General features: G+C 41.5%; 1 protein-coding gene across 2 annotated transcripts; it reads right to left on the reverse strand.

Moving 5' to 3' along the window:
• Positions 1 to 42,243: 42,243 nt before the first annotated feature.
• On the reverse strand, positions 42,244 to 106,215 carry prkd1 (protein kinase D1). Of its 2 annotated transcripts, none has more exons than XM_055863622.1 (19): positions 105,750 to 106,215; positions 66,524 to 66,662; positions 62,999 to 63,130; positions 62,228 to 62,391; positions 61,747 to 61,770; positions 61,293 to 61,497; positions 60,477 to 60,554; positions 59,884 to 60,076; positions 56,353 to 56,476; positions 53,008 to 53,085; positions 52,254 to 52,542; positions 51,934 to 51,986; positions 51,432 to 51,504; positions 51,022 to 51,128; positions 50,581 to 50,742; positions 48,553 to 48,651; positions 47,428 to 47,695; positions 43,860 to 43,945; positions 42,244 to 43,472 (listed from the first exon to the last, which is right to left on the reverse strand). In XM_055863622.1, the coding sequence occupies exons 1-19, from the start codon at positions 105,954 to 105,956 to the stop codon at positions 43,224 to 43,226; spliced, it is 2,730 nt and encodes a 909-aa protein (XP_055719597.1). In that variant the 5' UTR covers positions 105,957 to 106,215; the 3' UTR covers positions 42,244 to 43,223. The 2 variants fall into 2 exon arrangements, with proteins under 2 accessions (XP_055719597.1, XP_055719598.1); XM_055863623.1 differs by having other exon boundaries at positions 61,293 to 61,523; positions 61,734 to 61,770.
• Between the last annotated feature and the right edge of the window lie 15,681 nt (positions 106,216 to 121,896).

Genomic DNA, 121,896 nt, shown 5'->3' on the forward strand with positions numbered 1-121,896 from the left:
CCCAGTAAGACGTGATCAAAACATTACCACAATTACATTTTTTGTCTCTCACTTCCCAGCGAGAGGCTGTGGCTGTCAATATAATTTTTGGCCTCCTTTATTTAAGGCAAACAGTAGGCGGTTTGTTAATTACTTCGACTTGAGTTGCATCTGAAATCGTTCGCTGTCTGTTATGCTGCTGATTTGGAAAATGAAAATGTGTTGCCAGTAACCCCAAAAAACAAATTTAAAGAATAAGTCACTGGCTGCATTTACAAAGGAAAAATACCAATAATTGGGTAAAAGATGAGAATTGGGCTGCCTGTGTAAACGCAGCCTATGTAATCACTACAGTCTATACACATTTTTTAAAGGTATTATAAAGCGCTTCTCTAAACTTTAAATCACATTATAACTTACAGGAGAGTAAAACAGATGTGATCTATGACACTGAAAATCACTCTCTTACACAACATTACCCTCTTTGAAAAAAAAGACAGAATTAAAGAAGTAAATGTGATTTAAGGATTCTCAAAATGACCACAGGAAACCATCTACTCAAAAACATTTCCATTTATTAGGGTGATGTATCATTGTGAAAAGCAAAGCCTCCTGATTTCTCTCAGGTTTCTCCCATTTGGAGCTTGTCCATCAACAGAGTCAAATTATCCCCTAGCCCGGCCACTCTCTGTTAAAACACCACGGTGTTTACAAGACTTTGGGTGCTGTTTACACTTGAAGATGCTGGAGACCCAAACATAACAGTTATATATATATATATATTGGTATATCCAGTGCGGTAAGAAAACTATTTCTGGATTGTGTAGCAATTAAATTAAAGGAGCTGTGGTTTGACTGTTGTTGTACCTTTTGTGGGTGGTGATGCTGTTGCTAACCTCTTTCAAAGTAAACGGTGTCTAAATCTCTTTTTCGCTATTGCTCCAGATTTTTCCCCTGGGAAGTGGATTAGTATGGAGGAAGGTTGCGCTGACGGATGGAATTGGCTTAGATAGAGTTTCTCACTGAGAGAAAGAATGGCCCTGAAAACTCAACACTGAAAACAGACGGATTACCAGCAGTCATGCCTGCCTTTCTTTTTTACTACAATTTCTAAAATGGAGCTTGATTTATGCCCCCAAAAATGTGTAAACAACATCTTCTTGAATAGTACTGTAACTGGGACACATAAAGAACATTGTTTTTAATGTCTATGATGCTAGATGGACTGTCTAGAACAACTATATGTCTAGAAAATCAAATGGCACTCATATATTGACGTGTCCTCTCAATTACCCTTAACATACACATTGCAATGATTGAGGTCACCCAGCTTGGACTATGGCCAGTATCAGTAATGATTGTGATTCTCAGATATCCTGTATTGCTTTTTAAATCGGTATGTGTGATAATTGTGACCATTGATGTACATCGTAGGTCCATCTGCTTGGCAGAGAAGTAGATCCTAAACCATCTGTGCTCCCAACACATTGCTAGGGAAGTGATATGGATAGGTATTGTCTGGGAAAGATCACCTCGGGTGGTACGTTACTACTACTCTTCATCTGGGCTCAGACACACACACACACACGCACACACGCACGCACGCACGCACGCACGGCTTCAGTAAAGTTTAGTGCTCTTGCACCATTTAAAATATACACTGGAGGTGAAATATTGTAGACAACGTTGATTAATGTGCACTGTCACTGTAAAAATAAAATAAACTCAACTCAACAAAGAGTCTGTCAGTGTTTTCTCACTCACCCTGATAAGAGAAACAGGTACTAAATTTATGTATTATTCATTTTTTCTGTAATAATGAACAGTCTGTTATTCTAAAATGTACATAAATTAACTAATCTGACCCTTCTAAAACGGTGTTTAAATTCCTCTTCAACGTGTATTGATACTTTGATCATGTCGTAGTAAATCAAACAAAAATGTAAACTCTTTTCAGTCACAGCTTGTGCAGGTATCTTCCAACAGCTGAAGAGAGAGAGAGTCTTTGTTTTATTCCGGCCCTGCAGGAAACCTAGCAGCTTGAGTGGGCTGAAGCCCTCAAGGATGTTGTGATAGTAACACATACTTAATAAATAAAGAGCGTCATTAGTGATTAACATTGTGTCTATTTTAATAAATGCTTTGAGGATTTATTTTCTTAAGGATATCTAAGATGGTGTAAGTTTTGGCCGATGCGGAATGTTTGGAGAAGCACGAGCCAGCTGCTCTACAGGGATACATAAGCACCCAGGGTTGTTTATTCACAAGGCTATAACCATTAAGCATCGGCGCTCTCAGCTTCTCCCTCCCTCCCTTCCATACAGCCATGTTTGGGAAACCCATGGTTTTTTAACCTCCCAGTAACTCTCAGCCATAATCTCTCAGTCAGTCAGTCACTACGCCCGATTCTGTCTGAAAACGGATCATAGTTTTGACATGACGGTTGAACTACTCTCCAGACTCCAACATCCTGGAGTACATCAGTAAACATAGGGTAAATGGACCTGCGATAGTGGGGATCTAAAAAAAAACGATCCTCCCCCCTCCTCCACCAGCTCCCTCCAGCCATTTTCCTGAAGACTAAAGACATCAAATGGATGTGCTAAAATCCCTGCTGAGCCTGGTCCTTTAGCTTTGGGTCTGATACAAAGCCTCACACCTCCCGATCTGCTCTGTGGCTCAGCGGCCCACAGTGGCTCTGGCCTGCCTGGCCCATCTCTGGCTGGCATCTCCCTCTCCTCTGACATCTGCTCGGGGTTGAGGTTTCATTCACGAGGGGGGCACGTGGAGTCAATCTGCTCTTTGGGAGCAGAAAAGGAGGCTTGTCGTTACCTTCCAGGGTGGGGATAGGGATGATAGATGTGCAGAAAACACCACATTGCATCCTTCTTCTCTTTTTGCTGGCAGCACCACTGGGGTGCTATATCTTCAACCTCTCACAGCACAAAACAGAAATTGAATGTTTTCTTTCATATCATCCTCCTTCCACCCCTCCTCTTCTCTCCAGATTGACAGACAGGCCTCAGACAGTTCAGGTGACGAGGAGGAGAGAGTGAGAATGGAGATCGAGAAGGTGCCATGTTGAACACTTCCTTAAGAAGGAGGCACCATGATGCTCTAGTCAGTCTCAGTGCAAAACTCTGGTCTCCCAGGCTATGTTGGCAAATCACTGGCGGCGACTATTTAAGGATATGACAGATTGTGTTAATGTGTCTATTTTGCTCATCAAACTTGAACCAGTTTTCTGAGTCTTTATTTATGTCTGTGAGGAATAACACATTTATTGATAGAGTAGAGCAACATAAATCATGTTCTTGTCATATACCAGATGATGCATGGTTTTGGTTTGAGCAATGCCTAATGCTGTAGATTCAAATATTGGTCCTCACATGAGGGAGAAAATGTATGAATAAGATTTTTGAATAACATTGACCATGTACCATTTCTGATCATTTGTACAGTATATTTATTTTTAAAATGTAGGTACACAAATGATTGAACAAAAAAGCATCTTCTATAATCATAATGCAACATTTTGCACAAGTTGAAGTTCTTTTGCCCTAGATTTGAAGATATTCAAACGTCTAGCCACCGTGCTTCTACATCTGCCTTGCTTGCTGTTTGGGGTGTTAGGCTGAGTTTCTGTACAGCACTTTGTGACATCGGCTGATGTAAAAAGGGCTTTATAAATACATTTCATTGATTGATTGATTGATTGATATCCCCAAAATACCCTCAATAAGAGGAATAACATCTTGGATTATGGAAGACAGTCCCCTTCTTTGTATTTCTATAAAATATCAGTTCTCTTCCACAATTAACTTATCTTTTGATGAATTCATTAAGCCTTTTTAAGTCGTTAAGTAGCTTTAGTAACTTGCTCCACTGGCATGTTATCGCCGGGGGGGCGGCAGAACAAGGATTGTTTCATCCCCATGTAATTCCAATCTCAGGCACTACTTCTAACCTGAACACACGTGGCATTCTTCTTCAAGATGAAATCGCTGTGAAACATTTGTGAGGCATGTTGCAGATTACAAGTGGAAAGAGATTAGCCTTAGCGAGTGACTTTTAGGAGTTAGTTCAGTTTTCTGTTCTAACTCTACTTCTCTGGATGGGGTTCAGATCAGAGACACAAGATTATTTTGTTTTCGAATAATGTCCCAACTTTCATTACTGCATTATTACTGTTCTTACTTCTACTAGAACTAAGATGTCCCCCTCTTTTTTCCATATAGAACATTTATGTTTCTAGTTCCCGCTTTTACCATGTTAACACCTTTATTCCATTTTGAAATGTTAAGTACCACCCATACATTACATGGTCATGTTCCTATAATATTAAGACTAGAACTTTTAAAAAAAAGCACAACTTTGTCCTTTTTTTATCCATGTTATTTTAGGTATCCATTTCTATGATCTGAAAATATCACTATGGCAACATAATGTCTACATAAAATGATTGAGTCTGGACAAGCTGTGATGCAGTGGTTGCACCAACGTTGCTACTTTGCTGTAGCATTACTTCATTAATGTGGCTACATCAAGACTCTTCCCTGTTCGGGTGGAAACAGCTCCAATCCTCGTGGTCCCACCAGCACAGCAAAAAACAGCCAGGCAAATCCATTAGATAAAGATAGTCAACTACTGTAGCTAATTATTCTCAAGATAGAATTATCTAGGCAACGTGTTGATTACATGGGGAAATATCTTACAACAGCATTCATTCTAATTTACTTCTAACTAATTAGATCAAAGGGCACGTCAAATCCAGTTATGATTCATTTCAGACCAGTTAGTAAGTACATTTGCTTCCCAGTAAATGATGTATGCTTGGGATATGCAGTTGCAGATATTATATTTACTGCAGGGCTGTAGGCTGCAGTTTTACAATTGTTTGTTGGTGATCAAATAGAAAGAAGTACAATATAGGATAAACGTATTGATGCTTTTAACAGTACCATACTATGAGTGGTCACAATAAATGGCCATGCAGCTGCTATAGGGACACAAACAATCACAAGCAAGTCAATATAAGGTCTTCATTAATGTACAGTAGTGTACATCGACATCACCAATATACACCCTTATTTCAGTTTCTAAAATACATGGATAATAATATGGAGATTTGCATGGATTATTTTGTATTTTTTAATGGTTGTTTGTTGAATTGTTGTTGTTCTCAAACTCATTAAAAGTAAGCTAGATTCCCTCTTTGTTGAGGTGACTTGCTATATTCATATCACCCATCATATGGGGCGGCAGGGTAGCCTTGTGGTTAGATCGTCGGACTAGTAACCGAAAGGTTGCAAGATTGAATCCCCGAGCTGACAAGGTAAAAATCTGTCGTTCTGCCCCTGAACAAGACAGTTAACCCACTGTTCCTAGGCTGTCATTGAAAATAAGAATTTGTTCTTAACTGACTTGCCTAGTTAAATCAAGGTTAAAAAAAGAAATCATGTTTTCAACAGGCATATGTTGACTAAAGTGAATAACATGTCACCTCCAGAAAATCAAAGAGGCTCTATAAATATTCCTCATCAACCTCATCAAGAGACTGAGAAGGCCAAATGTAAACAGAGTTGTTAGTGCTAAATTCTCTCTCTCTCTCTCTCTCTCTCTCAGCAATTTTCAGTCCTTCAACAAGGTACTTACCTGGAATTGTGTTGGTAAATATCCAGCTGCGTCTAAGGAGGCATAAGTCATATTAAACATAATCAATGTACATTACTCAGGGCTCTGGTATTTTGAAAGCAAGTTATATTTATTTTAGATATGCCAGTTTGATATACTTTTTATATATAATTCCATTGGAACTCAATAGAAAGACATAAATGAACTGATTTTGAGGTAATTGATAATTGTATCCTTTTGTTTATTAGAATCTTAAATGGTTATTATATTTCATTCATCACTGTCAGAATTAGACGCTCATCCATGTTTCTCAAATGTCACATTTCTAAGTTGTTGCAAATGTCAAATTTCAAAGTGTTTAAAGTTAGGCATTAACTCCGAATGGGTAAAGGTTTGGGATAGGCTTGAAATAAATCTCAAAACAACTTTCTATCACTGGATTCGAACAGGCAACCTTTGGTAACAGAGCTCACTGTTGCCCCTAGTGGCCAGTTTCAATACCATCTCCTGACGTCCTCAGACATGGATGGACGTTTAATACTGACTTGTATCACGGGTGACCTGGCTGGTTTTCTCAGCTATACATCGTTCACCCTGAGGACTAAGACTCTTATAAGGGGATTTCATGAATCACTTGCCACGAGGAAGTGATTTTATGAATCCGTTTACATCGTCCCTAAACCACAAGATATTTGTTTTGCCCAAGAGTGCTTTTGGAAGATTAAACATTTGTTTTAATCCATCAATGATGGCTAAAGCTGACAACATAACCACACGAAAGTGAAAATAAAGACACACAAGCCATGCACTCTGAAGATTAGGCCCAGCCTCCATGCAGCTCCCCCTCTGGGATTATGGAGTTGTAATCAAAATAAGCGAACGGTTATACTGAACATATCTGCTTTTAAAGCTGGAATCCGTAATGGTGAAAGTGCCACGTCTGTTTGCGATATTACAACAACAAAGAAGTTACCGCAAACAACGGTCAATGTTTTCTTTGCACATAATTGCAGTCACAATAGAACAGCAATGTATTGCAATTTTTTTTTTACCACGATGCTGGATGCTCCTCTCCTCTGTTTCGTCAACAAAACAAAAACAATAACAAATGTGCTTGGGGCGAACAGTGGCGCTATTTTCCCTTGTGCAGATTTCACCATTAACATATTCATCTCACAAATGTTGCTTCTTGTTTGATCTAGGAATTTGTCTTTTAGAATTTGAGGTGAAACCATAAAAGTCAAAATGTCACCTCAGTATAATTGAAAATCTGAAGGTTTGTGTTGTAGTATTAATTGAAGTACTGTGTCTTGTCATTAATAGGACCAGTATGTAGCCGCTGCGCACATCATAATTGGTTATTTTGGAGCCACACATATAAACATGTTGTAGCCTTTCCTGCAGACCTAGTGGCCTCATGGGTGGAATGTTATTCATCTTTTTCATCATTCATGAACATTATTATATTTTTAACAAAAATCTGGTGTTTCTATGTCAAACTGTTTTGTTATATTTCAGTCTTCTGTGATGTATTTAAAACCTGTTTGGGCTGCAAGCCCGAAATCGGACGAAAATGACAACAGCTGCAGGGCGCGAAATTCAAAATCTATTTTTTTAAAATATTTAACTTTTACACATTAACAAGTCCAATACAGCATTTGAAAGATAAACATCTTGTCAATCCAGCCAACATGTCCGATTTTTTAAATGTTTTACAGAGAAAACACCACATATATTTATGTTAGCTCACCACCAAATACAAAAGTGGACAGACACGTATGGATATGATTATGAAGTATGAATTATGATTCAAGTAGCATGCACAAGCCAACCGAAATAAACTAAAACCAACCTAAAGAGCCCAGAAAAAACTACCTCAGATGACAGTCATATAACATGTTACACAATAAATCTATGTTTTGTTCATAAAAAGTGCATATTTTAGCTATAAATCAGTTTTACATTGATGCTACCCAAAAATACTAACACATAGCTAGAGTCTGAATCCAGACGGGAGTAGCCAGAGAAAATACATACACCAACGTCGGCTACTAATTACACCTCATAAAACATTTCAGAAAAACATATGGTGGATAGCTAATGAAAGACAGATATCGTGTGAATAAAGCCAACATTTCCGATTTTTGAAGTGTTTTACAGCGAAAACACAATATATCGTTATATTAGCTAACAACATAAGCTAGCATAAGTCAGCACCAGCATTGGTCAAGCGCTAGCCTAGCACAGTTAGCCCACTTAGCACAGCACAGCTCAACAGATATATGAAAAAGCATCCCAAATTGGGTCTTATCTTTGTTGTTATTCCATCAGAATGTTGTAACGGGGTCCAATGTCCAGTAGAGTCTTTAGTTGGGTTCCAGAACGAATTATTTCCCTCTTTGGTTAGCAAGCACAATAGCATTGCGGCGCTACACAGCGTTTCTTCAAAAAATTCTTCCGTCGTATCACATCTAAAGTCCAGAATAAATTGCAATAATATAATTAAAGTATATTGAAAAAACATACTTTAGGATGATTTTGTGACATGTATCAAATAATATCGTAGTCAGACATCATATTCACCGTTATCTACCTTGTTCCAGAAGCCGAGACCAAATTATGCTTCGCGCCCGGAATTTTTTTTTAACTGCGCAGGTCTCACAAGAAGGTGTGTTATTCAGTCCATGGACGAGATATTCGACTCCTTTCAATTCTCACTTCCGCATTACAGCCTGACGAAGGCGTGTGACGTGTCCCTATGGTCCCAAGTCAAAGGGCCTTTTATAGAGAAGGTCTTAAAGAGACACAACGCATTTTGGAAATCTCAATTCGGCTGGGAAAATGGCTGTAAAAATATTTCTGTTCGACTTAGAGAAACAATTCAAACCTTTTTAGAAACTATAGACTGTTATCTATCCAACAGTAGTAAATATATGCATATTGGAAAATAAAAAGTTTCTTAGGAGGCCGTTTGAAAATGTGCACACATTTTCCAGTTTTTTCAATATTCAGCTTGCAGCCCAAACAGGATAAAGTGTAATATTGGGTTGCAAACTCAAAATGTAATGCATTTCATCTCTATATCTGACATGGTACAGGTGTCTTCTCTTTTTAAGCCCAGAACCATGTGTGTGAGGTGAATACTTGGGTTTCAAAGTAGCCTTGTTTAAGACCAAGAAACACTCTGTGTGACCCTGATTTAGCCCACTGCAGTAAAACGTTTTAATGGCACCTTATAAAAACAAACCTACTAGCTTACTTCTGATCCACTACCCCAACATTCATGGATCTGCCTCCACTCTCTTGTTTTAGAGAGTGAGACAGGATCCCTGTGAAAGATGTACTCTTTCCTCCATGTAATATACAGTATATAAAATAAGCTGGCTAGCTCCTTTGTAGTCAGCCCGATTCAAGTCAACAATGTATTATCACATTCATCATAACCGTTTGCATTTAAGACCCACTCCAGCCTAGAACCTCATTTATCACCTGATTGACTTAACAAAAGTCACATCTCAATAGGTGGTCCAGGTGTCCTCTGACATGGCACAAGTGGGGGTGTGGGTCTTTCCTCTTTTGTCCTCAATTACTCCTCTATTGTTCCGCAAGGGGGGGGGGGGGTGACATCAGAGAGCGCCATCAGACCAACTCCTTGAATTGCCAAAACCTTGAATTTCGCAATTGTGTAAAAAAAACAAGATTTTGCTCAAAACATATTTTGTTGACCCTTAAGCATGTGTACTTCACTGTATTTATACTTGGAATACATTTTTTAGACTGGAAAAGTTCAGAAATAGCTGGAGTGGGACTTTAAACTCTACGTATGATCAAGCTGATAGTTTTTACAGGTAGAAGACATCTATCCCTCTTGATCTATCTTCCCATGCCTATTCCAAATCATACAGCCAGGCACCTGTTGCCCTGAGCACACAAACACTTCATTAGAACAACTGACAAGCCAATGGGGCCCTGAGGTTTGATGGCCTGGCTTGCTACAGCTCTGGTAGTGGTATGGTAGTCTGGCCACGGCTGGGCCTATAATAGGCAGAAATTCAGCATGGTCTTGAAGAGCTACTGCCCCCTAGAGTTCATTCTGTCTCTGATGGTCAGTTATAATATTGTTCTGTTGGCCCACAAAGCAATTTTAGGTCCACTTTGATTTTACAAGAGAAATTGTAAATACTAGTGGTTTACTGTTATGTGTTAATCATTACCAACTGATGTAGTAGCTCATGGAATAAACTTTGAAAAAAGGAAGGCTATGACTACAGAGTCAATGCTACTCTCAGTTTTGTAGTAGGAAGGTCTTTCTTTCTTTATTAGAATCTGTACATGAAAAGCCTCAATGTACTCTTCAAGGTGTCAAAAGCGTTCCACAGGGATGATGGCCCATGTTGACTCCAATGCTTCCCAAGGTTGTGTCAAGTTGTCTGGATGTCCTTCGGGTGGTGGATCAATCTTGATACACACAGGAAACTGTTAAGCGTGAAAAACCCAGCAGCGTTGCAATTCTTGACACAAACCCACGTGCCTGGCACCTACTACCATACCCCGTTCAAAGGCACTTGAATCTTTTGCCTTGCCCATTCACCCTCTGAATGGCATACATATACAACCCATGTCTCAATTGTCTACAGGCTTAAAAATCCTTCTTTAATCTGTCTCCTCCCCTTCATCTACAGGGATTGAAGTGGATTTAAAAGGTGACATCACTAAGGGATCCTAGTTTTCACCTGGATTCACCTGGTCAGTCTATATCATCAAAATAGCAGTTGTTCTTAATGTTTTTTATACTCAGTATATGTAAATAGTTTTGAAGTTGAAGTGATATCTTCCTCAAGAGAAATGTTAGAAGTCTATTAATGCTTGCTCAATGAAGAATCCAATCAGATTTTCTTGAAAAACCAGAAAGAATATACAACTAAAAGTCAAATAATTTCATTTTCATGTGTAAACAACAACCAGTCAGTGCTCTGTATGTTGGGGCCCTGTGGCTGTGCTTTGCTGTGTAAGTAAAAGAAGAGGCCTTGGTGCAGATGCCAGAGGAGAGAGGTGTCAGAACAGGGGCAGGAGGAGAGGAATGGAAGCAGCCGGTCCTTGTTTAATTAGTGGTGGCTCCTTTACAATTTACCAGTAGAGGATTTGTCTTGTTTATAAACCAGATCCTGTTTCTCTAATTCTCCCCTCTAATTTTGTTTCTTGGACAGGGAGTGGATCTGGCTCTTTTTGGACATTAACTAGAAAGCTCTCGCTCTTTCTCTCTCTGGGCCCTGTCTGCCTCCATGCATAGCCTTGGCCAGACTCACTGAGACCTTTTGTATCCTAGCCCTCACTACATGTGTCTTGCGGGGATGGATAATCGGCTTGGAAGAGTGCAGTGTGATGTGGTGGGAACTGGGGCTGCTCGAGGGTCCTCTCTGAAGGTGTTTGTTGTTAAATAGAACAATTCAGCTAGCTCTTTAGAAAGCCTGACAAAAGCAAATACTCCCTGCTGAACATTTTCTTAGCCCGTCACACAAAGGCTCAAGTTTGTTTAAGAAATTGCCGCTAAAGAAAGCGTCAACCCATTAAGGTAATTATATGGAACCTGTGTCGTATAAAGGCTTAATTGATGTTAATGTTTGTCTAATTGGGGATTCAGGGAGAGCAAAGGACTAAAGGTCTTCATAGCACTTCCAGGCGAGTCTCTGAAAAGGGTCCTTCTGGTTTTCACACTTTCCACAATGGCTGCCCGTCTTTCTCACATTACGGCCTGTTTTCAGCTCCTTCCAGCATTCTGCAGTACTACTTAGAGCACAAAATAAGGGTGAAGAGCCATTGTCTAGTGCAAGCACTTCTCAAAGAGTGTTCCTGACAGGGATTGTTAAGGGACTCATGTACGAGACAAGGGGGTGTGAGGGTGAAAGCCACTGTCATCCACTCCTGTCATGTCTCCACTGCTGCAGCAATAGGCTCCTAATTGCTGCATCAGTTTTTTTTTCTCCCATTCCTCTATTCTTTTAAACAAATACTTCACCCAGGCTCCTCGTGTTCTTACACTCATATTGCACAAGTTATCTATTGTGCTCGCCAATGTATTTACATGTTATTGTACAATGTTCATGTGTGAGTGAACATTTGCTTAATTAATTGAACGTTTTTTTTTCTCTCCATATCTTATAATGGGGAATGATATTCCTGTAATCTAACAGAACAACAAGTCACAGAGAAGAACTCTCCACACAAACCAATTATTTTCTCTGATTGTTTATTTAAGTCCGAGACATTATCTGGCATAATGTTTATCTGCCTCTAGTTTATGACTACTCCATAATTGATATACACACAGTTATAGAGTGATTAGTGGGGGTATGGTTGTTCACAAACAACATGCGCATCTTGCATGTGAAATATGTTGAATAGAAAGAGTAGAGTGGGGTTAGAACTGAGAATTAGAATGCTGAACGGGGATAGAACCGTGAGTTTGAACCCAGAATTACAACCCAGAGTGGGGGTACAACCCATATTACACCTTACTCTTGTCTAATTAACCAGTTTCATAGTCTGTTATGATTGACAGAGCTAGAAAAGACAAAACAGATAAATGTTTCCCACATTTTATCCTAGCCTGTCCTCCTGATTCTGAAACACCTGCATGGCTAAATCCAAGACGCTGGCTTTGTCTCTTTCAAATATTTCCCCTCGGTCTAATTGCTATAGCATGTGTAAAAACCAACGCATGCCGTTCTATGTTAAGCTAAAATAGGAGCAGTGGTGAAAGGACAAGTGATTGTGCGGCTGTCAGACTCCCGCAGGAGTCTCTCTTTGCAGACGGGGAGGAAGTGTGAAGGGGAGGACAAGGAAAGGCACTTCATTTAACTTCCACCAAGCTGATTGGAGTGGAGAAGGCAATTCAGATCTTAAGTGGAGTTCCCATCACAAACCTGCCCCTCTTACCCAGCCGCACCCCTACCTCCACTCACCCCTCCCACACCCATTTCTGCACGCACAATGTCAGTCAAAGCTCACAAGGCAACCCTGGCCATATTCAACAGTCCCTCTACCACCACCACTAGTGCGTAATGAATGGCCACCGAAAACACACTGGGTGCTTCCCAAACGGCACCCTATTTCCTACATGGCGCACTACTGTGGTCAGGGCCCACAGGGCACTGGCAAGGGAATAGGGCGCCATTTGGGACATAACTCCTGCCATCGAGGTACAGTAACCCTAGGCCCAGGCATGATGTCTCTGTTCCCCTTCCTGATTAACTCCACCCATTCGATGAAAGAAGGAGGTTGACAAGCAGCTTCCTTGACTCTGTGTGTTTGACTCTGCCCTTCCACCTCCCCCTCCCTGGCCTTGCTGCTGGGCTGGCTGGCAAAACTCCATCTCCAGCCGAGGAGGGAATTAGAGATCTCTTTGCATTGGCTGGCTGCCTCACCTGCGCCACCAACCCCTGTATTAGAAATATGTCAACTGCCTGACACCAACACAATGACCAAATAACCACTATACCTCGGAAGAAAAATACACTCAACTTAAAATGATTTTTTCCATCGAAAAAAGAGATTTGGTTCTTTACAAGTGTAGGTTTATAATAACAGGAACCTACTGACTATAAGTGACCGCTATTCATGCTGTACTTTTTCATTTGTCAACAAGCAAATGGGGCACTATATCTACATGTACATGGTGAGGACAATCTCTTGCCATGAAATGAATGAAAAACATGGAATTTCATTACAAGCAGTTTGCACAATTCTGTGACAACAATGAGCCTTCTGATAGGGGCAGGCGGTGGTTTTACATGACATATTATTAATGTTCCCTGATTGATTTGAAAAGTAATATTAAGTAAGTACTTAATACAAGTACTGTAGTTCACTTCCTCACCGAAAGAGTTTCTATCAAAATGTCATCCCTGGCAACGAGGCTTAACATAATCACAGCATTTTGTTCGGACCAATTATCTGCAAACCCGTCTACAAAGGGTCATGTTACTCATCAAAGTACTCTGAGGGTGAATAATGACCACAGTTCGCGACCCTTGACCTATCTGGATGACCTCTGAGAATACGTGAGTCAATTTCCTCCCGTCCATGCTGCTGCCTTCTCTCCTCTCGGAGCCCTGCTGCACTCCGGCAGAAAGAAACTTGACTCCACAGCAGCCCTGTAATCACTTTAGTACTGTTTTTGTTCATGGTAAGTGGACAAAATATTTGGATAATCTTAAACAAGCATAATAATTGAATATGTGATTTGGGTAGTAGCAGGTGTTTGGAACCTCAAGCTTGTCTCCACATAATGAAGCATTCGGTAAACAAAAGCAGAGTTGTTATGTTGCTTCCAGCATGCTGGGGGATATGCTCAAATGAAACAACAAATTTTGTTGATAGCATACCGTAATCATGCCGTTCCTCTACCACGCACTGTGCTGCTCTGGCTGAGTGGAGAGAAAGCATATTAATTCCTTCTCCAGCAGCTCTCATGTAAAGAGAAAGAGGGCCCTCCTTCCAGGGCTAAGCTGCTATTAATCATTACACACCAACAGGAAGGAAGTGAACAATCAAGTTGGACTGGGAAGAATGAAATTATTGTGATTATTTATTTATTATGCTCACGCCCTATATGAGTTTGTGGGGGGGTTGCAGTCCACTTTTGACTGGGCAGTCCCCCTGATCAAATGCTATTTAGTAATGATCAATGTTGTGGAGCAGTAAATACCTTTGATTTAATTCAAGGTTTGTCCAAAGGTAATATTGTGGCTATTTATTTACCATGTAATTACAATCCGAAAAATAGCATTTATAAAACGAAGAGTGGGCTGGTGCACATTATTAGTTTAGGAACACTTAGAAAAAAATTAAATCAGCATTTTCACATTTAGTGTTTTTTTTTATAACTGTTTTGTAGCTAAGTGATAATTAAGTCATCTGAACATAACAAATATAACTCATTATAATGTCAGTGATTAATTTACTTACTAGGACCAAGTTACATTTTTGATATGATATCAAAAGTGCATCTTTGGATTACTGTTATTTAACTAAGTGATAATTAAATGATCTGAACATCACAAATATAACTCACCATAACGTCAATGATTTATTTACTTACTAAGAAAAAGGTTGATTTTCTATAACTATAAGATACCAGAATTTTCCATTAATCAAAGCCAGGTAGCCGAGAGTCATCTTTGAGAGATGAATGGAGTACAGAGGGTTGATTATCTCATACTTCTACTTCTCTCCCTGTTTCCCAGTCTGTCCCCAAGTCCATAGCAATGGCTGCCTGAGCAATGGAGCAAATGGAGCAGCTGCACCCCCATTTTCCAAATAGCAATGTTTTTGTGGGGGAGATCCCCCAGACTCCCCCACCCCCACTTTCAGACAAAGTCAGGCGCCCATGCCGTATTCCTTCCCATGTCCAGTCTTCTGTTCCCCAGTCATACTGATGTCCAAGGGAAGGCCACAAGACAGCAGCACAAACTATACCAGTCCCAAGAGCTACATGTCTGCCTCTTCACCTCGGCTTTAGGATGTAGTTTAGGGAGATAACAATAAATCTGTGGCCACTTAGTACCTCCCTTGTCTTGCTCTTTGTCCTGCACCTGTGGAGAATGGCCCTTGTGAACCAGCGGAGGAACAAGAGTCAGGTCAAGGGTCAAAGGTTGGGTCACTGTCAAGAGGAAGTTGTCTCTCAGAATAGTCACTTATCATTCTCATATAATGTGACAGCCATCTGTCAATCAATGAATTTCCTCGAGCACTTGTTGTATACTTAATGTAGCTTTCTCACAATAAGATACACTTCCACATAGCAGTAATACCCTACATGAGCTCGACAACGTTTCATGCAACATGAAAGAATGAATGTCATTTTTTTTGCTAATTAAAGATCCTCTTCAAACAACCTTAATATATTTTTCTAGCTAGTGTCAAATAAAGTGTAATAAACTGATACAAAAAATCAGCATCAATATATAATTGATAACCAATTTTCAATCCAAATATTTTTGGGGGGAATAGGTGTCCAACAGATGACCTCTTGGTGTTTCAACAAAAGGTAATACCCCATGGGCAGGCTGTCCATCTAGATGCCCAAAATGTGATTTATTTGACCTTTAGTCTCACCAGGTAAGTTGATTGACGACAACACATTCTCTTTTATAACAACGACCTGGGGTGTATGTGCCAGTGGAGAGGTGAGGGCTGAATCAGCCAGTTCTAAACTGGGGGATGATTAGATGGCCACGATAGTATCAGACTTCAGGTTAACAGCACTTGGCAGGCTAACTCCGGAGTTATCACCCTTTAGCTAGTACGCCTACTCTTCGGATCCAATCTTTTTGAGACTTATTGACTACTGAGAACTACCCAGAGTCAATCAGGACCTCGGTTGATCCTCAATCTCTGACATTCGCCTGATGTCAAATACTGTCTGAACCCAGGTCTAAGGTGGAAGCTGTCCTGGGAATAAAATCCCATGTTGAGTGGAGTGCAGGCCAGTGGCAGCATGGCATAGCGTCAGGGGGGCCGTGGGAAAGCATCTGACTTGCCCACTCCCATCAGACAGCCAGTGTGACTGCTGTGACAGACAGGGGCTGAGGCTCGTTGAGGTGTGTGTGACCAGCCAGGTGTGTGCGTGACCAGTCAGGTAGACAGGAGAAGACAGATCAGCAGCTGGGCCTTCCTCCCTCCCTCTGTATTTGCTCAGGTGGCATGCTGGTGTCAGGTATCACCCTCACAATGCACCGTGTTTGGAAACAAACATGACTCTCCAGCTTCTCAAATGAACGCTCATTCAAAACAACCTCTGGTTGGGTGAGACGTGAATGTGAATCTGGGCATGCTTGTCTCGCTCTCAGTGCTTGTGAAAACCAGTGATGTGGATTCTAATACATAAATAGGAATAGAATAGTGGTTTTCTATTATCTTTCGTACTTTCCATCTCACTGGGACCAAGAGACTGATAAACAGCTTCTATCTCCAGGCAACCAGACTGTTAAACAGTCATCACTAGCCGGCCTCCGCCCAGTACCCTGCCCAGAACCTTACTCACTGTTCTAGCCGGCTACCACCCGGTACTCTAACATGCACATTAGAGACTGCTGCCCTATGTACATAGTCATTGAACACTGGTCACTTTAATAATGTTTACATACTGTTTTACCAACTTCACATGTATATACTGTATTCTATTCATGGCTCATCCTATATAATTACTGCTGTACACAATATCCATACCGTCAATACACACACACAATATATATATATATATATATATATTTTTTTTTTTATACACACCATACAAACACATATATACACCCACATACATATATACATACATACATACAGTACATACATATATATTTAGAATCCAGACTCTGACATTGCGCATTCGGATATTTCTTTCTGATATTATGTGTGTATTGTTATTGTATTGTTAGATATTGCTGCATTGTTGGAGCTAGAAACATAAGCAAGTCGCTGCACCTGTGATAACATCTGAAAAACTGTGTACGCGACCAATAGACTTTGATTTGACATTGGAATGAGAGTTGAATACTGAAATTATTAATCTCCCTTTGCTGGCATTTTTTTAAATCGTGTTTTTACCAAATGCTCCTCAATTACAAACTATTTCTGCTCTCATCTCAATACAAATAGTTGATTAAAACAGGCACTAGTGTATTTATTATTGATGGCACCCATTGTCTGAATTTACATTCGCTGTGTCTCTGGAAATCAGAGAGGGAATTACTGTGACGTGTGATAATAACATGCAGATGTGTTTTCCCTCCATGCAGTCACTAATCAGAGCATTGAGAACACAGCTCGACAGTGCACACACATACACACACACTGCATCAAAACAAGCAAATAGCTAACTAAAATTAAACAGGTGATACTTTATGTTCTTGGCTGAAAGCGTCAACATAGAAGGAGAGTGATAATGTGTTATATCATGTCACATTGTTTTCTGCTTTTAATAGATTTTCGCAGACCTTTGATGTGACACAAATGGCAGCCTATTCCTGATTTAGTGCACTACTTTTGGCCAGGTTTCCTATATAGTGCGTTAGTTTTGACCAGGGAATAGGCTGCCATTTGGGCACAAGCCTTGTCTTCCGAGGAGCACAAAACAAAATTAGCCAACAGGTAAAGCAGCTCTACATGTTTTAAATGAATTGCTCTCACACACTAAATAAACATCTGCTGAGTGTCATACAAGACACATGCGTTATATCTGATCCAATAATCTATTCTAGTACTTTACCATCTGATTTAATTGTTACATTAAATTCTCTATTAATCTACAAAAGGGTGGGATCCGAATTGGGAGAGTGTGGTTTGGTACACCGACTCTCCCACCCATATCAGTCACCTTAAATTGCAGTTCATGAGGGAATATGTGGGGGGAGATCAGGCAAACACTTGCCCCACCATTATTTCACTTTCCCTCCGTTTTTCCACTATGTTATTCCATGTTGCTTGACAGCAAATGGAAGCAGGGGAGGTGAGGGAGGTGAGGGGGGGTTGGTGGTGATGGGGGGCTTGGAGGGCTGTGACACCTGCAGCTCGTCTGAAAGGCATGCTGTTTCAGTGCACTGTGGAGCCTTCTGCAGTACATTGTGTTGAGGCGGAGAAAGGATCTGACCCCCTTTACCTGACCAGCTGAGGCATTCGGGCCGCACAGGGACCCTGCCAACAGATTGGTAATGAGCGCCCTGGCTGTATCTGGGGTTTGCTAAGGCATCGCAGGTCGCCCCCCGCCCCCATCCCCCCCTCCTCTAAGGGGACTGTGGTCGAGGATAATGAGAGGGCTGGGACTTTCAATATGTCCATGATTCACAGAGACCATCCGTGCGGATTACCTTTCTTACCATGTACACAATGTGGACGTGGATTCCCAGGGTTAGGAACAACAGCCCGATTGGCATGGCTCGGCCCCCGGGGGGAGAGGGTCCTTTCCCAGAGTACAAACACACACCAGTCAGTGGGCCCATGTAGTTTGATGGTAAACCATAAATACCTGTTGGCCCACCAAAATGGGCTATGTCAGATTCATTGGAACACAAACACAAACAGTACCTGGTAGATTAGTACAGCGGAGGGAACAATGGCATCACCTTACAAGGCGTTCACTCTCAAGTTAATTTAAAAGGATGGTGAGAAACAGTCTAGTGCAGTACGTCAACCAGCTGTTACGGCGTCATCCTTGCGTCTTGAAGTATTAAAAACATTGCCAGTGTCACTGTAGTGTTCATCACTCTTTTCTCACTAGCTTCTCCCACCTGCTTTTCTCAAAGAAGTGCCAGCAAGAAAAACACAAGGGATTGAAGGTACAAAGGAATGTATATGATTAAACATAACTCAATATGCCCATTTAGAACAATATGTTAAGTGTTTGTATTTTGTAAATAGAGGCATGTATTATCAAGGAAATTGCTTGTGCCAATTCTGGCCTTTGTACTCTAGCTGTTAGAGTCATTCCTCTAGACATTGGCTGCAAACTGTCATTATGTTCGAGATAAATTGGACTGTCGACCATCCCTTGCTCTCAATTATGTCCACTTTCTCTGGGCTTCGATAGATTACTTCATTACCTTTACACAAATGTTGTTTGTGCGTGGAAAATGTCACTTTGAAAATGTGGAGTAGGTCGTGTAGATCTGTAAGAAAAAAATCTAATGTAATCCCTTTTCTGGATTGAATTTCAAGGCAGCAAAATGTGAAGACCGCAAAATGTGAAGACCGCAAGGGGTGTGTAGACTTCCACTAGACAATGTAATGACCCTCCACCTTATATCATTATGCAAGCAGTGGAAAGAGAGAAAGCTATGAATAAATCTATGAATAGAATTACTTTGCATTAATCGTCAAATCTTCAGATAATGACAAATATCCACAGAAAAGCACCGACCCATCTATTTATATTGAGCATATCGTTGAGAGCTATTCATATTTTAAACATGGAAAAAGATTTTCACCCCTTCTCACAACAAATATCAAAGTGGTCAGATATTCCAAGTAGTTAGAAGTATGAATGATAATAATGAATAAAATTTTCTCAGATTTAGTATTGGCACATTTGTGTATGCACAATCAGTGACTATCTAATGTAACAACTTCTTGAGCCCTTCTTGAATCTGTTTAGGCAGTATATCTTATGCATAAATACAATATTTCTCACAGCATCATTCCGTTCCACCTTTTATTACGAAATAAATCAAAAGCCCCATTTCAGTTTTTTACATACTTCAGATACAGTGAGATGTGATTGCATGGTGGTTTAGGCGCTCGTTGTGACACACATTTGGTGAATGTGTAATAATTTACCAATCTACCTCAAGTAGAAAATGGACTCTTTGATTAGCACTGATTCGCACAGAAAGCACAGACAAAGGGCCAGTGTAATATTATGATGTTCAGACTACATACTCCAATCATTAAATAGCACCTTACAAGACTGAGATTGGATTACTGCCCTCCTCTCACAGTGCAAATTTCGGCCACATACAATACCTGTTTAGATCACAACACTTGGAATAACAATAATTCTATCTTGCAAGACTCTATCTACTACCTCCTTCTAACCAGTCTCCTCTCGGTGCAGTTCTAGCTGTACTACAATAGGTCTAGGTTAACCATTACAGCTGCTAGATGAACTAGAGTAGGTCTAGGCTAACCATTACAGCTGCTAGCTGAACTGAAGTAGGTCTAGGTTAACCATTACAGCTGCTAGATGAACTGGAGTAGGTCTAGCCTAACCATTACAGCTGCTAGCTGAACTGAAGTAGGTCTAGGTTAACCATTACAGCTGCTAGATGAACTGAAGTAGGTCTATGTTAACCATTACAGCTGCTAGCTGAACTGAAGTAGGTCTAGGTTAACCATTACAGCTGCTAGATGAACTGGAGTAGGTCTAGCCTAACCATTACAGCTGCTAGCTGAACTGAAGTAGGTCTAGGTTAACCATTACAGCTGCTAGATGAACTGAAGTAGGTCTATGTTAACCATTACAGCTGCTAGATGAACTAGAGTAGGTCTAGGCTAACCATTACAGCTGCTAGATGAACTAGAGTAGGTCTAGGTTAACCATTACAGCTGCTAGATGAACTAGAGCAGGTCTAGGTTAACCATTACAGCTGCTAGCTGAACTAGAGTAGGTCTAGGTTAACCATTACAGCTGCTAGATGAACTAGAGTAGGTCTAGGCTAACCATTACAGCTGCTAGATGAACAAGGAGTTGGTCTAGGCTAACCATTACAGCTGCTAGATGAACTAGAGTAGGTCTAGGCTAACCATTACAGCTGCTAGATGAACAAGGAGTTGGTCTAGGCTAACCATTACAGCTGCTAGATGAACTAGAGTAGGTCTAGGCTAACCATTACAGCTGCTAGATGAACTAGAGTAGGTCTAGGCTAACCATTACAGCTGCTAGATGAACAAGGAGTTGGTCTAGGCTAACCATTACAGCTGCTAGATGAACTAGAGTAGGTCTAGGCTAACCATTACAGCTGCTAGATGAACTAGAGTAGGTCTAGGTTAACCATTACAGCTCCTAGCTGAACTGGAGTAGGTCTAGGTTAACCATTACAGCTGCTAGCTGAACTAGAGTAGGTCTAGGTTAACCATTACAGCTGCTAGCTGAACTAGAGTAGGTCTAGGTTAACCATTACAGCTGCTAGCTGAACTAGAGTAGGTCTAGGCTAACCATTACAGCTGCTAGATGAACTGGAGTAGGTCTAGGCTAACCATTACAGCTGCTAGATGAACTAGAGTAGGTCTAGGTTAACCATTACAGCTGCTAGCTGAACTGGAGTAGGTCTAGGTTAACCATTACAGCTGCTAGCTGAACTAGAGTAGGTCTAGGTTAACCATTACAGCTGATAGATGAACAAGGAGTAGGTCTAGGCTAACCATTACAGCTGCTAGCTGAACTGGAGTAGGTCTAGGTTAACCATTACAGCTGCTAGCTGAACTAGAGTAGGTCTAGGTTAACCATTACAGCTGCTAGATGAACTGGAGTAGGTCTAGGTTAACCATTACAGCTGCTAGCTGAACTAGAGTAGGTCTAGGTTAACCATTACAGCTGCTAGATGAACAAGGAGTAGGTCTAGGCTAACCATTACAGCTGCTAGCTGAACTAGAGTAGGTCTAGGTTAACCATTACAGCTACTAGATGAACTAGAGTAGATCTAGGCTAACCATTACAGCTGCTAGATGAACTAGAGTAGGTCTAGGCTAACCATTACAGCTGCTAGATGAACTAGAGTAGGTCTAGGCTAACCATTACAGCTGCTAGACGAACTAGAGTAGGTCTAGGCTAACCATTACAGCTGCTAGATGAACTAGAGTAGGTCTAGGCTAACCATTACAGCTGCTAGATGAACTAGAGTAGGTCTAGGCTAACCATTACAGCTGCTAGATGAACTGTAGTAGGTCTAGGTTAACCATTACAGCTGCTAGCTGAACTAGAGTAGGTCTAGGCTAACCATTACAGCTGCTAGCTGAACTAGGAGTAGGTCTAGGCTAACCATTATAGCTGCTAGATGAACTAGAGTAGGTCTCTGCTAACCATTACAGCTGCTATATGAACTAGAGTAGGTCTAGGTTAACCATTACAGCTGCTAGCTGAACTAGAGTAGGTCTAGGTTAACCATTACAGCTGCTAGCTGAACTGGAGTAGGTCTAGGTTAACCATTACAGCTGCTAGATGAACTAGAGTAGGTCTAGGTTAACCATTACAGCTGCTAGCTGAACTAGAATAGGTCTAGGCTAGTTTCCTACTGCATGGCGAGGAGTTCTGTTATCCCAGAATTACTTCTTACGCCCCAAGGTCGAGGTTATCAGTGGTTATGAGGCAGAGGAACAGCCAGCTCCTACACAACTCTTTCTTTCTGTCTCTCTCTCTCTCTGTCTCCCCCCTCTCCCTCTCATTCTCTCTCCTTCTCGTTCTGTCTCCCCTGCCCTTTCTCTCTCTCTTCTCTCCTCAGGCTGAACTCATCGTGGGCCACCAGAGTGTTGTTTATCTTCTCTAGCCAGGGAACCAGTCTCTTCAAATACCTCCGCTGGCTGTTGATTAATACTGTTGGACCACTGGTATAAACAACCATGACCAAGTCAACATGCCTTGGATCAGAATATTTGTAAACAGTCGGGCGTATAGATGACATAGCAGGTGAAATCCAGTCCAGTTGCCAGCAGCAGTGTCCGTTCACCTCTAGCTCAGTCAGCTGGGGAGAATATGGCTGCACATTTCTCTTAGGTGAATAAAATAGCTAAAATATTTGATGTTATGCTCAGGTCAAATATACTTATTATTCAAAGATACATGAGCAAAACCTGTAATGTCTACAATGATTTGATGTTTGGTAATGTCAAATATAGCGTACTTGGTTCATTGTTTAAAGATGCAAAGACTAAACTGGCAATCATGTGAAATATTCCTATACCATTATCATTACAGTAGGCAAATCATTCCCACAACTATCAAATGAATATTTACAGTCTAATAAGAGTCCATCGGAATATAACCCAGGTCACTTCGAATCAAACTGGGAAACTACTACAGGGAGGTTGCCGAAGCAGTCATTTGAAAAGGTGTTCGAGGTGTTGAAACAGCCACAAAGCCCTTAAAAGTCACGGAGCCCAAATAATGTATTTTTCTGAGCCATGTGACACTGCTTTAAATGAGGAACACAGAGGCTTACTTCATGTGACTGTCTAATTAGATTCCTCTAGGCAGGAGTAATGTCAGCTAGGCAAACTATGTGTGACATTTGGTTGAAAAAGAATGTGTTTCATGTAAATAGTCTGAGGACAATGACTTTGGCCAATTACATTGTCCTTAATTCATTTTCTTTTTTAACTATTCTCCTGAACATAAAATACAGAACGGTAACCAAGTACATAACAAGAATAGAATGAGTAGTACAAACTGTAACTCTGTAGCTTTAGCTCCCACCAGAGTAATGTAAGGTATGTCAGTAATGTAATGTAATGTAATGTATGTCAGTAATGTAATGTATGTCAGTAATGTAATGTATGTCAGTAATGTAATGTATGTCAGTAATGTAATGTAATGTATGTCAGTAATGTAATGCAATGTAATGTATGTCAGTAATGTAATGTATGTCAGTAATGTAATGTATGTCAGTAATGTAATGTAATGTAAGTCAGTAATGTAATGTATGTCAGTAATGTAATGTATGTCAGTAATGTAATGTAATGTATGTCAGTGATGTAATGTAATGTATGTCAGTAATGTAATGTAATGTAATGTATGTCAGTAATGTAATGTATGTCAGTAATGTAATGCAATGTAATGTAAGTCAGTAATGTAATGTATGTCAGTAATGTAATGTATGTCAGTAATGTAATGTAATGTATGTCAGTAATGTAATGTATTGCAATGTCAGTAATGTAATGTAATGTCAGTAATGTAATGTATGTCAGTAATGCAATATAATGTATGTCAGTAATGCAATGTAATGTATGTCAGTAATGCAATGTAATGTATGTCAGTAATGCAATGTAATGTATGTCAGTAATGCAATGTAATGTATGTCAGTAATGCAATGTAATGTATGTCAGTAATGTAATGTATGTCAGTAATGTAATGTATGTCAGTAATGTAATGTATTGCAATGTCAGTAATGTAATGTAATGTCAGTAATGTAATGTAATGTATGTCAGTAATGCAATGTAATGTAAGTCAGTAATGTAATGTATGTCAGTAATGTAATGTATGTCAGTAATGTAATGTAATGTATGTCAGTAATGTAATGTATGTCAGTAATGTAATGTATGTCAGTAATGTAATGTAATGTATGTCAGTAATGTAATGTATGTCAGTAATGTAATGTAAGTCAGTAATGTAATGTATGTCAGTAATGTAATGTATGTCAGTAATGTAATGTATGTCAGTAATGTAATGTAAGTCAGTAATGTAATGTATGTCAGTAATGTAATGTATGTCAGTAATGTAATGTAATGTATGTCAGTAATGTAATGTATGTCAGTAATGTAATGTAAGTCAGTAATGTAATGTATGTCAGTAATGTAATGTATGTCAGTAATGTAATGTATGTCAGTAATGCAATGTAATGCAATGTCAGTAATGTAATGTAATGTCAGTAATGTAATGTATGTCAGTAATGTAATGTAATGTATGTCAGTAATGCAATGTAATGTAAGTCAGTAATGTAATGTATGTCAGTAATGTAATGTATGTCAGTAATGTAATGTATGTCAGTAATGTAATGTAAGTCAGTGATGCAAGTCAGTAATGTAATGTATGTCAGTAATGTAATGTAATGTATGCCGGCCAGCCACAGATCATCTGTAGGAACTCACCCACATGCAACCTACAGGATGTTATATTGCATTTACAACCAGACCTGGTTTCAAATACTATTAAGGGTGTTTCAATTACTGTCAAAAACATTTTGAAGTAAGATTTTGGATATTTTTTCTTCAAAAATACAAGTAGTTGAATATTGTAATGTATTTGGAAATACACTTGGAAAGTATTCTGCTGTAATGGCCTTGGGTGAAGGTAAATGGAAGTTGGAGATTAGTTAGTCCCCTACCTCGTGGACAGGAGCCTCGACCCCTGTTCTTGACACTGTAAGGTAGATTTTGGGGTAGTAGAGTGTGCAGTGTATAGTGCCCCCTATTGGCCCCCCGCAGAAGTACACATAGATACTCCAGTAACCTTGATCCAGGCGTCTATCCTCTCCTACAGTATATAGAGTAATCCACATGGATGGTAAAGGACACTACAACCAGTAAGGGACAGATCCTGGAGGAGGGTTCCAAAATAGGGGAGGGTTGTCAAACTCTTTTATTTTGCTTTGGGGAGGGTTGTGTGTATTTTTTTTATTGGGCACAGGAGAGGGTAGTAAGTTTTTCCCCCTGGTTTACATTCACTCTTTTGCAGGTTTTACTATATAATTTCTTCCATCCTAGCCAAATTCCCTCATCTGCTTCATGCACCTCCCCTATGTGAAGGTGTTTTGGTACATCCCTTATGCAATACACTTTTCCACATGTTAACTTTAACTATACCACAGGTCAATATAGTCTACCAGTCTAACTGTCTATCCTGCCCTCTATCCACCAGTCATAGTGACAATAGTGGTAGGTGGATTGTTTGTCCAGCTCAAAAAGCTCCCCTATTGGTCTCGTTTAGAGACAAAATAATTATCCTACCTACACTAGTCTACAACACCACAATGCAATGAATATTTGCATCATTGTTTGCATAAGTGAGTATATAATTCTACTCTAGACTGCAGTGAACATTTTATTTGAATACTGGCCCTGTGATATGAATGTTTCATTCCATTTGAATCAGTTGTGGGTCTACTCTGAACAGTTTGTGAAAGGCACAGTAGCAGGCCAGTCTGGCTGTATTTTTACTTCTGATACTGAGATGCGCTGTCAGTTGTAGATCATCATTCTACTAAGTCATCCTAAAATAACGTGGCCACTTGCAGTGAGCTCCAAAAGTATTGGGACAGTGCATTTTTTAAGTTGTTTTGGCTCTGTACTACAGCAACTTTGGATTTGAAATGATACAATGATGATGAGGTTAAAGTGCAGACTGTCAGCTTTAATTTGAGGGTATTTTCATCCATATCGGGTGAAACATTTAGAAATTACAGCACTTTTCTACCAAGTCCCCCCGTTTTAGGGGACCAAATGTATCGGGACAAATTCACTTATATGTGTAGTCAAAGGTTTATTTGGTCCCATATTCCAAGCACACAATGATTGCATCAAGCTTGTGACTATACAAACTTGTTGGATGCATTTACTGTCTGTTTTGGTTTTGTTTCAGATTATTTTGTGCCCAATACAACACATTACTGAGTATCACTCTCCATATTTTCAAGCATGGTGGCTGCATCGTGTTATGGGTATGCTTGTAAACATTAAGGACTGGGGAGTTTTTCAGGATAAAAAATAAACGGAATGGCGCTCAGCACAGGTAAAATCCTAGAGGAAAACCTGGTTCAGTCTTCTTACCACCTGCCACTGGGAGATGAATTCAGCTTTCAGCAGGACAATAACCTAAAACACAAGGCCAAATCTACACTGGAGTTGCTTACCAAGAAGACAGTGAATGTTCCTGAGTGGCCGGGTTACAGTTGACTTAAAATGGGTGTCTAGCAATGATCCGGAACCAATTTGACAGCGCTTGAAGAAATTTGAAAAGAATAAATGGGCAAATGTTGCACAATCCAGGTGTGGAACACTCTTAAAGACTCACAGCTGCCAAAGTTGCTTCTACAAAGTATTGACTCAGGGGGGATCTTTATCTGCATTTCATTTTCAATACATTTGCAAAAATTTCTAAAAACATTTTTTCACTTTGGCATTACGGGGTAATGTGTGTAGATGTGTGAGGAAATAAAAACATTTAATCAATTTTGAATTCAGGCTGTAACACAACAAAATGTGGAATAACTCAAGGGGTGTGAATACTTTCTCAAGGCACCGTATATGTATAAAAGAAATCAATCAATCCAAACTGTGCAGCGGCCATTTGATGAATGGAAAGAGACATCTGTTACAAAACACCAAAGTTGAATGACATTCGGAGATTGTCAAGCCAAGTCTTCGATACTGGGTAAGTCTACAAGGTAGGGAGGTATGTATATTCTATTTGTCAAGACTGACATAGTCTATTTATTGTGGTGTTGAAAACGTAAACCATGATAATGAAATGACCGAAGTCGGTATGCTTTGTTTATTGGTTTTCTGGTGCATTGGCACAGAAACCTGTTGGTGGAAAATTCGATGCATATATCTTATATAATTATAAATATGGCATCAAAATATTTCCCCATAGTTGATCATTATTACAATTGGCTCTGATCGTATAATAATGAAACAGCCAGTGCGAGTGAGCTCGTCCATGGTGGTCGGCGAACCCTCAACCTTCTGGCCCATAGCCCTGCGTGACATCACCCGTGCCACAAAAGCATGCTGAAGTGGCAAAGTCGATATCCATGTCTATAAACACAGGATTGATACAGTTATTATGACTTGTGGCCGTAAACATTATTTTGAGTTAATTCTAAGGGGGGGGGGGGCATGCAATTTATTTTACAGTACAAGGGGAGGGTCATGTGAAAATATTGTAACATTGGAGGATTATTTTTTAATGACACCTTGAGTTGGGCCAGCCGTCAATATATATATATATATATATATATATATATATATATATATATATATATATATATATATATACTGTATACTGTATATATATATATATATATATATATATATATATATATATATATATATATATACTGTATATATTTATTTAATCAGAAAGAGGAATCCCAATGAAATCAGTCTTGGATGACATTAGGGAAAAAAATGTTTTACATATTTGTAGAATTACAAGTTGTGAGACTGCAATATGTCTTTAATATCGAACATTTACACATTAGAGGTGATAGAATCTAAGATTAAATCACAAAATCCACTTGCTCTCAACACCTCTAAAATGTTGTGAGAATTTTCTTCTCTCTCTGATTTAGGTCAAAGTAATACTCTCTCAGTCAGAAAGTGGAAAGTAGAACATTACAAAATCCATCATATACTGCACATTGAGATTATCATTCAGAACTATACAAGTTTGTTGCATGCCTAACAGGTATTTTACCCCGAAACCTCTTTATCCAAAGGACACGTGATAGAGAAACCAATCAAGGGACTTTATTATTTTCTTTTAGTTCCTGTTCAAATTGAAGCTATCCTGGGGTCTCTGTAATGGACAGTTATCCAATCTCCCTCACTCTGATTGAGATGATGATGCTCATATGAAAGTAACTCTCATTTCATGCCTTTAGAACATTGGTTTGTCATAGGGGCCCTTATTAAAGCTCTGGACTCTAATTTTCTCTTTCTCACTTAGGGGTCTTTTATGATTATGGTTACCAAGGTGACGTTATGCACGGCTTCAGCATACACCACTGGTGTCACCGTGGTGAATAACAGAGAGAGCAAGGTGAGTAGGACCGGGAAAATTGCATGCCATTACTGTTAATATTTACTCATTAAAAAATCCAGCGAACTGGAGGGATGCCTGCACAATTCCTAATTCTTTAAATCAACCGCTGAACATACCCTTCATTATGACCCGGCCACTCATTTTCGTATTCTCTCTCTCTCACTCTCTCCCTATATCTCTTTTTAAAGGACATTAAAAGTAAGATGGAATTAATTAAAGGGAATTAAATTAGGATGAGCAGAACTTTCTTAAAAAAAAAAGAAATCCCCTCATTGCTTTTTACATAGAAACAATTACTTTGATGGTGTTTTACTTGCCATCTAAATGATACAGTTTAAAGGTTTTGGAAGAAGTTGGTTTAGGAGTAAATGTTACATCCTTTTTAGGAAATGTTATTGTGAGTCTTGTGTTTGGAGTCTATGCATTACTAAAACAGCTCGCTGTTTTACACTATAGTGTAAAATAAACATTCCACTAGGTACAAACTGCTTAAATCAATGTTGTTTCAATATCATTTTTCAATGTATTGTGACATGGAATCTATGTGGAAAATACATTGGCTTTGAAAAAAGTAATACACTTTGTTTTGAGGGTAAAATTTCAACCACAGGATTATGTCATCATCGTGACCAGGGTTGGGGAGTAACCAAAACCCGGCAACTGTAATCCGTTACATTACCAGCAAAAATATTGTAATCAGATTACAGATACTTTTGAAAAAATAGATGATTACTTGGAGGATTACTTTTGAATTCAGAAAGGATGTTTGCGGAAAAAAATCTGTTTTCTCAATGACATTCAAATCAGCATTGAAAAAAGATGCAAGTTTACGTTTGTTCCACCTGAGCGAGTTTGACCACAAGTCAGAGACCACTATGATGACACACCAAATGTGTTTGATGGATTGCGAGTAGGAGCAGGAATAGGCTTTTGAAGGCTACAGTCATTTTTTGACTAATAAATTATATATACAGTACCAGTCAAAAATTTGGACACACCTACTCATTCAAGGGTTTTTCTTAATTTTATTACTATTTTCTACATTGTAGAATAATAGTGAAGACGTCAAAACTATGAAATAACACATATGGAATCAAAAACGTGTTAAATAAATCAAAATATATTTGAGGTTTAAGAGTTCTCACATATGCTGAGTACTTGTTGGATGCTTTTCCTTCACTCTGCGGTCCAACTCATCCCTAACCATCTCAATTGGTTTGAGGTCGGGTGATTGTCGTGGCCAGGTCATCTGATGCAGCACTCCATCACTCTCCTTCTTCGTCAAATAGCCCTTACACAGCCTGGAGGTGTGTTGGGTCATTGTCCTATTGAAAAACAAATGATAGTCACACTAAGCGCAAACCAGATGGGATGGCATATCGCTGCAGAATGCTGAGGTAGCCATGCTGGTTAAGAGTGCCTTGAATTCTAAATAAATCACAGACAGTGTCACCAGCAAAGCACCCCCCCCCCCCCCCCCCCATACCATCACACCTCCTCCTCCATGCTTCATGGTGTGAACCACACATGCAGAGATCATCCGTTCACCTACTTTGCGTCTCACAAAGACCCAGCGGTTGGAACCAAAAATCTCAAATCTGGATTTATCAGATAAAAGGACAGATTTCCACCGGTCTAATGTCTATTGCTCGTGTTTCTTGGCCCAAGCAAGTCTTCTCTTCTTATTGGTGTCCTTTAGTAGTGGTTTCTTTGCAGCAATTCAACCATGAAGGTCTGATTCATGCAGTCTCCTCTGAACAGTTGATGAAGCATTTATTTGGGTTGCAATTTCTGAGATTGGTAACTCTAATGAACTTCCTCTGCAGCAAAGGTAACTCTGGGTCTTCCTTTCCTGTGGCGGTCTTCATGAGAGCCAGTTTCATCATAGCGCTTGATGGTTTTTGCGACTGCAGTTGAAGAAACTTTCAAAGTTCTTGACATTTTCCGGATTGACTAACCTTCGTGTCTTAAAGTTATGATGGACTGTAGTTTCTCTTTGCTTATTTGAGCTGTTCTTGCCATAATATGGACTTGGTCTGTTACCAAATAGGGCTATCTTCTGTATACCACCCCTACCTTGTCACAACACAACTGATTGGCTCAAACACATTAAGGAAACTTTTGACTGGTCCTGTATGTATGTATGTACGTGTATGTATGTATGTATATATATATATATATATATATATATATATATATATATATATATATATATATATATATATATATATACACTGCTCAAAAAAATAAAGGGAACACTTAAACAACACAATGTAACTCCAAGTCAATTACAATTCTGTGAAATCAAACTGTCCACTTAGGAAGCAACACTGATTGACAATAAATTTCACATGCTGTTGTGCAAATGGAATAGACAAAAGGTGGAAATTATAGGCAATTAGCAAGACACCCCCAAAAAAGGAGTGATTCTGCAGGTGGTGACCACAGACCACTTCTCAGTTCCTATGCTTCCTGGCTGATGTTTTGGTCACTTTTGAATGCTGGCGGTGCTCTCACTCTAGTGGTAGCATGAGACGGAGTCTACAACCGACACAAGTGGCTCAGGTAGTGCAGTTCATCCAGGATGGCACATCAATGCGAGCTGTGGCAAGAAGGTTTGCTGTGTCTGTCAGCGTAGTGTCCAGAGCATGGAGGCGCTACCAGGAGATAGGCCAGTACATCAGGAGACGTGGAGGAGGCCGTAGGAGGGCAACAACCCAGCAGCAGGACCGCTACCTCCGCCTTTGTGGAAGGAGGTGCACTGCCAGAGCCCTGCAAAATGACCTCCAGCAGGCCACAAATGTGCATGTGTCAGCATATGGTCTCACAAGGGGTCAGAGGATCTCATCTCGGTACCTATTGGCAGTCAGGCTACCTCTGGCGAGCACATGGAGGGCTGTGCGGCCCCACAAAGAAATGCCACCCCACACCATGACTGACCCATCGCCAAACCGGTCATGCTGGAGGATGTTGCAGGCAGCAGAACGTTCTCCACGGCGTCTCCAGACTCTGTCACATGTGCTCATGTGCTCAGTGTGAACCTGCTTTCATCTGTGAAGAGCACAGGGCGCCAGTGGCGAATTTGCCAATCTTGGTGTTCTCTGGCAAATGCCAAACGTCCTGCACGGTGTTGGGCTGTAAGCACAACCCCCACCTATGGACGTCGGGCCCTCATACCACCGTCATGGAGTCTGTTTCTGACCATTTGAGCAGACACATGCACATTTGTGGCCTGCTGGAGGTCATTTTGCAGGGCGCTGGCAGTGCACCTCCTTGCACAAAGGCGGAGGTAGCGGTCCTGCTGCTGGGTTGTTGCCCTCCTACGGCCTCCTCCACGTCTCCTGATGTACTGGCCTATCTCCTGGTAGCGCCTCCATGCTCTGGACACTACACTGACAGACACAGCAAACCTTCTTGCCACAGCTCGCATTGATGTGCCATCCTGGATGAACTGCACTACCTGAGCCACTTGTGTGGGTTGTAGACTCCGTCTCATGCTACCACTAGAGTGAGAGCACCGCCAGCATTCAAAAGTGACCAAAACATCAGCCAGGAAGCATAGGAACTGAGAAGTGGTCTGTGATCACCACCTGCAGAATCACTCCTTTTTTGGGGGTGTCTTGCTAATTGCCTATAATTTCCACCTTTTGTCTATTCCATTTGCACAACAGCATGTGAAATTTATTGTCAATCAGTGTTGCTTCCTAAGTGGACAGTTTGATTTCACAGAAGTGTGATTGACTTGGAGTTACATTGTGTTGTTTAAGTGTTCCCTTTATTTTTTTGAGCAGTGTATATATATATATCCATTGATTCTTGACGTATTGAAATATAAGCTTGTTTTACTCCAATGTTTTTTTACATTGTAAATGTAAATAAACATTGTTTAGCCTCATAATATAGCCTCATAAACAATCATGTTGATATCATGGATGGTCAGTCCTTGCATCCATAGCTCTGTCTATTAATCTGAGAGTGGTTACATTTCTCCAGGCCCATTCCTCAGCTTTTGACCAAAACAGAGGCGGGGTGGCCGTTTTGTTATGTTTCATCTGTGGATTTGCCCTTTAAAACAGCTGCATATTATCAAGTTATTAAAGTGTCACTAAAAAAAAGGTAAACAATTGGCCTATAGCAAATGCAGCATATGGCAGTACTTTTTCACATGTAAATAGCACTTTTCAGTTGCGCTCAAAGCAATCCATTCCATGAGCGCAGTATTATATTTTCAAACTCGAATCAATGAGGACCAATCAGTCCTCCATGACAACAAAATCATAATCAACAGAGTAGGGCTGGCTAAACGGTCCTTAGTTTGGGGTTATGCTCAGGTAAAACAATTTGGCTAATCTATACTTCCATATTTCCAAGTCCTATTCTTGAAAATCAAGGGGTATAACATTTATTGTAATGACTGGAATTCTGATAGACTTTGGGTTTTAATGTAAAGATATAATTTAATCATATTATTATATGTAGTAGAAAGTGATGGGTTAGAAGAAGCCTACATAACCAACCCATAAAGTAACATTTAACATCCATATATGGCCAGCTATATAAACTTTAACATTGACTTATCATACAATAAATGTTGATCAATTAGTAACAAACATTTTTGTCTTCTTCTAATGCCACTTATGGGGAAAGTAATCTAAAAGTAACTGAATGTAATCAGATTATGTTACTGAGTTTTGGTAATCCAAAAATTACGTTACTGATTAAAATTTTGGACAGGTAACTAGTAACTGTAATGGATTACATTTAGAACGGAAGCTACCCAACCCTGATCGTAACCAATTTTCAACCTAGACAAACCTAGTATAAAATATTTTGAATTTGTACCTTTGAAACAATGTCAGATTTTCAACATAATACTCACCATAAGAAAAAAATAACAATAGGATTGGCAGCACCTCCTACTGAAGAGTTGATCTATCTACAAGCTATCACTTCAGTGTCCCATCCAGGATTTTAACCAAGCCCAGCCCTGCTTAGCTTTGATATGTCACTGACTATTACCAATGTGCTATCGTGAGAATAATTGTTGAGAAATCTCCACTTAATAGACTGTTGCTATCCAAGTCATTCCAAAGGACAGGTTCAACAGAGCAAATGAAATGTAAACATCCTTTATCAATCATGTACAATCAATTATGCTATTTAGGTCTATATAGCATTTGGGAAGTCATCAACAGCTATTGTTTCAATTCAGCCCAGGATTCAACTAAAAAACTGACAATACATACAGGCCTAGGGATTCAAGCTCTGGTTGATATTAAATGGAATATACAAGTTAATTAATAAATATGTTGGATTCACGTCTCCATCTCAACCATAAATAAAAGTTAAACAATATGATTAAATCAAATCAAACTGTATTTAAAAGTTAATTTGAAGTTTCATTTGATTCAATTTAGTCTTATTCTTTAATTGAGATTTTGGTTGAAATAGAGACGTGAATCCAACATATGAATGATTAATTTGTAGACAAACTGGAATTAAAGCCAGACTCAGTGACACAGATGGAGCTATCCAAGCAGAACATACATCTACATCAAAAGTTGATATTTGGTTGTGTTGTCAACCAAACACAATTCAATGTTACTTTTGTAAGACAGTAAACAGCCTAATGTTAAGGTTATCTTACAAACTAATGTAACAGTATTTGATCAACCTTAAAATTAGTAACACATCCAGGGCCACATTTTGAGGTTACTGTAACAATAAATGTCTTATGTAATCATAGAAAACGTGCATGTTCAGGTTCTGTGGAACGTGCATGTTCATGGTCTGTGGAAATCTTTACAATTGCTATAATAATCTGCACACAATCTCAAACGACATTGATCACTTGCACCATGTACTTTAATGTAATCTCAACTAACTGCAATCCAGGCCATTTAGTTGCGCTGTTAGATCAAGCATAGTGACACATTAAGTTGTTGTAAAAACAAACAAAATATCTCACATTGTATTCCCATTTCAACTTTGGTGTCATTTTAAAATGGCTGAAAGTGTAGTGATAGCACATTTATGTGACAACTAAACCAAAGATCTGACATTGATTTTCCATTGGAATTTGGTTGTGCTTTTAGACGGTTGAAAGCATAATGATAACACATTGGGAATTCAACAAACTTTTGACTGTCTTTTTAAGTGGGTGAAAATAGTTTGGAATCTCATTGATCAACGTATCTACCAAATATTAGCCAGAACTCCATTTTAAAATGACGGGATAGCTGTTATTGAAAAACTATTTAAGGAATCAAATAAACGTTCTAATATTAATGTCAAACTTTCTAGGGGGGAAATTCCTAGGGAGTCATAAACATATTCATATTCATCTCAAGTCTGAGACACAAAGGAGTTCCTCCATCTTATTTAGGTAATCACACACAGGTCAGTCAAAAGCCTGTCAAACTCAGTGGGTAGGGAGAATCTACACTAGCACTTAAGAGCAAAAAGAATGTCCTCAAAATAAAATGGATATGTTATTTTGTATTTTCAAAGCATTCTTATTCTACACAGGATATGACATATTTTCATTTAACTTTGGATTCTACAGATTATTCTCATAAACTCTCTTCTATAAAAGAGACATGTTCAAATGTTACCTGAACATATGAAAAAACATAAACTGTACTACTGTACATGATAAGCTGATTGTATGTTTTTGCTTATTTTTTTCCTTCAGACAAATTCACCCAGGTCCAGCTCTCATCAACATTCTAGTGTCTGTGAAACCAAACCAGTATCTGACCTACATTCCCAGCAACTGGCACGCAGACGGATAATTCCTCTGAATAAAATAGTTCCATGATATAACCATTGACTGACTGAGCAGGAGATAGAGTGGGTGGACTGACAGACAGAAACGGCACGTCAGTGACACAAAGAAAGCTGCTCAGAGTGCTAAGTACGCATCTTAACATGAGCAGGCCCAGCCCAGTTAGAGTTAAGACCAATATTTACATTCCTCTTAATTGCTAATTAGAAGAATAACATGCTTTGGAGAGGAAGCATGATCAACAGACAGCACTAAGGGAAGACCCGGGTAGACCCGTGTGGCATAGAGGAACACTAACATTGACCTGCTGTGTCGATGGATAGCCAGAGAGGAAGGTTTGTTAAAACCCTAAACCTGACTCCCCCTGCCAAGCCTGTAATCCCACTAATCTCCACCATATTACCCAAGAACAAGCAGAGACTCAGCAGCTAGGCATCCAATGCCTGTCTCCCTCAATCCCAACACAATGCACCCACTCGCTTGGTCAGTCTGGCAAACCACTCTCAACGCAAACACACAGGAACGTTGCAGTGTTGGTGGTGTAACTGCACAGAGTTTGCTGTAGTGGTGGTGGACGTTGTTGGTGGGGGCAATAAGGGAAATGCTTCCCTGCTCGATCACTTCTGCTCCTGGCCCCTTGCGTGCAAGGCAGGGTGTGCCCATTGATGCCATCTATTACCTTTCAGACAGAGGGGCTTCTCGCTCGCCGGGTGGCTCTGCACTGGCAGCCGGAGAGAGAGAGAAGTGATGACCCAGAATAACTTAGTCCAACAACTTCTAGGAGAGTACGGTGGAATAATCAGGCCTTTTTATCTATAGGCCTATCTCTCTCTCTCTCCTAGTCAGAGTCAGACACAGAGACATTTTGCAGCAGAGTGAACGTTGAGCGATCAGCACGGAAATTCTATGTGAGCCTCTTAACTACTCTGTTACCAAACAGCTAGCAGTAACATAACAAACAATCATATGAGCATAAACAGGCAAAGTGTGAAATCCAAGGCAAACAGACCTTGAGGGAGACGGGAGAGAAAACCTGTGAACATGCGTATGTGAATCTGTCTCAAGATGAATTGACAGGAAAATTGCTTCATGACTTCAGATTTTCTCTACCCGCACAAAGACAATAGCCTGCAGTGGATACAGACAACAGCACATTTGTGTTTGGCCTAAATAAGTTCCCATGATGCTCTCTGGCACAGTGCGGTGCAGCAAGGTTGATCTCATCCCAGCCCCTATCCCGGGACCCTGCATTCCGCACCGCTAACTCCCTGACACTTCCATGAACCATGCACTTGAAACGTTGCACAGTAATTGATGTTGATCCTAGCATGTGTTCAGACTCCACTGCAAATTAAGACGGAAAAGGTTATCATAATATTTAGCTATCCTAATTTGTAGAACTTGAACTGTTCCCTGTGGGGGCATCCAGAGGATACATTTATTGTTTTTAAGTTTAAGTTTTGACTAAGGGGATGGCAATATTGCTGAAATATTAAAGAGAATAGACACTCCAACAATCATTTGGCAGCCTAGCTGTCGGGACAGAGGGCTGACCAGGATGTGGAACAAAGACTTCAGCCCTCCAACTCCAACATCTGAAGGGCTTCTCAGTGGGTGTGAAGCAAGCTGCAAGGTTCAGCTTAAATAAAATGTGCCGTTGTGGACTGTGTGCCCCTCCGCTTACCCAACCCCATTTAACAAACCTCAGGCTCCATCTAATGGCATTAGGTATTCCATCTGTGTATTCTAAGAAGATCTACTAATTCTAATAACTAATTGTCGTTATTAGATTAAAAACTATTTGGCACTCTTTTTCCAGAGCTAGGGCATAAATTACACAGGCATTGAGACAGTAAATGGATTCAGGGCCATTGAAGGAGTCATTTTATTTAGTTGATTCTGTTGAATAATTGGAATGAATGGAATGTTTAATTGATGTAATATATTTTGATTGAGAACATCCCATGTGGAGTGTGTGATTTGTAAGGTTATTCATTCAATTTGTCTCAATGTCAGGTTCTTTAGTTGAGCTGTTTCTGGTTTCAATTGGAACCCAATGTCTATAATACTTTAGATATGTATTTTATGCATTCCTTGTTCATAACCTAGCAACATCTAGGGCTATATAGTTATTGGAAAAGTATGTTTCATTTGTGAAACTTATATTAAAATGTATTTCCTCTTCTGCAGACAAATAAATAAATAGGTCTATTCCATGCAAGAATGTGTGTTGTCATATTGTACTTAATATTTCAAATGCAAACAGATTAAAATCTATTTTTGTTTCCCAATAAAGTGGCAATGAGTGTATTATGTATAAAGACAGATCCTTATCAAATGTAGGCATTTTCAGGAAGTTATATACCGATGGGTATAATAAAAGCTTAATTTATTTCTTTAACCTTTATTTAACTAGGCAAGCCAGTTAATTAAGAACAATTTCTCATTTACAATGACGGCCCACCCCGGCCAAACCCGGATGACACTGGGCCAATTGTGCGCTGCCCTATGGTACTCCCAATCACGGCTGGTTGTGATACAGCCTGGAATCAAACCAGGGTCTGTAGTGACGCCTCTAGATGCAGTGCCTTAAACCTCTGCGCCACTTAATGCAGAGAACGGGGTTGACTTTTAATTTGTTCAAATCTATGCACCGTTCTGATTCAAGTGAAAAGGAAATAATTAGTCCCACCAGCTGACAGTTTTATAGCCTATATCTAAATGACATAGAGTAAATAACTGTATAGCAGACATGAACAGATGCAATCTATGACAGAGGCTAATAGCACAGGCCTACAATCGTACAATAGGCATACAATCATACAATAGGCATACAGTGAGCTCCAAAAGTATTGGGACAGTGAGAGATTTTTTTGTTGTTTTGGCTCTGTTTGTTACCCCACCAAAAGTTACTAACCTCCCGTTATTGTAATGGTGAGAGGTTAGCATGTCTTGGGGGTTTGCTATTTGTGAGTCTGTAACTTTCTCATTCATCATTATTCACGACTCATTCCGGACGATCTGCAATCATGGTAGCATCCACATTAATGTAGAAGTGTTTAGAAACATATTATATTCTTATTTACAATAAAAGTGACTCGAAAATGACACAATACATTTTTTACCATTTATTTCTATTGGGCACAAAGCAAACAGCAAATGCATCCAGCAAGTTTGTAGTCACAAGCTTTATGTAATCATTGCATGCTAGGAATATGGATCAATACTAAACTTTTGACTACTTTAATACACATAGTTGAATTTGTCCCAATACTTTTGGTCCCTAAAATTTGGGGGGCGGGACTATGTACAAAACATACTGTAACTTCAAAATGGTTGAGCCAATTTGGATGAAAATCCCTCAAATTAAAGCTGACCATCTGCACTTTAACCTCATAGTCATTGTATCATTTCAAATATAAAGTGCCGGAGTACAGAGCCAAAACAACAACACATTTGTCACTGGCTCAATACTTCTGGAGCTCACTTTATATGTCTAGGTGCAAGTTGTTGACATGAATTAGGCCTACAAACGAAAAGAAAGAAGATGAAAAAACTTTCATTAGGCTAAATAAATATATTTGTTCTCTGTGATCTGTAGGCAATGTTTGTGTGTGTTAAAGGCCTGTTTATAGCGGAGTTAGTTTCGCTAGAAAAATTGTCTCATGCTGTCGTTGCTCACTGGCCGGTGCAGCTACGGTTGTTGTAAGGAATGTGTTAGGATTTGCAGAGTGACGGAGGCAGAGTACAACTGCAGGTGTACATTCCTGAGACCACAACCTGCTATCTACTCAACACAACACTATTCCGCGCGCTAATGGGTTCGCTTCGTCCGCATGGGCTCATGAGCCCAGGCGCTATAGTGCCGCGCTCATAGGGAAACAACAGATCTATAAATGTACGTGTGTTGTTGTGTCAAATAAACACCAACGGACGCATTAATGGTCACCAAGCATTCTATATTCAAAGTTGAGAAACTCTTTTCAAATGATCCTTTGGGACCGACATGGAAAGGAAAACAGTCCTGACACAAAATCAATATCAGAGGAGGAATCAAAGCCATCACTAAACGGTGCAGGGAAAGGCAGACCACCTGCTGTAGTTTAGTGTAGCCTAGCCTACATGAAGAAGTGTCGTTTGGTTGGTAGGCTATGTTCTCAAAATGGACATGCCCTCCTCGTCTTGCAAATGGATGTTTTATTTAAACAATTCCACATTTGATGATAATGACGTTTTGTGGCTATTAATTTACTTTATGCATGTAGAGTGTTTTATTTTGTTGTTTTCTGTGTGCAAACATGGAATTGGGTGGAGTAGGAGTATTTGTCTGTTTTCTTTATTGTCGTCTAACAGAAGTACTAAATAATTTAGATGTGGTAAACTGTTCTTACATTTGTTTTCCTTTTGGTAGAATTATTTGTGCCAACAGTGACAGGATTAATAAACGAGTTACTAAGGCAACAATCCCATGTTTTCTCTGGAAACAGAACATATGGTTTATCATCGGTAGAACTTGTGATTACTCATTAGCATATCGACTACATTTATTCTGCTGCAAATCCATCATACAACCCGCTAGAAAATAAACGTTGTCGACAGCTCTCTTCTATTTTGAATAAAATGTGACAAATCTCTGCAGTGCAAAGAGAATATGCAGATTAAGCTAATACATGACTTTTATGTGAATTTGATTGATTTATGTATTTTTGCAGACACGGGGCCATTACAGATGAGGGCTATTCGACGTGACATTTTCAGTCACTAGTAGGGCCTATAAATTGTTTCCATCCTTTGCATCGTTTACACTTTTCCGGTTTGATTTGATTATCATTATTGAGATGTCTGTTTGGTTCTCTTTTATTTGGTTTGCGCGCGCGCTGTGATTAAGACTAGACTATGACACAATATTACAATTATTGTTTATTTGTGGCTTTTCCGCGATGGAAATATAATTATCACGTTATAATTGTTAATGTAGGGAATTTGTGTATTAGTAAATCTTATTTAAAAATAATAGTATGAATATTAGGATATTTAAATAACAATAATAGTATTCTAATAACAGCAACAAAAATAACATTGTTAATAATAATGTAGACTAATAATAATAATAAATACAATCCTTTACATTATTATTATTTAGAAATAATAACACTAACAATAAACAGTAACGGCACCCAAAATGAGTACCGGAACCTATTTCAGTCCAAGTCAAGCACTGCTGAGACTAAATTGTAATTTACGTTGGGTTATACAAGCGAAATCGTGCATAGTGCACACCCAAAGTAGGCTATAGCCTACAGCTATAACAAGTGAATATCCTGCCTTTCCAAATATGTATTGCTGTATTTTCATGGGCTCTTATTGGATATAGGCTATTTGTGATATGTTTGTAATAATGTTCTTAATAAGTCAATGATCCGAATTATTAATGCGTTCAAAAGCCAACCTTAACTTATAAAGAGAAGAGGGCTGCTGCCTTTTTCTCTCTCGATAGGCCACATAGCTAATGATGATTTGCAAATCTTTAATCTAATCATGCATCTATAGCTTTCAGATGGCAAGGTGTGAAACCTCTTCCGCTATTTGGACAAATATGCGGGGGAAGTGCACACAGCTTGCCTACTGCATTCGTTTATGTTCAACAGAAATATGAAATAAAGCAAATGAATTGCGCTGCATGGTTATCATATTCTCAAATGAATTTGGTAATTTAAGTTTATGGTAGTTTCAGTAGACAAATATTGCTGCAAGTAAGAAGGATGCACTTCGCTCTTGTTGAGGTAATAATGCTGTTTCGATAGAAATATAGGCTACATGGCGTAGTGTTTGCAAATTATTTTACTTTAAGTATTCACTGCCGTTCTTATTTTTTGCAGTTGGCTATTTGAGTATAGCCTACAATAGTATGCCATGGTACGCAAATCAGGGGCTAAGTCACAAGGCCGATACTTGTTTTGTCAAAATATAATATTGTTTTTGTCATGCATGGAATGCATGTGGCTAATAGCAACACATATTTGTTTACATTTTGTGTATTTCTTAATTTTGTATGTTTTTCTTGTGGTCCAAATAAACACATAATAGGTATACATGAACACTGATCCATTGGCTAAAACGGGAAACATTTTGTATTGAGCGCCATCTCTTGGTAGAATAGAAATGGTTGTACATTCAACAGTGCGTGTAACTTCTAAATGTGCCTGTATAAACCACCTACGTGTTCTTTGCCTCTACAGTATGAAATGGATAACTTAAATACTTAAAATAATACAAAAATAACATATCTCGCTTTTTAACGTGATTATGAATCAGTCCTCTCAAATTAATCACCCAACCGACCTAGGCCTTTGTCTATACATCAAACCAACCATCCAATTTTGATTGTCCTCCCTCTCAATCAGAAAAACGCAATCTCAACATGGATCTCTAAGTGAATAATGGCTTCGCTTACATCAGCGCCATTCAGATAATGTACATATGGTTTTGTCTCACCTTTAGCTTGACTTTCTCGTTCCAGTTTGAGTGTGTGTGTGTGTGTGGGTGGGTGGGTGGGGGGGGGGGGGGGGGGTCTTATTTTCTCATCTTTCTCCATGATTCTCCCATTCTCATTCTTCGTGCAGTCCCCCTAAACTACGGATGAAGATGCAGAGTGAGTATGGGTGACAAGTTTAAAATAACTTGCAATTTGTTAACAATGTTCTTAAAAACTCGTGGCCAGTGTCCTCAAAATGTAGGGCAGAATATAAGGCATTAGGCGATCAATAAGGGTGTATACTAACGCAAACTTACAAATCATTAAAAAAAAAATCAGAGTTAGTAAACACTTACATATCTGCTTTGAAACATCTTTATTTAAATATGTAGCCAGAGAAAATAATTTATTCCCTGCAGGCAATAATGCTTTAAAGGCTGGTTGCAACTGCGCAAAGAGCACAAGCATACTGTACAGTAGCCACATAGGATTCAACATTCAGCATCACATCATGAACAGTTTCAACACTAGACTAGAAAAGCAGCTAGCTGTTGATGAGGTCAGATGCTTACGGGTATTCTACCTTCACTGTTTCTCTGTATCCAGGCCTCAGGATTCTGTCTCCACACACTTCCAGCCTACAATGGGGTATCACCCCCCCTCTCGGTCTTTGTCTTTCCACCATCCAGCTTTACTGGTTTTCTGTCCATAATAATAATACTAGTAATAGTAGTAATGATAATAATATCCGTTCTCACTGAGTAGCACAGGTTTGTCCTGAGCTCTCTCGTTGGGTTGCACCCAATTACATAATTTAGTTTTGACTAAATCATTTGGCTTTTTGGGGGGGATTGGTTGCTGCTTTTGACTTCAAGTGGAAATCCACTCAAAAACTATCAAAAACTAGTCCCAAAATGTTTTGGATGTCAGCAGTCAAGTTTTCAAGATATTGGACATTCAAGAAGCAGTGTCACCGGCCACATCATCATGAAAAATGCTTTTTGAAGTGATTGGTTGCTGCTGTTGACTTAACATGCAGTACACCTGGATGATCCCTCATACCCAGAGTATTATAGTATTAGTAATTAGATTCACTTACATTAAGCAGTAAGGCAATACACCTGGTTGACAGATATACAGACTATTGGAAATTAGAATCTTTCTTCGTTAGGCAGTTAGTTTAAAGGCAGGGTTTCGAGCTCCTAGTTCCTGGCTGGGAGTGGAGGGGTCAGTCAGTCCGTTGTGCTGTGGTGTGTTGTGGAGGGAGTGAGCAGGCTCTTAGGGGGGCGGCAGCAGCAGTGTACAGTACTGCAGCATGCCGACTCTTAATGGGGCAGCAGCCCAGCGTTTACACTATTGACCCTGATGCTGAGGGCCGTCATGGTGTCCGCCTCCTCCGACTCAGGCTCCACCCCCTCGCTGACATCGGCGTGCGGGTTGACCAGGTGGGCAGGGTACGTCAGGCCATGCAGCTCGGCGTGGCGTTCCCAGCGGGTGTCATCGCTCTCGTGCGTGATGTAGCGCTGGTGCATCTTCCACTCTAGGCTGCGCAGATCCAGCCACATTTGGTAGTCCTGAGAAGGACATCATTAGCAGAGGGGCACAGTAGTTAGCATTAGCCTACGGCATCAATTGTTTTCATGTGATTGTGTCAATTGGGTTTTAAATGCGACTTTTTGCAGCTGTTGGAGGACAAACTCCTTTCTCACATCTCTCTTCCTGTAGGGCATATGTGTAACCACTTGCTGAGACTTGTCCAAATGTATTAACTGTTCTTACTCCTTTGTGATATATACAGTACCTTTTTTATTTGCTACATTGTCTTTTAAATCTCTCATTTAGAGATGACGGGTAGCTTACCTGTAGCCACGGATGGCTTAGAGACTTGTTTCCATATCTGTAATAATGTCTGTTAAATGTCTAGTTTAGTCTAGTTTAGTCTAGTTTAGAGTAAGGTTTACCTGTAACCACGGATGGCTGAGAGACTTGTCCACGCTGTAGCGCTTCCTCATCTTGACTTGCAGCAAGTTATTAATGAGGTCAATTGCTAGAACAACAAAGCAGGCTGTCAGAGGATAACTCATGGTGGGAAACCTGGAGGATTTAGCGCAGGCCCCTTTCAGAGCCATGTAAGGGCTAATGAGCAAAGCAAACATCATGTTAAGATTATTTCAGGGGTCATGGCTCTCTGAGCCCCAGTTGGGATTCTTGACCTTGAGGCCCTCCTCTATAGTACCAGGGATCACTTGGCATTATGCACATGAATAGGCAGCAACAAGAATTTATTATCTTTCTCTCTCAAACACACACACACACTCTTTCACACACTCTCTCTCTCACACACACTCTCTCTCTCTCTCTCACACACACACACACACTCTCTCTCTTTTTTATTTACTATGGTGGAGGGCTAACACAGTTTACACACTGTTAGTTTACACACTGTTTGTTTTTTCAAAGTTAGGGAGAAAGAGGACAGAGTTTTAGTTTCCTGTGGTTTGGAAGGTGTGGTGTGCGCGATGGCTTCCAGCCTAGCGCAAAGGAGACGCTGTTGTGACGGCATGGATTCAGGTGTGTTCCTGAGAATGGAATTAAGGTGGAAGAGGTTCTGCTCGCCGTCGGCGAACAGGTAAGAGCTGAATTTATACATTCCGTAACTAGAATGAACAAAGCTGTGGTTGTGTTCATGAAAAGAGTGAATTTGGTGTGTAGGCTGATTGCTAGCGGAATATTTGTAAGGAATGTGTTGGTGCCGATTTCTCCCCTGTCGAGTCCTTCCACTAGAGTGGTAATCGCTAATTTGTCTCCGTTTATTACGGATGATCAAAACCCGGAAAGAACTGAGACGGTTTGGTAAGTTTGCTAGCGGGTTTCGTGTACTGTCTGCAGGTTTTCAGGCAGATGCCGCTAAGCATGTTGTTTCGTTCTGAAGGCAAGTTTTCATGTTTCTGAATAACAATGAGCAACAGCTAAATGTGCATTTTAAAGTGAGTCATGGGGAGTGCCTCAACGCATGGTTTGCCATGTGGGGATTTGGGACATAAAAGCCTTGGCTTTTATGCCTCCGCAAAACACAAGTCTCAAAGTCAACAGTGAAGAGGCGAGTTGCAAAGAAAAAGCCATATCTCAGACTTGCCAATAAAAAGAAAAGATTAAGATGGACATAAGAACACAGACACTGAACCGAGGAACTCTGCCTAGAAGGCCAGCATACCGGAGTCGCCTCTTCACTGTTGACGTTGAGACTGGTGTTTTGTGGGTACTATTTAATGAAGCTGCCAGTTGAGGACTTGTGAGGCCTGTTTCTCAAACTAGACAGTCTAATGTACTTGTCCTCTTGCTCAGTTGTGCACCAGGGCCTCCCACTCCTCTTTCTATTCTGGTTAGAGCCAGTTTTCACTGTTCTATGAAGGGAGTAGTACACAGCGGTGTACGAGATCTTCAGTTTCTTTGCAATTGCTCGCATGGAATAGCCTTCATTTCTCAGAACAAGAATAGACTGACGAGTTTCAGAAGAAAGTTCTTTGTTTCTGGACATTTTGACCCTGTAATCGAACCCACAAATGTTGTTGCTTCAGATACTCAACTAGTCTAAAGAAGGCCAGTTGCTTCTTTAATCAGCACAATAGTTTTCAACTGTGCTAACATAATTGCAAAAGGGTTTTGTCATGATCAATTAGCCTTTTAAAATGATAAACTTGGATAGCTAACACAGCGTGCCATTGGAACACAGGAGTGATGGTTGCTGATAATGGGCTTCTGTACGCCTATGTAGATATTCCATTTGAAAAAATCTGCTGTTTCCAGCTACAAAAGTCATTTACAACATTAACAACGTCTACACTGTATTTCTGATCAATTTGATGTTATTTTAACGGACAAAAAATTAGCTTTCCTTTCAAAAACAAGGACATTTCTAAGTGATCCCAAACTTCTGAACGGTAGTGTACATGTCCGTCCACGAAGAAGGACAGGGCCTGGTGAAACTGGAGAGCAGGGTGGCTACATTCCGACAAAAGGCAGCACAAAGACTGCTGTACCATACTGATGACGGCTGGAGGGAACCAGCATGCGCGCTGCTGAGGAGAGCTGGCGGATTAGGGTTGGACTGGCAGCTGTTCCTCATGGAGCTGGAGAGGCTGAGTACAGCAGGTCTCTCAGACTTTTACTCTGCAGTGCTGAGGGCCTGGGAGCTATTAAGGGTCACACGAGAAGAGGGTGTGGAGCCTGGGCTGTGGGTGTGGGAGGAGCCTATCTTCCACAACCCAGCCATCCCTTTGAGATCGGTTCAGTCGGCCACCCTGCAGAGGCAACTGATGGCAGCGGGTTTGCCAAGGCTGGGTGACCTGCGACCGCTGGGAGAGGAGGGGTGGAAAACCCCAGAAGTCCTGGCACAACAAACAAGAATAAAGTCTCTTAGGCTGCTGGAGAGATTCCTGGAGGAGGTCCAGGAGGCACTGTTTGAGCTGTTAAGGGGGGGGGGGGGGGGGGGGGTGTTTGAGCGGCTAAAGGGGGAGGGGCCACCAATGTTTCCGGCACTGCATTGACGGCAGAGACTGGGGACTGGCAAGGGGGTCTGGAGGACTTGTTAGATTTTAACACTCCGAACCTGGGGGAATTTGAGGGGGTGGGAGATAAAGTCCTCTACAACCTCTGCATTAAGGTAAGGAACATTAGCAGCCTAACAGGAGTGAAGGCACATCAGCGGCAGGGGGTATGTGGGGTGGAGAGTATGGTGGGTTTTAGATGGAGGGAGCTCTACAAACCCCCAGTACCAAAGAGGTCAGGGGACCTCCAGTGGAGGGTTCTACATGGAGCCCTGGCCATTAACAGCTGGGTGGCACGGGTTTAAACCGGGAGTTGGACAGAGATGTCCTTTCTGTGTTATGAGTGAAACTGTGATTCATGCGTTTTCTGTGTGAGCCAGGTTAATGCCATTAATATCTGTGTGAGAGGTTTAGGGGTGGGTTTTACTGTCGCAATGTTTATAATGAGATACTGGTATTCAAATAAGGAGAAGGCCAAATGTGTTTTGTTGAATTTTCTGTTTGCTCAGGGAAAGTTGGCTATTTGGCTAACAAGGAGGAACAGGGTCAAAGGTGGAGGGATAACAGACCCTTTACTATTTAATGGGATGGTCTCTTCATGCCTTAGGGTGGAATTTGAGTTCTATAAAATGATAAACAGTGTGGAGATGTTTCAGGAGATATGGTGTGTTGGGGGGATGCGTCTGTACAGCTGGGGAATATGGCTTGGATATACGGTTGTAGAAGTGCCAAGGTTTTTGGTCATTGTGATGTGTGGTGTTGTTTTGTAAGGTGAGTATGGTATGCAGTACAGGAGATATTTTAGTTTTTTGTTTTTGGGGGGTGAGGTTTTAATGAAATGAGAATGTTTCATTAAAAAAAGACAAAAAGTCAAAGATTCTCTCTCTTTTTCTCTCTCTCATACAACTATATAAAATGTTAGTTTAAAGTAATGCAGTTATCACAGTAATGCATGAGTCATTGCTGCTCGACAGACACCCACCTTCCTGGGACACCTTCTTCCAGGGGTTGGGTGGGTACATGAAGTCAGCGTTCTGGATCTGGTCGTGAATGTCCTCGTCCTCGTTGAATGGGAAGGTACCGCTGAGGCTGACGTAGATGATGACCCCCACAGACCACATGTCCAGGGAGCGGTTGTAGCCTTTGTTCCTTAGGACCTCAGGGGCCAGGTAGGCCGGAGTGCCCACCACTGACCGACGGAAAGACTTCTCTCCAATGATGCGGGCAAAGCCAAAGTCGCACAACTTCACCTGAGACACAGATAAGGTGCGCCTCAAATGAGGTGCTTCCCCACTCTATTTGGAATAAGGTGCAGTTTGAGACACGGCCATGTTTGAAGGTCGACTACAACACAACCTCCCGCTAGTCAATCTTACGCTGCCACAGTATTCACTCAAACACGGTGGTAATCCTAGGTTCCATACTAGAGGAACAGTACTGTAGTTGTCTAGCCAAACTTGTACTTGTTAAAGAAAGCTAATTCATAACATCCTGTATTTTATCCACCTACACAGTTTATTCCAGACATTATAATGATCAGCTGGCAAGGTTTACACAAAAGGCAAATTATCACTGTCTGTTTGACATGGACATGATATGGTCTACATCCGATTTACTGTTGCTACAGAATGTCATCAGAAGGTTACCAAAACAGTGACTTCGGCAAGACTGCACAAGATGGCAGTTCTTAGCAGTGTGATGATGCCAGTGATGTTGGCAGAGCATATTTTGGGAAATGAACAACAGATATACAAGAACTGACTCCTTCCTTTTCAGAAAATATTTGCTGTAAATAACACAAATGTCATATATTTTTTAATACCCATCAGATGCCTGGAAATTCCTAAAGGGCAGTGACTCATAGTCAATTTCCGCCTGGCAGGGAGGATACAGTACAGCACAGTACAGTACAGGACTACGGTAAGAAGGGGACCATCATTGGAAGTGTATCATTAAAATCAAGAGGATAGAACACTGTAGAGGCACTGAGCGTGCAGTAGCCATAATCAGCCACTTTATCTTAGAGGAAAGATTACGTCTGTTTATGTCTGTGAAATTGATGTTTCTATTTTGGCTTGTTTGGAGGCTGAGCTGGAGGTTTTCTTACTTGTGGAAAAGCGTCAGAAGACGCCAGTAAGACGTTCTCTGGTTTGAGGTCACAGTGGACGATGTTCTTGAAGTGGAGGTGATGAAGAGCCTGAAGAATCTAAAAAAAGAGGTGAAACTAAATTATTTCTTTGGCTTGTTATTTTTTTTTTATATAAGGGATTATAAAAAATAAAAAATATAATCTGGTAATTTGCAATTATATACCACAAAACATGAATACAAATATATACATTACATATCATAATTAAATGTGCAACAACACATGATTAAACACATATTATCATCAGAAAAATACATTGACTTCTTATGGCTGCAATCCCGTTAACGAGATGATATGACAACAGCCAGTGAAAGTGCAGGGCGCCAAATTCAAACAACAGAAATCTCTAAATTAAAATTCCTCAAACATACATGTATTTTATACAATTTTAATGGTAATCTTGTTGTTAATCCCACCAAAGTGTCCGATTTCAAATAGGCTTTTCAGCGAAAGCACCACAAACGATTATGTTAGGTCACCACCAACTCACAGAAAAATTCAACCATTTTTCCAGCCAAAGAGAGGAGTCACTAAAAGCAGAAATAGAGATAAAATTAATCACTAACCTTTGATGATCTTCATCAGATGACACTCATAGGACTTCAAGTTACACAATACATATATGTCTTGTTCGATTAAGTTCATATTTATATCCAAAAACCTCAGTATACATTGGCGCCATGTTCAGAAATGCCTCCAAAATATCCGGAGAAATTGCAGAGAGCCACGTCAAATAACAGAATTACTCATCATAAACTTTGATGAATGATACATGTTTTACATAGAATTAAAGATACACTTGTTCTTAATGCAACCGCTGTGTCAGATTTCAAAAAGCTTTACGGCAAAACACAATATTCAATAATCTGAAAACAGCGTTCAGCCACAAAAGCAAGCCATACAGTTACCCGCCAAATTGTGCAGTCAACAAAACTCATAAAAAGCATTATAAATATTCACTTACCTTTGCTGATCTTCGTCGGAATGCACTCCCAGGACTCCCACAAGAAATGTTCGTTTTGTTCGGTAATGTCTATAATTTATGTCCAAATAGCTATTTTTGTAGCGTGTTTGGTAAACAAATCCAACGTCAGGGAAGCGAGTTCACTAAAACCTGACAAAATGTCCAAAAGTTCCGTAACAGTCCGTAGAAACATGTCAAACGGTGTATTGAATCAATCTTTAGAATGTTTTTTTAACATAAATCTTGAATAACGTTCCAACCGGAGAATTACATTGACTTCAGATGAGCGATGGAACAGAGCTCCCTCTCATGTGAACGCGCATGGTCAAAGAATGGTCAGGTCATGGCAGACCTGACTAATTCCCCTCTCATTCGGCCCCCCTTCACAGTAGAGGCATCAGACAAGGTTCTACAGACTGTTGACATCTAGTGGAAGCCGTAGGAAGTGCAAACTCATCCATATCTCGCTGTGATTTCAATAGGATCTTGGTTGAAAATTGACCAGCCTCAGAATTTCCACTTCCTGTTTGGATTTTTTCTCAGGTTTTTGCCTGCCATATGAGTTCCTTTATACTCACAGACATAATTCAAACAGTTTGACAAACTTCAGAGTGTTTGCTATCCAATACTAACAATAATATGCATATATTAGCAACTATGACTGAGGAGCAGGCCGTTTACTCTGGGCACCTCTGTGCACCTTTCATCCAAGCTACTCAATACTGCCCCTGCAGCCATAAGAAGTTAAGCATTCCTGTAAGCCACATACATTATAGTCATTTATCCAGAGCAATTTACAGGAGCAATTGTGGTTAAGTGCCTTGCTCAAGGGCACGTCAACAGATTTTTCACATAGTCGGCTCTGGGATTAGAATCAGCGACCTTTCAGTTATTGGCCCAACGCTCTTAACTGCTAGACTACCTGCCGTACTTCACTGACTGTGTTTGTATACAGTATGTGTCACTGCTACTGCACGAGTGTCCATTGTCTGCAAGCAACAACGCTTGTCAGCCAGGCTTACCTGTGAGACAAAGAATTTGGTGATGCGTTCAGGCAGCCTCCCCTTCTCACTGGACAGGATCATCTCCAGCATGTCTCCATGGAGCTTCTCCATGACAACGAAGACGCGCTCCGGCGTCTCAAACATGCACTCCAGGTTCACTACCCCAGGGTGATGCAGGTTCTAGTAAGGAAACAGAGGAACCTTTTAAAGGTAGCAGGCCGAGAGCTTGACAAGTTCTCCAAACACCCACTGTGATGTCATGATAACTACCTCATTATTTCCATTATCTACGTACTGACAAAATATCAAGAGCCTCGCTCTATTTTTGTCTTTAGGTGTGTTGTTTTGTCATGAGCTCAACATAACCTGTGTCTGGCAACATCTGATAAAAATAGTCATGTTTCTAATAAAAATGTTTCATAGGAGCACACTGGGTCATGCGTGCTGATGTGTGTTTACCTGAAGGATGGCGACCTCATTGCGTAGCTGGCTCTCCTGCTTGGTGGGGAAGCGTAACTTGTCAATGATCTTAATTGCTACATCCCGGCCAGTTTTTCGGTGCTTTCCTGTAGTATGGAGACATTATATTATGGAGAAATCAAAGCCAAGTTACATGTTTATACAGGTGTGACTTCTTATAATTAATGATTCTCAAATACTTTTTAAAAAGATGACATTTAATCTGATTAATTGCAATGCACTATATGTATGACTCAATACAATACACACCTCCTTGGTCATGCAAATATTTTGCTAGGATAAGATCAGGAGAGAATTGATATCAAGGATGTGTTCCTTTCTTTTTTTTTGTGTGTGTGTGTTTATTTTATACAGGTTATCGGTGTGACAAGGTGGTACAAATGCATCACCTCCATAAACTATCCCAAATTGCCCCGATCCTAGGACTTCATCCGGGAATATCTGATACACTGAGCTGATATCCTGTAGGTGTAAAAATTCAGTCAATGGTTTAAATGAAAGCTTCAAATGTATACTGTCAGAAATATTTGTCTACAATCACTTTTATCTCTTCTCATCTGGCAACTTAATACCCACTAATCCCATACACGTCTGGAAGACTTTCCCAGAAATACAATTATAACCAGTGGTACTGTGACTAATTATTGACAGTAGCTATGGCAACTGCTTCGCTGAGTGGGTAATCAAAATAATCACCATTTGAGCTACTTAGGGGATGATCTCAACTCAGAAATCTAACTATGCATGAGGAGCAGACATGAACTAGATGTGGAGCCAATGTGACTATAAATGTATCTTCCATTACTGCAATATTATACACACTAAATCTGAGTGAAAATTAAAATAAATCCAAAGGCTTGTTCAAATAACGTAAGACCAAATCCTACTTACCACGTTCTCTTGAATCTGGCAGTTGGACACTGAAATGCTGATGGAAACATCATCTGTTGGTGTAAGAGATGCTAATCATATCTTGAAGAGTATTCCATTCTACCTTGAGTGTTCCTCCCTAGTGCTGAGTAGGTTTGCCAAATTCTGGGAACTTTCTCAAAATTCCCAGTCTTTGCGGAAATCCAGTTTTTTTGAGAAAGTTACCAGAATTTTGCAACCCTAGTGCTGAGTAAGACAAGGTTGCTTCCATTCAAATCCATTCATTTCTATTAACTTTAATCTATCCCAGAATCTAGTCAATTCATTCTGCTTATACGTACTGTGGCCACCGTGGCGTGACCCGTGCGACAGTCCTTTTGAGATTGCGGGCATGAGGGCGTGCTGGATGGCGATCTCCCACATACGGGCCACGTCCGGCCCGACCCCACTGACCAGCATACTGCCGTGGGCCGACATGCTCCCCGGGCCCTCCGGCCTCGCCAGGTTCTCCCCTACGTAGTAGACCAGACTGGCTGTAGCGATCTCAAAGCAGTGGGCGTTAGAGCCCTCAGACAGCAGGTTGAAGGTTTTGGCTGGGTCCAGAGACAACACCTCTGACAATGGAATTTCCTGCCACACAGCAGAGGTAGAATTGCTCCTTGCTGTTTGAGGTCTAGGTCAAGTTACTGTAAAGAGCTTCGTGACAACAGCGGTTGTAAAAAGGGCTTTTTGAAATAAATGTGACTGATTGATGTAGACACTTAACAGTAGTGGTCAGAGTACTTATATTTCAATCTGATCAATGTGTTGATGGTACAGGCTGCCTATTTCTTGCCACTACAAATGACATTATACCGTAAATCAATTCTCTATCAATGTTTATATGACAAAGTGATTGCAACCTGCTTATCTGTAGGGAGTACAGTGTAAAACTGCATGCGCTTGTGCATGTTAACCTTGTCTTATTCATACCCTAAATGACAGTAAATTTGTTTGCATAAACTTCAGTTCTTGAATTTCATTCACTCCTTACCCATAATAATCTATACAACATACAATTTCAATTGATCGATTTCAAAACAGTTGATTTCCAACCTTGTAGTATTTGCTTCCTGTGTCATTCTGGAAAAGCGTGATGCATTTGCTGTCCAGTCTCCAGTAGTGTCTTTTCCTCTGTAGTGGAAACAGATCGAGAGCGTTGTTAACTACCGCTGTCACAGACTGGGACAACATTCCATATGTTCATGGTGTGTTCCATCTCTGGGGGTTCCCATCTACTCATAAGCATATATTATGTCGTAGGTCAGTGCCCATAGCAGATTGGAGGAACATGTTTTGCAGGTACTAGAGTTACAGGTAAACTCGTGAAAAACATGGATGCCTGGTGAAGACCAAATGGTCAAAACTTTGTATCAATAAAATCACCTGGGAGCATGAACAACAGATTTGAGAGGTGCCCATGTTCTTGTACTACAACTGAATTTGACACTTTACTGGTCATTATTTATCTAACAATCACACACACTAATGGAGCATGTATTAAACATGGGCTGTTGGTTGGCACATACTGTGCAGTACTCTATAGACCTACAGTAACACAGTGTTGGCTCACAGTACAAATACTGTCTTGTGAATAACCCTGTAACAAGTACCACAGTGTTGGCTCCCAGTAATAACACTGTCTTAATAACCCTGTAACAAGTAACAGTGTTGGCTCCCAGTAATAACACTGTCTTAATAACCCTCTAACAAGTACCACAGCGTTGGCTCCCAGTAATAACACTGTCTTAATAACCCTGTAACAAGTACCACAGCGTTGGCTCCCAGTAATAACACTGTCTTAATAACCCTGTAACAAGTACCACAGCGTTGGCTCCCAGTAATAACACTGTCTTAATAACCCTGTAACAAGTACCACAGTGTTGGCTCCCAGTAATAACACTGTCTTAATAACCCTGTAACAAGTACCACAGTGTTGGCTCCCAGTAATAACACTGTCTTAATAACCCTGTAACAAGTACCACAGCGTTGGCTCACAGTAATAACACTGTCTTAATAACCCTGTAACAAGTACCACAGTGTTGGCTCACAGTAATCTTAATAACCCTGTAACATAGGGGTTCTTAAACTTTTTCAGACTGGGACCCTAGGACCCAAGCTTAGGAAAGTATGCAACGATATGTAAATATCGGTACATTTCATTGCCTTTATGCCTAAAAAAAAATGCAATATAGACAAAAACAAATAACTATGAAATACCCATAAATATATTCTCATGTTAATTTTTCCCCATTAAAAACACTTATATACCTGTCTAGGTTGAAACTGTTGCTGTTAAAATACAATAACTAATTTCATTCTGAACTGGAATAAACAGATTGATCACATCCCACAGATGTATAACAGAACACACACACGCAGGCTTTTTGATCGTGCATCCCTAAGTAACAGTACAGATAAATTCTGGCCTACTGTACATCTTACTGTATAAATTATTGTTGATAGAAAGTCTAGGTTGGAACTGTTGCTGTTAAAATACATTTTTTTAAATTCTGAACTGGAATAAACTGATTGATCACATCACACAGATGTAGACCAGAAAACACACAATCCTAATGAGGTGTGTGGCTGGTTGAAGTTTTCAACAAGCATGCCTATTCTGAGCTCAGTTTTTGATAGTGCAACATGAGGTCATGCTCAGCATTGACACTGTTTCTGTACTTGAGAACCCTGACTTGTATATGTGGTGCCAAACTGGATCAGAACATCTACTGCTTTCTCAGTCAGGCAGGAGACCGCTTCCTGCTGTAGATGAGCAACCCAGAACTGTGAGTGTTTGCCTCAAAAAGCATCTTGCTTCAATCAGTTTTATTCCAGTTAAGAATAACAATTATTATTGTATTTTAACAGCAACAGTTCCAACCTAGACTTGTTTTCAATAATTTCTACAGTAAAATGTACAGTAGGCCTGATATTTTTTTAAATCTTCATCTGTACTGTTTCTAAGGGTTGCACTACCAGTAGCTAGTTAGCTTGCTTTGGCTAACGTTAGCTATGTAACATTACAAGGCCACGGGATTGTTTGAAAGAGAAACTCACATCTACTACTATGAGAGATAGTACTCGCTTATATCTGCATATCATCACCTGTTATAAAATGACAACAATGCCTTGCTTGTTGACTTACTTTTCCACTTTCGAAGCACTGTTTCCTGAAGCATTCTGCCCTTTTCTGAAAGAACTCCCTGGGTTTACCGTCATGTTGTGCCTGGATGTTTAGTCGTGTCGTTTTATTAATTTGTTCGTTATGAGAGACTCATTTCTAAGCACTTCCCCACACAAAACACATTGTGGGCGCTCCTCGTTATTTCTCAAAGTTTGTATGCAAGAGATAAAAAGTAATCACTGTATTTGCGTTTCATGACGATTGAGCTCAGTCAGAACTTGTGGCTATCATGAGTCCATTTCGTGACAGCGGTGAGTGATGGCGAGTGGGAATAATAAGTCAGTGGCATGAACGACAGCGCTGCAGCGTGTGGGTCGCGGAGTGATCTTCTACAAAACTGCAGAAAAAATATCCGGTAAACCGCGAAGCACACGGGCATCTCCCTCTACCTCTCCCACTCGCGCAGCTGCCAAACTGAGCAGAGACCGCTGCTAAGCAGAGAGCGCACTGAACCGAGAGCGCAGTTGCACTTGGCCAAATAAATTCCAGTAATTAATGAAATAATTATACATTTACGTCGCCCACCCTTAACAGGTCCGCAACCCACTTTGGGTAGCTACCAATACTTTAAGAAACACTGCTGTAACAAGTACCACAGCGTTGGCTCACAGTACAAATACTGTCTTGTGAATAACCCTGTAACAAGTACCACAGTGTTGGCTCCCAGTAATAACACTGTCTTAATAACCCTGTAACAAGTACCACAGTGTTGGCTCCCAGTAATAACACTGTCTTAATAACCCTGTAACAAGTACCACAGTGTTGGCTCCCAGTAATAACACTGTCTTAATAACCCTGTAACAAGTACCACAGTGTTGGCTCCCAGTAATAACACTGTCTTAATAACCCTGTAACAAGTACCACAGTGTTGGCTCCCAGTAATAACACTGTCTTAATAACCCTGTAACAAGTAACAGTGTTGGCTCCCAGTAATAACACTGTCTTAATAACCCTGTAACAAGTAAAGTCTATCATTCCAACAGCGGGAACATTCAATCGACATTCACAAAATACACATACACAAAACATACAAGACATTAAAGAAAAACAGCACAGAAAAGATTATCAAGTCTATAAAATGTTGTCAGATTAGTGTTGCAAAATTCCAGCCATTTCCCCCAAATTCTGGTTCTCCAGAAATCCTGGAATTTTGCCACTCTACAGCAGATTGATTAGTTGATGTGACAAAAATACATGAAGACAATCAGACTTACCAGAGTGTCTTTACTGGTGAAGTGCACTAGCCAACCTTCCTTCATGACATTACTGCTTTTCCTCTTGGTGTGTTTGACTGACTGGACCACTCGCATCAGCGGGATATTGTTGCTAGTAGATGGGCTTTGGAATGAAGGGAGTCAAACATAAAACTCTGGCAGTGTGAATGCTTTTCTTAACATTAGGACTCAGGTAGGGTTATGGCCAATGTTCCCTAAAGAAATTTCAGCACTGAGCAAATTTCAAGCACAAACTATGCGTTTACTGTGAACACTGAGGCTGTACCCGCTTTAAGTTACAGTTTTATCAGCGGCCAAGTAGGCTACTGTGGCTATTTGATCATAATGTAGGACCTACCAGAATGGCCTACCATAAAAAACAATGGAGAAAAAGCATCACATAACATTTGTCACGGATCCCCCCGGTACTGCTGCTCATTCTGTTCACCAGTTCCGGAGGTCTATGTCACCGGCTTTCAAGGCTTCACTGAACGGGATTCATTATCATCAACCCCGGACTGTCTTGTCTGATTACACACACCTGGTTCCCATTTCCCCTGATTAGTATATGTGGCCTCTGTTCCCTCTGTCTTTGTCGGTTATTGTTCCCATGTCCGTTGGTGGTGTGAGTACCTATGTGTTGGTGCAGCTGTTATGCTGCATGCTTTATATATTGTGTATTACGGGTATTGTCCCATGTCATTCAACGAGGTTTACCCTCGCTCTTTTGTTTGGGTACAGCCCAGTGTTTTTGTATACGTGTTTATTTTGGGTGTATTAAAAACCCCTATTGTGTATTCCTGCGCCTGTCTCCAAATCCTTTATACCAGTGTGACAACATTTTAACATGGAAATGGCTGTTCTATCATTCAGCCTACAGTAGCAGCCAATGTGTGGTGTTCAATGTAGGCCTACATTGAAAAAAACATGCAGGGTTTGAGATTAAACTGTTCATCCACTTGTCCTTCAGACAAAGAGGTGACTGAACATGTTGTTGTGTTGTTTGATGCAAGAAACCCCTTTATAAAATAAAATGCATTTTTATTCCCATTATTACAGAGAATCAGACAAATGATGCTACCCTCTGACTATTGGCTACTTAACACTCGGGAGCTTGGGATTAAAGGGAAACTTGGGCTCCCGAGTGGCGCAGCGGTCTAAGGTACTGCATCTCAGTGCTAAAGGCGTCACTACAGCCCCTGGTTCGATCCCGGGCTGTATCACAACCGGCTGTGATCGGGAGTCCTATAGGGCGCCACACAACTGGTCCAGCTTCGTCCGGGTTAGGGGAGGGTTTGGCCGGGGTAGGCCGTCATTGTAAAATAATAATTTGTTCTTAACTGGCTTGCCTAGTTAAGTAACGGTTAAATTATTCAAGCTTGTCTCAAAATACAACACTGCTCATTTAAGACAAAAAAAAAGCTCTTTACCTGACTCGCTTTTCAAAGATGTCTAGAAATGTACATATTTTGTGCTATTGTAGGAAGCAATCACTCCCCTACTGCTGACTACAAATGATCTATAACTGGGCTGATAACTCACTAACTAGCAAAAGATATTAACAAAATGTGTCAACGTGGCTACATGCAGCTCTTGCTTTTATCTCCAAACAAGCGCATCGACTCACGACCGCTCATGCTGTAAACACAGTCCAGCTCAAAGTAAATGGTGCAGATCCATATATGGCAATGGTTTATTTGCATATAGGCCTACTGCAGCTCTGATTGGTTATGTCACACCGGTCTGCATAGAGTATGAGTCATGTATGTCAATGCAATAAAATCCTACTCTGATGCGTTCTGCCTACAACAAAATCTCTTGCATTGTTTGTTTTGTTTCGGTATGTTGCATTGAAAGTGGCTAATATTGTGTTGATTCGATCACAATTATCACAGTAAAGAGTCAAGATCACTTTCTGAGTCAAAATGCAAGACGAGAGCTACTGCTCAGATTTTTTTTTTTTTTTTTTTTACATTACTTGATAAACGTAAGCCTATGCAACATTAACCAATTAAAAACACTACTGTAGCAATGAGGTTTGTGCAGTATGCTATAGGCCCAATATATTACCAGGGCATATTGGCTTTGCTTGAATTGCCCTGCCAATGCATTGTTGTTCGGGACATTTAAAAAAAAATGTATTCCAAAATTTGAGGTAGGCTATATGATCACACCGGTAATAGATCCGTTGTTGTATTACTTGTGAGGCACAGCAGAGTGAGTGAAAATGTAAATAATTAGCTTTTAATTTTTATTTTACTGGGCTGATGAGCAGCAGCAGACTGAGGGTCCGTCTTTCAACATCCCTCCGCTCTCATTTCCCTTCACTGACACTGACCAAAAATGTCAGTGTCTTCCAGCTGATAGTGAAACTCGAGTCGCACCTCATTATTTCTGCCTCATGTACAAATTCATGCTGTTACTCCTATGAAAAGTGAAAGTGAAATATTCCTCAATATTAAAAAAGACCCAAGCCATTTATAATAACAATGCAAACCTATCGATACACTTTCCTACTCATTCATTACTGCTTGTTGTAGCGCTGAGTGGAAATAGGAAGAACACGCATTTTATGGTTTATAAAAGTGTTGAATACAAAGTGTTGACATGGCTGAGTAAGAATTTAAACATAAACTCAATCATAAAAACAGCAGCTCTTTGCTGTATTCGTTGACAGTCTAGTCATGGTTTTAAACGATTTGAAATCTCATAGTATCAACTTTTCTGTAGCTTTCTTTTATGCCTGCTACGTTACTGCAAACACGGTAATCTGAACCATCCGATTGGCCAGCGGTAGGCCTATAGTGCACCTGATTTTCTCTCCGGGCCCGCCTACCCGGTGCGTAGGGCAGCTGAATTGGGTGCACCTACCACTGACAGCCTGAGACAAAAAAAAAAAAGCTTTATAGTTGTCATTTTTACAGAAATGTTTGGAGATCGACAAGTCGATCGCAAACGACCGGTTGGTTACCGCTGCTCTAAAAAGTAGAGTGAACTTCAATCTCATGCTTCTCTCTGCGGACTGACATCTCTTCTGATCGGATGTCCCGGGGAGTTGCACGGCAGTCACGGGGCTACTGCACGCAGCTTAGTGGGAACATTGGTTATGGTTATGGTTAAGCCGTGGTGTGGACATGAAGCGAAGGTAAGGATAGAACTGGGATGTGGACATGAACCAAGGGTTAGGGTTGTGATTGAGGCTAAGGTTAGGGTTGTGAAGCAAGTGTTAAAATTGTGGTTGAGGCTAGGGTTGAACCGGGATGTGGACATGAAGCTAGGGTTAGAGTTGTGGTTGAGGCTACGGTTGAACCGGGATGTGGTTGAAGCTAGGGGTAGAGTTGTGGTTGAGGATAGATGATTATCCTACCACTCCTGAGAGTAAGGTACTTTCCAATGCCCATACCAGCATACTAATTCCCAATACATTGCTTCATTGCATATAGCAGTATGCTAGAGTAGATATTGTAAGAGGAACTATAACCATTGGGGTGTCCCTCTGTCCTAATCCTAGTCCTAGGCCCAGTCAATCACCTTATAGCCCTGTTGGAGTCGTCCTCTGGGTCATGGAGCTCTCCCATTTCCCCTTGGCCAGCCTCCAGCAGGCCAGAGTCAGTCACCATGGCCTCCTCCATGTCATCCATGAGACCACTGTTCCTGTCACTGTCGTGGTCGTCACAACCCTGCCCCATCACCAAATCAGACTCCGCCCCTGGGCTCAGTAGTTCTGGAGGAGGAGGAGCAAGTGGAAACACACACAAGGAATTTAAAAAAAGTTGAAGAAAAAAGTTAAAGAAGAAAGAAGAAGGAAGCAAAAGAGGAAAATACTAAGATTATCAGAATGGTAGAGTAAAAGAGATTTAAAAATAAAACAGTGAAGTTATTTCACAGTCATAATTTGGTCAATATTTACAAGGAACATTCTGGTACTTCCAAGAATTCAGCTGGTATTCTATTTGATTGACGTTCTACAGTCTTTGACAACTGAAGTAAATGCTGCAGAACCGAAAGAAAAACATCTCAATCCTGTGACATTTCTGTAAAAAATGTATGAGATGGACCACCACTTAATTGGAAAGATCTGCCACACTTAAAGCAAAATAATGACTATCTAAAGTGAGACTTGCCTCCACTTTTAGACACTTCTCCAAGGCAGTGGTTTGGCACTTTGGGCGCACATCGTTTATGACAGTTGAATTTGCAATCTGTAACCGTGAGAGAGAAACAGAGAGAGTGTGAGAGAGTGTGTGTGAGAGAGAGTGAGAGAGAGACAGAGAGTGTACAACAGGGGAGGGAAAGAGATAAAGGAGAGAGAGATAGCTGGCACATCCACATGAAACCTGTATAATAGCACTGTGACTAAAAACAACATGTTATCTGTCAGCTAGAGTACCTAATGAACCGTCTCTCATATGATACTATTACACCCTGTTCTGTCGTATATATACAGTACAGCTCTACACATACACTAACAACGGCTGCTAAAAATTAAAAAAAAAAATTGCCAGCCATCATTTCAGGGACAAATGTTTTTGGCCACAAAATAAATAAAAGCAACATGACTGCTTGTCTACACTGTAGTAACCATATAATTACACTACAGAGTATCTGTGAATTATGGAATCTCTACGGTAGTAACAACACTGTTGCTGCATTTGTGATTACCATGTAATTATACAGTTACAGGGCTATCTAAAAAATCAGACCACAATCGTTATTCAAGATGTCACAAATAAAGTTTGAGGGAGAAACATCTGAAAATCTGTTAGCTTTGCCAACTCTGTGACAACCAAGTCTCGACATATCCCCAAATAATACCACCTGAAAATATTGAGCTGCTAAAAGCCCACAAGTGAGTCACACAATATTACAGCATCATCACCTCCTCCACCACCAGTCAACCTCTCATGATCTCAAGTCTCTCTCTCCAGGCCCTACTGTACCTTTGCATTGCAGGCCTTGACGGAACAGGCCCTTGAGTAGCTTCTTGCAGTGCTGGCAGACGGTGGGGCGTGTGTAGGAGTGGACGACGAAGGTATGAGGCACCTTGACTTTGGACAGGAGGATTTTGTCTAACTCTATGGGCCGGCCGGTGTAGGAAGAGGACCTTCTCTCTGTGCCGGGAAAGATGTCTGACTGTGCCTTCTGCTGCGGAGGGTAGCAGGGCAAGGCACATGGTAGGCATGGAGGTAACAGATGACAAGCAACAACTACGTAAACTACAATTATATTATTCAATCCCCTTTCTTTGTCTTCTTTGTCTTATTTGGGCATATGACACTTTAGGGAAAAACAGAGAAAGAGTGCTTCTGGTGAGAATAGGCGTATTGACACTGCAGTAGGTGATGGCTGGGTTTAATACAGGAGTAAATGGGGACAGGGTATTGGGGTACCTACCTCCATGCCGGAATTGACAGAAGACTGAGCATGCAGCGAGGAGAGGACAGGGACACACACAGGGAGGAGAGAGTTCAGAGTTAAATTTAACAGATATTCACACACATGACTGACTGCTGCTTGAGTAAAGAGCTGCTCCTACAGAATTCATCAATAACACAACAAGCAACAGGCCTTGCAGAATCACATCAAGTCCTTTATAGTAGGAACATGACTCTCATTGTAATCCAACAATTTGTCATTGGGAGGTTGGGAATGCATAGGGCATGTAGTAATCTGTGGTGTGTGTGTGTGTGTGTGTGTGTGTGTGTGTGTGTGTGTGTGTGTGTGTGTGTGTGTGTGTGTGTGTGTGTGTGTGTGTGTGTGTGTGTGTGTGTGTGTGTGTGTGTGTGTGTGTGTGTGTTGCTGTCGTGCCCGTGTGAGCTTGGACATGTGTGAGTGGCTCTTCCTGATGACCCACAGTAACCAGGGGTAAACTCACCAGTAAGGCCTCGTCGGAGGTGAAAGGCGAAGGCTCATTGGACCGTGTGGTGGTCAGGGTGGTCAAGCCGGTCAGAGAGACATTGGACAACCTCCGCTTGCGGATACCACTGCAGTTATTTGGGATTTTAAACGCACAGCGCTTGTGATAGTTCAGACCACAACCTTCGGCGAAAAACAGACGGTTTTCAGAGCAAAGGTGAGTTCACGTGTAATGTGGTCATTTTTATACTTGCATCAAACTGGTGACAGACTGTTTTTATGGAACTAAGTAGGAATCATCTGACGGACCAAGTAATTCATGGATTGTTGAAACTTTGGGAGAGTTTCCTTCATGAGCTGGCCACCATTCCAGTCAGACAGAAGTACTTGCTAACTTTTATACATGCTAGGCTATTGTCTGCTTCCATCCACTCTATGCACTACCTATCCAACTCCTTTCCAACTACCACTTCAGCCTGACAGAAGACACATTGTTCTCAAGCAGGGGCTTTGCTGCTCATCATGAACCCTGAGGAGACCTCTTCAGACTAGAGTACACCTGGGTGGCCTGTATCCCATGTACCCTAATTCTCTCTTACAGAGTTCCTTAACAGTGCTGGAACTTAAAGAAATGTGTTCAAATGGGCCCAGGGTTGCGTCCCAAATTGAACCCTATTACACTACAAAGTGAACTACTTTTGACCAGAGCTCTGGTCAAAAGTAGTGCACTATATAAGGAATAGGGTGCCATTCGAGATGCAGTCCAGGGCTCCTACTGTACAGTACCTACCTTCACACTTGAGGCCCTGTCTCACCAGGCCCCACAGCATCTCTCCACAGTGGTCACAGAAGGCAGGGGCCCGGTAGGAGTGGACAAACAAGGCATGGGGACGGATCTGGAAGTCCTCCACTGTTGCAGAGGCTAGAACAGGTCAACAACAATAGTCAATGACTCAATTTCAACAGTTCCTCACATTCCCCAGATTTAAGCAGTACTCAATAGCTGAGTTGTATTCTGTGAATAGTGACCCATTAGTGAAGTAGTGTAGTGGCACCATGTTTACAATGAATGTAGAATACAAAAAACGATTGGCCATTGGCTGGTACAGTATTTGTATATTTTGAGGTAAAGGCTTTTTGCTGCAGTTAGAGTTGTGGTTTTTGGCTGACGCTGTTAGGCTGCATTGGGCAAATTGGATAGAGTGGAGAGCTCAGCATGAGACTGCCTCATCAAACTCACACATCTTCCCACCAACATTCTTGTCTCAGCACGCTGAATACATTCTGATTAGCCATTCTGCTTGGTAAATTAGTTACATTTATTCAAATTATTGTTTTGCCTTTTGTTTAAAAGCAAAACTATGGTTGGAAGTTGAACAACCTGTAACTGTCATTACATGTTTCAGAAGATGAGTGTGTGGATGTGAATGTGGTACCTAGGTAGGCTTAATCCAAATAAACACCTATGTCTAATAAGTGGTTCTAGTGACATTTCCGCTTGCTGAGTTCTGCTTTTACCGCTACACAACTTTAAACACTAAAAGAAAACAAACACTGATGAATATAAAGATACACTGCGGTGGTAAAGACAGCTCACATGATACACAGTATATCTGCATTCCAGCACGGCACGGTATTGATCATTTTACTGTTTAACAATGGCAAATGGTGTTAGAGTATTACATTTCAGTGTACAAACTGGTTCAATGTACAAATCATTGGATAGAGTTAAAGTTGCCTTCTTCCTCACTCCCATTTTTCTGTTTACAGATTGGGGTGCACGCCCGTTTTGCATCAAGTAGCATCCATCCTGCTCCAGCGTAACAAATTGACGTTGTTCACGCCCTCATGCTGGTAACAGCAAAAGTGTTCTTGGCATCCTATCCTCCTTCACACTCATTAAGTTGCTCCAGAAGTCAAAAAAGATCAACCGAGGAAAGACAAATCGTGCGATCTTTGACAGGAAGACTGGCTGGTGAAAACAACTCTCTGGGATAGTGTAACACACCGTAATGTTCATTTACCAACCATTACCATGTTTCTTTCTGTGAAGGGAATTGATGATTTTATTGATGAGTTCAGTGGACCACAAGTGTTCTGGCATTTTGCCCCTGTGGTGAACCTCCTATAGTAGCTGCTCTATGTTAGCATGACGCTCTCTCCACTCATACTTCCTCAGCTTATCAAGAGTCAAGAACAGAACAAGGTTATAACTTGTTTTGATCTTCTACCTCAAATGTGAGTGCTAGCATAAGCTGAGATGAACAACGAGAGTAGTACAAAATAATACCACAGACAGACGGACACAGACAGTGTTAGCGGCATCTGTGCAGTAAGACATACCCATGTGAACCTTTACAACATGTGACCTCTTGTAATGTAACACAATAGCCACACATTAGAATCCATGCAGTTCTCTGTTAGGATTCACTTCGCGCAGCCTCTGATGCTGAAACAGTAACAGAACTAGACAACAATTTACACACCACAGTCAACAGAGGACACATTTTGTTCAGAGCAGCCGCACAGTGGAATGATCACAATTAATAATCACAGACAGTCTAGCCTTCACTGCTTCTTTCTGACAGTTGTACGGTTCTTCCTGTGTTACTTTTACTCTGTGCTCACTGCTCTCTCAGCTGTCGAGTGTGTCATTAAAAAGTGTCATGAGAATGTGTTCATCTGGGCATGTAAATCACTAAATCACCTGAGCCCTCTCCTTCCCAGCGAGGGATGCAGCCAGGGGGTAGTGGAGGTGTCAATCTACCCAATATCTCCCCCTGTCTCTGTACCACAGCCACAACTAAATTACCTGCCATACTGTAACACACAGAGGGGGAAGAGAAAGCCTGCCAAGCGTTTGTAAAAACACTTTAGCAGTGTCAAACGCGATACTTCGATCACTTCCTACTCCTGGGCTAGGATAAGCACACCCCTGATTTTTTGCCGGGTGCGGCAGCCACACAACTGGAGGGGAAAAGAAAGCTGCCAAAACAAAGCAGAGCGACATCACTGGTTCAATACACAAAGATGATTCAAGATTTGTGTGACAACTTACTATTTGGTTATTTTAAGAAAATGCTTTATTACTTCACAAGAGATGGGCATCTGAGCTAGAACTTAGAGTAATTGGTTAATTTGCATATTGGCATAGTTCCACATTTCCAGATCCTGACTTGTGTGTTGGTGTTTCTGATTGGCAGCTAACCCTATGGTGGTTTTAAGGTATTATCTGAATGAATGATCTTTTGTAGCTGGCTATATCAGCTAGACACCAACATGCCCTCTAGCTCTGTATTTGTCATGCAGCCAGTTATCCATGTTCTTGTCTGTTGTGATGACTGAGTAAAATTAACCATACAGTAGCTATTAGCTAAGCACAAAGAAAATATACACGCTTATGCCATTTAGAGACTATGAAATGTAACATTGCGTCCTCACTATTATCATTGTGTCGTCTGATTAGTCCATTACGCTGGGTAACATTGTATCTCTCTCCTCCTTTTCAAGCTGCTATTATGGAGATGCTTTGTACTCTGTTCACAATCTGTATGAAGCTTGAACACGTTCTGCATTTAGAACAAAAACAAAAGGAATCTTCCACTTCCTGCTATTATCCAAAATCAAGGGTTCATAGGAGAGTTCACCCCTCTTCCCTATATCAAATGGTATATTCTATTGGCTACATAACTAACAGAAAAAACTGCTGAAGAGAAGCACTGAATGCAATAGGCCTATGTTCTATTGCATTAAAACACTGTGTGGAAAAAAGTCATATGAATGTATACGACATATGCAAACAGAGAGTAGCCTATATGGAAACAGAACACAGGTGAACAGAACTCAGCTTCAAACAGGAGCACGTTACATATTCAAATGCGTAGGGCATGGATAGAAACACCTCAATCCAGAGAAAGACATTGAGCCATGTGTGACCTAAGGAGGCCCTGGGTCGTTTTCAATCATGGCAGCCGTAACAAAATGTTTTGAAACATTTTGCAACAGAAAACCACAATTAATGTTTCTTATTGGTCAAGTTTGGGTAGTTCCTCCCCATTGCAGTTTATTTTCTTCTGTTTGATGTCTAACAAACACAGCTCTGTTCTAGTGTGTACTATAGTCTTACCTGATAGCACCACCTCAATCAGGTAGTGTGTAGTGTGTAACATGTAGTGTGAAGTGAGCACTGGTTTTTCCTGATAGCACCACCTCAAACAGGTAGTGTGTAACATGTAGTGTGTAGTGAGCACTGGTTTTACCTGATCGCACCATCTCAACCAGGTAGTATGTAACATGTAGTGAGCACTGATCTTACCTGATAACACCACCTCGACCAGGTCTCCCTCTGTGATGTCTGTAGCACATTTCACCAGCTGGAGGATGTTCTCTGAGTCTGGGACATGGCGGAACAGCAGGATCTTATCATACATTCCATAGAAGCCACACTCAGGTAACTGTGTGGGAGAGAACAAAAGAGTAGCAGGCATGGGTTAACATTTGATAGGTTATCTTGATTGGTTGACTATAGTTCTGTCCAAAACAGATGTATTGTTCTATTGCTTGTTGATTAAGTGGAACGAAATGTACAATAATTTCCTTTCAGACAATTTAAAACAATATCTTAATAGTCAAATTAAAGATGTCCTTCTATGCATTTTTTTTCAGGCAACACAAGAAGAAATCTGTCTCCATAGAGACCCTTCTGGAGGCATCTCACACAGCAGACTAGGGGGGCAGATTAACCTAATAACATTTAGAGAAACAATGATGTTGTCTCTAAATTCAATTTACAGAGCCCAGGGTTCAACCTTCACAAATGATGATACAGTACTGATACCCAACTGCCCATTGATAATATAGCTCCAAAGGATCAGCTTCAGAGATATTTACAAAGCTGTTCATCACAGCCCCATTCAGTAACAATATAAATTACAGCAAAGTAATATGCCTCTTCAAATGGAATTGCATTGGTGCTATGATGCTGATTAAGGAGCCCCATAATGATGCAGACTGTTAATAGCACTTATGCTGTCTTATTTTACAGCTTAAATGTTATATACAGTTGAAGTCGGAAGTTTACATACACTTAGGTTGGGGTCATTAAAACTAATTTTTCAATCACTCCACAAATGTATTGTTAACAAACTATAGTTTTGGCAAGTTGGTTAGGACGTCTACTTTGTGCATGACACAAGTAATTTTCCCAACAATTGTTTAAAGACAGATTATTTCACTTATAATTCACTGTATCACAATTCCAGTGGGTCAGAAGTTTACATACACTAAGTTGACTGTGCCTTCCAACAGCTTGGAAAATTCCAGAAAATTATGTCATGGATTTAGAAGCTTCTTTTTTTTGTCAATTGGAGGTGTACCTGTGGATGTATTTCAAGGCCTACCTTCAAACTCAGTGCCTCTTTGCTTGACATCATTGGAAAATCAAAAGTTATCAGACCAGACCTCAGAAAATAAATTGTAGACTTCCACAAGTCTGGTTCATCCTTGGGAGCAATTTCCAAACGCCTGAAGGTACCACGTTCATCTCTACAAACAATAGTACGCAAGTATAAACACCATGGGACCACACAGCCGTCATACTGCTCAGGAAGGAGACTAGAGAGACTCTGTCTCCTAGAGAGGAACGTACTTTGGTGCGAAAAGTGCAAATCAATCCCAGAACAACCGCAAAGGACCTTGTGAATATGCTGGAGGAAACAGGTACAAAGGTATCTATATCCACAGGAAAACAAGTCCTATATCGACATAACCTGAAAGGCCGCTGTCACGCCCTGGCCTTAGTATTATTTGTTTTATTTATTATTTTAGTTAGGTCAGGGTGTGACATGGGGTATGTGTGTATTTTGGGTTATTATATGGTAGAGGGGGTGTTGGTTGTAGGTTATGGTTTTGTGTTGAGTATATGTGTCTAGCTGTGTCTATGTTGGGTGTAGTTGTCTAGGGAAGTCTATGGTGGCCGGAATGGGTTCTCAATTAGAGACAGCTGATTTCGGTTGTCTCTAATTGGGAGCCATATTTAAGGCTGCCATAGGCTTTAGCTGTTTGTGGGTCATTGTATATGTCTATGTCGATGTAAGTAGTCTGTGTGTGCACTTACGTTTGAAGTTTCACGATCGTTTGTTGTTTTTTGTTAGTGTTGTATAAGTGTTTGGTGATCATCTTCGTCGTTCTATTAAAGAAGATGTATTCAAATCATGTTGCGCCTTGGTCTTCTCGTTCATGTCAACGCGATCGTGACAGCCGCCCAGCAAGGAAGAAGCCACTGCACCAAAACCTCCATAAAAAAGCCACACTACGGTTTGCAACTGCACATTGGGACAAAGATCGTACCTTTTGGAGAAATGTCCTCTGGCCTGATGAAACAAAAATAGAACTGTTTGGCCATAATGACCATTGTTATGTTTGGAGGAAAAGGGGGAGGCTTGCAAGCTGAAGAACACCATCCCAACCGTGAAGCACGGGGGTGGCAGCATCATGTTGTGGGGATGCTTTGCTGCAGGAGGGACTGGTGCACTTCACAAAATACATGGCATCATGAGGGAGGGGAAATTATGTGGATATATTGAAGCAACATCTCAAGACATCAGTCAGGAAGAAAGCTTGGTCGCAAATGGGTCTTCCAAATGGACAATGACCCCAAGCACACTTCCAAAGTCCTGGCAAAATTGCTTAAGGACAACAAAGTCAAGGTATTGGAGTGGCCATCACAAAGCCCTGACCTCAATCCTATAGAAATTTTGTGGGCAGAACTGAAAAAGTGTGTGCGAGCAAGGAGGCCTACAAACCTGACTCAGTTACACCAGCTCTGTCAGGAGGAATGGGCCAAAATTCACCCAACTTATTGTGGGACACTTGTGGAAGGCTATCCGAAACGTTTGACTCAAGTTAAACAATTTAAAGGCAATGCTAGCAAATACTAATTAAGTGTATGTAAACTTCTGACCCACTGGGAATGTGATGAAATAAATAAATGCTGAAATAAATCATTCTCTCTACTATTATTCTGACATTTCAAATTCTTAAAATAAAGTGGTGATCCTAACTGACCTAAGACAGGGAATTTTTACTAGGATAAAATGTCAGGTATTGTGAAAAACTGAGTTGAAATGTATTTGGCTAAGGTGTATGTAAACTTCCGACTTAAACTGTACAGTCTTTACCAAGAGGCAGAAGCCTATAGCCTACAAACAGACTTGACAATTGTTCTTCTCTGGTAAATGTAAGGTAGGTGTTTAACCAAACAGGCAACACAGTTCGGTGCAAAAGAGCCCACATTAACAGATGCAGACTAGGGGCCCATTACTCTATTTTAATGGAGTTAGAACATGTATTGTGCTTAATTAAATTAAAAACCCAGGATACTAGAAAACAGCCCAGAGCAAAGATACAAAACAAACCTGTGGTGTATTTAGTGAGGTTAAACATTCAGAATGTTTCAGATAGAAACATATTGGATAGGGCAGCACATTCTGTCACGTTGCACCCATGCTATTTAGAAACAGTAAAAGAAGAATGGTCTGTTTAATCATGTTCTGTTGTAGAACATCATTGGATTTTTAACTCTCCGTTTCACTAATCTAAGTAAAGTCTGAGGTCAAAGTATGGTGTGCTTTATGTCAACAAGCACAATGCCAGGGCTGGGCGGTAAAATGTGTTTTGCTATGCCGGTTTGGATTATTTTTTATACCTTACATAACAGTATTCCAATGTTTGCTTTGTTAAATGTAATAATTGAAAGATAAAACTCGAACAGGCAGAGCAGGTGCCAAAAGGACCCTAGAAATCTGCACACTACCCTTGTGGTGAAATTATGAACTGCCATTATCAGCCTGAAAACGTGATCCTGGCACGTTTAATCAAAAAGGTTAAATGTCACAATAGCTGATTTTATCTCAATACATCGCAGTCAATGGGAAAAGATAAGCATCAATCAAATTAATCTTATGTCAATAAATTCCAGTAAATGGGAAAAGATGAGTGTCACAGGGTTGATGCCTAAGTGAATACATTGCATCAATAGGGGGCGATTAGGATCACAAAATGATTTTGAGCCGGGATGTGGAAAGGAAACTAGGGTTAGGGATAGGATTGAGGTTTAGGGTTGAGCCGGGAGTTGATACGAAGCTAGGGTTAGGGATAGGGTTAAGGCTAGGTTTAGGGTTGATCCGGTAGTTGATATGAAGCTAGGGTTAGGGATAGGGTTAAGGCTAGGTTTAGGGTTGAGCCGGGAGTTGATACGAAGCTAGGGTTAGGGATAGGGTTAAGGCTAGGTTTAGGGTTGATCCGGTAGTTGATATGAAGCTAGGGTTAGGGATAGGGTTAAGGCTAGGTTTAGGGTTGAGCCGGTAGTTGATACGAAGCTAGGTTTAGGGATAGGGTTAAGGCTAGGTTTAGGGTTGAGCCGGGAGTTCATACGAAGCTAGGGTTAGGGATAGGGTTAAGGCTAGGTTTAGGGTTGAGCCGGGAGTTTATACGAAGCTAGGGTTAGGGATAGGGTTAAGGCTAGGTTTAGGGTTGAGCCAGGAGTTGATATGAAGCTAGGGTTAGGGATAGGGTTGAGGTTTAGGTTTAGGGTTGAGCCGGGAGTTTATACGAAGCTAGGGTTAGGGATAGGGTTAAGGCTAGGTTTAGGGTTGAGCCGGGAGTTGATACGAAGCTAGGGTTAGGGATAGGGTTGAGGTTTAGGGTTGAGCCGGAAGTTGATATGAAGCTAGGGTTAGGGATAGGGTTGAGGTTTAGGTTTGAGCCGGGATGTGGACATGAAGCTAGGGTTAAGGTTGAGGTTTAGGGTTGAGCCGGGAGTTGATATGAAGCTAGGGTTAGGGATAGGGTTGAGGTTTAGGTTTGAACCGGGATGTGGACATGAAGCTAGGGTTAGGGTTGAGGTTTAGGGTTGAGCCGGGATGTGGACATGAAGGGTTAGGGTTAGGGTAGCCTCGTTGCAAGTTCCATGGCAGAAATCAGCTAAAGAGGGGTCGGGAACCCGTTGTAAATCAGTTACGCCTCGCAACACATCAAACCAATCAAATGCCTTGCTTGGCCGGAGCTCCAAAGGTGATCACCGGATTAGTGACGTAGGAGCAACGGTGCATGAGGAATAAAAATGTGAACAAAACAAGCACTGGTGACATAACATTTTATAAGGTTAAGATGAACTAAAGCGTCAGCAACAGGGGAGAAATGGTCTACAATGCTGGCCATATCAATATTTTTACGAGCGAGTTCTCTCACAATTATAAAGCCAACTAAATGTTAATAAAAACAGCATATTACTTAACTAAAAGGTTAGCTGTGTTAGACCAGTCACTAGCTTATCCAGGGTCCGTGATACTACATAGAAGCATGTACTGTCTATATATGGAAACAAATGCAATCATTTAGCAAGCAACATTGCTAAAACGAACTAACTAAAATAAAATGAACCTCAAAGACTTACCTGTAATGCTCTTGCAGCCTAATTGTCATCTCCTTATTTGTATGCCGTACCTAAATTACAAGGGTTGAATTGCCACTGAACCATTTTAATGTCAGCAACATCTGGTATATGGTTTGCCTCATATACATTGTCTACTGGTATGATTTTAAATTGAGAACATTCAGCTCAACATGTAAACAATATGTGAGTTTAGCTATTGACCATAAGGCCAGTAATTCCATCATGCTGTAGGCCTATGGCTGTATTGGCGATGCCTGCCATGTGATAAGCTGCTAAATGGATTCACGTAGCTGATACACAGAGAGAGTGACAATCAAATAAAACAGATTGGAGATCTTACAAATGTTCATTTGAGAATACAACCACAGGCACAGAGACAGAACCCCTTCATCGCAGGACTGTGATATGTGATTGATCAACATCAACACTAGTTCATTTGGAATAATAGTTTAACAACAAGTTCAAACGCTTCACTTCAAATAATCAACACTTCATGACTTCAAAATGTACAAATAAGCTAACTCATATGTAAAGATTAGACTTCTTAGTCTAAACAACAATAGATAATTGAGTAGTAACAAGTATGCTGTTATTACTAAAGCATCATTTCAGGTGAAATGCTGCCAACCTTGCTCCACTGATCCCTGATTTACTGGGAGAGCAGACTTCTATTCCAACCCAGCAATATCACACTTGATTATCAACTCATTAGATTTGATAAGTTGAATCATGGTTGGCCTGTTCCAATTGTAATATGTTTATACATTGTGTGTGATGTTTAATTGTATTTTTGCATACAACATTTGCTAACATACCCTGCCTTCAGAAAGCATCCATACCCCTTGACTTATCCCACATTTTGTTGTGTTACAGCTTGAATTCAGACATTGATGACATCTTTTTTCCCCCCTCACCCATCTATCCACAATACCCTATAATGACAAAGTGAAGACATGTTTTTAGAAATGAAGCAGATTTCTTGAAAATGAAATACAGAAATCTAATTGACATAAGTATTTGCAACCCTAAGTCAATACATTGTAGAAGCACCTTTGGAGGCGATTACAGCTGTGAGTCTTTCTGGGTAAGTCTCTAAGAGCTTTGCACACCTGGATTGTACAATATTTGCCCATTATACTTTAAAACATTCTTCAAGCTTGGTCTGTTGATTGTTGATCATTGCTAGACAGCCATTTTCAAGTCTTGCCATAGATTTTCAAGCCGATTTAAGTCAAAACTGTAACTAGGCCACTCAGGAACATTCGATGTCATCTTCCATCTTTTGTGGAACAGTCCATTCTTAACGTAAAGGCTTGAAACTCGTTAAAGAGTGTCCCCGGGAGGACATACAGTACATTGAATTTCAGCTTCCTGCGATTACAGGAAGTGACTTAATTTTGGGTAATAGGGCTGGTTTTGAAGGTTTAAAAAAGTTTCATCTTCACAGATTTTACATATGAGTGACCGGGGAAGCCGACATATAAAATTTGAAGTCAACCAACCCAAAGCATTTTTGCCCTCGATTGGACACAATGGTCTTACAGTTCTAGAAACTAAGAGCCTTTTTATGAATTCTTGAATTAATATTGAAGAGGATATTGGTCTTTTTTTGTTGTTGATTGACTTGAAACTGTCTGTGTCTGTCAGCCTGCCTGTCAGCCTGTCTGTGCCTGCCTATCTGTCAACCTGTCTGTGGAAGAGAGGATGAGGAGGGAGGAGAGAGAGAAAATGGAGAGAGTATCAAGGGGGAGAAAGGGGAAAGAGGTGAGAGGGTGAAGGAGGGATGGCTGAGAGACAGTAGGGAGGGGGAGAGGGTGAAGGAGGAATGGGGAGAGAGCAGAGGGAGAGAGAGAGATGAGAGGAGGTGGAGGTAGAGGAAAGGGGGAGGGAGAGAGAAGGGGGATAGTGAGGGAGGGGGAGAAAGGGGAAAGAGGGGGGAGGGTCAAGGAGGGATGGCTGAGAGAGTAAGGAGGGGAGAGGGTAAAGGAGGAATGGGGAGAGAGTAGAGGGAGAGGGAGAGAGGAGGTGGAGGGAGGGAAAGAAGGAGGGAGAGAGAAGGGGGATAGTGAGGGAGGGGTGAGAGACAGAAAGGGTGAGGGAGGGGGAGAGTGTAGAGAGGGTGAAATAACGGGGAGAAAGAAGAGAATGAGGAGATAAAGAGGAGGTAGAGAACAAATGACAGACATGAGATAAATTAGAAATACATCAACCCTGTGACACATCTTTTCTCATTGACTGTATTAAGAAAAATGTCAGCTACAAGGGACCATTTACCCTTTTTGCAATAACGTGCCAGGATGACGTTTTCCTATGATATCATGTTGAAAATACATGGTCATATAGGAGAAGAATTATTCTGATAAAGAAAAAGTTACTTTTTGACTAAATTAAGGCATACAAAGACAAAAAACAAATGTGGCTCTGTGTGGAAAGGATAACAGTGTGCAGGAGATTCCGAAATTGATGAAAATGCCACCCCCCCAAAAAAATTATAAACCGGGTTTGAAATGTAATTGAATAGTATAAAACAAATCAGAAAACAGAAAAGCGCCCCACTACTAATGAAGCATATTTAGAGCTTTTATTATTCAAAAACATAACCTACCGTTCAAAAGTTTGGGGTCACTTAGACATTTCCTTGTTTTTGAAAGAAAAGCACATTTTTTGTCCATTAAAAGGCCTCCCATTTCTCTTTCTATTCTGGTTAGAGCCAGTTTGCGCTATACTGTGAAGGGAGTAGTACACAGCGTTGTACGAGATCTTCAGTTTCTTGGCAATTTCTCACATGGAATAGCCTTCATTTATCAGAACAAGAATAGACTGACGAGTTTCAGAAGAAAGCTCTTTGTTTCTGGCCATTTTGAGCCTGTAGTCAAACCCACAAATGCTGATGCTCCAGATACTCAACTAGTCTAAAGAAGGCCAGTTTTATTGCTTCTTTAATCAGAACAACAGTTTTCAGATGTGCTAACATAATTGCAAAAGGGTTTTCTCATGATCAATTAGCCTTTTAAAATTATAAACTTGGATTAGCTAACACAACGTGCCATTGGAACACAGGAGTGATGGTTGCTGATAATGGGCCTCTGTACGCCTATGTAGATATACATATATATATTTTTTTAAATCTGCCGTTTCCAGCAACAATAGTCATTTACAACATTAACAATGTCTACACTGTATTTCTGATCAATTTGATGTTATTTTAAAATCAACAAAAAATTGTTTTTTCTTTCAAAAACAAGGACATTTCTAAGTGACCCTAAACTTTTGAACGGTAGTGTAAAATTGCCTTCAAATATGTCATACAGTCAAACATTCAAAAAATATTGTGATATGATATTCTGGGCCATATCCCCCAGCCCTAACTTGCACTATACGTCTAAAAACGATGTACGTGGTTACTAAACAGTTTTAGGAATAACATCCCCCTTATCAATCCAATGTCAAAGAAAAGAGCAACATATTGACTGACCTGTGTACTATGTTGAGGGAACCACTGCTGTGCTTCACCCGCTATTGATCTACTCTGCTGAGCTTGGTTACAACAACATGTAGCCAATCCCACTATTTCACCATCTAGTTAAGCTCACATCACACACACACACCAGAAAATGGTTGGGGGAGGAAGGGGGTGCAGAAGAAGAAAGAAAGAAATTGCCCACGCTACAGACGGCTATACCGGTCTGCTAATACAGGACTAGTAAAGGACCAGTGCAATACTTAAAAATATATATATTTTTTTTTCAGGGGGTGCTGTAATACAGCAAATTAGAACTCGTTAGTAACACTGAATTGATTTGTATAATATTATTATTGTAATAACTCAGAGATAATTCCTGGTTTTACAAAAGGTAGCAGCTGAGGATAAGAAAGCAATAGAAACAGCTAGAGGAGGAGAAGACCTAACACATTTTTTACAAATCTATGAGAATGAGCAATGATAATCCCTACCAAATATTGTCTAAGGCAAAAAGAAAGCAAACTTCAAGTGGCATGGAAATGAACATAGCTCTATCAAAGCTGATGTATTGCAGTGCAGGCCTCATGTAGTTTTGCTAGCTTAGCTCTGTAATAGTCTGTCAGCAATGACTCCATCCACTAATAAATGAGACAGTAATTGATCTGTTAAGTCACATGCTCTAAATCCCCATGAGCCTTTGCTCTGCTCCATTCAGTCAATACAGATCACACATGGCGCTGTGTCTGACAGCAAATGAACACTAACACTCAGTAGGACTAATGGAATAATTATTGCAGGAGGAAAGGTTGTCAGAATGTTGTGGATCTGTATTTTTATTGACATTGAGAAGGCTCAGCTCTAATTCCTATTTATTGATTGTAGTTTGTAATCAAAACATGGATGACATATTATTAGTTTGAACTGATTGTAAAAAAAAAAAAATTAAGCAAAACATCTCACAATTGTACTATAAATCTAATATTATCTTGGTGTATGGAGCATTCCAACTGAATCCTGTGGTGAATGATACACCTTAATAGCAATGCAGTAATATGTTGGTCAAGTTGAAATTCAAACAGCTCCAGGAACAGGTATATCTCAATATTCTCGACCTAGTTAATAGCAGTAGATTTCTGCCTTGTCAGCCTCTAATGAGGTCTGTACAAAAACATATACAGACATAGGCCTAAATGTGGTACTGACTCTTAGGTCACCATGACAGCAGCCCCAATGTAACAGTAGGGTTGTCATGGCAGCGGAACCCAAGGCTTTTTTCCTGATTGAACGCTATTCATTTACTTGACACAACGGATGCACATACATCTGCTGAATGTCATTTCCAGCACCAGAAAAGCAGAGAGACGCTGATCCTTGTCATTTACCCCCCTATGGGGAAGATATGCTACTTTAAAAGCACAGGAATTCCATAGGCATTAGTTACTAGTTATATTGCCTCTCGGGGGAGACTGATGCGGCACTTTCAACTAAGACTTATTTTCCTGCAATACATGTATATGTTTTTTTATGGATAAGTGCGATGTACAAAGAACATCAATTTGAAGGCCATCTTTTCCCTCAAACAATAGGCACAGTCAGTGTCGTAGCTAGCTGACGTTGTGTCATGGATGGTGTAGCAAGTTACTGCTTTTAACGCTGCTAGAAGCAGCTGTGGCTTGGTCCGTTGGCTGAGGGGGAAATAGCCTCTGAAAGCGCTTCAGCCTGTGTGAATCCCCGATACAGCTGTAACTGCCGTTCTGTCCTTTCACGCCTACGCTATACACTACAATCTCGTTGTGGTGCCCATCCTTCCTTCCATTCTGGAACATCAACCTCTTCTTTGCTTTCACCCTGATGGCTGCAGCATCGACACTGTAAAGCTCTACATTGTCAGTGATTCCTGACTGTGTGACCCCTGTCTGAGTGACCCCATACTATAAGTGTCTCAGTCGAGTTCAAAGTGCAAGTATTCTCATGGCCAGGTAACTTTATTTGAAAATGTAATACGTATGTGCCTGATAAAATGACATGAACAGAGAAACATGTAACAGAGAAACATCCTTCCTTCCATTCTGGAACATCAACCTCTTCTTTGCTTTCACCCTGATGGCTGCAGCATCGACACTGTAAAGCTCTACATTGTCAGTGATTCCTGACTGTGTGACCCCTGTCTGAGTGACCCCATACTATAAGTGTCTCAGTCGAGTTCAAAGTGCAAGTATTCTCATGGCCAGGTAACTTTATTTGAAAATGTAATACGTATGTGCCTGATAAAATGACATGAACAGAGAAACATGTAAAAACATCAGTAGCACTAGCAGCTGCAGCTGAACAACAAGTGTCTTAGGGCGTTTTCACATTTGAAATTCGGTACCCTGGTTCGGTTTCCTGGAGCGTTTGTGAGAATTCTACCGAATACATTTTGCTTTCACAAGACCTGAAAATAACCGTTTCAGGGTGCGATTAGCAAGACACACATTCTACATGATGTTAGCGAGCTAGATTGTTTACAACAGGCAAAAAGTTTCCACGTGATCAGCGTCACAATACATGGAACTCTGGTCCTGGATGTTGGACCCACTTCTCGTGCAGGTCCAGGATTCGTTTCAGACAGGGTTTATTGCATTTCACACATGCTTTATGGCGAGGATCAGGGTACCAAACACTCCAGTAGTAAAACAACAGTATACTGTCAGAGGTGGACTGAGAGAAGAATATTCTGGTCCTTTGTTGCTAGTGGGGATGTGAATTTGTTGTTTTCATAAATTCATCAACTACATTTAGTGTTGAATGCATTAGGAATTAAAAACTATGAAAGATGAATTCCAAGGCTAACCACACATTAACAGGAAAATTGTATTATGTTTCTTCATATACATTTTTAAACATCTTATCCACACAAAAAGGTCAACCTTGAAATTGTGTTTTGCTTCAATTAGTGTGTAGCCAGAACAGTGCTGTACAAAAATATTGTGAGGTGATGGGAAATTCGTTTTTAAATTACATTGCTTGGACCATGCCTAAAGTCACATTGAAATGAAAAAAGTAGCAGAATTCACAGAGGAAATTCAAGCTTAATTTTGATAAAAAACTAAGTTCAGTAACATTATGTTCCAAGAGTAAACTAATACACTTTGTTAAGAAGAAGTTTTGCTTTATTAATCTGGATTATTCAAACCCTAAATCACAACTTCGCATGAACACTCAAAGCAAAAAGAACATTTTACGTAAATAATTAGCAGACAACCTCCATGCAGTCTACATCTGCTCTAGGCCCATATCCATGCAGCCTACAGCTGCTCTAGGCCCATATCCATGCAGCCTACATCTGCTCTAGGCCCATATCCATGCAGCCTACTTCTGCTCTAGGCCCATATCCATGCAGCCTACATCTGCTCTAGGCCCATATCCATACAGTCTACATCTGCTCTAGGCCCATATCCATGCAGCCTACATCTGCTCTAGGCCCATATCCATGCAGCCTACATCTGCTCTAGGCCCATATCCATGCAGCCTACATCTGCTCTAGGCCCATATCCATGCAGCCTACATCTGCTCTAGGCCCATATCCATGCAGTCTACATCTGCTCGAGGCCCATATCCATGCAGCCTACATCTGCTGTTATTGTAAAACCAAAATTGTGCATTTCTGTCAATGAGCCTCTAGTCTCCAGCCAGGGTATTATCCCTGCGTGGTATGAGCACCGGTTTCTCACATGTCTACCACTCTAAACTGTTTCTCACAATGCATTCTGCAGGCTGGCTGTAGCTGGCTGTGGTGTGACAGACAACCACTGGTCAATACTGTTAGACGACCATGCTTTTGTCTTTTTGCCTCACTCTGCACGCACGCACGCACGCACGCACGCACACACGCACACACACACACGGCCATAGAAGAGCTTTTGCTGCAGCTATTGCTATTCTTGTAGCCCTCAGAATGGTATACAGTACAGTTAAATGCTCACAAAACACACAATTGTAAGCCGAAGGCTCTAGTCTAGACTAACCCTACCACAGTTCATATTGCTATCTTGCAAAATAATGGATGCGATTTATTGAAAGTGTCAGGGATACTGGTGTATTGAATAGAGTTGCAACATTCCAGTAACCTTCCCAAAATTCCTAGGTTTTCCAGAAATCTCAGTTGGAAGATTCCTGGAATCAGGAGGGAATAAGCAGGAAATCCAGAATCCTCCAACCAGTATTTCTGGAAAACCTGTGGATTTTGGTAAAGTTAACATAATTTTACAACCCTAGAATTGGACGCATGCATTAAAAGAGAATGTCTCGTATGAAAGCTAGAAATGATTCTTCTATTAATGAGCTGGGAAATAATTGGTACCATGGGGTATAATGGGTGGGCGTTCATGGCCAGTAAAGAAAGTAAATAATTGTTTTTGAATACTAATTACTGGAACAAAATCAATTAACGTGTTTCACTGTAACTCAAATTCCTAACTGTTACCATACTGTACTTGCACCTCAGTTTACAGGGAATAACCATGGTATGGAGTGCTCACTCACTTAGCTAAACAAGTACGTATACTGTATGCATACGAAACTGATCTTATGCAGTATACTCTACTCATTAACAAGCATTTGAGATGTTTAACACCTGAATCTGACATTTACTGTACTCTAATGTACTGTATTCTTGACCAGCTCTCACTCTCACACCTAGAGTCGACAAAGAGAATAGGCTCTTTTTCAATAATTTGACTTGTGCACTATATTTAATTATAATTTTATTTTAGGACTGTTAAGTTTCTCATCGTTACCTTAATTGCTGTATGTTCACACTTTATTAGAAACTATTTTGCAGCTCTTTGAGTACTGCTGGCATGCCCACACCACCCCAGTGCAGTCTCTCAGTAACTCTACACTGGCTCTGGTAGACTCTAGTCCACAGTGTGCTAATTAAAAATGGCGGCCACAGAGAGAGGGACGTTTAATTTCTAACTGTGAAGAAGGTTTGTATAAAAATGTTCTGTACCTTTGGATGCATCCCAAATTGCAACATATTACCTATATAGTGTTCTACTTTTGACCAGGGCTCATAGGGTGTGTTGTGAGCAGTTGTGGTACGTGGGTAAAAATCACTGGGGAAGCCAGAAAAGATAATTGTGTTGAGATAATTGCATTGTTTGCTCTATACACTGTTCGTTCATATACCTTGTGACCGTGATTTATAGGCCGAGACAATAAGAAGACACAGTGGCAGAATAAATTCAACCGGAACTCTGTTTATCACAAAACTAGAGAACAACCTCTGTCCAGTAAAGTCCACAAAAAATATTGCATGTAACAGTTACAGTTGAAGTCGGATGTTTACATAGACCTTAGCCAAATACATTTCAACTCAGTTTTTCACAATTCCTGACATTTAATCTTAGTAAAAATTCCATGTCTTAGGTCAGTTAGGATCACCACCTTATTTTAAGAAAGTGAAATGTCAGAATAATAGTAGAGAAAATGGTTTATTTCAGCTTTTATTTCTTTCATCACATTGCCAGTGGGTCAGAAGTTACATACACTCAATTAGTATTTGGTAGCATTGCCTTTAAATTGTTTAACTTGGGTCAAACGTTTCGGATAGCCTTCCACAAGCTTCCCACAATAAGTTGGGTGAATTTTGGCCCATTCCTCCTGACAGAGCTTATGTAACTGAGTCAGGTTTGTAGGCCTCCTTAATCGCACACGGTTTTTCAGTTCTGCCCACACATTTTCTATAGGATTGAGGTCAGGGCTTTGTGATGGCCACTCCAATACCTTGACTTTGTTGTCCTTAAGCCATTTTGCCACAACGTTGTAAGTATGCTTGGGGTCTCCATTTGGAAGACCCATTTGCGACCAAGCTTTAACTTCCTGACTGATGTCTTGAGATGTTGCTTCAATATGCCCACATAATTTTCCTGCCTCGTGATGCCATCTATTTTGTGAAGTGCACCAGTCCCTCCTGCAGCAAAGCACCCCCACAACATGATGCTGCAACCCTGTGCTTCACGGTTTGGATGGTGTTTTTCGGCTTGCAAGCATCCCCTTTTTCCTCCAAACATAACGATGGTCATTATGGCCAAACAGTCATATTTTTGTTTCATCAGACCAGAGGACATTTCTCCAAAAGGTACGATCTTTGTCTCCATGTGCAGTTGCAAATCGTAGTCTGGCTTTTTTATGGCGGTTTTGGAGCGGTGGATTCTTCCTTGCTGAGCGGCCTTTCAGGTTATGTCGATATAGGACTTGTTTTACTGTGGATATAGATACTTTTGTACCTGTTTTCTCCAGCATCTTCACAAGGTCCATTGCGGTTGTTCTGGGATTGATTTGCACCTTTCGCAACAAAGTACGTTCATCTCTAGGAGACCGAACGCGTCTCCTTCCTGAGCAGTATGACGGCTGCGTGGTCCCATGGTGTTTATACTAGCGCACTATTGTTTGTACAGATGAACGTGGTACCTTCAGGCGTTTGGAAATTGTTCCCAAGGATGAACCAGACTTGTAGAGGTCTACAATTTGTCTTCTGAGGTCTTGGCTGATTTCTTTTGATTTTCCCATGATGTCAAGCAAAGAGGCACTGAGTTTGAAGGTAGGCCTTGAAATACATCCACAGGTACACCTCCAATTAACCTATCAGAAGCTTCTAAAGCCATGACATAATTTTCATGGGCACATGGGCACAGCCGGGAGAGTATCGCCGTCCCAAAGCTGAGCTGGAGGCAGCGAAAGCAGAGAGGCGGTGGTATGAGGAGGCAGCAAGGAGACGTGGCTGGAAGCCCGAGAGGAGACCCCAAAAATTTCTTGGGGGGGGGCTAAGAAGTAGTGGGCCAAGGGCAGGTAGGAGACCTGCGCCCACTTCCCAGGCTTACCGTGGAGAGCGGGAGTAGGGGCAGGCGCCGTGTTACGCAGTAGAGCGCACGGTGTCTCCTGTACGAGTGCATAGCCCAGTGCGGGTTATTCCACCTCCCCGCACTGGTAGGGCTAGATTGGGCATTGAGCCAGGTGTCATGAGGCCGGCTCAACGCGTCTGGTCTCCAGTGCGTCTCCTCGGGCCGGCTTACATGGCACCAGCCTTACGCATGGTGTCCCCGGTTCGCCTACATAGCCCGGTGCGGGTTATTCCACCTCCCCGCACTGGTCGGGCGAAGGGGAGCATGCAACCAGGTAAGGTTGGGCAGGCTCGGTGCTCAAGGGAGCCAGTACGGCTTCACGGTCCGGTATGTCCGGCACTACCTCCCCGCCCCAGCCCAGTACCACCAGTGCCTACACCACGCACCAGGCTTCCAGTGCGTTTTCAGAGCCCTGTGCCTCCTCCACGCACTCTCCCTATGGTGCGTGTCTCCAGCCCAGTGCCTCCAGTTCCGGCACCGCGCACTAAGCCACATGTGCGTCTCCTAAGTCCTGTGCACACTGTTTCTCCCCGCACTCGTCCTGAGGTGCGTGCCCTCAGTCCGGTACCACGCACCAGGAATATAGTGCGCTTCGAGAGGTCAGTGTGTCCTGTCCCTGCTCCCCGCACTAGGCTTGAAGTGCGTGTCCTCAGTCAGGTGCCTCCAGTTCCGGCACCACGCACCAAGCCTACAGTGCGTCCCAGCCGGCCAGAGTCTGCCGTCTGCCCAACGGCGCATGAACTGCCTGTCTGCCATGAGCCTGCAAAGCTGCCCGTCTGCCATGAGCCTACAGAGCCTTCCGCCAGACAGGAGCAGCCAGAGCCTTCCGCCAGACAGGAGCAGCCAGAGCCTTCCGCCAGACAGGTGCAGTCTGAGCCATCCGTCTCCGCAGCGCCATCTGAGCCATCCGTCTCCCCAGCGCCATCTGAGCCATCCGTCTCCCCAGCGCCGTCTGAGCCATCCGTCTCCCCAGCGCCGTCTGAGCCATCCGTCTGTCCTGAGCCATTAGAGCCGCCCGTCTGTCCCGAGCCGTCAGAGCCGATAGTCAGTCAGGAGCCGCTAGAGCCAGTTATCAGTCAGGATCTGCCAGAGCCGCCAACCAGACAGGATCTGCCAGAGCCGCCAACCAGACAGGATCTGCCAGAGCCGCCAACCAGACAGGATCTGCCAGAGCCGCCAACCAGACAGGATCTGCCAGAGCCGCCAACCAGACAGGATCTGCCAGAGCCGCCAACCAGACAGGATCTGCCAGAGCCGTCAGTGAGCCATGAGCGTCCAGAGCCTTCAGCCAGCCATGAGCGTCCAGAGCCGTCAGCGAGCCATGAGCGTCCAGAGCCGTCAGCGAGCCATGAGCGTCGAGAGCCGTCAGCCAGCCATGAGCGTCGAGAGCCGTCAGCCAGCCATGAGCGTCCAGAGCCGTTAGCCAGTCATGAGCTGTCCCTTAGCCCGGAGCGGCTATTTACCCAGAACTGCCCCTCAGTCCAGAGCTGTCTCTCTGTCCGGAGCTGCCTTTCAGTCCGGAGTTGCCCCTCTATCCTGATCTCCCTCTCTATCCTGAGCTACCTCTATATCCTGATCTATCCCTCTGTCTTGATCTATCCCTCTGTCCCGGTGCTGCCCCTGTTGTTGATGTTACCAAGAGGATTTTGTGGGGGTAAGATGAGGGTGGACATTCATAGGGGGAGATGGAAGCTGGGATTGACTATGGTGGGGTGGGGACCTCGCCCGGAGCCTGAGCCACCACCGTGGTCAGATGCCCACCCAGACCCTCCCCTAGACTTTGTGCTGGTGCGCCCGGAGTTCGCACCTTATGGGGGGGGGGTTATGTCACGTTCCTGACCTATTTCTGTTAGTTTGTTATATGTGTTAGTTGGTCAGGACGTGAGTTTGGGTGGGCATTCTATGTTTTCTGTTTCTATGTTGGTTTATGGGTTGCCTGGTATGGCTCTTAATTAGAGGCAGGTGTTTGGCGTTCCTCTAATTAAGAGTCATATTTAGGTAGGTGTTTTCACAGTGTTCGTTGTGGGTGATTGTCTCCTGTGTTTGTGTATGTCGTTATGCCACACGGGACTGGTTTCGGTTTGTTTGTTCACTGTCATTTATGTGTAGGCTTTTTTCCCTGTTCGTGCGTTCTCGTGTGTTATGTGAGTCCCTCGTTCAGATCTGTCTACACCGTTTATTTGTTTTGTTAGTGTATTAGTCGAGTTCGTGTTTTTTCGTTAATAAATCATGTCTACAAACTCAGCTGCATTTTGGTTCGATCCCTGCTCCTCCTCTTCTGATGAAGAGGAGGAGGAAAGCCGTTACAGTGTCTGTGTGTTCGTGCAAGTTTTCAAAAACATGTTGACTCACCCTACTTGTAGAGAAACGCCAATGCCATCCTCCACTCTTTCATGTCGACGAAATGGTCAATCACTCTGTCATACAGTACACGCTTTTATGTTTTGTTGTCCTAGGCTACCTGGCTAAAATGCTTGCCACAAGTCCAAATCCCTATCTCCATCCATGGCCAATTTAAGAAAGGGGCAATTTTAGCTAGCTAGCTAGCCAATGGAGGAGAACAACACAACGAGATGCAACAATTCAAGTTGTTTTTGTCAATTATGTATGCTCTCGATGCGATTTGATAGGAGTGACGCCAAATCCAAACTGGTTTCCCTTGACACTTTCTTTTGGTGCACCAGAACCATTCACTGTTGAGCTCACTCAGTTTAGCTCAATGCTGATTGGCGATAATGTTACTTTTTTAATCAAGGGAGGCCAGATGCTCGCTGGCTTCTCTTGCATTCAATGCTACGGGCGGCAAAAATGTCATACTCTTTTGAACAAGTCAGCATCAGATAGATGGCCTTCAGAGACAGCGGGGCACTGTTTTGCTCGCTCTGATGTTTTCTCCGGTGAGATACTTTGAGCCTCTTGCAAATTGAAAGAAGATTATGAAACACAGAGAGACTAAATAAGTTATTTCATTTTTTTATTGTTCAGTTTTTGGGGTGAAGCCTAGCCCTTGGCATCCATGAATACACACGACTGATTGTGAGAATGGTGAAGAATTATAGTGCCTTCCTTCTCACAATGTCATATTCATGATCAACCGGAAATATGCACAGAGATCACTGACATTGTAGTATAGTTTTGAATAACAAGACAATTATATACCATTACATTTTACTAAATGTGGTGATCTTTAGAAAATATCAAGGAAGTGATTAGAGTGTTATAAAACTATTGATGTTATTTTTAGGGTTGCAAAACTTTCCAGTAAATTTCCAGAATTTTTCCATGGGAAGTTAAGCCTGGGAATTTAAATTCATTAAAAAAGTTAGCTTATAACAGTGAACCTTTTTTGTGGGATACACATAAGGCAATTCCAGGTCTTGTGGCATATTTTGGTTAAACTATCCCCAATTCAATGGAATTGCAACCCTCTGCATGCACAGAGCAGTGCACTCTTCTATCACGTGTACAGCTGATTCTCAAGATCTTGCACACTAATGAGATGCTATTGAGCCCACACTACTACACTGTCTGAGCCAAGGACTACATGCGTTCTGGTAAGATTTAATTACAATACTGGGTGGGGTGAATATATTTACATGACATACATGATTTTTTGTTAACTAGTAAATAGCAGCCTACAGCAAAGTGTGTTTAAATCATTTCTAACTTGTTAACAATTTCTGCTAGTTAGTTTTGCTACCATGTGGGTTTTAGCTTGCTTGAGCATGCTAACTGAGGAGTGTTAATTCACCTGTTTCCATACATGTTTCATTTTTCTTTTTTAATCTTACAAAGGAGTTGTTAAAAACCTTTTCTCAATAAGCCATTTAGACTTTGTAAAAATTCGTTCCCAAATTAAACTGCCTCGTACTCAATTCTTGCTCGTACAATATGCATATTATTATTACTATTGGATAGAAAACACTCTCTAGTTTCTAAAACCGTTTGAATTATATCTGTGAGTAAAACAGAACTCATTTTGCAGTTAAACTTCCTGTCAGGAAGTGAGAAATCTGAAATCGGGGGCTCTGTTCCAGGGTCAGTTTACTATGGGTCTACACGCACTGCATACGCCTTCCCCTAGATGTCAGTAAGCAGTGAGAATTGGAATGGGGTGTCTAGGTAGATCTGAGGCCGAACAAGAGCTCTTGGAACCGGGGGTGCAGTCTTTTCAACGTTCGTCATGGCGCGAGACAGACCTCAGGATTGAGTTCTGAAAAGCTGTTGTTATAGGCGTTAGATATATTCGGCTCTGATTTGATTCAATATACGTGTTAAAAACATCATAATGTAGTTATTTTAAACCAAGTTATATCAGTTTATATGAGTATATTGCGATTTTCGGTATTTTATTTGTGCTGCGTTCTGGGGATTTGGACACGTCTGCGCCACATGGCTAATGTTTGCTGCTAATTCCAAAGTTGAAGACGACTTGTAAAACCGAGCAACAATTATTCTGGACAAAGGACAACTTGTACAAGATTCTGATGGAAGCTCATCAAATAGTAAGAACTATTTATGATGTTAATTCGTATATGTGTCGAAAATGTTAAAATATTATTCCGCCATTAATTTCGGCGCGGTCTCGCTTTAAAGCACGCTGTATGTCGTAGTAACGTTAATTTAAAAAATCTAACACAGAGGTTGCATTAAGAACTAATGTATCTTTAATTTGCTGTCCAACCTGTATTTTTTAGTCAAGTTTATGATTAGTTATTGATTGGATTAGGTGCCTCTCCCAAGATTTCTCCCGACATTTTGTTTGCAGTTTGGCTACTATTCTCATTGTATAACCATGATTTGTGCCGCTAAACATGCACATTTTCGAACAAACCATATATGTATTGTGTAATATGATGTTATAGGACTGTCATCTGATGGAGTTTGAGAAGGTTAGTGAAAAAATTTATATCTTTTGCTGGTTTATTCGCTATCGCTAACGTTATGTTGAATGAATGGGGCTGTGTGGTAGGCTATTGTAGTAAGCTAATTTAATGCTATATTGTGTTTTCGCTGTAAAACACTTAAAAAATTAGAAATATTGGCTGGATTTGTAACGGCTTTCTTCCTGGGATGAAGGAGAGGACCAAAACGCAGCGCGGCTAGTGTTCAACATGATTTAATAAACAAAGGGATGATAACGTGAACACTATACAAAATACAAAATAACAAACGTGAAAACCGAGACAGTCCTATCTGGTGCAGAACACAAAGACAGAAGACAACCACCCACAATCCCCAACACAAAACAAGCCACCTATATATGATTCTCAATCAGGGACAACGATTGACAGCTGCCTCTGATTGAGAACCATATTAGGCTGAACACAAAAACAGACAAACTAGACACACAACATAGAATGCCCACCCAGCTCATGTCCTGACCAGCACTAAAACAAGCAACACACATAACAACTATGGTCAGGACGTGACAGTACCCCCCTCCTGAGGTGCGGACTGCGAACGCACCCCTAAATCTCAAGGGGAGGGTCTGGGTGGACATCTGTCCGCGGTGGCGGCTCCGGCGCAGGACGAGGACACCACTCCACCATTGTCTTTGTCCCCCTCCTTAGCGTCCTTTGAGTGGCGACCCTCGCCCCCGACCCTGGTCTAGGAACCTTCACAAAGGTCCCCCCTAGATAGAGGAGACAGCTCAGGACAGAGAGGTAGCTCAGGACAGAGAGGTAGCTCAGGACAGAGGGGCAACTCCGGACTGAAGGCCAACTCCGGACTGAAGGGCAACTCCGGACTGAAGGGCAACTCCGGACTGAAGGGCAACTCATGACTGGAGGGCAGCTCATGACTGGAGGGCAGCTCATGACTGGCGGGCAGCTCATGACCGGCGGGCAGCTCATGACCGGAGGGCAGCTCATGACCGGAGGGCAGCTCATGACTGCTGGGCAGCTCATGACTGGAGGGCAGCTCCTGACTGGCTGGCGGCTCTGGCAGCTCCTGACTGGCTGGCGGCTCTGGCAGCTCCTGACTGGCTGGCGGCTCTGGCAGCTCGGGACAGACGGGTGGCTCTAATGGCGCTGAGCAGACGGATGGCTCAGATGGCGCTGGGCAGACGGATGGCTCAGATGGCGCTGGGCAGACGGATGGCTCAGATGGCGCTGGGCAGACGGATGGCTCAGATGGCGCTGGGCAGACGGATGGCTCAGATGGCGCTGGGCAGACGGATGGCTCAGATGGCGCTGGGCAGACGGATGGCTCAGATGGCGCTGGGCAGACGGATGGCTCAGATGGCGCTGGGCAGACGGATGGCTCAGATGGCGCTGGGCAGACGGATGGCTCAGATGGCGCTGGGCAGACGGATGGCTCAGATGGCGCTGGGCAGACGGATGGCTCAGATGGCGCTGGGCAGACGGATGGCTCAGATGGCGCTGGGCAGACGGATGGCTCAGATGGCGCTGGGCAGACGGATGGCTCAGATGGCGCTGGGCAGACGGATGGCTCAGATGGCGCTGGGCAGACGGATGGCTCAGATGGCGCTGGGCAGACGGATGGCTCAGACGGCGTTGGGCAGACGACCGACTCTGACCTGCTGAGGCGCACAGTAGGCCTGGTGCGTGGTGCCGGAACTGGTGGTACCGGACTGGAGACACGCACCTCAAGGCTAGTGCGGGAAGCAGGAACAGGGCACACTGGAATCTCGAGGCGCACTATAGGCCTGGTGCGTGGTACCGGAACTTGTGGTACCGGGCTGAGGGCACGCACCTCAGGGCGAGTGCGGGGAGAAGGAACAGTGCGTACAGGACTCTGGAGACGCACAGGAGGCTTGATGCGTGGTGCCGGAACTGGAGGCACTGGGCTGGAGACACGCACCACAGGGAGAGTGCGTGGAGGAGGAACATGGCTCTGGAGACACACTGGAAGCCTGGTGCGTGGTGTAGGCACTGATGGTACTGGGCTGGAGCGGGAAGGTGGCGCCGGATATACCGGACCGTGCAGGCGTACTAGCTCCCTTGAGCGCCGAGCCTGCCCAACCTTACCTGGTTGAATGCTCCCCGTAGCCCGTCCAGTGCGGGGAGGTGGAATAACCCGCACTGGGCTGTGTTGGTGAACCGGGGATACCATGCGTAAGGCTGGTGCCATGTACGCCGGCCCGAGGAGACGTACTGGAGGCCAGATATGTTGAGCCGGCTTCATGGCACTTGGCTCAATGCTCAATCTAGCCCGGCCAGTGCGGGGAGGTGGAATAACCCGCACCGGGCTATGCACACGTACAGGAGACACTGTGCGCTCTTCCGCATAACACGGTGTCTGCCCGTACTCCCGCTCTCCACGGTAAGCATGGGAAGTGGGCGCAGGTTTCCTACCTGCCTTCGCCACACTACCCTTTAGCCCACCCCCAAGACATTTTTGGGATTTCTTCTCGGGTTTCCGTGCTAGCCGCGTACCTTCATAACGCCGGTTCCGTACTGCCTCCTCATACCACCGCTCCTGGGCTTTAGCTGCCTCCATCTCTTCCCGAGAGCGGCGATATTCTCCAATGTGAGCCCAGTGTCCTTTTCCCTCCAAAATTTCCTCCCATGTCCAGGAGTCCTGTGTAGCTGGCCGCTGCTGCTGCTGTCGCTGCTGCCCGTTGCCACGCTGCTTGGTCCGGGTTTGGTGGGTGGTTCTGTAACGGCTTTCTTCCTGGGATGAAGGAGAGGACCAAAACGCAGCGCGGCTAGTGTTCAACATGATTTAATAAACAAAGAGACGATAACGTGAACACTATACAAAATACAAAATAACAAACGTGAAAACCGAGACAGTCCTATCTGGTGCAGAACACAAAGACAGAAGACAACCACCCACAATCCCCAACACAAAACAAGTCACCCATATAAGATTCTCAATCAGGCACAACGATTGACAGCTGCCTCTGAGAACCATAATAGGCTGAACACAGAAACAGACAAACTAGACACACAACATAGAATGCCCACCCAGCTCACGTCCTGACCAACACTAAAACAAGCAACACACATAAGAACTATGGTCAGGACGTGACAGGATTCACAAGATGTTTGTCTTTCATTTGCTGTACACTGTGTATTTTTCATAAATGTTTTATGATGAGTATTTAGGTAATTCACGTTGGTCTCTGTAGTTATTCTAGCTGCTTTGGGGAGATTTTGTGATGGTGGCTGCAATGTAAAACTATGATTTATACCTGAAATATGCAAATTTTTCGAACAAAACATATGCTATACAATAAATATGTTATCAGACTGTCATCTGATGAAGTTGTTTCTTGGTTAGTGACTATTTATATCTTTATTTGGTCGAATTTGTGATAGCTACCTATGCAGTAAAAAAATGGTGGAGAAAAAAAAGTTGGGTCTTTTGCTATCGTGGTTAGCTAATAGAAATACATATTGTGTCTTCCCTGTAAAACATTTTAAAAATCAGAAATGATGGCTGGATTCACAAGACGTGTATCTTTCATCTGGTGTCTTGGACTTGTGATTTTATGATATTTAGATGCTAGTATTTACTTGTGGCGCTATGCTAGGCTATGCTAGTCAGCTTTTTTACTGATGAGGGAGCTCCCGGATCCGGGATGAGTACCAAGTAGAAGTTCCTCTAACTGCTTAACTATTTATCTGTACATGGAATTGTATTGGGGTTTTTTTACTCATTTTTTTCTAATCTTTACAGGAAAATGCCACGGGCACTATCTGATGTGTGGAGACATTTCACTGCAGCTAACGTAGAAGGAAAACAAAATCAAATCAAAATCAAATCAAATGTTATTTGTCACATATACATGGTTAGCAGATGTTAATGCAAGTGTAGCGAAATGCTTGTGCTTCTAGTTCCGACAATGCAGTAATAACCAACGAGTAATCTAACCTAACAATTCCACAACTACTACCTTATACACACAAGTGTAAAGCGATAAAAAAATATGTACATAAAGATATATGAATGAGTGATGGTACAGAACGGCATAGGCAAGATGCAGTAGATGGTATAGAGTACAGTATATACATATGAGATGAGTAATGTAGGGTATATAAACATAAAGTAGCATAGTTCAAAGTGTACCTGTGTACATTTGCAAATACTGTGACAAATCATTTGTGAAGAATGCAACAAAGATGCAGAATCATCTGGCCAAGTGCATAAAGTTCCCCCAGCGCTCACAACAAGTAACCTCTGACAAAAGTCCCTCTGTATTCAAGGTGAAAATTATGAATCAAACACCTTATCGATAGCAACAGCTCATGGTCCTGCTGGAATCAGAAGTTTTTTTTTACTCAATGGAGGAAAGTAGTCAGAGAAATGCTGATGAATGTCTTGCTCAAGCTGTGTATGCAACTGGTTCATCTCTGATGCTCACAGGCAATGTGTATCAAACGAGATTTCTGAATGTTCTTCGCACAGCATACACCCCTCCAACCAGACATGGTTTATCTACTCATTTGCTGGATGCAGAGTTCAACAGAGTTGAAGTGAAGTGAAGGTCAAGCAAATCATAGAGAAAGCAGACTATATTGCAATCATCTCTGATGGGTGGTCGAATGTTCGAGGGCAAGGAATAATTAACTAAATAATCTCCACCCCTCAACCAGTATTCTACAAGAGCACAGACACACCGGTCTTTACATTGCAGATGAGCTGAATGCAATCATCAATGACCTTGGACCACAGAAGGTATTTGCACTGGTGACAGACAATGCTGCAAACATGAAGGCTGCTTGTTCTAAAGTGGAGGAGTCCTACCCTCACATCACACCCATTGGCTGTGCTGCTCATGCATTGAATCTGCTACTCAAGGACATCATGCCACTGAAAACAATGGATACACTCAACAAGAGAGCCAAGGAAATGGTTAGGTTATAGCAGCAATCTACCTCACCAAGCAAAGTGAGAAGAATAAGAGCACCACATTGAACACCCGCTGCCCAGCAACACCCGTTGGGGTGGTGTTGTCATCATGTTTGACAGTCTCCTGGAGGGGAAGGAGTCTCTCCAAAAAAATGGCAGCCCCATCAAGAGGATCCTGGATGATGTATTTTGGGAGGGAGTGGTAAGCAGCCTGAAATTCCATTGCACGGATTGAGAGAGACAATGCCATCCTGTCTGATGTTCAGACTCTGCTTGCAGATGTAAGAGAAGAAATCCGTACTGCCCTGCCCACTTCACTGTTGCTCCAGGCAGAGGAAACAACAGTTCTGAAATACATTAAAAAGCGTGAAGACTTCTGCCTGAAGCCCATACATGCCACAGCATACCTGTTGGACCCCAAGTATGCTGGCAAGAGTATCCTGTCTGTTGCAGAGATCAACAAGGCCTATGGTGTCATCACTACCGTGTCTCGCCACCTTGCCCTGTATGAGGGCAAGGTTCTTGGCAGTCTGGCGAAGTACAAATCCAAGCAAGGGCTTTGGGATGGAGATGCAATATGGCAGTCGTGCCAACATATCTCATCAGCCACCTGGTGGAAGGGACTTTGTGGATCTGAGGCTCTTTCCCCTGTTACCTCCATCATCCTCCAAATCTCACCAACATCAGCCGCCTCAGAGCGCAACTGGTCCTTGTTTGGGAACACACACCAAAGCACGCAACAGGCTGACCAATACAAGGGTTGAAAAATTGGTGGCCATCCGGGAAAATTTCTGGCTTTTTGAGCCTGACAACGAGCCATCCTCAACAAGGTTGGAAAGTGACAGTGAAGAGGAAGACAACAAAAGCTTTAGTTTCTAGACTATCATTTTACAGATTTTTGGGGAGATGCGATGGATCATTGGGGATCATTCAAAATTCCCTTTCTTTTGTCGTTCAGTGAATTAATCCATGTGAAGAGTCAACTCATTTAATTAAAGTTTAATTCATAACTAAATTGTTTTATTTATATTGGAAGGTTTTAATCATTTGCAATTGTGTTTACTTATGATAAGGTAAAAGGTTTATGTTTCTGTCTCCATATGATATGGTAAATATGTATATACTGTATATATATGCAAAAAACATCTAAATTTAAATGGTATTAATATTAATGTGCATATATTCCCGTTAATTCCCATATATTCCTGTTAATTCCCACGGAAAGTTTCCACTTCTGAATTTTCCACAAAATGTGCAACCCTAGTTATTATACATAATCTAGTTGTACTAACACCTAACATGTAGTACAAAAGAGGGGTTACCAAAACAACACAAGAAACACATGAATAAAAAAAGTATTACATATTTTTAAAAATTTTGTATTTCCAATTAGCAATGTTTTCTACCTATTTTTCTAACCTAAAAGAGGTTTCACCTTGATTCGTGTTTGTTTACAGCGTTTGACTTTTGCAAACATGAAAACTTCACTTTTGATTTTTTACGAGGATGTTGTTTGTGAGAAAACATTCACAGCATCGCACTGTATTTATATTTGGAATGGCAGCAGTGGCAACATCATTGCCACGTAGGAAAAGATAATTGTGTTTTCAGAGCTTTTGCTTTCCACAGACATCATAATGAGCTAACCTTTCAGCTCACCACGTTAACACCGACAGAAACCACAGCAAATTTTTTGTCATTTCAATAATTGAGCTGTGCAGTGTTTACTTAATCACTAAAGTAATTAACAGGCAGAGGCAGATTCTTTTGTTGTCTATCTCTACCTGTTCTCTGTGGTGAGGATCAGTACAATGCTCTGTAATGAGGGTGACTCTTGCATCTCTGATAGCAACTCTTTTAAAGGGGCAATCCGGGTCTGGTACGTCTATTTTTGGACAAAGTCGACCCTATAGGTTTATACATCCTACTAGTTGATTAGCAGATGAGACCAAAGATGTTTTTTATGGTGCTGACACTAAGGAGAGAGCACACAGAGTGCTGGGGCAGAAAAGGGCCATGATCCTGAAAGGGAATGATGATCCTCTACAACATTTATCTTATGCTAATGAAGGTGCATGGTGCTCTGAATGCTTTCCAAAACAGCTGCACCACAATGGCCTATGCACATTGTGCAGCATTCATCTGCTGTTCTGCCCAAGGGGGGGGGGGGGGGGGGGATATGTGTGTGTGTGCGTGCGTGCGTGTTAGTACGTGACCCTACCACACATGGCTCTCGTCAGGATAATGGCACTCAAATGGATACTTCACAGGCAATCATAATCAGTTGCCAAGCAACTGGGGCACCATTCTATAACTAGGAGGCAAACGTTGGGGAGCTGACCACAGAATTTAATATCCGCTAATTCATTTTTAATACCTTGGGGAGACGTACAGTAAACTATAACTTGATCATGTTTGTCTAATGTTTCTCATTTGTAAAAACACATGGGATAAACCTTCAGAACTATCCTGACATATACCGTACACAGCCATGGCGAAAAAAGGAAATATAACTGGTTATTATCATGATATATAATTTACCAACTATATCTTCATATATATATATATATCACATACTGTTTCTCTGTTTCTCCAACCGATTTCCAAGCAGTCATCTGTATCCACGACACTATGAATGTACGAAAGCATCCCAGTCTTGAATATGATTCAACTTTATAGTGGGTGACGAAATAAAGAAAGGATTGGTGTGAAGAAGAAGAAGAAGAAGAAGAAGAAGAAGAAGAAGAAGAAGAAATGGTGGTGGAAGGATGCGGTTGGTTGAAGGACTTGTGGGATGGATGTGTAGCCTATGGCTCAGCCAGGGGAGCTATCACTGAATGTCTCACTTGGTTCAAGGAATCAAGCTGGCCATGAGCAAATGGAAAATAAATAGGAAGCGTGATATTCACGGTCCGGCAAGGCACGGCCCTACAGTGGAAAATCGCCATAAGTGATCATAACCCTGCTCACGTCACAGCTCTACTTATGGACTGACACTGACTGAACAAGGAGGTTAGCACTCTGTGACAAACCAAAGTGTTTCCAACTGATTAATAAGGACACTTGAAAGAAAAGAGCGGTAAAGCAAAAAGGTGGTAAAACTTCAAAGGCGCCATGCTTTTAATTAGTCCTTATAACGCTTGGCTCTAATGGATTCCAATGAGATGTCCTGTTCACAGTCTGTTAGATCTATAAAACAGCCTATTGATGGGAACCAGGACTGTGGTTGAAGAAGTGATAAAGATGTCAAGGGGTTGACTGCACACAGCCGCCCGTCCTCATGTCATTGTCCAAAATCAGGCAAATGTATTAAAGGACTGTTCAAAACTCACACATACTGTACATGACAATAGTTATGGTTATGCTGGTTCATGGTTGCAAGATCTTATTTGGATCAGGACTTGAATGTCAAATGGAGGATGACACGACTATCTATCTACTCTGCGCACACATACCTGCATGTTGTATCGATTTGTTTAACAACAGATAACTACCGTAAATCTTTGTTCAGCATGTAATTGCGTACCTGTAATTATCACTCTACATAATTGAAAAGGCACAGTTTGACAGTATCAGCATCAGAAAGAGACATCCATCTATGTTCTATAATAAGACCCTTTCCAGGAACTCCTCATAGGACATGGCTAACAATGTCATCATTGCCCTTTGAAGATCTAATTCTCTCTTTGCCACAGTGAGATCCTCTATAAATTGGTCTGTGGCGGCCGCTGATTGGCTGAATACCCGGGGGCGCGAGGTGGTTGGAGTCAACAAAGCAGCATGACAGAAATATGATTCCAAGTTTTCAAACTACAGGCAGTTTCTTTAAGAAGATATATGAAGTGATCTGTGCAATTGAACAGTATAAATACACCTATTTCACTTTTGTATGTCAAAAACCGAATGACAACTGCTGCACATACTGGCACTGTTTTGAACAGATTAGATTCTACTATTTAGAACATGCAGCCAGCTCACGAACGATCGTAAAAGGGAGAACACAACAAGCATTCAGACACAATAAGTGAAAACACATGATCTAACTGGGTATAGCTAGCTAACATGTCACAAAGCATGATGCACTAGCCAGTTAACGTTCATTTTGAAATAACTTCATATTTTCGAGTTAACGTTAGTCAGATATTAGTTTTAAAAGACTTGAAATTTGGCATGCTAGTTGCTTATCAAAAGGTAGATAACTGGTTAATTTGACCCAAACAAATCAACTAAACTATTTCTCAATGTTTCTCAAAATTACTGTAGCTGGCTAATTAATTTGATCATGCTTTGTGATACACCGGTGTAATGCTGTTTTAGTCAACACAACATGTCGCCCTGTCACCTGCAGTAGAACATGATGAAAAACACAGGGGGATAAGCCACCGTCATGCTTTTTTGTCCTACCAGATCAGCGATGAAAAGGTTCTAGCTAGTGTATATATATTATATAATTCACACCAACAAGAGTCGAAGGACAGTTCCTCCTCCTAGTGAAATAGCTGGGAAAACAATCCCATCAATGTTCGTGGAAGCGGAACTGCTGCTGCTGGCAGTCACTGAGGGGCAGATTGATTTATTTTTTATTTCACGTTTATTAAACCAGGTAGGCCAGTTGAGAACGAGTTCTCATTTACAACTGCAACCTGGCAGTTGTAAATGATCAAAGCGACAAAAAAAGCAAAGCGACAAAAACAACACAGAGTTACACATAAACAAACATACAGCCAATAACAATAGAAACATCTATGTACAGTGTGTGCAAATGTAGAAGAGTAGGGAGGTAAGGCAATAAATAGGCCATAGTGGTGAAATAATTACAATTTAGCATTAACACTGGAGTGATAGATGTGCAGATGATGATGTGCAAGTAGAGATGGGGTGCAAAAGAGCAAGAAGATAAGTAACAATATGGGGATGAGGTAGTTGAGTGTACTATTTACAGATTGGCTGTGTAGAGGTACAGTGATCGTTAAACTGCTCTGACAGCTGATGCTTAAAGTTAGAGAAGGAGATAGAAGGCTCCAGCTTCAGTTATTTTTGCAATTCGTTCCAGTCATTGGCAGCAGAGAACAAGAAGGATAGGCGGCCAAAGGAAGTGTTGGCTTTGGGGGTGACCAGTGAAATATACCTGCTGGAGCGCGTGCTACAGGTGGGTGTTGCTATGGTGACCAGTGAGCTGAGATAAGGCAGGGCTTTACCTAGCATAGACTTATAGATGACCTGGAGCCAGTGGGTTTGGCGACGAATATGTAGTGATTAGTAAATTATTGAACAGCTTGTTTAGAAAATATACACCTTTACCACACTTTAATGAGAATTTAAAACATAATCCATTAATATATATATATATATATATATATATATATATATATATATATATATATATATATATTACACACACACACACACATATATATATATACACACTATGTACAGTACCAGTCAATATGTTATGCACAATATATATACAGTGGGCTCCAAAATTACTGGTACCCCTGACTGGCAATGCACAAACAATACTTAAAAATATATAAACAATATAATTAGAGATAAACTCAAAATACCAACATGTGAGAAATACTGTACTTTATTAATGTTTAAATGGAACCAACCAAAATCATACAATTATTTAATACAAAATAAATATAACCAAAATCAAGGTTTCTTAATTATTGTCACTCCTCATTTGGTACTTAGTGCAACCGCAAGGATAACAGTATTTCCTGTAATGTTTGACAAGGTTAAGGAACACATTTGGAGGAATTTTGGACCATTCCTCTATGCAGATCCTTTCAAGATCCTTCACATTCTTGGGTTTGCGCTTATCAACTGCCCTCTTCCACTCAGCCCACAGGTTTTGGATTGAGGTCCGGCGACTGAGATGGCCATGGCAGAACATTGATTTTGTTGTCACAGAGCCATTTCTGTGTGGATCTTAAGGTATGTTTCGGGTCATTGTCTTGTTGGAAAGTCCACCTACGGCCAAGTCCCTGGCCAAACCTGGGCCAATTGTGCACCGCCCTATGGGACTCCCAATCACGGCCGGATGGGATACAGCCTGGATTCGAACCAGGGACTGTAGTGACGTCTCTTGCACTAAGACGCAGGGCCTTAGACCCCTCAGGAGATTGGTAGTGAAGACATCAAAACTATAAAATAACACATATGAAATCATGTAGTAACCAAAAAAAACTGTTAAACAAATCTAAGTAGCCACCCTTTGCCATGATGACAGCTTGCACACTCTTGGCATTCTCTCAACCATATTCATGAGGTAGTCAACTGGAATGCATTTCAATTAACAGGTGTGCCTTGCAAAAAGTTAATTTGTGGAATTTATTTCCTTCTTAATGAGTTTGAGCCAATCAGTTGTGTTGTGACAAGGTAGGGGTCGTATTCTTGTTTGAAAATGGCGCTGGGGAGAATGGCTGCCATTTTACAGACTCTAACCAATTGTGCTATTGTGTGTGTTTTTTCGCAACTTATTTTGTACATAATGTTTCTGCCCACAGTCTCTTATGACCGAAAAGAGCTTCTATAAATCAGCACAGCGATTACTCACTGTAACGGTAATCCTCTTCCTCTTCATCCGAAGAGGAGGAGTAGTGATTGAACCAAGGCGCAGCGTTGTGAAATGACATGATTTAATTAAGACACGACAAAACAACTAAGACAGAAAACGAACTATACTTGAATTAACTAACAAAATAACAAAACTAATGTGTAGACAAACCTAGACATACCAACTTACAATAAAACACGAAGAACGCACGAACAGGGAAAAATAGACTACACAAAAATGACGATGTACAAACATACCGAACAGTCCCGTATGGTGCGACAAACACTGACACAGGAGACAACCACCCACAACGAACACTGTGAAACAACCTACCTAAATATGACTCTCAATTAGAGGAACGCCAAACACCTGCCTCTAATTGAGAGCCATACCAGGCAACCCTTAAACCAACATAGAAACAGACAACATAGAATGCCCACCCAAACTCACGTCCTGACCAACTAACACATACAACAAACTAATAGAAAAGGTCAGGAACGTGACACTCACCTCATATTGAAAGAAGATGTTTTCTTTAACGAGTCGGATGAGAGGGATTTACTCCAGACACCCGACAAGGCCGATATTGAGGACGAAGGTCAGGGTGCCTTGTGAGGATCCGGTGGCGAGTGGGTAATTTTCCTTTACCATCGGTCCTATTAGCCAAAGTACAATCACTGGATAATAAAATAGACGAACTACAAGCACGCATATCCTACAAACAGGACATTAAAAACTGTAATATCTTATGTTTCACCGAGTCGTGGCTGAACGACGACATGAATAACATACAGCTGGCGGGTTATACACTGTATCGGCAGGATAGAACAGTAGCCTCTGGTAAGACATGGGGTGGAGGGCTATGTATATATGTAAACAACAGCTGGTGCACGATATCTAAGGAATTCTCGAGGTTTTGCTCACCTGAGGTAGAGAATCTCATGATAAGCTGTAGACCACACTATTTACCAAGAGAGTTTTCTTCTATTTTCTTCGTAGCTGACTATTTACCTCCCTGGAGGTAAGCCAAAGTAAGTCCGCTACCCAAGAGTCGTAAAGCAGTCTTTACTGGTTTTAACAGCAGACCTATAAGCTTGCTGCCAGCTCTTAGCAAACTGTTGGGAAAAATTGTGTTTGACCAAATACAATGCTATTTCTCTGTAAACAAATTAACAACAGACTTTCAGCATGCTTATAGAGAAGGGCACTCAACATGTACTGCACTGACACAAATGACTGATGATTGGTTGAAAGAAATTGATAATAAGAAGATTGTGAGAGCTGTACTGTTAGATTTCAGTGCAGCCTTTGATATTATTGACCATAACCTGTTGTTGAAAAAACTTGTGTTATTGCTTTTCAACCTCTGCCATATCGTGGATTCAGAGCTATCTATCTAATAGTAATCAAAGGGTTTTCTTTAATGGAAGCTTCTCTAATGTCAAACATGTAAATTGTGGTGTAGCGCAGGGCAACTCTCTGGGCCCTCAACTCTTTTCTATTTTTAAACAATGAGCTGCCACTGGCATTAAACACAGCATGTGCGTCCATGTATGCTGATGATTCAACCGTATACACATCAGCAACCACAGCTAATGAAGTCACTGAAACCCTTAACAAAGAGTTGCAGTCTGTTCTGGAATGGGTGGCCAGTGTGACAATAGTGCTAGTACGAACTTGGACCCAGGCGCAGAGAAACACAGCAGGCAGAGGTAAGGGTAAATCCAGAATATTTACTTAAGGTCTTCATTACAAAACAACAAAGCAAGGGCACATGAGAACACTGAACAAAACATGAGACCTGAGCAACTGGCACAGTCCACAGAGGAACCAAAATAGTCATCCAGCAGGTCATCCCAATAAGTCCAATTAGGGTCACCTGGATACTAGAGGAAACCCAAGGGTGCTCTCCAGTGGCAACCACAGGTAGTACACTCCAGGAAGAAACCCTGACCTGTGACAGCCAGGAATAAACTGGTCCTGAACATCTCTAAAACTGAGAGCTTTGTATTTGGTACAAATCCTTCCTTAAGTTCTAGACCTCAGCTGAATCTGGTAATGAATGTTGTGGCTGTTGAACAAGTTGAGGAGACTAAATTACTTGGCGTTACCTTAGATTGTAAACTGTCATGGTCTAAACAAATAGATTCAATGGTTATAAAGATGGGGAGAGGTCTGGCCGTAATAAAGAGACGCTCTGCTTTTTTTGACACCACACTCCAAAAAGCAATTTCTGCAGGCTCTAGTTGTCTAATCTTGGTTATTGTCCAGTCGTGTGGTCCAGTGCTGCAAGGAAAGACCTAGTTAAGCTGCAGCTGGCCCAGAACAGAGCGGCACGTTCTGCTCTTCATTGTAATCAGAGGGCTGATATAAATACTATGCATGCCAGTCTCTCTTGGCTAAGAGTTGAGGAGAGACTGACTGCATCACTTCTTTTATAAGAAACATTGTGTTGAAAATATCAAATTGTTTGCATTGTCAACTTACACACAGCTCTGACACAAACACTTATCTCACCTGACATGCCACCAGGGGTCTTTTCACAATCCCCAAATCCAGAACAAATTCAAGAAAGAGTACAGTATTATATAGAGCCCTTATTGCATGGAACTTCATTCCATCTCATATTGCTCAAATAAACAGCAAACCTGGTTTCAAAAAACATATAAAGCAACACCTCACGGCACAACGACTCTCCCCCATTTGACATATTAAATAGTTTGTGTGTATTCATTGATATGTAGGCTACATGTGCCTTTTTATAAATGTATGCAGTTCTTGAGCTGTTCTTGTCTGTATTATGTCATTATGTTTCATGTTTCGTGTGGACCCCAGGAAGAGTAGCTGCTGCTTTTGCAACAGCTAATGGGGATCCTAATAAAATACCCCAAAATAAATACCAATACCAAACCGATGCTGGCACTAAAGCCACACTCAATGAGCTGTATACGGCCATAAGCAAACAGGAAAACGCTCATCCAGAGGCGGCGCTCCTAGCGGCTGTGGACATTAATCCAGGGAAACTTAAATCAGTTTTACCTCATTTCAACCAGCATGTTAAATGTGCAACCAGAGGGATAAAACCTCTAGACCACCTTTACTCCACACACAGAGATGAGTACAAAGCTCTCCCTCGCCCTCCATTTTGCAAATCTGACCATAATTCTATCCTCCTGATTCCTGCTTACAAGCAAAAACTAAAGCAGGAAGCACCAGTGACTTAGGCAATAAAAAAAGTGGTCAGGTGAAGCAGATGCTAAGCTACAGGACTGTTTTTCTAGCACAGACATATGAATATTTTCCAGGATTTTTCCAATGGCATTGAGGAGTACACCACATCAGTCACTGGCTTCATCAATAAGTGCATCGATGACGTCGTCCCCACAGTGACTGTACGTACACTACCGTTCAGAAATACAGTGTAGACATTGTTAATGCTGTAAATGACTATTGTAGCTGGAAACGGCTTTTATGGAATATCTACAGTTGAAGTCAGAAGTTTACATACACCTTAGCCAAATACATTTAAACCCAGTTAAACAATTCCTGACATTTAATCCTAGTAAAGATTCCCTGTCTTAGGTCAGTTAGGATCACCACTTTATTTTAAGAATGTGAAATATCAGAATAATAGTAGAGAGAATGATTTATTTTAGCATTTATTTCTTTCATCACATTCCCAGTGGGTCAGAAGTGTACATACACTCAATTAGAATTTGGTAGCATTGCCTTTAAATTGTTTAACTTGGGTCAAATGTTCGGGTAGCCTTCCACAAGCTTCCCACAATAAGTTGGGTGAATTTTGGCCAATTCCTCCTGACAAAGCTGGTGTAACTGAGTCAGGTTTGTAAGCCTCCTTGCTCGCTTTTTCAGTTCTGCCCACACATTTTCTATAGGATTGAGGTCAGGGCTTTGTGATGTCCATTTAGAAGACCCATTTGTGACCAAGCTTTAACTTCCTGACAGATGTCTTGAGATGTGCTTCAATATATCCACATAATTTTCCTGCCTCATGATGCCATCTATTTTGTGAAGTGAAACCAGTCCCTCCTGCAGCAAAGCACCCCCACAACATGATGCTGCCACCACTGTGCTTCACAGTTGGGATGGTGTTCTTTGGCTTGCAAGCCTCCCCCTTTTTCCTCCAAACATAACGATGGTCATTATGGCCAAACAGTTCTATTTTTGTTTCATCAGACTAGAAGATATTTCTCCAAAAAGTACGATCTTTGTCCCAATGTGCAGTTGCAAACCGTAGTCTGGATTTTTTATTGCGGTTTTGGAGCAGTGGCTTCTTCCTTGCTGAGCGGCCTTTCAGGTTATGTCGATATAGGACTCGTTTAATTGTGGAAATAGATACTTTTGTACCCATTTCCTCCAGCATCTTCACAAGGTCCTTTGCGGTTGTTCTGGGATTGATTTGCACTTTTCATACCAAAGTACGTTCATCTCTAGGAGACAGAATGCGTCCCCTTCCTGAGCGGTATGATGGCTGTGTGGTCCCATGGTGTTTATACTTGCGTACTATTGTTTGTACAGATGAGCGTGGTACCTTCAGGCGTTTGGAAATTGCTCCCAAGGATGAACCAGACTTGTGGAAGTCTACAATGTGTTTTCTAAGGTCTTGGCTGCTTTCTTTTGATTTTCACATGATGTCAAGCAAAGAGGCACTGGGTTTGAAGGTAGGCCTTGAAATACATCCACAGGTACACCTCCAATTGACTCAAATTATGTCAATTAGCCTATCAGAAGCTTCTAAAGCCATGACATAATTTTCTGGAATTTTCCAAGCTGTTTAAAGGCACAATCAACTTAGTGGGAGTGGGATGCTCCGGTGCACAACTGAGGAAGAGGACAAGCACATTAGAAGGTCTAGTTTGAGAAACAGATGCCTCACAAGTCCTCAACTGGCAGCTGACAAACACCAGTCTGGCCATTTTGAGCCTGTAATCGAACACACAAATGGTGATGCTCCAGATACTTCTAAAGAAGGCCAGTTTTATTGCTTCTTTAAGTAGCACAAAAGTTTTCAGCTGTGTTAACATAATTGCAAAAGGGTTTACTCATGATCAATTAGTCTTTTAAAATGATAAACTTTTAAAATGACAATGTGCCATTGGAAAACAGGAGTGATGGTTACTGATAATGGGCCTCTGTACGCCTATGTAGGTAGATATTCCATGAAAAAAATCTGCCGTTTCCAGCTACAATAGTAATTTACAACATTAACAATGTCTACACTGTATTTATGATCAATTTTATGTTAATTTATTGGACAAAAAAATTGCTTTTCTTTCAAAAACGAGGACATTTCTAAGTGACCCCATACTTTTTAATGGTAGTGATTATTTAATACAAAGACAAAAATATCAGGACCAATCACAAGTGTTTTTTGTTGACCAATCACAATTGGGGCGCCGTTACTAATGCCGCTGACTTTGATCTAAAACAGGAATTCTAAATCAGCACACTCCTCTATGTTGGCAAAGAAGACCCAGAGAACTCTCAGAGTGGTACTCTACACTTTGATTGGACATTGAAGCTGTCAAACGTGATGCAGCTACTGCATATTCAAAGAGTTAATTTAGCCTAGAAAGTGCAATCATCATGCCAAACTAGCTTTCAGTAAAGTTGCAATTAGATGACTAATCTAATTCTAGCCACTTTATCATAAGGCTTAGGGACAAATCCTAACTTCTATCAAGTTGACTCATTCCATCCAGGATATGCTGCTGTATAAATCAAACTCATTTTCTCGTCATCCTCACAGTCTAGCTTTCTCACTTTACACAGCATATACGCAAACAAACACACCCACACACAAATTAAATATTTCACTTCGTACTATTTAAAGTGTTAAGTGTTCTGAGCAGCTATGTACAAGATATTCTCTCTCTGTGATAAAATGTGTCTACAAGGTGTTGAGGTATAGCCTCCTATACCTCTAGTTCATATAGGAGCTGTTCGTTACTTAATTAAGAACAATCTCATTTACCCTCACACACCAATAACCCTGGGACAGAAGGCGTTTCTGCTATCTAATATCATGCCAGTATTCCTACTGTTCAGAGGATGACAGAAGTACAACTCTGGCACTTTGTATGTATCACCCAAAACGTATAATACCAATTAGAATAACCTGGGGGGGCCTGTGGAAACATGATCATGTTGAAACGGAAATAAACAAATGAAGTGAGACTATCAAGATGTTATCCCCAAATGAAACTATGAAGTTACAACATATGTAAGCCTACACAAAACTGTCTGAGATATAATTTTACATTTTGTTTTTAATGTACCGTGTTTTTTACACCTTGCCCCTTTCAGATATGAACAAAATTCAGTATAAGGAAGACGGAATGGTAAAGAAGACAGGTTTATGTTTAGATATAAAAGGGGTTAATAATATTACCTAAGACTTACATTTTGCAAATACATTTTAGTTAATTAGCAGACACTCCTATTCAGACCAACTTACAAGCGCAATTAGGGTTTAGTGCCTTGCTCAAGGGAACAGACAGATTTTTCACCTAGTTGGCTTGGGGATTCAAACCAGCGACCTTTCGGTAACTGGCCCAACTATCCTAACTGATACGCTATCTGCCTCTAGGCCACCAGCCACAGCCTAAGGGTTAGAGCGTTCAGCCAGTAACCAAAAAGTTGCTAGTTCGAAAAATCTGTCGATGTGCCCTTGATCAAGGCACTTACTCCTAATTTGCTCATGAGGCGCTGTACTACTATGGCTGACCCTGTAAAACAACAAATTTCACTGCACCTATCCAGTGTGTGCCAATAAAACATCCGTTTTTATTTTTTATAGATGGTCATGCATACACAGTATAGGCTACAGGCCTAATGATTATAGGGAAAGGAGGTGGTGTAGTTCCCATGTTGTTGATAAGTGATCAACTACAACTTTATTGAATAAGTGGATTCTCTATTTCAATAGTTTATGTTGAACTTTTCCTTTCTCTACATGATACCATATTTGTTAGGCCTACATCTTTCCATTATCAATAAATACAGTAATTTATAGAACTGTTGTCCTGCTTGTTGGCACAAATTATTGAACGTGACATCAAGGACTTTTCTGAGTTGCTAATTGCGTGCAACATCAAAATGGAACCGACAGCGATTGAAAATGTTTAGTTCAGACCTCATTTACTGTATGGGTCAGACATAGCCTAATTATTAATCCCATATGGATTGTGTCACGCCATACAGTAAACTGAATACCCGAATGCAAACGTGTGCAAAAGTTTATAAATCACTAAGAACTATATCTGTGCTTAATTTAAACGAATTAAATCATAAGGATGGGATTACAGAAGTGATAGGATATACTGTAGTTACCTTCTGGTCCACGATGTAACATGCCATCTCCCGGACTTGAGCGAGACTGAAGTCGACAGAGTCCAACAGAACGGGCTCGCGGCTCAGCCCGATCTGGATCTGGAAAGAGATGCCATTGGACACCGAGGACAGGGGACTCCGCGGTCGGATCACCGGCGGAGCACTCATATTAATCTCTCGGGAGTCAAAACAATACCGACTCGACATACTGTAGGTGAGTAAATCTACTTGTCTAACCGCAAAACAGCCGCCTGTTTTGAATATCAAACCACAACTTCAAATCTCCGATCGTGTCATGAATGCAAATTATGACGAGAGATTATTAGCCTAATAAAACGAATGATAGAAACCAAAGAAATTTTGAAAAATAACATATTTTGAACGGTGAAATACGATAATGATGAAGCCATATACGTCAGTTACGTTTGAACGTTCGGATGTAATCAGAGCCCGCCTCCAGCCTGGATGGCTGATGTTATGCGGCGTTCATGTACTAGTCGGAACTCTGAATGCCCTACTTGCTAACTTGGTGGTACACTTGCCTTGTTCCACCAGTTAGCAAGTCATACATGTTTTGAGTTTCGTAGTTCCCACTAGGACATTAACGTGGCAATAGCTCTCATCATTGAGACAGGGTGACGGGAGGAAGAATGGACAGCTGAGCGGTGACGAGGAGCGAAATTGAGGGTAGGCCTACCCCTCATGCTTTCTTATCGAAAGTTCATTAAGCTTGGGTACCACTGGGCTATCCTGCCAAACGTTCGAAATATTGACTCAATTAAAATATAATTTCCCACCAACTACACTTCCATTCTGTTAGAGACAAATACAGAAGTACATTTTATGGATAAGGCAATTGGACAACCTCGTTTAGGAATTCACCAAAAAGCTCAAGATTCAAAGTATGGCTAATTGAGTGTGCGTTCGTAAATTCGAACTGGCTATCTACTCCGATTCCAGAGCACTCTCGTCTGAGTGTGCCAGAGCGCAGTATTGCTGACGAATTTACGAACGCTCAACCACAGTTGAATATGGCCGGTATCATTAAACGTCTGGGAAAAGGTGTATTTAAATTGTTGCCAGCAACACAGTTAGTCACCAATGCTCTAGATAACATGAAAACAGCCTATCCAGCTCTGCTAGGCGGAGTAAAATGGACAGAGTGAGGTGTACTCTCATGTGTGTCTGGAAGTAGCTAGCCAACATTAGCCAGTTAGCTTGGGTGCTTGACTTCTGTTGTGAGGTCAGAACGCTCGCATCCCTACTCCTTGGCCAGAGCGTCCAGTGTGCGCTCGGAGAGCGAAACACTGGATTTACGAACGGACAATCAGACAACGTTATAAATAGAGGAACGCCCAGAACTCTCTCCAGATTGAATTTACGAACGCACCCTAAACCTAATTGTATAAGTTTAAAAAAGTAGGCTCAAGTGATCAGAAGAGCAATTCAGCCAACCTGGTCCCAGGGCATTACGTTTCAATTGGTACGTAAATTTGGTGTGAATGTCCCATTCGCATCCCAACTTTGCCGTCTGTTGCATTGCGCCAGATGTCATCAATTTCGGCAACAGAGTGGCATCGCTGCTCCCCCTTGGTCCGAGGCTCCATTGCGAAACGCATGCAGCATACTTAGAATTTTTCCAAACTCTGCATTGTCTTCCATCTGGCCAGAGTCCATCAATAGAAGAGAAAGTTAGGCTACCAAACCACAGAATGTAGCCTACTATAAATGAGTAGGCTACTATTTCTAATAATAATGTTGAATAATACAACTTTGGATGTCAAGACAATTATATTATATGACTGTAGCATATGGTTTTAATTCTGAAAAGTTTATTGTGATGGTAATTATTAGGTGTGGCTACAGTAACTTCCCACTGGGCACAGACGTCAATTTAACGTCTAGTCCATGTCGGTGCAACGCCAATTCATTGAAATGAATTGGAAACAACGTTGATTCAACCAGTGTGTCTCCAGTGGGTTCAGCCTAGCTTTCAGCTAGCTAGCTAACGTTAGCTGCTCAGTGTAAACTAGCTTGAGTTGGGAAGGAAGTAAGCTAGGAAGTAAGACAAACAAGTTGAGGAAAAAGTAACTAAACAAAGCTTGTTTTATTATCACCTGAAACAATGTTTCTCATGTTTTGAATGAAAAGGTTATATCCCCAAATAAATGTGATCTCTGATGAGAGAGAGGCTCTCCCCCATCTGCGTTAGACACACTTGTCCAACCAGTAGTGGGTCAACACTGCGTAAAAAGGACATATGGCGAACAGAATTCCATCCATTTTTTGTACATGGCATTAGTATGATACACTGCGTTGCATTAGGGTATATCAGGAATGGAATAGCGGTCGTATAATATCATACGATTTAAGATGTATAGTAGTAGACTATCATATGTCTTATCCTATCTGTACAATAGCATACGAATTGGATGACGTAATTTATCATCAAAATCTTCAAGTTCCTCGGCGTGCACATCCCTGATAACCTGAAATGGTCCCGTCATACAGACAGCGTGGTGAAGAAGGCACAACAGGAGGCTGAAGTAACCTGTCTCTAGTAACCATACCAAACGTAAGATTTACTTATTGCTGCAAAGATTTACGTAAAATACCAAACCTCTGACCTGTTCAGTCTGCAACAACACCTGTAGATGGTCCTTGCTGTTCCTATATGAGTGATTGGAGAGGGGGAAACTGATCTCAGTTAACAGCATTATAGTAAAAAATATATATATATATTTATATAATAGATTGGATGCTGCAACTATAATTAGCCACGACAGATTAGGCCTACAGTGTTCAATCTTTCCTGTGAAATTTCATCTACCGGTAGGTCTATCATGTTTTACACAATTTCTGTGATTTGTGCAATTACAAAATAAAAAAGACAGTTGTTAGTTATATCATGTTATACCGTGGGTTTCAACCCTGAAGATGACACTGTGTTGCCGAAACATTGGTTATTATGTTTACCCATTCAATTGTTGGGAGCATATACTGTAAAGGCTAGAGTGTGTGACTTTATTTATTTTTATACTGTGGGTTTGCTAAACAGTATTCTTAGAAGAGTAATACATTCTGTGGGTTTGCTAAACAGTGTTCCAAGAAGAGTAATACATTCTGTGGGTTTGCTAAAGATTGTTCCAAGAAGAGTAATAAATTCTGTGGCTTTGCTAAACAGTGTTCCAAGAAGAGTAATACATTCTGTGGCTTTGCTAAACAGTGTTCCAAGAAGAGTAATACATTCTGTGGCTTTTCTAAACAGTGTTCCAAGAAGAGTAAGTAATACATTCTGTGGGTTTGCTAAACAGTGTTCCAAGAAGAGTAATACATTCTGTGGCTTTTCTAAACAGTGTTCCAAGAAGAGTAATACATTCTGTGGCTTTTCTAAACAGTGTTCCAAGAAGAGTAATACATTCTGTGGCTTTTCTAAACAGTGTTCCAAGAAGAGTAAGTAATACATTCTGTGGGTTTGCTAAACAGTGTTCCAAGAAGAGTAAGTAATACATTCTGTGGGTTTTCTAAACAGTGTTCCAAGAAGAGTAAGTAATACATTCTGTGGGTTTGCTAAACAGTGTTCCAAGAAGAGTAAGTAATACATTCTGTGGGTTTGCTAAACAGTGTTCCAAGAAGAGTAAGTAATACATTCTGTGGGTTTGCTAAACAGTGTTCCTAGAACAGCATGTGTGCTGGCATGTTGGTAACAGGCTGGGAGTCCTCAAGACGAGTGGTTGCTAGGAGAGCGAGAGGACAGCTGATGCTTTTCCTCCTACGCTTCAACCTTGTACACATGAATGCTTCAGCTGCAATACATTTACAACAGCAGATATCTGCTTTTACAACATATCAGTTTGAGGTATTTTGGGGACATATCGTACTGTACCTGATTAAGGCATAAACAAATCACAACAGATAGATTTACTTAATTCCCAATTTTTTTTGTGTAGCTCTATCGGGTCTCTAAATAATGCACATTTAATCATTCTATATGTTTAAAATGCAATTTGTATGTCTACAGTGGTAAAATAAAACAATTAAAAGCTTATACCAAATGAAACAAACCTCCCCACCCCTGTGTCATGTTTTTTACTTTTTTGTATTATTCATGTGGCTGGGGAGATGACAAGTGGGTCCGGAAGACGCATCAATTAATTCAAGAGTGTAGACTGGAGACCCAATGATAATTGCCAAATGTCATTACACTTTTTGGTGTTTTGTAACAGATGTCCCTTTCTATTCAGCCCATACAAGATGTGCACAAAAAAATTGAGACCCCCCCTGAATGTCAAGGTATAATTCTCACACTTAAATCAAATCCAATTGTATTGGTCACATACACATGGTTAGCAGATGTTAATGCGAGTGTAGCGAAATGCTTGTGCTTCTGGTTCCGACAGAGCGGTAATATCTAGCAAGTAATCTAATAATTCCCTAACAACTACTTAATACACACACATCTAAGAGGGGTGAATGAGAATATGTACATATAAATATATGGATGAGCGATGGCCGAGCGGCATAGGCAAGGTGCGATACATGGTATAAAATACAGTATATACAGTTGTGGCCAAAAGTTTTGAGAATGAGACAAATATTAATTTTCACAAAGTCTGCTGCCTAGAGGTCTTCAGATATTTTTGTCAGATGTTACTATGGAATACTGAAGTATAATTACAAGCATTTCATAAGTGTCAAAGGCTTTTATTGACAATTACATGAAGTTGATGCAGAGTCAATATTTGCAGTGTTGACCCTTCTTTTTCAAGACCTCTGCAATCCGCCCTGGCATGCTGTCAATTAACTTCTGGGCCACATCCTGACTGATCAATGCTTGGAGTTTGTCAGAATTTGTTTGTTTTTGTTTGTCCACCCGCCTCTTGAGGATTGACCACAAGTTCTCAATGGGATTAAGGTCTGGGGAGTTTCCTGGCCATGGACCCAAAATATCGATGTTTTGTTCCCCGAGCCACTTAGTTATCACTTTTGCCTTATGGCAAGGTGCTCCATCATGCTGGAAAAGGCATTGTTCGTCACCAAACTGTTTCTGGATGGTTGGGAGAAGTTGCTCTCTGAGGATGTGTTGGTACCATTCTTTATTCATGGCTGTGTTCTTAGGCAAAATTGTGAGTGAGCCCACTCCCTTGGCTGTGAAGCAACCCCACACATGAATTGTCTGAGGATGCTTTACTGTTGGCATGACACAGGACTGATGGTAGCGCTCACATTGTCTTCTCTGGACAAGCTTTTTTCCGGATGCCCCAAACAATCGGAAAGGGGATTCATCAGAGAAAATGACTTTACCCCAGTCCTCAGCAGTCCAATCCCTGTACCTTTTGCAGAATATCAGTCTGTCCCTGATGTTTTTCCTCGAGAGAAGTGGCTTCTTGCTGCCCTTCTTGACCCCAGGCCATCCTCCAAAAGTCTTTGCCTCACTGTGCGTGCAGATGCACTCACACCTGCCTGCTGCCATTCCTGAGCAAACTCTGTACTGGTGGTGCCCCGATCCCGCAGCTGAATCAACTTTAGGACACGGTCCTGGTGCTTGCTGGACTTTCTTGGGTGCCCTGAAGCCTTCTTCACAACAATTGAACCACTCTCCTTGAAGTTCTTGATGATCCAATAAATGGTTGATTTAGGTGCAATCTTTCTGGCAGCAATATCCTTGCCTGTGAAGCCCTTTTTGTGCAAAGCAATGATGACGGCACGTGTTTCCTTGCAGGTAACCATGGTTGACAGAGGAAGAACAATGATTCCAAGCACAACCCTCCTTTTGAAGCTTCCAGTCTGTTATTCGAACTCAATCAGCATGACAGAGTGATCTCCAGCCTTGTCCCCGTCAACACTCACACCTGTGTTATCGAGAGAATCACTGACATGTCAGCTGGTCCTTTTGTGGCAGGGCTGAAATACAGTGGAAATGTTTTTGGGGGATTCAGTTCATTTGCATGGCAAAGAGGGACTTTGCAATTAATTGCAATTAATCTGATCACTCTTCATAATATTCTGGAGTATATGCAAATTGCCATCATACAAACTGAGGCAGCAGACTTTGTGACACAAATATTAATTTTCATTCTCAACTTTTGGCCACGACTGTGCATATGATTTGAGGAATTGTAAGATATGTAAACATTATTAAAGTAGCATTATTTAAAGTGGCATTGTTTAAAGTGACTAGTGATCAATTTGTTAAAGTGGCTAATGATTGGGTCTCCATGTAGGCAGCAGCCTCTCTGAGTTAGTGATTGCTGTTTAGCAGTCTGATGGCATTGAGATAGAAGCTGTTCTTCAGTCTCTCAGTTCCAGCCTTGATGCATCTGTACTGGCCTCGCCTTCTGGATGGTAGCGGTGTGAACAGGTCGTGGCTTGGGTGGTTGTTGTCTTTCATGTTTTCTGCCTTCCTGTGACATCGGGTGCTGTGTCATGGAGGGCAGGTGGTTTGCCCCCGGTGATGCCTTGTGCAGACCGCACCACCCGCTGGGCGATATGGCCAAAATATCATATCATATGGTATTTTTCAAATTGTTGACGGTTTGACGGTATTTTATGTTTTTGATTAATAAAAGTTCTAAATTTGCTTTATGAGTAGTGCGTGACCCTAGGGTGGCATCACATATATTCTCCATTCTGATTGTTTTATACTGTTCAATTCAACCTAAAATAATTTCCTGCATTTCCATCAATTTCTGCATTTCCTGCACTCATTTGAGATCCTTTCCACACTGCCACGATATGGGGAAAAAATACTAGGCCTTATTTTTTTTTATTGATTAATATAGTAATTACTATCTTGTCTCATCGCTACGACTCCCGTACGGGCTCGGGAGAGACGAAGGTTGAAAGCCATGGGTCCCCCGAAACACAACCTAACCAAGCCGCACTGCTTCTTAACACAGCGCACATCCAACCCGGAAGCCAGCCGCACCAATGTGTCGGAGGAAACACCGTGCACCTGGCCCCCTTGGTTAGCGCGCACTGCGCCCGGCCCGCCACAGGAGTCGCTGGAGCGTGATGAGACAAGGATATCCCTACCGGCCAAACCCTCCCTAACCCGGACGACGCTAGCCCAATTATGCGTCGCCCCACAGACCTCCCGGTCGCGGCCGGCTGCGACAGAGCCTGGGCTCGAACCCAGAGACTCTGGTGTGTGAAGGGAAATTTTAACGCTATAGTATACAATGACATTCTAGACGATTCTGTGCTTCCAACTATGTGGAAGGGCCTTTCCTGCCCCTGTGCACAAAGCAAGGTCCATACAGAAATGGTTTGTCGAGATCGGTGTGGAAGAACTTGACTGGACTGCACAGAGCTCTGACGTCAACCCCATCGAACACCTTTGGGATGAATTGGAATGCCGACTACGAGCCAGGTCTAATCTCCCAACATCAGTGCCCGACCTCACTAATGCTCTTGTGGCGCTGTTGCGCCTTCTTCACCACAATGTCTGTGTGGGTGGACTATTTCAGTTTGTCTGAGATGTGTACACCGAGGAACTTAAAACTTTCACTTTCTCCACTGCTGTCCCTTCGATGTGGATAGAGGGTTGCTCCCTATGCTGTTTCCTGAAGTCCACGATCATCTGTTTTGTTGACGTTGAGTGAGAGGTTGTTTTCCTGACACCACACTCTGAGTGCCCTCACCTCCTCCCCGTAGGCTGTCTCGTCGTTGTTGGTAATCAAGCCCAATACTGTTGTGTCGTCTGCAAACTTGATGATTGAGTTGGAGGCGTGCATGGCCACACAGTTGTGGATGAACAGGGAGTACAGGAGGGGGCTGAGCACGCACCCTTGTGGGGCCACAGTGTTGAGGGTCAGAGAGGTGGAGATGTTGTTTTCTACATTCACCACCTGGGGGCGGCCCGTCAAAGTCCAGGACCCAATTGCACAGGGTGGGGTTCAGGCCCAGGGCCTCCAGCTTGATGATGAGCTTGGAGGGTACTATGGTGTTGAATGCTGAGCTGTGGTCAATGAACAGCATTCTTACATAGGTATTCCTCTTGTACAGATGCGATAGGGAAGTGTGCAGTGTGATGGTGATTGCATCATCTGTGGACCTGTTAGGTTTGCAAACTGAAGTGGGTCTAGGGTGGCCGGTAAGGTGGAGGTGATATGATCCTAGACTAGTCTCTCAAAGAACTTCATGATGACAGAAGTGAGTGCTATGGGGCGATAGTAATTTTGAACGGTTATCTTTGCCTTCTGGGTACAGGAACAATGGTGGCCATCTTGAAGCATGTGGGGACAGCAGAATGGGATTGGGAGAGATTGAATATGTCCGTAAACACATGTGCGCATGCTCTGAGGACGCGGCTAGGGATGCCGTCTGGGCCAGCAGCCTTGCGAGGGTTAACACGTTTAAATGTTTTACTCACGTCGGCCACGGAGAGGGGTGGGGTGCAGTTCTTGTTAGCGGGCCGCGACGATGGCACTGTATAATCCTCAAAGCGGATAAAGAAGGTGTTTAGTTTGTCTGGAAGCGGTGTCCGTGAATTGGCTGGTTTTCTTTTTGTAGTCTGATTTCCTGTAGACTCTGCCATATATGTCTCGTGTCTGAGTCATTGAATTGCAACTCCACTTTGTCCCTGTACCGGCATTTCGCTTGTTTGATTGCCTTGCAGAGGGAATAACTACACTGTTTATATTCAGCCATATTCCCAGACCTCTTTCCATGGTTAAATGCACTGGTTCGTTCTTTCAGTTTTGTGCGAATGTCGCCATCCATCCACGGTTTCTGGTTAGGGTAGGTTTTAATAGTCACAGTGGGTACAACATCTCCAATGCACTTCCTTATAAATTCACTCTCAGAGTCAGCGTATAGATCAATGTTATTCTCTGAGGCTGACCAGAACATATCCCAGTCCGCGTGATCAAAACAATCTTGAAGCGTGGATTCCGATTGGTCAGACCAGCGTTGAATGGTTCTAATCACTGGTACATCCTGTTTGAGATTCTGCCTATAAGATGGTTGGAGCAAGATGGTGTCGTAGTCGGATTTGCCGAAGGGAGGGCTTTGTATGCATCGCGGAAGTTAGAGTAGCAGTGGTCGAGTGTATTACCCTAGTGCAATCAATATTGATTGTGTAGTGCAATCAATATGTTGATAGAATCTAGGTATATGCGCTGTATCCACAGTCACAGTTTGAACCTCAACCCATTTTCATGGTCAAGCTGTATAGAAATTTGTAGCATTACATTATTTAATAGTTTATATAATGCATAATAATATATAACATAAGGAGATCTAACTAACTAAAGTATACACCGTACAGTATATAACAGAAGACAAAGTCCTGTTACAACGTCCTGTTTCCACCATCATGTCAAATTTAATACGTGAAATATGTCATATGAAAGCCCTGCTGGACTCTCATTGAGATGGATGGATAGATGAGTGGGTGGGTGGATGGGTGGGTGGGTTCCATCCTTCCAGGCCTGCTCCTGACAGTGGCAGCAAATTACTCAGATTATTTTAAGCCTTTGGAAAAAATAGGAGAGAACCATTATGAATCCTTTTAGAAGATGTGTTTCTGTGTGTTTGTATGGAAGGCTGATACGGTGTGAGACTGTCTTCTTTTTGATGGAAATATATTCTGTCAGTGTATAAATCTGTAAAGTCTGTTGCCTGTAAAGCCTATTGTCTGTTTGAATCCCAGCATCTATTTATATGTTTAACAAAAATTGTTCACAAAAAAGGGAAAACAGGGAACAGTTAGCTAGAAAACATATTGATCTCATGCATACCTGTGTAAATATTTCAATCAACAGGTCGCTAAAGTTGACTCACTGCTCAGATGTAGGATCTTAATTTGATCACTATTTTGTTGCTGAGAATTTTCGTGCACAGCAGGAAATGTAAACATAGTGTATTCAAGGTTTAAAAAGTTTGTAATTTACACATTAAAATGTCAGACTTGATTTGACCTAGAGACAAATGTATCAACCCCTACAAATAATGTCCATTTATTATAATCAACATTTCCTGTTGCTGTAGGATTATTTTCCTGCTGTAGCAAACTGGCTCAAATTAAGACCCTATATCTGTACATGATGCTGACCCTGGTGTCCCTTCTTACATGCAAATGTCCAAAGAAAATGTCTACCTACACTCTTACAGGGTTCTTCGGCTGTCCCCATAGGATAACCCTTTGAAGTACCATTTTAAGTTCCATAGGATAACCCTTTTTTGTTTCAGGTAGAACCCTTTTACGTTCCATGTAGAACCCTCTGTTGGAAAGGGTTCTACCTGAAACCTAAAAGGGGACAGCCCCAAAAAAAACATTTTGGAATCCTTTTTTCTAAGTGTACCCTGATCTAATGGAAAGATGAAATAATAATTTCTTCAGCTTCATAATCACAAATGCATTTGGATTATATTTATGGATCCCCTTATTGAAATAGATTACGCCAGAAGATAGTAAAAGAGACCAGCGATCTGCTGTTATGTTCAATGTTTTTCAGCCCTTGCACTTTACACAGAGCAATCGTACCTATTTCAAGAGATGGACGTTTCTAATCTGTTTCTAGTTATCTGTGTTATTTTCGGCCATATTAACCTCTGACAAACAGAAAAGGATCGTTGTTCTTTCTGTTTGTCTGGTGAATAAAGTTTGTTATTTATCTATAATTTTGTGTAGTTCAGTTCTATTTTCCCGTCTTTGCTCATTGGTTTTTATACATTTCGTGGACATTAAACAATATATCATTTAGTTTTATCCAAGTAAACAAGATGTTTCCATTTCAAAGGTGGGTAACCTTTGAAATGACTGTACATCATTTCATGTTTGACTCCAAAAGTCTCTGTAATTAGCCCAACAAAGGGAACCAAAATTATTCCACTCATAAATCCGGAAAATAACATTTTTTCAAATATGTCTAAATTACAGTAGATCAGAGTCAAAAGATTATCTTTGCATGTCACACAGGAACCAAATGCGATGTCAATCACCGACATTTGTCAAAGCACCTCTCAGAGGATAATAAGGCCTCTCTAAGTATGAGATATTACAGGTCAAGACCCCCTCTTGCATGTCATGATGACTCCTAATTGCAATTTATATAATAACCAGGAGAGAGTTTTGGAAGCATGTAGAAAAGGAGAAGAAATTATTATGGCTTGTCAGGTATGACAGTTTTCAGTTAAGCGCCTCCTTTTTTTTCAGTGTTCTGTAGCAGTAGGACTATACTCCTCTCACTCAGCAATTAACTTGGCTCTCTCATTAATAAGCATGGTCAGAATTGACAAGGTAATCTCTACATTGTACATCGGAGGAGAGAAGACATGTACAGATGTAGGATCCTAATTCGATCAGTCTTTTGTAATTTCCACTTTAAAATGTCAGACTTGATTTGCCCTTATGAAAAATGTATCAACCCCTACAAAACAAGTCCATTAATTATAATCCACACAATAATTGACATTTCCTGTTGCTGCTGGTTTATTTTCATGCTGTAGAAAACTGGCTCAAATTAAGATCCTACATCTGTAGCCATTCTGCTGCTGCGAAAATCTATTGGAAAGTTTATGCCATCATTGTAGACGATGCCAACATTTCAAGGTTGTTAGTAGATTAGTTGAAAGTATACATCAGCCCCCTTACTAATTTTGGAAATCTGCCAATGTATTTAATTAACACATACTGATTAGAACCATGGCATGGGGTAGGTAACCCATGGACAGGAAGGTAGCTAAGATCTGGACCCAGAAATATATTACAACTACAATACCCAATACAGCAACTGCCATTCACAGGCTCGGATTACTAAGATGACAACAGTGGAGAAAGTCAGAGGTAATCAGCGTTTGCCTCCTTTGGCGATACCCTGTTATTGCAAGGCTGATGTTGAAATGACTTTAGCCTGCATTGTATGTACTGTACAGTATTGTATCCTCCTTATATGGCTACATTTTGGCTCTACTTTAAATCCCTACGGTGAAGACACATTATCTGTTATGACACATTGGTGGTAACAGTGCAAACAGTTCCTGTTTGTAAGTTATCACTGTCTGCCATTGTTATTGCTACCCTGGGTGATTTTCAAATCACAATGCGATACATGCATGTAGGTGTAAAAATGTCACAGCACTTGATGCCATGTTGTAGGAAAAATGTTTTGGGTGAAGTTTGTTTACTTTTTGTCATCAATTCACACAAGAAGCAAAGGGCAGCACAGTAGTGAGGAACACAATACGCGATATCCGTGTATTCTCCATCTCAGATCAAGGTCCCATGAAGATAACACTACTTTTGTAGCAGACTAATGCTCAACATCAACCACCAAAAAATGAGACAGCTTTAGTGTGCTCTTGTGACTTGTGTGGGACTAGAAGCCTGATGCTTCCGTATGGTGCATATCCTTCCAGCCCAGTCACATATGTGCCTGTTTGGAACTGTTGGCTGACTTAATTTGCTGCGCTGGGAATCCTTCTCTGAGATGAACCACAACAATGAATTTCTCCTCCATCCATGGCTGATGCCACATATCTCTCTTAATAAGATCAGTAGTAAAACGGCATACTCAAACACAGACACTGTTTATTATTATGGCGCAAACCGGTTTGATCCACACGACTAAGGACGTTAACGTGTTATTGTGGCGGTAAGAATAGAACAAGGGATGTTGAAACTTATACTTTGGTTTCGTTAACACTGGTACATTGCTCAGCTACAAAGTGGATATGTGGCTAATGTAGCTTTTTCTGAGCACAGAAATGTGTAAAAAATATTACATTAAGGGTGACATTTCCGTCATGTAAAAAAACACAGATCTGTTCAAAACTATCATAAAACTTGTTATAACTCATTGCTATTACATGTGCAGACGTTGGTTGAGAGATTGGCTAGTGATACACAAAATTAACAAGATTCAAAATGTTCCTCTTACTTTGAGATATGTGAATAATATTACCACAATTTAACAAATTAAGGGAGCACTCTCAACCTTAATTAAGGTAAATGTACAGAAGTCCCAGAGTCCCAAAATGAGTGTAGAAAGCAACCTGCCGTTTCCTGACAGCTGACAGTGCCGTTAAAAACAGCACATAGACCACTGCGCCACTCGGGAGGTCCTAAGGCACTGCATCGCAGTGCTAGCTGTGACACTAGAGATTCTGGGTTCGAGTCCAGGCTCTGTCACAACCGGCCGCGACCGGGAAACCCACGGGTGGCACACAATTGGCCCAGCATCGTCTGGGTTAGGGGAGGGTTTGGCCGGCGGGGATGTCCCGCAGCGCGGCTTGGTTGGGTTGTGTTTTGGAGGATGCACGGCTCTCGACCTTCGCCTCTCTCGAGTCCGTACGGGAGTTGCAGCGATGAGACAAGACTATAACTACCAATTGGATACCACGAAAACGGGGTAAAAAAATGAAGTAAAACAGCACACATATCATCTTGCTTCCGAACTACACACTCATCACTGTTTACTGAATGACAGTTGTAAAACATAATAATATTGCTATCGCATCCTACTTCTACATAGATATTTATAAACATTATGCCTTGTTTATCCCCCACCATAAACAAGTGTATGATGAAATGTGATTGGTGTAAATGTAAATAATTGCACCTCTCTCTCACATGAGGAATAACAACAAGCTCTCCAGCTTTCATAATGGAAGGCAGTGAACGCTAGAAGCCTATTTTTGATACTTAAGAGGGGAATTGAATAGCAAACAGCACAAAACATATTGCAACAGTGAGTGCAGGGGCAGCCCCCATTCAACCCAAATAAAAAACAACAAAGTGCACCTTTAATTATTTTGTGTCTCCCACAAACAACTTAAATTGGGTTGGAGAAGGCAGGGGAGGGACTGCCAACGCACTGGCTTGTGTTCATTAGGGATTTTAAAGGACTGCTACTGTCCCCTAACGGGTCTTTTCTGTGACTGCATAGTCGCAGGCGGCTAATGACCCTGTTGTCACCCCTCTTGTTCGCTGAGGCCAGGCCCCAACAGGCAGGCAGACGCACTCTGCCCAGAGCTACTGAGAACATTAATTGGATGCTATGCTGCCTGGGTGTGGCTACAGGAGGGGTGTTGGTGGTGGGTGCGTGGAAGCCGCCATCAGTGCATGGGCCAGCAAACTTGATAATAGACCCCTATGGGACACGCTATATCAATCTACAGTTTCAAACCTGCTAATTGAACTCCTGTGCACTGGAGGGAGGAGGTCTCTACAGAGCTTTTATAATTTAAGCCATTTATAATGCTAGCAAAGGGTTACTTTTAGAAAGGTTGCAAGAAGTAATACACTGTCTTTTCTCTGATCTTTCCTAAACCATATAGTTACAAAAATGTTGCATTGTATTGTGTCTGTCATTTTTAGTCGAGAAACAATCGACCAACTGATCCAGACACATTGAACTGAAGCATGTAGTAATGTAAATGCAAGTTGCGGTAGAGAGGATATTTACTGTGATAAACCAGCCAAATGAATGGGTTGGCAGCTGGACCATGAGTCAGGGTCTGCTTGTCCTTTGTTGATTGGATGTTGCCCTTGTGGTTGGTCCTGTTGCCATGGCAACCTGTAATAGTAACAATCAGGTGCAGTATCCTGACAGAGATTTTCTAATGGTGTTGTTAGGCCACTGGCTGCTACTGTGTCTACTCTAGCAACGTAAGATAGAGGAGGTGTGCAGTGGAGAGAGAAAGCTGTCTGATCTGATGGTCTCTCAGGTGTCACTCACAGCAGTAACACATGCATCGGTCATGACTACCGTCCATGAGCCTCAGTCACTCTGATATCATATGATGTATTGTTTCTCCTCCACTGGTCTGTCCACTTAAAGCCACAATCCTGAGTTTGTATCTCAGCTAAACGACATCCCCAGCCAAAGGCAAGGGGCTTGGGAAAATGTAACCGTTCTCAAATTCATAGATGGAGCTATTGATGAAAGTACTTAGAGCCCATGTGATCAAAACCGCACTGGGTCTAAGACAACAGAAACCTAACCCTTAGGTGAGACGCACACGGTTATGTATCATGTAAATTCTCCTCAATGGAACACGTGCCCGTCTCACCACCTTCCTCCCTCCCCTCCGTTCTGTAACCCACCGCCCTTCAAACAGCCGGCACACAAACACATATACAGTATGAGATGTATCTGATTAATTACAAATCATCTGTGATGTACACGACTGCTTCACTAATTGCTGCTGGAAGCTGTGCTCATTAGCGGTTCTCATCTGGCGTGGCGCACAAGCTAAACAACCTGCAAACGATCCAGCAATTACTGCTATTTTACCACTCCAGCATCAGGCGAGTGTAGAATGAAAATAGCTGCAGTAAATAACAAAAGGGCGTTTGGCTTCAAGTGTCTAAAACTGCCTCGCTCCACCACCGCCCGCCACAGAGACAGAAGAGAAGGGTATTTGTTTTGTTTTTAAAGGAGCCACAGTAGGGCACTCCTGAAGTTTTTTTTTTTTTACCAAGGCTGTCTTCAGTACAGCGACACGCCCACAGATCATTTAATGACCAAACTAAGTTCTTGTTTATCAATAAAGTGCTGCTACATTGACAATGTGTGGGTGTAGAGTAACGCCATGTGAATCGAAAGACATCGGTCTCGACACAAACATCTCTAGGCTACACAGCTGGGTGAGTGATGGAACATGTGTTCGCAGATATAGGGCCTTGTAGACGAACAAAACAGACATACGGACAGACAGGTTTGATCTCTCCACATCTCAAACAGCTTGATCAATCACGGATACTTCCTTTTTGTCTATAACACCATCCAGGAGGGATAACTTATTATTCCTGGCCTGCGTGTCTTTTACAGCTATTTTTTTCTTTGTTTGGCAGTTGTGTCCATTTAGAGTTTTGTTAATGAGATGAATTTGACCAATGCAAGTGCATGATGTACTTAACACCTCAGTTTGCACAGAAAGTCAGCGAGCCTACGTTGTAACACGTAAGACAACACATCTACGAGGCTTGGTGGTGCATGGTTACCGACACTGCTGGGAGCATAGACTGAATTAGACAAAAGGAGACTACTGCTCATTGATAGGGTCAAGCCATTTCAGACATATGCGATCGGGCTAAATCGTATTCATACCAAGAAATAGCGAAGCTAATACTACTATGTTTACAAAATCATGACTCACGTTTAATGCAGGGAATTCTTTTTGAATGCAACTTCATAAT

The sequence above is a fragment of the Salvelinus fontinalis genome, chromosome 15 (assembly GCF_029448725.1).
Source record: "Salvelinus fontinalis isolate EN_2023a chromosome 15, ASM2944872v1, whole genome shotgun sequence".
NCBI classification, from domain to species: Eukaryota; Metazoa; Chordata; class Actinopteri; order Salmoniformes; family Salmonidae; genus Salvelinus; species Salvelinus fontinalis.

Bases quoted from the DNA above. Each gene is read 5' to 3' on its own strand.
- prkd1 (XM_055863623.1), bottom strand. From the start codon at position 105,956: ATGTCGAGTCGGTATTGTTTTGACTCCCGAGAGATTAATATGAGTGCT. The intron at 63,131-66,523 runs GTAAGATCAGTG...GACCTGTTCTAG, and splicing joins GGTCGAGGTGGTGTTATCAG to CCTCTGCAACAGTGGAGGAC. The intron at 43,946-47,427 runs GTGGGTGTCTGT...TTGTTGTTCTAG, and splicing joins GAAGAAGGTGTCCCAGGAAG to CAATTGACCTCATTAATAAC.